The following is a 117,774-nucleotide window of genomic DNA, read 5'->3' as shown; positions in this document are numbered from 1 at the left end:
CAAACTCATGTCCATTGAGTCAGTGATGCCATCCAACCATCTCATCCTCTGTTGTCCCCTTCTCCTTCTTCCCTCAATCTTTTCCAACATCAGGGTCTTTTCAAATGAGTCAGCTCTTTGCATCAGGCAGCCAAAGTATTGGAGTTTCAGCTTCAGCATCAGTCCTTCCAATGAACATCAAGGACTGATTTCCTTTAGGATGCACTGGTTGCATCTCCTTGTAGTCCAAGGGACTCTCAAGAGTCTTCTCCAACACCACAGTTCAAAAGCATCAATTCTTTGGCGCTCAGCTTTCTTTACAGTGTATCCCCAGACCTCTCACCATGTTGTACACGCAATAGACACTCAATAAATATTCAGGAAACAAGTGAGGATTTTCTTTTTAACAAGCATTTTGCCCTAGTCACCTCCTTCTGTCTGTCAAACATACCAGTCTTCATGCTGATGGGAATATGATTTCCCTTGTGGTTCAGCTGGTAAAGAATCAGCCTGCAATGTGGGAGACCTGGGTTCAATGCCTGGGTTTGGAAGATCCCCTGGAGAAGGGAAAGGCTATCCACTCCAGTATTCTGGCCTGGAGAATTCCATGGACTGTATAGTCCTTGGGGTTGCAAAGAGTCGGACACACTGGGCGACTAACTTCTGGAGGACAATGTGGTAGAATACACCAGAGCCTTAAGAATGTACATGTTCTGAGCCTCTAAACTGGTGCTCTGGGAGCAGTACGCCTTCTAGGAGACCAAGAAAAGCCAGGTGGGATGTCCACTGTGCAGCAGACAATGTGAACCAAAAAAGGCCAGTTCTGCTGTGTCGCCCAAAAACTGCAACGCCAGGCACAGTGCCTAGCATGGAGTGCCACCCAAGACCACCTTTGCCCCCTAGGTAGTGGTGGGACTGGAATCTCATACAGCAAAGAAGGACAAGGTGGCACCTCTCTGATCCCTCCCTGCGGCAGGCCTCTGAAGCAACCCAGGAAGTCCCAGAGAGTCAGAGGCTGAGAAGGATGAAGGAAGCAGAGTCAGGGTGGAGCAGCAACCAGAAGGTCGGGATCTGCTGTGTCTGCCTTTGAAGATGAAGAGGCCACCAGCCAAGGAATACAGGAGGCCTCTAGGAACCGGGAAAGGTGAGGAAGTGAATTCTTCCCCAGCATGCTAAGGGGGAACACAGCCTTTATGACACCTTGATTTTAGAGACCCACATCAGACTTCCGACCTGCAGAGCTGTAACATAATCATTTGCATCATTTAAAGCCACTAGGTATGCAGCAGTCAGTGATGGCAGCAACAGGAAGCTCCTGCCCTGCCAGCTCTCTGTGCTGGAAACCCCAGCGGATTCAGAGGTACAGGCTCCATATGCCAGGCTTCAAGACCACCAGTGCTCCGTGCGCTGACTCAAGCCCTGCAGGGCTGTGGGTAATGGGGAAGAGGTTCCAGCCAGCCACTGGGGAGGCCAGAGTTCTGTCCCTGGCCCCAGTGGGGAACAGACCTGCCAGCTGCTGCACGGGGAAAAGAGCACTTGTGCTTTGGAGTCTGCAGGGCCTGAATCCAAATCCTGAATTGGCCCTTTTCTAAGTGCGTGACTGTGGACAAGACACTTACCCGTTGCTGCCTTAGTTTCCTTCTATGTAAAATGGGGACAGTGGGCCATACCTTAGAAGATTGTTAGATTAAATAAGTTCACGCAGGTAAAGTGCTTAGAACAGTGCCTGATACCTAATCAATGCTCCCAAAAAAGTGGGGAAGAAAAGAATGTACTTCTAGGACCTAAAGAGAAAATAGAATAAGTGTAAAAGAACGGCAGATTTACAATAGGAAACCTAGAAATGAGTGTTCCTTATAGGAAATTCACTGTATTATGGTATATTCCTCGAATCAAATATTGTTCAGTCTCTAAGTCATGTCCAGCTTTTTGTGACCCCATGGACTGCAGCATGCCAAGCTTCCCTGACCTTCACTACCTCCCAGAGTTTGCTCAAAACTCCTGTCCATTGATAATGGAATATTAGACACTAATTAAAAGTGATAGATTTGGTTAACGTAAAAGGTGAACAGTATTATCATCTAAAATACTGAATGAAGTACTTTCTATATTTCATTCAAAAAGATACGTATATTTTCTTAATTTTGTTACCAGTAAAAGAAAGAAAACTGTGTAAATACAGAGGCATTGAAAGGTATAGGAGGAATGAAACTGGAATTGCTGACAGCGTTTCTCTCCAGGCCGTGGGATTGTTGAGTTTTGGGGCTAGAACTCTCGACCTGCAAGTGCCCGAAAATCAGGCTCAGGTAGACCAAAGGGATTTGGGAACTCTCAAGACTGAAAGTCCAGAGCGAGATGATGGGTCCAGTTACTCAGCATCCTCAAAACATGTGTTCTTGCTGATTCTAGGCTCTCCCTTCTCCAGAGTCCACTTTGTCTTCAGTTCACACAAGGGGGCCCCCTTTTGCCCCAAGGATGCCTTCATGGAGCCCCTTGTTGTAGCATTCTTATTATTTAAATAGAGGGTGCCATTCAGAGAAGAGAACAAGAGCTGTTGCTCAAATCCTGGCTTTTGTTCCCAGAACCCAGATTAGAGCTTGTGCCCAACTCTGAGCTGTCACTGCAGCCCGGAAAACAGGATGGTCTTCAGCCCACCTGGGTCCTTTCTGGAGCTCAGCACGCCTATGTGACTGAAAGGGTAAATGCCCCAGTGGAAAACCAGGGTCGCAATATAGCAGAAGAGGTGAATGAATGGACTCAGAGAAAGCAACCCACAGATGCAGGCGTGTGGGTAATTACCTGTGCTGAGGATTTGACCCGAGAAACTTGGGCACTTTGTGAAAGTTTAGTTTTTTAATTTTTTCTCATCCCTAGTTCCATACCCTCCACCCCCCCACCTCCCAAAATCTTACCTTTGCCAAACCCTTTTTACATACAAAGATTCAGAAAGCTGGAAGACAGAGATGGGACGGCTAGACTGTATTTGTCAAACACAGGTCTGAGAGGAGAGAAAAGGGAAAACCCTGAGTTTGGTTTGAATGTGTAGACTTTGTAGGATCGACAGGGACCATTTGAGAAGACCCCCGTCTACAGCATGGAGAGAAGAGAAGAAAAAGCCACACTAGAGAGATGTGTTGGTATGTTAACTCCCATCAGGGTGAAAGTTGGAGCCACGAAATGAACAAGCCCATTTAGAGCAAGAAAAAGGGCAGAAGAGGAAACTGGTACTACTCTGAGGAGTAGACTCCGAAATTGAACAGAGGTAAAGAGAAAAAAATTACCTAACACAAGACATTGGAACAGATAAAACTTTTAATAGCCTTGACTGCATTTATTTGCCTTCTTGACCCTGTTCTTGGCCACTGAGCACTTTCAATAAGCAGGACTTTTAGCTGTTTATCTTAATCTGTAGACTTCAGTGTCTAACAAAGAGGTCCAGGACCACAGCACAAAGGAGGTAAACAATGAGTGTCGTTGTCAGAGCATGGCGTCTGTTCTCCTCGGAACACTACTTTCAGTTCAACAAACATCATCGGCCACTTGTGCTGTGAGCCAGGTACTGTTAGGAGCTAAAGATGCAAGAGGGAAAAACACAGACTTGGTGCCTATTTTCCTGGGGGCCACACAATCTAGCACTTCCTGAACACGTTTTCAAATTCCCCTCCTGAAATTCACGCCACAATTATAATTCTTCAACCTCATCGAATAATCCATTGATCCATCAGCCCACTCCTAGCCTATCCAGGGCTTCATCGTGACAGTCCCTCCCTTCTGAACAAGACCTGGGTGAGTCCTTCCATCTGCCTCCTACTTGCACCACAAGAGCCAAGTATTCCTAGAAGAAAATCACACAACTGAGCTGGTTGAATGATGGTAAACCTTGAAAGGACCCAATGTTATCAGCAACACTCTGATAGGCTTGCTGTTCTTTGACCCGCATCAGCTATTCTATATATTCAACTATCCCACGTCCCTTTTCTGTTCTTTCCATGGTTCACTGAGAAAATTGAAGCCATTCTCCGTTAACTCCCTCTCCCCTACACCAACCAGTCAACCATGCCTTCATCTATACTCATTCCTCCTCCTGCAAGCTGAGTCTCTCTACCTGAGCCCTTCAGTCTGTCTCCTTTATCTTAGAGATTTTGAACCTTTGCTGATTCTTCTAAATTGTCAGTCTCATCATCTATTCTGTAGGAGAAGCAGATGACATCAGATGAGATGGTTGAATGGCATCACCGACTCAATGGACATGAGTTTGAGCATACTCCGGGAGATGGTGAAGGACAGGGAAGCCTGGCATGCTGCAGTCCCTGGGATGGCAGAGTTGCACATGACTTGGTGACTGAATAACACCTATTCTGGATCCTTCAAGCCACCTTTGATTCTACATATACAGAATCAAATAGCACTTTCTGCTACACTCCTCCCACTGCCCTCAACTTCTAATTGTTTGTGTTCCTGGAGGCTTTGGGGGGCTCTTCACATTCTCCCAGTGCCTTGAAATAACATCTATAGGCTGATGGCTCCAAAATGTGTAGTTAGAAGTCAGATTCTCCCACAAACCCCAAGCTACAAAATTTATCTGCCTACCTGCCATCTCCACTTAAGCATCTTGCACCTCACTTTGACATGTTACAAACAACTTTTTAGTTGTCTACACACACCTCAGCGTCTCACCCGCCCCCAGACTTTCTGATTGCTGCTGGCGTTGGCACTGTTTACTCCACTGCTCCAGTCAGGAACCTAGGAGTCATCCGTCCTTGCTGTGTGCACCTTCCCCCAGTACCTCCACAGTCAGTCCATTAGAAGCCCCATCAATCCTGCCTCCAAACACTCACCTGCACCTGAGGTGTGCCTCCACCAGCTACCATAATCTTAGGCATCACCCTCTTTGTGTGAAATATACTGACCTCCCTGCATTCACTATTGGTCCTTTTTCAAGCTAGACTCCCCACAGCTGCAAAATTGGTCATGTCATCCCTCTGTTTAGAACCTTTGAAATGATTTCTCACTGCACTTTTGGATAATGTTCAAACTCTATGTCGTTGTCTACAAGGGTTCTGCACAATCTTATCTTTCCAGGCCCCTGTTCCCCTCACGCCACAAAAAAATAAATAAAAATTTAAGGAAACCCATCAGTACAATTCACCATGTTAATGAAGAATAAAAACTACATGTGGGGCCAGAAAATAAGAAAATTGCACTTGATAAATTCCAGATCCAACCAATAAGAATAGAAGGCAACTACCTCAAACTGGTAAAGGTTATCTACAAAAACCTGCAGCCAACATTATTTCTAAAGGCAACACACTGAAATGTTTCACTTTGAGATAAAGAGAAGGATTCCTACACTCAACTCCTCAGCCTTAGCCAATCAGTGCTGTCAGGAAAGGAAAGGAAGTGAAAGCTACATGGATTGGAAATGATGGTCTAAAACGGCCATTATCCATAGATGATTTGAGTGTGAACTCAGGAAATCCAAAAGACTCTATAAAGGATGTATTGGAATTAATGTGTTAAGCAAAGTTACTAGAGACAAGTTCAATACATAAAAATCAATTCCATCTCTATACCAGTGATAAACAAAATTGTAAATTTTATGTAAACATTAAATTCCTATGCTGCCATAAAAAAATCATCCCAAGGTTTGTGGCCTAAAACCACACAAATTATTATCTTACTGTCCTGTGGGTCAGAAGTCTTGTACAGGTGTAATGAGGACTGAGATCAGGATGTCAGCAGGACTGATTTCTTGTCTGGAGGCTCTTGGAGGGGGTCTGGCTCCTGCTCCTCTGGCTCACTGAAAGAATACAGTTCTTGGTGGTGGTGGAGCTGTTTCCCTGCTGGCTGTAAGCTAAAGGCTTAGACCATAACCACAGTCTCCAGGTAGGCAGTGTGGTGTGCTGGTTAAGCACAGGGCCCAGACAGCTACAGTTACTAGCTATGTAGATGCAAGATATGAATGAATCATGCCTCCCTTCCCTCGCTTGTAGAAGGGGACATATCTTACAGAAGCTTAGGACTCAATGAGAGCTAGTGTTGTCAATGCTTTCATTATTAACAATCTAGGCCCATATCCAGCATATGGCCACATTTTGCAGTCATCTCCTCTCCCAAATTCCACACTCCCAGAAAGTGAAGAAAGTGAAAGTCGCTCAGTCGTATCTGATTCTTTGTGACCCCATGGACTATATAGTCCATGGAATTCTCCAGGCCAGAATACTGGAGTGGGTAGCCTTTCCCTTTTCCAGGAGATCTTCCCAACCCAGGGATCGAACCCAGGCCTCCCTCATTGCAGGCGGATTCTTTACCAACTGAGCCACAAGCGAAGCCCAAGAATACTGGAATCTCTTCTCGAGCAGATCCTCCCGACTCAGGAATCTAGCTGGGGTCTCCTGCCTCACAGGCAGATTCTTTACCAACTGAGCAACAGGGAAGCTTCCACACTCCCAGTCCCCACCCTTTTTCCCTAGCAGCTCTTGCACACAGCATCCTTCCTGTCTCCCTGATTCTCCAGGTGCTGTTTCCTTTACCGGAATATCCTCCCCACCTCATTTGCTTACCAAACTCTGAAGCATCCTCCAAAGCTCAGGACTTCCCTGCTGGTCCAGTGATGAAGATTGCCAATGTAGGGGACACAAGTTCAATCCCTGGTCCAGGAAGATGCCACACGCCTCAGAACATCTAAGCCTAAGTGCCACGACTCTTGAACCCCAGTGCTGCAACTAATGAAGCCTGAGTACCTACTGCCCACGCTCCACAAGAAAAGCCACTGCAATGAGAAGCCTGTGCCACACAATGAAAAGCAACCCCTGCTTGCTGCAACTAGAGCAACAGTGGAGATCCAGCACAACCAAAATAAAATAATCATTCATTTTTTAAAAATAATACAAGCACATCCTCTATGAAATTTTTTTTAAAAGCTATAAAATAGGGAAATCTAAATTATTGGACGGAAAGTTAGAGACTGTTGAATCTTGCTGAGGTACAATTCTGAAACTCTTCATGCATATAAACTCTACCTGGCTTGGGACCAACCTCAGATAACGAAGAACCATAATAACCTCAGATATGCAGATGACACCACCCTTATGGCAGAAAGGGAAGAAAAACTAAAGAGCCTCTTGATGAAAGTGAAAGAGGAGAGTGAAAAAGTTGGCTTAAAGCTCAACATTCAGAAAACTAAGATCATGGCATCCGGTTCCATCACTTCATGGCAAATAGATGGGGAAACAGTGGAAACAGTGGCTGACTTTATTTTTCTGGGATCCAAAATCACTGCAGATGGTGATTGAAACCATGAAATTAAAAGACACTTACTCTTTGTAAGGAAAGTTATGACCAACCTAGACAGCATATTAAAAAGCAGAGACATTACTTTGCCAACAAAGGTCCATCTAGCCAAGGCTATGGTTTTTCCAGTGGTCACGTATGGGTGTGAGAGTTGGACCATAAAGAAAGCTGAGTGCCGAAGAATTGATGCTTTTGAACTGTGGTGTTGGAGAAGACTCCTGAGAGTCCCTTGGACTGCAAGGAGATCCAATCAGTCCATCCTAAAGGAGATCAGTCCTGGGTGTTCACTGGAAGGACTGATGCTGAATTGAAACTCCAATCCTTTGGCCACCTGATGCGAACAGCTGACTCATTGGAAAAGACCCTGATGCTGAGAAAGATTGAGGGCAGGAGGAGAAGGGGACGACAGAGGATGAGATGGTTGGATGGCATCACCGACTCGATGGACATGGGTTTGGGTGGACTCCGGGAGTTGGTGATAGAAAAGGAGGCTTGGTGTACTGTAGTTCATGGGGGTCGCAAAGAGTCAGACACGACTGAGCGACTGAACTGAAACTGATAATTTACATACACGTACCTACTCAGGTGCATTAAACCTCAACAGCTTCCATGAAAGAATTTACTTTTTTAAAAATTAACTTATTTTCATCTTTGGTTGTGCTGGGTCTTCTTGCGGTATGTGGGCCTTCCATTTCAGTGGCTTCTCTTGTTGAGGAGCCCAGGCTCTAGGCACACAGGCTCAGTAGTTATGGCGCACAGTCTTAGTTGCTCCAGAGAATGAGGAATCTTCCTTGACCAGTAATTGAACGTGCGTCCCCTGAGTCAGCAGGCAGACTCTCATCCTCTGTACCAGCAGGGAAGTCTGACAATTTATTTCCTTTTGAACTTTTTGTATTGGAGTATGGCCAATTAACAATATTGTGATAGTTTCAGGTGAGCAGCGAAGGGGAAGAATTTACTTTTAAGAGGAGAAATTATGTACTTTTAAAGTCATATGTAGGAGAAGGCAATGGCACCCCACTCCAGTACTCTTGCCTGGAAAATCCCATGGATGGAGGAGCCTGGTAGGCTGTAGTCCATAGGGTCGCTAAGAGTCAGACACGACTGAGCAACTTCACTTTCACTTTTCACTTTCATGTATTGGAGAAGGAAATGGCAACCCACTTCACTGTTCTTGCCTGTTTGAGAATCCCAGGGATGGCGGAGCCTGGTGGGCTGCCATCTATGGGGTCGCACAGAGTCGGACACGACTGACGCAACTTAGCAACAGCAGCAAAGTCATATGTATTTGTATTCATACCAACTGTCCTGCAGTATTATAAACCCACCATGAAAGCAACAATGTTCTGATTTGATACTTAAAATTGTATTTTTAGAATGAAAACTATCAAGAGAGTAACATGTGACTTCAACAAAAGTATGATTTTTATTGTATTACAGGCCACTAGCTTGGTTTGGCAAAATTTTGTAACTTTATTTGTACTTCCAAAAGTCCTTATTTAGTACATTGTCCCTATGAGCTGGATGGGCTTCCCTGGTGTCTCAGGAGTAAAGAATCTGCCTGCCAATACAGGAGATTCAGGTTCGATCCCTGGGTCGGGAAGATCCACTGGAGAAGGAAACGGCAACCCACTTCAGTATTTTCGCCTGGGAAGTCCGTGAACAGGGGAGCCTGGTGGGCTGCAGTTCCTGGGGTCACAAGAGTCAGACACAGCTTAGTGACTAACCCACCACACTGTGGGCTGGAGAAGTTAGCTGAAAAGGCAAAGTCATTACCTGAGTTTTGTAGCGCTGCAAACTTCCACCGAAGGACGGCTGTTCTCATCTTTCAGCATCTCACATTTCCTTAGCTTAAAAAATTGTAAGTGTCAAAACCATGCTTTTGTGATTTCTAACACATGGTATATCAGGCTGTTGGAATATAATTATTTTTAGACTTGTGACCATAAAAGACCTTTTTTACATGAAGAACTGTACATTATTTGAAATTACCCAAATGATGTCTTGATTTGAGGCACAAATCCTAGGTACTTGTAGCTTTTAGTAATATGGTGCCACTGTGAGAAGAGGGGTGGGGAGAAAAATGATTAATATAAAGTAATTATTAAGTGAATTTCACCACAGTTTATATTTATGGGAAATCTTTATATTGGATGCCAAAGGGCAGGTGCAATCTGGAAAACAATCTAGCAAATATATTTTGTTACATGTTTTGTATCAGATAATTATCAACCACTACAAACTCTGGTGGCTCAGATAGTAAAGAATCAGTCTGCCAATGCAGGAGATTCGGGTTTGATCCCTGCGCTGGGAAGATCCCCTGGAGTAGGTAATGGCAACCCACTCCAGTATTCTTGCCTGGAGAATTCCATGGATAGAGGAGCCTGGTGGGCTACAGTTCATGAGGTTGAAAAGAGTTGGACAAGACTGAAGTGACTCAGCATGCACACACAACTGAAAAATCAACCCTTCTAAGATCTATAAGAGAGGAGGAAATAGGGCAATATGCCACCTGAAAGACTAGAGAGACAGAGGCAAATACAAAGAACAACAATTTACCTGAGCAGAAACCCACAAATGAAAACTGCCCTGGGAACCAGTGCTACTTAAGAAAATCTGAACTACAACTGAGGCTTCCCTGGTGGCTCAGGGACTTTTCTGGTAACCCAGTTGGTAAAGAATCTGCCCGCAATGCAGGAGACCCTTGCTCAATCCCTAGGTCAGAAAGATCCGGTAGAGAAGGGATAGGCTACCCACTCCAGTATTCTGGTGGCTCAGCTGGTGAAGAATCCGCCTGCAGTGCGGGAGACCTGGGTTAGATCCCTGGGTTGGGAAGATCCCCTGGAGAAAAATGTCTACCCACTTCAGTGTTCTGGCCTGGAGAATTCCATGGACTATGCATGGGGCCGCAGAGTAGGACACGACTGAGCGATTTCCACTTCCACTGGTGGCTCGGGGGGTAAAAAGATCTGCCTGCAGTGCAGGAGATCCAGGTTAGTGCGGACAACTCGGGGGGTTAAAAACTCTAGGAGCACTGGCTTGCAAAGAACCCCCTGCCCCCCGCCAATTCTATGAGTTTTACCTCCAGGAGTTTGATGAGGTTCCCACAGTACCAAAGAAAATTTCGCTTGTTCTTCCAGCAGGAAGAGAAGAAGAAATACACTTAGAGCATTCTGCTCTCAACAAAACCAACCTAGCAGGCAGAGGATTTGTCAGAACCTAACTGACCTGGGGGAAGGGAAAGATCCAACTCCTGCAGTTCTAGCCACCCGCTCCAATCTAAACAGGGAGGAAAAAAAAAAAAAAACTAGTGGAAAAAAAAAAAAGGAAAACACTTGTGAAGTTCACAGTTCAGTGGCAGATCAGTAAAAGATTTGGACCTAACCCCAGGACTATGCAACAATGCCTCCTGCCACACCTCACCACCATTTACTAAAAACCTATTTACAACAGTTCTTTTAACATAGTACATTCTGTCCCACTATCAAGAACAATTTACAGGGAGGTCCCTGGTCCAGTGGTGAGAACTCTGCTCTTCCACTGCAATGGGCACGAATTCAATTCTGGTCAGGCAGCTAAGATCGCCCATGTCCCCCTCTGCAGCCAAAAAAATAACAAAACCAACAAACAACAACAGCAAAACCCCAAGGCATACCATGAGGTGAAACCACAATTTGAAGAGAGAGCAGGCATTAGATCTAGCTATGGGGAGGGTTTTCAGACCAGGAAGGTAAGCACTATAATTACTATGCTGAGAGCTCTAATGGATAAAGCAGAAGGCATGCAAAAAAAGATACACAGTAAGCAGAGACTTGGAAATCCTAAGAGAAAACCAGAAAAAAAAAAAAAAGAAGAAGAAGAAGAAGAAGCTAGAGATAAAATACATTGTAACAGACGTAAATGCCTCTAATGGGCTTACTGGATTTCCTTGATGGCTCAGCAGGTGAAGAATTTGCCTGCAATGCAAAAGACACAGGGTTGGCCCCTAACCCTGGGTTGGGAGGATCCCCTGGAAAAGGAAATGGCACCTGCTCCTGTATTCTTGCCTGAAAAATCCCATGGACAGAGGAGCCTGATGGGCTACAGTCCATGGGGTTACAAAGAATCAGACATGACTGAGCGACTAAGCACGCAAGCAATGGGTTTACTAGTAGGCTAGACATGACTGAGAAAAGAATCTGAGCTTGAGGATATCTCAAGACAAACTACCAAAGCTAAAAGCAAAAGGAACAAAGACTGAAAAACAAAACAGTGAGCCCAAGGACTGAGGGACAACCACAAAGCTGTAACATAGGCATACTAGGAGTACAAGAAAGAAAGAAAAGGATGGAAGAAATATTTGAAACAGAAATAACAGAGAATTTTCCCAAATTATGTCAGACACCAAATTGCAGGCCCGGGCAGCTCAGAGACCACCAAGCAGGATAAATGTCCCCAAGCTACAACTAGGCATGTGCACGTGTGTGTGCGTGTGTGTGCGTGTGCTCAGTCTGTCTGACTCTTTGGGACCCCACAGACTGTAGCCCGCCAGGCTCCTCTTCCATGGGATTTTTCGGGCAAGAATTCTGGAGTGGTTGCCATTTCCTCCTCCAAGGGATTCTTCCCAACCCAGGGATTGAACCTGAGTCTCCTGCATCTCCTGCATTGGCAGGCGAATTCCTTACCACTACAACTAGGTAAGGGAGGCCCCAAAACCACAGCTACAACTACAACTGGGAAGCCCTACAACTAGGCAGAGCATGTTCAAATTGCAGAAAAACAAAGATAAACTCCTGAAAGGAGACAAATGAAACACTTAATTCGCTGTGTCCTACTTAAAGTGAGAAACTCAAAGCTCTCCCATTCAGATAAGATACAAGGCAAGGATGTCCACTGTCACCACTTCTTTTCAGCATCATTCTGGAAGTCCTTGCTAATGCATTAAGGACAGAAAGGAAAATAAAATGTGAATAGATTGTGAAGGGAGAAATAAAACTGACTTGTTTAGTTCAGTTCAGTAGCTCAGTTCTGTCCGCCTCTTTGCGACCCTACAAACTGCAGCACGCCAGGCCTCCCTGTCCATCACCAACTCCCAGAGTTCATCCAAACCCATGTCCATTAAGTCGGTGATGCCAACCAACCATCTCATCCTCTGTCATCCCTTTCTACTCCTGCCCTCAATCTTTCCTAGCATCAGGGTTTTTTCACATGAGTCAGCTCTTCACATCAGGTGGCCAAAGTATTGGAGTTTCAGCTTCAACATTAGCCCTTCCAATGAATGTTCAGGTCTGATTTCCTTTAGAATGGACTGGTTAACTTTTTTAGACAGGTGAAATTATAATCCATGTAGAAAATCCAAAGTAATTGAAAAAAAAACAGAATAAGTGATTTTAGCAAGGTAACAGCACGTAAGTTAATTAATTATTGACATTATTGACTGAGGTATTTTTGCAGAAACCAATGCCTATGGCCTGTGATTTCTTATGTAAGTGAATATTGAAACATCTCTGATAAATAATGTTCAAGGTAAAAAAAAATGTATTAATATATCTCTGGTCAGTAATGTGTTAATATACAAAAGTCAACTGCTTTCCTATACACCACCAATGAAAACATGGAATTTGAATTATAAATACAACAGCATTTACATTGTTCATGTTTAGTCACTAAGTCATGTCCAACTCTTTTGTGACCCTGTGGACTGTAGCCTACCAGATTCCTCTGTCCATGGGATTATCCAGGCAAGAATACTGGAGTGGGTTGCTATTTCTTTCTCCAGGGGGTCACCCCAACCCAGGGATCAAACCTGTGTCACCTGCATTTCAGGCAGATTCTTTACCACTGAGTCACCAGCGAAGCTCAGCATTTACATAAGCACCCCACAAATGAAATGCTTACATATAAATCTAACAAAACATGTACAAGATTAATACAAAGACAACTACAAAACTTTGACAAGAGATACCAAAGAAGAACAAAATAAATGGAGAGACATTCCATTTTCACGGACAGGAAGACTCATAGTATCAAAGTGTCTGTTCTTCTCACCTTAAGCTATGGAATCAAGCCACAAAATAATTTTCTGGCTATTGACAAACTGACTGTAAAGTTTATACGGAGAACGAAAAGACCCAGAGTAGCCAACTCAATATTGAAGAAGAAGAACAAAGTCAGAAGACTGATGTTACCCAACTTCAAGACTTATAAAGCTCTTCAAGACAGTGTGGTATTGGTGAAAGAACAGACAAGTAGATCTATGGAACAGAATATAGAGCCCAGTTGCAGATCCCCATAGATGATATGACCCCAGTCTACTGATCACTGATAAAGTCAAAATAATCTCTTCCGCAAATGATGCTGGAACAACTGAACAACCACATCCATTAAAGAAACAATGAAGATAGACACACCTTATACCCTTAACAAAAATGAACTAAAAATGGATCAGAGATATAAATGTAAAATGCCAGAACTATGAGACTCCTGGTGATAACATAGGAGAAAACCTAGATGACCTTGGGTGTGCCTATACTTTGTAGATACAACACCAAAATCAGGATCCATGAAGAAAATAATTGATAAGCTAGATTTTATTAAAATTAGAAACTTGTGTTTTGTGAAAGATAATTTCAAGATAATCAGAAGAGAAGCTACAGCTTGGAACAAATATTTGCAAAATAGATACCTTACAAAGGACTGTTATCCAAAACATACAAAGAACTCATGACTCTCAACATTAAGAAAGCAAACAACCCAAAAACCCAAAACATACAAAAAAACACTTAAAACTTAACATTAAGAAAATGAACTACACTTCACCGAAATAGATATATAGCCTGTAAATTAGTATATGAAGAAATGCTCCATATCATGTCATCAAAAAAATACAAATTAAAACAATAATGAGATACTCTTATACACCTATAAGAGTGGCCAAAATCTGGAACACTGACAGCACCAAATGGTACTGCTACTTTGGAAAACCATTTGGTGGTTTCTCATAAAATTAAATATACTTTTACAGTCGGATCCAGCAACGGTGCCCTAGATATTTATCCAAATGAACTGAAAACTTATATTTACATAAAAACCTGCACATGGATGTCTACAGCAGCTTTATTCATAATTGCCTAAACTTGGAAGCAACCAAAATGCCCTTCAGTGGGTGAATGGATAACTAAACTGTGGAACATGCAGACAACAGAATATTAATCAGTGCTAAAAAGAAATGAAAGTTGCTGAGTTGTGTCTGACTCTTTGGAACCCTATGGACTATACAGTCCATCGTGGAGTGGGTAGCCTTTCCTTTCTCCAGGGGATCTTCCCAACCCAGGAATCGAACCAAGGTCTCCACATCACAGGCGGATTCTTTACCAGCTGAGACACAAGAGAAGCCCTCAAAAAAGAAATGAGCTATGAAGCCATGAAACGGTGCGAAGGAACCTGAAATGCATGTTATTAAGTGAAAGAAGGCAATTAGAAAGGGCTACATACTGTGTGACTCCAATGCTGAAGGCACAACTATGGAGACAGTAGAAGGATGAGTGGTTGCTGGGGTGAGGCTAGGAGGGATGAACAGGCAGTGCACAGAGGATTCTTAGGGCAGTGAAAGTGCTCTTGACACGGTAAGGACTGATACATGTCACATACATTTGTCTAAATCCATAGAATGTACATATCAGGAGTAAACCCTAATGTAAACAATGGACTCTGGGTGTCATGACATGTCAATGTAGGCTCATCACTTGTAACAAATGTACTATATACACTGAGGGGGGATGGTGATAATGGGGGATGCTATACTTATGAGGGAGGGTATGAGTGGGTCCTTAGTCACTAACTCATGTCTGACACTTTGCGACCTCGTGGACTGTAGCCCACCAGGCTCCTCTGTCCGTGGGATTTTCCAGGCAAGAATACTGGAGTAGTGGATTGCCGTTTCCACCTCCAGGGAATCTTCCTGACCCAGGGATTGAACCTGTGTCTTTTGCATCTTCTGTACTGGCAGGTGGATTCTTTACCATTAGCCACCTGAGAAGCCCATGGAGGGTAGGGCAACAAGTGAAATTTTCAGAAATTTCTGTACCTTCCTCTGAATTTTGCTGTGAACCTAAAACTGCTGAAAAAGTAAAAGTCCCTTTTAACCTTATGGTCAAAGGGCTCATGCAGTCAATTCAAAAGAAGATACACTAATTCTCAATCTTTAGGTGAAAAGACATTCTGCATCATTAGTTTTTAGGGAAATACAAATGAGGCACACCCTTTAACCCACTGGTATGACTGAATTGTTAAAGATTCACAATAGGAATAGTATTGACAAGATTTTGGAGCAAATGGAAATCTTATACTTTGCTTATAGTAATTTAAGGTGGTAAAAATCACCTTGGAAAATGGATTGTAATTTCTCATTGTTAAAGATACACCTACTCTGTACTTCAGCAATTTCTCCCCTGCATATTTATCCAAGTTAAATGAAAACATGGGCTTCCCAGATGGTTCAGGGGTAAAGTATCCACCTGCCAAGGCATGAGACATAGGTTTGACCCCTGGGTCAGGGAGATCCCCTGGAAAAGGAAATGGCAACCCACTCCAGTATTCTTGCCTGGGAAACTGCATGGACAGAGGAAGCTGGTGGGTTACAGTCCATGGGGTCACAAAGCAGCTGGATACAACTTAGTAATTAAAAAACAACCACAGAAATGAAAACATATGTCAATTTAAAGACTTCTACAGTAATGTTCATAACAACTTTATTAATAATAGTGGAAAACATGAAACTATCCAATATCCATCATTAGATGACTAAAAACAACCAAATTGTGGTGTATTCATTGAATGACATCCTTCTTTGCAATAAAAATGAATTCCTGATACATGCAACAACATTTGGGAACAGCACACACTTCATTTTGAACAAAAGCAGATGATTAAAAGAGTACATTATTCCATCAACAGAGTTCTAGAATAATCTAAAATGAATCTATGGTGACAGATATGTTAATAGAAATTAGATCAATCATTGGGTGAATGGGAAGATTTACTGCCAAGTATCCCAAGGGCAATTTTCTGGCAGGAAGAAACTGTTTTATATTTTGATTAGAGATGGTTACAGGATATTACAGAGTTGCTAAAATTCCTCAATCATACACCTAAAATGTGTATTTATTGTGTATAATTGTATATAAAGTTGACAAATAATCATGGAATATGAGGCAAAATTGAAGGTAAATAATGATGAAATCAATAGAAATTATCATGACAGTTTAGTAATTCATTAAGAACAGATCAATTTCAAACAGAAATAATGAGTAACATGTTGTTACTGGATTGCTGTTAATCCAAACGATGAGTTATGAGTCAAATGATCAAACTGGAAAAAATACTGAAATTTTGACATAAAATACTGACATACAAAATTCACAATACATAACTAAAAATGAGAAAATCTGTAACAACCTAGTAGTAGTAATGTGTTATCTGTTCCAAGTATTTAGTATCAATCATTACAGCAGAAACTTTTATGTGCTTTGAATTTTTATAGATTGTATATCAAAAAAGGCTTGATAGAAAATTTTTTAAACTTGATAATCCTAAAACTTTGCACATTATCAAATGAAATATTAACTTGAAACATTCATAAACTCAGTAACATTTTATCAACCTTACTAGAAAAAAGACCAAATTATTTTGTGTTCTCTGTGTAATAAATAATCCTCATTAACCTCATGAACCTCATTCCTGAGGTTAAAGGGTATGAAGTCCAAATACAAAACTTTTAGTAAATTGTTTGCAGCTTACATGTTTGTCTCTCAAAAGTTAATATCTGTGGGTTTTGTCCATTTAAAAATTTGTAGTTTGTGGCATTCATTTCACATAAATATTAAAGACACACTCTTCAAGTTGTGTAGACTTTGGGCTCTACAACTCCTGAACATACCTTGGATCAATGGGTCTCTGAGTGTAAAAAGCAAATTTGAGGGAGACTGCTTTCAGTCTAATTTTATAAAGTTTAAAAACATTCAAAACTTAATATACAGATTAAAGACAACTAATAAAACGATAAGGAAATGCCCACAGTGGGCTCAGAAGCAGGATGACTTTATGACTTTAGAGGGGGCGGTAGGCACTTTTTGCCTTCATGGGCACTTTTCTCCTTAAAAATACCAAAACTCGCATTTTAGGACTGTGTTGGTATAAAGACAGATGGTAACTATTAATAGGTTTTCCTCAACCTAAAATTTCACTTGTTTTCTGATTCTACAAGAAGTGAAAACACTTTCTCCTGTGTCCCTAGCCCAAGCTTACAATGTGTAATGGAGAAGCCTCTCCCCTCAGTGTTCATTGTAATACTCCGTTTCTTACACCATGGTGAGCAGTTTTAGCATTTTATACAACCATCCTTTCATGTCTAGTTTAATAGAAATGTATGTAATGCATCGTGCAAGGATAAAAATGAAAATGGTTATCTCAGGTACATAGAAATTCAGGTGATTTTTTACTATCTTGTCTCTCTCTCTTTCAAAAATCAGTTGTTTTTTTTTCAATAGCCAGCAGGATCCCTATTTTTCAGAAGTACTAATATTATTTTTTAAAGGATATACACACACAACTTATAGCACAATATATAATTCGTGACTTTCCTATTTAACTACTAGATTTTACTTTGGCCAACACCGTCCAAGAGACAGAAGAAAACCGAGAAAGGAAGAATTAACGGTCAATACCTTGCGCAGGGACGGTTAAAATTTACATAACGGGCACCGGGCTTTCGATAAGCCACACCCCTTCTGGAATGTTCACCAGGACCCTATCTCCGCTTCACCCACTGCCCCTTCTCATTCTGCGGGTTGAGTTCTCCAGGGTAAGGTCATCGCTGGCCCGCTTCTCCGGACTGGGCCCGCCTCGGCCTCTGCTTTGCTTCACCGGACTGGGCCTGTCTTGGCCTCTGCTTTCCTTTAGAGCCTTGATCAGAACTAGTAATTATTTTTTTGTGTCACCTTCTTAGCTAGTGGTGGCGCCTCGTCATCGTCAAAGTCAGTCAGTAGTAGCGACAAGAAAGAAAAGGGTAGGCTTTCCAGGTGGTGGTACTGTTTTCCTCTGTATTATTTCTTCTCTTTGCAGTATCTTTTTTTTTTTTTTTACAAAGTATATCCCACGAATTACGTGTTGTTTACACACTATCCTATTTTAGGTCTTAAATCTAAAGAGAAAAAAAACATTGCTTCGCAACTCATAATAGGCTCTATTGAAACTCGTGAGGCGGCGGAGAGAGAAGAAACAGAACCGAACGGAAAAGGCAGGAGGGTAGGCGTACAGGGGGCCCAGGGTGGGCCCGTCAGGCGCGGCTGCTACCGGCAGAAATCCTTGGCCAGGCCGCGGTCAACGCTAGGCCGCAAACTTGCCTCAAGGGCCCCAGGGGCCTCTGCCCCTCCCTCCCCCTCCTCCCCCTCCCTCCCCCTCCTGCCCCTCCCTCCCCCTCCTCCCCCTCCTGCCCCTCCCTCCCCCTCCTGCCCCTCCCTCCCCCTCCTGCCCATGCCTCCGCCTCCCTCACTCGCCTGCCCCTCCCTTCAGCCCCCCCCCCGCCCCTTTCTCCGCAAGACACTCCTGATTGGCCAAACCCTAGCCCGGAAGTGGCGCCACGCCGGGCTTCCAGGCCTCCTGGCTGAGCCCGGGCGCTCCTCTTCCCCACGCCCCGCCCCTCGGGGGGCACGAAAACAAGAGAGAGGCGGCTGGGGCGGGGCCTGCGGACGGCCGACGCCGCGCAGGGGGCGGGGCCTGTGCTCGCGGCGCCCGCTGGTTGGCTGATGGGGTGCGGGCTGAGGCGCTTAGGGGTTGCGCGGCCGCGCTTCCGCCCTCGGCCGACTGTTGAGCTGAGGCATGGAGGCGGGTTAGCCAGCTGCCTGAGGCCGAGCGAGGGTTGAGGAGAACGGCGGGCTCGAGGCTGCAGGCCCGGCGGGCCCGAGTGCGCGCGCGGCTGGTGAGTGCCCGGCCGCGTGGAGTAACCGTCGCGGCGCGTGAGGCACGGGCGGGTGGGGGAGGGGCGGCGCGAGCTTGGCCGCGTCCTTCAGCAGAGTTGAGGCGCGCGAAGCGCGAGCATCCCCGCCGCGTCCGCTGGACCACCCTCCTGTGCTTCTCGCGCCCCGGGGCACCGGGCGTTGGGACCCCCGTCCTCTCCTTTCACGTCGTCTACACTGCGGTCCCGTGTGAGCGGTTTTGGGTCTGGGCACCGCGTAGTTTCGGTGGGATTGATTGGGGGGTCTCACTGTAGAAAGTTTCTGTCCTTTCGACGCCCCCTCCTTTCTCCTGATGGGGTCCGTGACTTTGGAGAGAGTGCCACTCCCTTGTGGCCACCTGAGTCCTCCTGCCCCACCTGAAGGCGATGTATCGCTGACAGCCAGCCACAAGGGGCTTTGCCGCCTTCCCCACCTCCCAGGAGCGACAATGTACCAAGACCCTGAAGGAACCGTCACGAGTCTCCAAGGATCGGTTTGCCATTTAAAGCTACAGAGATGAGTTACTTACTGACGGTCCTAGGGCTGAACTCACATTTGCTAATTGGGGTTTTTCAACAGTGGCTCACTGTCCCTGTGTGGGGACGAGGTCTCCCTTGAAACTACTCCCCCCTGTGTCAGAATGGCAGTAGACCCACAGGCAAGTTGTTTAATCTCTGAGCCCGAGCTTTTTCATCAAATGGTTACATTCCGCTCTGTAAGTATTGATGTGAAACTCAGATGAGAGTATATAAACCACTTCCTCAGTTTTGTTTTGCCTTTTCAGAAATGTTCTTTGCGGAGCCAGAGTCTGGGTATATATGAATGCAGATCCTCACCCATTCCCAAATAAATCCAGGCATCTCAACTGAGAGGATCACTTCTCCGTAGGCCATCACCTCAGGTAATTTGTTTTTTAAAGATTTATGTATTTTTGACTGTGCTGGGTCTTAGTTGCTGTGGGCATTCTCTAGTTGCGGTGTATGGGCTTCTCACTGAGGTGGCTTCTCTTGTGGAGCATGGTTTCTAGGGCAGAGTTCAGTAGTTGCCCCAGGGCATGTGGGATTTTCCTGGACCAGGGATGGAACCTATGGCTCCTGCATTGGCAGGTGATTTCTTAACCACTGGACCACGAGGAACTACCCCAGGTAATCGTTAAATTACCATTTAAGACATTTTTTTTTCAGTCACTTAATATGTGCCCAGCACTGAAGTAAAGTATATACAAAACAGATCCTTGCCCCCTAAAAGACTCAAAATTTTTGAGAATGGAGCACGTATGTGGGAAACATCTGATAGTAAACACCTTAGCCTGACAAGGTGAATGTAGTGATAGAAACTATAGAGTCCTGAGAGGACCAAGAAGAAAGTCAAACTGGAAAGGGGGGGTGCTGAGTTAGACTCCTATCCCCCAGGCATGATGATGCTCAGAGATGAATTGCACACAGGTAGATCTCAAATCGGACTTTTTATCACTGCTGGAATTGTTTTAGATTGAACCTGAACTTTATCAGTGGTATCTCACCATCTGCTTTTTTCTACCAAGTTCATTTGGTGAGTCATGCATATTCAGGTTTAAGATCCAGGCAAAGGTCTGAAGGGTAGGTGTTAAAGGCAGAAGAGCTCCCATAAATGCAGGTAATGCCAGATACCAGGAGGCATTTTAGGAAGAGCAAGTGAGGGGGAAATGGCAAGAGATGATGCTAAAGCCAGCTCTTGGAGGGACTGGTGTGGTGAGCTCAGAAGTTATTGCCCAGATATAGAGAAGTCATCTGTGCTTTCAAAGTCCAGTTTTTGGTTTGGCCTTTGGCAGCATTTTTGGGAAGAATTGATGGTGGATCAAACAAGAGGCAGATCATTTATGTTTTCTTATGGAATCTAGGCAAATAGTGAAAATGTATTAAGGCAGTGGCAGTCTCACTGACAGTTAAGTGCAGATGTAATCAAGGTGGTAGACACTGGAACTTGTAGAGATGGGTCTAAGGGAAGAGAGAATACAATTAACAGGTTACTGGTTTGAAAACTGAAGGCATGGTATACCATGGATATAGAGAATACAGGACAGATCACAGATTTAAGGGAAGGACTTCTGTTCTGGTCCTGTTTACTCTGACACACCAGTCAGGTGAGTAGAGATTTTTATATAGTTGGATATTGAGTAGAGTCAGCCTTCAATATCTTCAGGTTTCACATATGTGAATACAGAGAGCCAGCTGTCTTCTTTGTGCTACACTGTTTTATGTGGGGAGTTGAGCATCTGCAAATTTTGGTATCCATGGTGGGGTTTTATCTTCTGGAACCAATTGCAAGTACTGAGGGACAGCTGTGTATCTTTCTGGAATTCTAGGCTAGGCTATCATTATTGAGTAGCTGAAACATAGGTAGGCATTGCACTGAGTTTACATACATTCTTAGTCTTTGGAAAGCTTCAGTATTAGTAGTAGTTATGGGTTGGATTAAGTCACCTAGAAAGAGGATACTGAATGAAGAGGAGGATAGAGTCCTGAGGACAGACCTTTGGACATTTTGATACTAGGAGGGGGAAAAGGAACCAGATGGTTCTGGAGATTGGGTAGAGGAGGTGAAAGGAGAATTGTATATTAGCTATGGATTAAATGTTAGCACTTTCACGTTTTGGAGTCCAGTAAAGAACCAGCTGGATTTGACATTACAGAGATTATTAGGGACTTTTGTGAAAACATTCAGTGAAACGTAAGGTACAACCCAGAGTGCAAAGGAACTAAATTACTTTTTCAAGGGTTAGTTTCTCAGTGGACTCAATGCTTTCACTGCTGCAGCTTGGGTTCAGTCCCTTAGTTCAGTTTTGGGGAACTAAGATCCCACAAGCCACTTGGCCTGGCTGAGGGGGGAAAGATAACTGAAAGCAATTGCAAAGAAGTTTTTGATAATTAAAATTTCCAAGAAGTGAGACTTCTCTGGTGGTCCAGTGGTTAGGACTCTGCCTTCTAATGCAGGGGGCACTGATTTGATACCTGGTGGGGGAGCTAGGTTCCCACATGCTGTGTGGTGAAGCCAATAAATAAATTTAAAAATTCCAAGAAATTTTAGCTAGGAAGGGTAGAAGAAAGTGATTGTTATATGAAGTTTCTGGCCAACTATTATTGAGAAATGGTAGCCCTGGCTAAGTCAGTGGAAAGTAACAGTTACACCTCTGGTGAAGCATCCTCTGTGATCATCAAATCAGCTCTCTCTTTAATGCACAGGAGCAGCTCTGATTTCTGCAGCTTGAGGATTCCCTGGACACTCGCATTTGTGGTTCAGTAATGGTTCCCAGCAGTAAAAACGCTGATGAAATTAACAAAACTGCCTTCCAGAAGAAGTGAGTTGTGCAAAAACTTGCAAGGTTCATAGCTATCTACCAGCAGTTTTCCCTTTAAAGAAAAATCACAATATACTTACTATACCCTGTTCACAGTTTTTGGGCTTAACTATCAGGCCAATGATGATTTTGTTTTAAGGACATAACAACACCCATTTATGACCTTTTGAGAGGAGCTGTGGAAACGGATGTTTCTGTTGTTGATGGGCTCTATAGCACTCTTCTGTGTTCTGAATTCCATTCTTACCTGTGGTATGGCAGTAACTTCCATCTACTTTGAGGAAATTTATAGTTTTGCTTTCTGGAATGTGGGAGTAGGCTAACTCTTTGAATGAGTTGAATAAAAATCAAACTGCATAATTTTTTTTTTCCTTTGGCAGCACATGTGGGATCTTACATGTACCCCCCTGCCTTGGAAGTGTGGAGTCTTAATCACTGGACTTCAAGGGAGGTCCCTCCATAATTTTCTTAATAAAAAGTTTCTTTTGCTAATAGTGAGGGACAGCGAAGACTGGCATGCTGCATTCTGGGGGTTGCAAGGTGTCCGACATGATGGAACGACTGAACAGCTGTTAATAGTTATTAAAGTATACAGCATTTTATTTGTATTTCAGTTTAGTCGCTCCATCGGGTCTGACTCTGTGTGTGTGTGTGTGTGTGTGTGTGTGTGTGTGTGTGTCTGTGTCTGAATCTTTGCGACCCCATGAAGAGAAGCACACCAGGCCTGCCTGACTCCCGGAGTCCACCCAAACCCATGTCCGTCGAGTCGGTGATGCCATCCAACCATCTCATCCTCTGTCATCCCCTTCTCCTGCCCTCAGTCTTTCCCAGCATCAGGGTCTTTTCCAATGAGTCAGCTCTTTGCATCAGGTGGCCAAAGGATTGGAGTTTCAGCTTCAGCATCAGTCCTTCTAATGAACACCCAGGACTGATCTCCTTTAGGATGGACTGGTTGGATCTCCTCGAAGTCCAAGGGATTCTCAAGAGTCTTCTCCAACACCACAGTTCAAAAGCATCAATTCTTCTGAGCTCAGCTTTCTTTATAGTCCAACTCTCACATCCATACATGACCACTGGAAAAACCATAGCCTTGACAAGACGGACCTTTGTTGGCAAAGTAATGTCCCTGCTTTTTAATATGTTGTCTAGGTTGGTCATAACTTTCCTTCCAGGAAGTAAGCGTCTTTTAATTTCATGGCTTCAATCACCATCTGCAGTGATTTTGGAGCCCAGAAAAATAGTCGGCCACTGTTTCCACCGTTTCCCCATCTATTTGCCATGAAGTGATTGGACAGGATACCATGATCTTAGTTTTCTGAATGTTGAGCTTTAAGCCAACTTTTTCATTCTCCTCTTTCACTTTCATCAAGAGGCTGCTGCTTCTTCCCCTTCTGCCATAAGGGTGGTGTCATCTGCATGTCTGAAGTTATTGATATTTCTTCTGGCAATCTTGGTTTCAGCTTGTGCTCCCTCCAGCCCAGCGTTTCTCATGATGTACTCTGCATATAAGTTAAATAAGCAGGGTGACAGTATAAAGCCTTGACATACTCCTTTTCCTATTTGGAACCAGTCTGTTTTTCCATGTCCAGTTCTAACTGTTGCTTCCTGACCTGCATACAGGTTTCTCAAGAGGCAGATCAGGTGGTCTGGTATGCCCATCTCTTTCAGAATTTTCCACAGTTTATTGTGATCCACACATCAAAGGCTTTGGCATAGTCAAGAAAGCAGAAATAGATGTTTTTCTGGAATTTCCTTGCTTTTTCAATGATCCAGCAGATGTTGGCAACTTGATCTCTGGTTCCTCTGCCTTTTCTAAAACCAGCTTGAAAAGCTGGAAATTCACGGTTCACATAATGCTGAGGCCTGGCTTGGCGAATTTTGAGCATTACTTTACTAGCGTGTGAGATGAGTGCAATTGTGCGGTAGTTTGAGCATTCTTTGGCATTGCCTTTCTTTGGGATTGGGATGAAAACTGAGCTTTTCCAGTCCTGTGGCCATTGCTGAGTTTTCCATATTTGCTGGCATATTGAGTGCAGCACTTTCACAGCGTCACCTTTCAGGATTTGAAATAGCTAGAATTCCATCACCTTCACTAGCTTTGTTCCTGGTGAAGCTTCCTAAGGCCTAGTTGACTTCACATTCCAGGATGTCTGGCTCTAGGTGAGTGATCACACGGTTATCTGTGTCGTGAAGATCTTTGTTGTATGGTTCTTCTGTGTATTCTTGCCATCTCTTCTTAATATCTCTGCTTCTGTTAGGTCCCTACCATTTCTGTCCTTTGTTGAGCCCATCTTTGTATGAAATGTTCCTTTGGTATCTAATTTTCTTGAAGAGATCTCTAGTCTTTCCCGTTCTATTGTTTTCCTCTATTTGTTTGCATTGATCGCTGAGGAAGGCTTCCTTATCTCTCCTTGCTATTCTTTGGATCTCTGCATTCAATTGGGTATATCTTTCCTCTTTCCTCTGTTTTTCACTTCCCGTCTTTTCACAGCTAAATGTAATGTCTCCTCAGACAGCCATTTTGCTTTTTTGCATTTCTTTTTCTTGGGTATGGTCTTGATTCCTGTCTCCTGTACAGTGTCACGAACCTTCATCCATAGTTCATCAGGCACTCTGTCTATCAGATCTAGTCTCTTAAATCTATTTCTCACTTCCACTGTATAGTCCTAAGGGATTTGATTTAGGTCATACCTGAATGGTCTAGTGGTTTTCTCCACTTTTCAATTTCAGTCTGAATTTGGCAATAAGGAGTTCATGATCCGAGCCACAGTCAGCTCCCAGTCTTGTTTTTGCTGACTGTATAGAGCTGCTCCATCTTTGGCTGCAAAGAATATGATCAATCCGATTTCGGTGTAGACCATCTGGTGATGTCCATGTGTAGAGTCTTCTGTTGTTGGAAGAGGGTGTTTGCTATGACCAGTGTGTTCTCTTGGCAGAACTCTATTAGCCTTTGCCCTGCTTCATTCTGTACTCCAAGGCCAGATTTGCCTGTTACTCCAGGTGTTAATTGACTTCCTACTTTTGCATTCCAGTCCCCTATAATGAAAAATGACATCTTTTTTGTATTTCTGTACGTTCATTTTTTTCAAAGCTTCAGTTGAGTGCAGTCCATTACCTGCTCAAATCAAGCTTGAAGCAATTGATGTTTGAGAAATCTCCCCTAAGTTTTGTTTTCTGTTTCCACACTCTGTAGAAAATGAAACTTAATAAATTAGATTACATCAACAGAAAAAACCCAGCTTGTGCAGACTTCCTGGTGTTATAGTACTGTTTTTTCAGGTATAAGAAGTTTTTTGAAATTTATATTCTGCAGAGACATAGTGACATAGTGTCCATCGTATTACTCAGTATTCCCTTGTTTGCAGCACCCTTAAAAAATGTTATTGAGTTAGAAGTAGTGTCAAGAAAGGGCAAGACTCTTAAGTCTATGTTTTTGGTTTTTCAGATGAGGACTGTGTAACTCATGTTATCTTTTTGCTCTGCTTTTCAGGAAGCTCCTAAATTAGGACTGAGTACAGTTTTTTCTAAATAAGCTTTGATTTCTCTCTCTAATTCTCCTTTTAAAATGTCCTTTTCTATATGTACTTTAATGTTGAAAGCTGCCTTAAATTCTTTTCAGAAGCATGAAAAAATATGCAGTTAATTTAAAAATTAAGTTCACAAGGCATGCATGTTTTTGATGATACAGAAGTTATAAGATTTGTTAAGATGTGATCGACCTCCCATTAGCAGAGTTTATTCATTCTGAATTTTAGGGTGATATGCATTTAAAAATTTCACACATTCAAGTTCAAATTTCTGTCCCCAAATATGCAGTGCCTTGGATCATATTAACCTTTTGTTGTCCATTCTCCCTCTCTGAAAGGAAACTTTTTAGGCATTTCTTTCCTATGAATTTCCCATAGATTTTAATATCACCACTGTGTTACATATTACATACATACATATTATACTCTTTATGTATATCTGTGCTGTATACATAAAAAGTGGGACTTTTTTTGTGTCCCACTAGTTTTCATCTCCTTGAGGATGTTGTCCCTCCTGATGAGAATGAATGGGTTAAGTTCATCCAGTGAGGAAATGAATTTCATTGGGTTTACAGATGGTTTTGTAACTTTTTCCCCATTAGGCTGATACTTTACATTCATTAGATAGTCAAGATCAAGGTTTCAAGATCAAGTTTGTTGGATAATTTCCTGTCCCAGTTCCCGATAAAACATAAAACATTTTCATAGTATAAAACACTTGGTTTGATTTCCCTTGGGTGTGGTTTTCTTTTTTGTCTTCAAAGACAGCTCATAGCTGTTGGGATAATGCCTTGTTTGATGTTTTTTTTGGGAATAGACTGGGGCTGTGGTTTTGGGGCAGCATAATGCAGAGTTGAAGTTCCTGCCTCATCACACTATGTCAGGGGTTACCAACATAGCTTAGCACCGGTGATATTAACCTTGATGACTTGGTTAAGGTTTTGTTTGCCAGGTGTCTCCACTGTATGTGTGATTTTCACTTTTCATTGAAAGTGTTTCAAGTCCAGCCTTGACTCAAGATAAGATTAAGCTCCACTTCCTGGAATAGGGAGTATCTATATATATTATTTGCAGTTCTTTTATAAGGAAAATTTGTCTCTTTCTCCACATTTGTTTATTCATTCATTTGTATCAGTATGGATTCATGTATATTTGTACTGGCTTATAATCCAATAGTATGTTATTTTGTTACTCAAAATTCTTTCAGCTTTGGCCACGGGACCTCTTTCAAGTTGGTGGCTTGAAATATGTTCTTTTGACATGCCCCCATCCATCTGTGTTTTGAGCACTTTATTTCTGTTGCTACAAGATGCCCCAGACTCACTTATATTTTCCTGCCCCCGCCTTTTGTTTCAGTGCAAAAAATGTGCTTTCTGTTTAGCCGTAGTATACTGCTTACTGACGGTGAACTTTCTCTTTGCTTTTATATGCATTTATTGGCATCTTAGCTTGCTTTTATTACATCTCATCAGAATTGGAGATCTCTTTGGATTTGGCTTCCACCCTGTTTGCTAATCCTCTGCTTCATGCCATCTGTAGTTCTGATGAACTTGACTCTGTTTTCCTTCAAGCCTTTGACATATTTGGTTCTTGGGATTTCCTGTCGTTTCCAGGTACCATCTTGCTACTTTGTTCTCTTTGAGACTGCTAGGATTTGGGAAATTAATTTTGTCTTCACTCTTTGTACTTGAGTTTGGATGGTGGAGGCTCTGATGATATTATACAATCCAAAACTGGAAACGATCAAAAACTGAAAGTATGAAACTCAGTAGTAATAGGTTTGTAGCTGTTGTATTTGTAGCCATTATAGTTTATACTAAGTTGGTGAGCAGTGAGTTATGGGCAGCAATTTATACATGCATGTGCAAATTCATATATGTACTTTATAACCAAAAGAAAAAATTCTTCTCTGTATGAAGTTTTGTTATTGGTGTGGACTAATATTTATGGATTTTTTAGGTTTCCAGGAATTTCTGGAAGATGGCCTCAGGGAATGTGAAAGGTTTCCTGAACTTTTCACTTGACTCCAGTATATGATTTAGAACACTCCAAAGTCTGTACTTTATTTATTTTTGGCTGTGCCTGGGTCTCTGTTGCTGTTTGGGCTTTTCTCTGGTTGTGGTGAGTAGGGGCTATTCTTCATTGCAGTGCTCAAGCTTCTCATCATGATGTCTTCTCTTGTTGCAGTGTACGGGCTGTAGGGCACTTGGGCACAGTAGTTGTGGCTCCCAGGTTCTAGAGCACAGGCTCAATAGTTGTGGTACACAGGCTTAGTTGCTCCAAGGCATGTGGAATCTTCCTGGACCAGGGATCAAACCTGTGTCTTCTGCATTGGCAGGTGCATTCTTCACCATTGAACCACTAGGGAACCACTAGGGAAGCCCTCCAAAGTCTGTATTTTGAGAACATTGATAATTCTGTTTCTGTATATTTTCCATTCGTACTGAGTAGTTTTGAGCCTTCTTTATAGCACAGCTGTATGTCACCTTATGATGTTTGTTACTAACTGCTTTCATTGCATTATTTTTCGTGTGTCACAGATACAGTTTTTACAAGTAGTCTCAGACTGAGTTTAACCAGGGATTGGTAAGCTGGCCAGCAGAATGTTCTGGATGTAATGGAGGCACATTTTAAGTTGAAGACAGGATCATTAGTAGGAAGTGTACCCATTCTCCACCAGAATAGTCCTGAAGTGTTATGTGATATTTTCCTTTAATCTTTCAATGTTGTCTTTTCTGGGTACAGGTGCAGAATGAGTACATGTTGTTGGTGTACCCCAGGTGGTACTTCCACCACTGACTTCCTGCAACGCTATGCATCCAAGACCCGCTCCAGTGAATTTCAGACAGCTGATGAAGACCTCTGCTACTGCTTGGAGTGTGTGGCTGAGTACCACAAAGCAAGGGACGAATTGCCATTCTTACATGAGGTAACATGTATGAAATGGGTGGTTTTTACTTGAGTTTGATAACTAGGAAGGGGATACATTTGAACTGTATTGGAAGCATTCAAGGAGCTTAACAGTATGATTTAAACTGTGAAGGTTAAAATACTGCTAGTACCTAACTCCGGAGAAGGCAATGGCACCCCACTCCCACTCTTGCCTGGAAAATCCCATGGAAGAGGAGCCTGGTAGGCTGCAGTCCATGGGGTCGCGAAGAGTCGGACATGACTGAATGACTTCACTTTCACTTTTTCACTTTTATGCCTTGGAAAAGGAAAGGGCAACCCACTCCAGTGTTCTTGCCTGGAGAATCCCAAGGATGGGGTCGCACAGAGTTGGACATGACTGAAGTGACTTAGCAGTAGCAGCAGCAGTACCTAATTCATTACCTGTAGAGAGTGGGTGCTGAGTAATTGCTTATTGACTAATGGAATTGAATTGACACCTAAAGCAGAATTTTATAATCCTCTTCTTATAGTCATTTTATGTAAAGCAGTTTTATGAAATGAGGTATGGGGTTTTTTTCAGTTCCATGTTTTTATGTCATTGTGTTTGACGGTGTTACAGGCAGGGGTTTGAATGGCCAATAGTTTTTTTTTTTTCCTCTTTTCATTTTTAAAAAAAATGTTTAAATTTCTTTTAATTGAAGGCTAATTACTTTACACTATTGTGGCTTTTGCCATACATCGACATGAATCAGCCATGGGTGTACATGTGTCCCCCCCATCCTGAACCGCCCTGCCATCTTCCTTGCCACGCCATCCTTCTGGGTTGTCCCAGAGCACTGGCTTTGAGTGCCCGTTACACTGGTCATCTGTTTTACATATGGTAATATACATGTTTCAATGCTATTTTCTCAAATTATCCCACCCTTGCCTTCTTCCAAAAGTCTGTTCTTTACATCTGTGTCTCTTTTGCTCTCTTGCATATAGGGTCATTGTTACTGTCTTTCTAATTTCCATATATATGCGTTAATATACTGCATAGGTGTTTCTCTTTTTGACTTAACTTCACTCTGTATAATAGGCTCCGGTTACATCCACCTCATTAGAACTGACTCAAGCACGTTCTTTTTTATAGCTGAGTAATATCCCATTGTGTATATGTACCAAAACTTCCTTATCCATTTGTCTGCGGTAGACATCTGGGTTCCATGTCCAAGCTGTTGTCACTGCAATGCTGCAGTGAATGTTGGGATACATGTTCTCTTTCAATTCTGGTTTCCTCAGTGTGTCTCCCCCGCAGTGGGATTGCTGGGTCATATGGCAATTTTAATTCCATTTTTTTTTAAGGAATTGCCACACTGTTCTCCATAGTGACTGTGCTAATTTGCATTCCCACCAACAGTGTAAGAGGGTTCCCTTTTCTCCACACACTCTCCAACATTTATTGTTCATAGACTTTTTGATGGCAGCCATTCTGACTGGCTCGAGATGGTACCTCATTGTGGTTTTGATTTGAATTTCTTTGATAATGAGTCATTTTGAGCATAAATTTCATGTGTCTGTTAGCCATCTCTATATCTTCTTTGGAGAAATGTCTGTTTAGTTTTTTGGCCCACTTTTTGATTGGGTCATTTAGTTTTCTAGTATTGAGCTGCATGAGCTGCTTATATATTTTGGAGATTAATTCGTTGTCAGTTGTTTTGTTAGCTGTTATTTTCTCCTATTCTGAACACTGCCTTTTCACCTTGCTTATAGTTTGCTTCATTATGCAAAGCTTTTAGGTTTAATTAGGTCCCATTTTTTAATTTTTGTTTTTATTTCCATTACTCTGGGAGGTGGGGTCATAGAGGATCTTGCTGTGATTTATGTCAGACAGTGTTCTACCTGTGTTTTCCTCTGAGAGTTTTATAGGTTTTGGTCTTGTATTTATATCTTTAATCCATTTTGAGTTTATTTTTGTGTATGGTGTTAGAAAACATACTAGTTTCAATCTTTTACAAATAGTTGACCAGTTTTCCCAGTACTACTTGTTAAAGAGATTCTTTTCTCCATTGTATATTTTTGCCTCCTTTGTTGAAGATAAGGTGTCCATAGGTGTGTGGGTTTATCTCTGGGATTTCTATTTTGTTCCATTGATCTCTATTTCTGTTTGTGTCCGTACCATACTGTCTTGATGACTAGCTTTGTAGTATAGTCTGAAGTCAGGTGGGTTGATTCCTCCAGTTCGTTTTTCTTTCTCAAGATTGCTTTGGCTTTTCAAGGTTTTTTGTGTTTCCATACAAATTTTGAAATTATTTGTTCTAGTTCTTTGAAAAATACCGTTGGTAGCTTGATAGGGATTACATTGACTCTATAGATTGTTTTGGATAGTATACTCACTTTCATTATATTGATTCTTCCAGTTCATGAACATGGTACATTTCTCCATCTATTTGTGTCATCTTTGATTTCTTTTTCATCAATGTTTTATAGTTTGCTGTATGTAAGTCTTCTGTTTCTTTAGGTAAATTTATTCCTAAGTATTTTATTCTTTTTGTTGCAATGGTGAATGGGATTGTTTCCTTAATTTCTCTTTTTGTTTTCTGATTGTTAGTGTATAGGAATGCAAGGAATTCTTGTGTATTAATTTTATATCCTGCACCTTTACTATATTCATTGATTAGCTCTAGTAATTTTCTGGTTGTGTCTTCAGGGTTTTCTATGTAGAGGATCATGTCACCTGCAAACAGTGAGAGTTTTACTTCTTCTCCAGTCTGGATTCCCTTTATTTCTTTTTCTTCTCTGATTGGTGTGGCTAGGACTTCTGAAACTATGTTGAATAGTAGTGGTGAGAGTGGGCGTTCTTGTCTTGTTCCTGATTTTAGAGGAAATGCTTTCAGTTTTCCACCATTGAGGAAAATGTTTGCTGTGGATTTGTCATATATGGCTTTTATGTTGCGATATGTTCCTTCTATGCCTGCTTTCTGGAGAGCTTTTATCATTAATGGGTGTTTAATTTTGTCAAAGGCTTTCTCTGCATCTATTGAGATGATCATATGGTTTTTATCTTTCAGTTTGTTAATATATGGTGTATCACATTGATTGATTTGCAAATATTGAAGAATCCTTGCATCCCTGGGATAAAGCCCACTTGGTCATGATGTATGATCTTTTTAATATGCTGTTGGATTCTGTTCGCTAGAATTTTGTTGAGGACATTTGCATCTATGTTCATCAGTGATACTGGGCTGTAGTATTCTTTTTTTGTGGCATCTTTGTCTGATTTTGATATTTGGGTGATGGGATAGAATGAATTTGGGAGTTTACCTTCCTCTGCAATTTTCTGGAAGAGTTTGAGTGGGATGGGTGTTAGTACTTCTCTAAATTTTTGCTAAAATTTACCTGTGAAGCCAGGTTCTGCGCTTTGGTTTCGAAGATTTTTTATTACAGTTTTGATTTCTGTGCCTGTGATGGGTCTGTTAAACTTTTCTGTTTCTTCCTGGTTCAGTTTTGGAAGGTTACACTTCTCTAATAATTTGTCCATTTTTTCCAAGTTGTCCATTTTACTGGTATATAATTGCTCATAGTAGTCTCTTATGATCTTTTGTATTTCTGTGTTGTCTGTTGTGATTTCTCTGTTTTCATTTCTAACTTTATTGATTTGATTCTTTTTTTTCTTGATGAGTCTGGCTAAAGGTTTGTCTATTTTATTTATCTTCTCAAAAAACAAGCTTTTACTTTGGTTGATTTTTGCTATAGTCTTCTTTGTTTCTTTTTCACTTATTTCTGCTCTAATTTTCATGATTTCTTTCCTTCTACTAACTTCAGGATTCTGTTCACTTTTTCTAGTTGCTTTAGGTGTAAAGTTAGGTTGTTTATTTGATGTTTCTCTTGTTTATTTGATGTTTCTCTTGTTTCTTGAGGTAGACTTGTATTGCTATGAGCCTCCCTCTTAGCACTGCTATTACTGAACCCCATAGATTTTGGAAAATTATTGCAAATTTTAGATTTAAATTGAAGAAAGTAGGGAAAACTACTGGACCATTCATGTATGACCTAAATCAAATCCCTTATGAGTACAGTGGAAGTGACAAATAGATTCAAGGGATTAGATCTGATAGAGTGCCTGAAGAAATATGGATGGAGGTTCTTAACATTGTACAGGAGTCAGTGATCAAGACCATCTCCAAGAAAAAGAAATGCAAAAAGGCAAAACGGTTGTCTGAGAAAGCCTTACAAATAGTTGGGAAAAGAAGAGAAACTAAAGGCAAAGGAGAAAGGAAATGATATACCCATTTGAATGCAGAGTTCAAAGAAGAACAAGAGAGCCTTCCTCAGTGATCAGTGTAAAGAAATAGAGGAAAACAATAGAATGGGAAAGACTAGAGATCTCTTCAAGAAAATTAGAGGTACCAAGGGAATATTTCATGCAAAGATGGGCACAATAAAGGACAGAAATGGTATGGACCTAACAGAAGCAGAACATATTAAGAAGAGGTGGCAACAATACACAGAAGAACTGTACAAAAAAGATTTTCATGACCCAGATAACGATGGTGGTGTGATCACTCGCCTAGACCCAGACATCCACGGTGGTGTGAACACTCGCCTAGACCCAGACATCCTGGAATGTGAAGTCAAGTGGGCCGTAGGAAGCCTCACTACAAACAAAGCTAGTGGAGGTGATGGAATTCCAGTTGAACTCTTTCAATTCCTGAAAGATGATGCTGTGAAAGTGCTGCACTCAATATGCCAGCAAATTTGGAAAACTCAGCAGTGGCCACAGAACTGGCAAAAGTCAGTTTTCATTCCAACCCCAAAGAAAGGCAATGCCAAAAAATGTTCAAACTACTGCACACTTGCACTCATTTCACATGCTAGCAAAGCAGTGCTCAAAATTCTCCAAGCCAGGCTTCAACAGTACTACATGAACTGTGAATTTCCAGCTGTTCAAGCTGGTTTTAGAAAAGGCAGAGGAACCAGAGATCAAATTGCCAACATCTGTTGGATCATCAAAAAAGCAAGAGAGTTCCAGAAAAAACATCTTTATTGGCTATGCCAAAGCCTTTGACTGTGGATCACAACAAACTGGAAAATCCAAGAGATGGAAATACCAGACCACCTGACCTGCCTCCTGAGAACTATGTGTGCAAGTCAGAAAGCAACAGAACTGGACGTGGAACCACAGGCTGGTTCCAAATCGGGAAAGGAGTACGTCAGGGCTGTATATTATCACCCTTCTTACTTAACTCTCTGAGTACATTATGTGAAATGCCAGGCTGGATGAAGCACAAGCTGGAATCAAGATTGTTGGGAGAAATATCAATAACCTCAGATACGCAGGTGACACCACCCTTATTGCAGAAAGCAGAGAATTAAAGAGCCTCTTGATGAAATTGAAACAGGAGAGTGAAAAAGCTGGCTTAAAAATCAACATTCAGAAAACTAAGATCATGGCATCCAATTCCATCACTTCATGGCAAATAGATGGGGAAACAGTGGAAACAGTGGGAGAGTTTTCATGGGTTCCAGAATCACTGCAGATGGTGACTGCAACAATGAAGTTAAAAGACGCTTGCTCCTTGGAAGAAAAGCTATGACCAACCTAGACAGCATATTAGAAAGCAGAGACATTACTTTGCCAATAAAGGTCCATCTAATCAAAGCTGTGGATTTTCCAGTAGTCATGTATGAATGTGAGACCATAAAGAAAGCTGAGTGCCAAAGAATTGATGCTTTTGAGCTGTGTGTTGGAGAAGACTCTTGAGAGTCTGGACTTCAAGGAAATCCAACCAGTCCATCCTAAAGGGAATCAGTCCTGAATACTCACTGGATGAACTGATGCTGAAGCTCTAGTACTTTGGCTACCTGATGCGAAGAACAGACTCATTAGAAAAGACCCTGATGCTAGGAACGATTGACGGCAGGCGGAGAAGGTGATGACAGAGGATGAGATGTTTGGATGGCATCACTGACTTGATGGACATGAGTTTGAGCATGCTCCGGGAGTTGGTGATGGACAGGGAGGCCTGGTGTGCTGCAGTCCATTGGGTCGTAAAGAGTCGACACAGCTGAACAACTGAGCTAATAGGTTTGGATTTGTCTTGTTTTCATTTTCATTTGTTTCTATGCATATTTTGATTTCCTTTTTGATTTCTTTCTCGATCTGGTTATTCAGAAGCATGTTGTTTAGTCTCCATGTTTGTATTTTTAATCTTTTTTCCTGTGGTTGACATCTCATCTTACCATATTGTGATCAGGAAAGATGTTTGAAATGATTTCAATTTTTTAAAATTTACCAAGGATAGATTTACAGTCCATGATGTGATCTATCCTGGAGAATGTTCCATGTGCACTTGAGAAAAAGGTGAAATCCATTATTTTTGGATGAAATGCCATATAGATATCAATTAGGTTTGACTGTCCATTGTATCATTTGAAGTTTGTGTTTCCTTGCTAATTTTCTGTTTTGTTGATCTGTCCATAGGTGTGAGTGTGAGGTATTAAAGTCCCCCACTGCTACTTTGTTACTGTTAATTTCCCCTTTCATACTTAGTTAGCATTTGCCTTACATATTGAGGTGCTCCTGTGTTAGGTGAATATATATTTATAATTGGTATATCTTCTTCTTGGATCTATCCTTTGATCATTATATAGTATGTCCTTCTTTGTCTATTATCATGCTCATTTTATCTGATACGAGTATTCCTATTCCTGCTTTCTTTTAGTCTCCATTTGCATGAAATATCTTTTCCAGCCCTTCACTTTCAGTATATATGTATTCCTAGGTTTGAGGTGGGTCCCTTGTAGATAGCATATATAGGGGTCTTGTTTTTGAGTCCATTCAGCCAGTCTTTGTGTTTTGGTTGGAGCATTTAACCTATTTACATTTAGGGTAGTTATTAATAAGTATGATTCTGTTACCATTTACTTTGTTCTTTTAGTTTTTTTTTTTTAATAAACCTTTTCTGTGTTTCCTGTCAAGAGAAGATCCTTTTGCATTTGTTGAAGAGCTGGTTTGGTGATGCAGAATTCTCTCAGCTTTTGCTTGTCTGTAAAGCTTTTGATTTTTCCTTCATAGCTGAATGAGATCTTTGCTGAGTAGAGTAATCTTGGTTGTAGGTTTTTCTTTTTCTTTTTTTTTTTTAATTTTTATTAGTTGGAGGCTAATTACTTTACATCATTACAGTAGTTTTTGTTACACATTGATATGAATTAGCCATGGATTTACATGTACTTCCCATCCCAGTCCCCCCTCCCACCTCCCTCTCCACCCGATCCCTCTGGGTCTTCCCAGTGCACCAGGCCTGAGCACTTGTCTCATGTACCCAACCTGAGCTGGTTATCCGTTTCACCCTAGATAATATACATGTTTCAATGCTGTTCTCCTGAAACATCCCACCCTCGCCTTCTCCCAGAGTCCACAAGTCTGTTCCATACATCTGAGTCTCTTTTTCTGTTTTGCATATAGGGTTATCGTTACCATCTTTCTAAAGTCCATATATATGTGTTAGTATACTGTAATGGTCTTTATCTTTCTGGCTTACTTCGCTCTGTATAATGGGCTCCAGTTTCATCCATCTCATTAGAACTGATTCAAATGAATTCTTTTTAATGGCTGAGTAATATTCCATGGTGTATATGTACCACAGCTTCCTCATCCATTCGTCTGCTGATGGGCATCTGGGTTGCTTCCATGTCCTGGCTATTATAAACAGTGCTGCGATGAACATTGGGGTGCATGTGTCTCTTTCAGATCTGGTTTCCTTGGTGTGTATGCCCAGAAGTGGGATTGCTGGGTCATACGGCAGTTCTATTTCCAGCTTTTTAAGAAATCTCCACACTGTTTTCCATAGTGGCTGTACTAATTTGCATTCCCACCAACAGTGTAAGAGGGTTCCCTTTTCTCCACACCCTCTCCAGCATTTATTGCTTGTAGACTTTTGGATAGCAGCCATCCTGACTGGCGTATAATGGTACCTCATTGTGGTTTTGATTTGCATTTCTCTGATAATGAGTGATGTTGAGCATCTTTTCATGTGTTTGTTAGCCATCTGTATGTCTTCCTTGGAGAAATGTCTGTTGAGTTCTTTGGCCCATTTTTTGATTGGGTCATTTATTTTTCTGGAGTTGAGCTGGAGGAGTTGCTTGTATATTTTTGAGATTAATCCTTTGTCTGTTGCTTCGTTTGCTATTATTTTCTCCCAATCTGAGGGCTGTCTTTTCACCTTGCTTATAGTTTCCTTTGTTGTGCAAAAGCTTTTAAGTTTCATTAGGTCCCATTTGTTTATTTTTGCTTTTATTTCTGAAATTCTGGGATGTGGGTCATAGAGGATCCTGCTGTGATTTATGTCGGAGAGTGTTTTGCCTATGTTCTCCTCTAGGAGTTTGATAGTTTCTGGTCTTACATTTAGATCTTTAATCCATTTTGAGTTTATTTTTGTGTATGGTGTTAGAAAGTGTTCTAGTTTCATTCTTTTACAGGTGGTTGACCAGTTTTCCCAGCACCACTTGTTAAAGAGGTTATCTTTTTTCCATTGTATATCCTTGCCTCCTTTGTCGAAGATAAGGTGACCATAGGTTCGTGGATTTATCTCTGGGCTTTCTATTCTGTTCCATTGATCTATATATCTGTCTTTGTGCCAGTACCATACTGTCTTGATGACTGTGGCTTTGTAGTAGAGTCTGAAGTCAGGCAGATTGATTCCTCTAGTTCCATTCTTCTTTCTCAGGATTACCTTGGCTATTCGAGGTTTTTTGTATTTCCATACAAATTGTGAAATTATTTGTTCTAGTTCTGTGAAAAATACTGTTGGTAGTTTGATAGGGATTGCATTGAATCTATAGACTACTTTGGGTAGTATAGCCATTTTGACAATATTGATTCTTCCAATCCATGAACACGGTATATTTCTCCATCTGCTTGTGTCCTCTTTGATTTCTTTCATCAGTGTTTTATAGTTTTCTATGTATAGGTCTTTTGTTTCTTTAGGTAGATATACTCCTAAGTATTTTATTCTTTTTGTTGCAATGGTGAATGGTATTGTTTCCTTAATTTCTCTTTCTGTTTTCTCATTGTTAGTGTATAGGAATGCAAGAGATTTCTGTGTGTTAATTTTATATCCTGCAACTTGACTGTATTCGTTGATTAGCTCTAGTAATTTTCTGGTGGAGTCTTTAGGGTTTTCTATGTAGAGGATCATGTCATCTGCAAACAGCGAGAGTTTCACTTCTTCTTTTCCTATCTGGATTCCTTTTACTTCTTTTTCTGCCCTGATTGCTGTGGCCAACACTTCCAAAACTATGTTGAATAGTAGTGGTGAGAGTGGGCACCCTTGTCTTGTTCCTGATTTCAGGGGAAATGCTTTCAATTTTTCACCATTGAGGGTGATGCTTGCTGTGGGTTTGTCATATATAGCTTTTATTATGTTGAGGTATGTTCCTGCTATTCCTGCTTTCTGGAGAGTTTTAATCATAAATGGATGTTGAATTTTGTCAAAGGCTTTTTCTGCATCTATTGAGATAATCATATGGTTTTTATCTTTCAATTTGTTAATGTGGTGTATTACATTGATTGATTTGCGGATATTAAAGAATCCTTGCATTCCTGGGATAAAGCCCACTTGGTCATGATGAATGATTTTTTTAATATGTTGTTGGATTCTGTTTGCTAGAATTTTGTTAAGGATTTTTGCATCTATGTTCATCAGTGATATTGGCCTGTAGTTTTCTTTTTTTGTGGCGTCTTTGTCTGGTTTTGGAATTAGGGTGATGGTGGCCTCATAGAATGAGTTTGGAAGTCTACCTTCTTCTGCAATTTTCTGGAAGAGTTTGAGTAAGATAGGTGTTAGCTCTTCTCTAAATTTTTGGTAGAATTCACCTGTGAAGCCATCTGGTCCTGGGCTTTTGTTTGCTGGAAGATTTCTGATTACAGTTTCGATTTCCTTGCTTGTGATCGTTTTGTTAAGATCTTCTATTTCTTCCTGGTTCAGTTTTGGAAAGTTATACTTCTCTAAGAACTTGTCCATTTCTTCCAAGTTGTCCATTTTATTGGCATAGAGCTGCTGGTAGTAGTCTCTTATGATCCTTTGTATTTCAGTGTTGTCTGTTGTGATCTCTCCATTTTCATTTCTAATTTTGTTAATTTGGTTCTTCTCCCTTTGTTTCTTAATGAGTCTTGCTAATGGTTTGTCAATTTTGTTAATTTTTTCAAAAAACCAGCTTTTAGCTTTGTTAATTTTTGCTATGGTCTCTTTAGTTTCTTTTTCATTTATTTCTGCCCTAATTTTTAAGATTTCTTTCCTTCTACTAACCCTGGGGTTCTTCATTTCTTCTTCCTCTAGTTGCTTTAGGCGTAGAGTTAGGTTATTTATTTGACTTTTTTCTTGTTTCTTGAGGTAGGCCTGTAATGCTATGAATCTTCCCCTTAGCACTGCTTTTACAGTGTCCCATAGGTTTTGGGTTGTTGTGTTATCATTTTCATTCATTTCTATGCATATTTTGATTTCTTTTTTGATTTCTTCTATGATTTGTTGGTTAGTCAGAAGCGTGTTGTTTAGCCTCCATATGTTTGAATTTTTAATAATTTTTTTCCTGTAATTGAGATCTAATCTTACTGCACTGTGGTCAGAAAAGATGACTGGAATGATTTCAGTCTTTTTGAATTTACCAAGACTAGATTTATGGCCCAGGATGTGATCTATTCTGGAGAAGGTTCCGTGTGCACTTGAGAAAAAGGTGAAGTTGATTGTTTTGGGGTGAAACGTCCTATAGATGTCAATTAGGTCTAGCTAGTCCATTGTGTCCGTTAAAAGTTTGTGTTTCCTTGTTCATTTTCTGTTTAGTTGATCTATCCATAGTTGTGAGTGGGGTATTAAAGTCTCCTACTATTATTGTGTTACTATTAATTTCCTCTTTCATATTCGTTAGCGTTTGCCTTACATATTGCGGTGCTCCTATGTTGGGTGCATATATATTTATAATTGTTATATCTTCTTCTTGGATTGATCCTTTGATCATTATGTAGTGTCCATCTTTGTCTCTTTTCACAGACTTAATTTGAAAGTCTATTTTATCTGATATGAGTATTGCGACTCCTGCTTTCTTTTGGTCTCCGTTTGCGTGGAATATTTTTTTCCAGCCCTTCACTTTTAGTCTGTATGTGTCCCTTGCTTTGAGGTGGGTCTCTTGTAAACAGCATATATAGGGGTCTTGCTTTTGTATCCATTCAGCCAGCCTTTGTCTTTTGGTTGGGGCATTCAACCCATTTACATTTAAGGTAATTATTGATAGGTATGGTCCCGTTGCCATTTATTTTGTTGTTTGGGGTTCACTTTTATACCACTTTTCTGCGTTTCCTGTCTAGAGAAGATCCTTTAGTATTTGTTGAAGAGCTGGTTTGGTGGTGGTGAATTCTCTCAGCTTTTGCTTGTCTGTAAAGCTTTTGAGTTCTCCTTCATATCTGAATGAGATCCTTGCTGGGTAGAGTAATCTAGGTTGTAGGTTATTCTCTTTCATTACTTTAAGTATGTCCTGCCATTCCCTTCTGGCCTGAAGGGTTTCTATTGATAGATCAGCTGTTATCCTTATGGGAATCCCTTTGTGTGTTATTTGTTGTTTCTCCCTTGCTGCTTTTAATATTTGTTCTTTGTGTTTGATCTTTGTTAATTTGATTAATATGTGTCTTGGGGTGTTTCGTCTTGGGTTTATCCTGTTTGGGACTCTCTGGGTTTCTTGAACTTGGTTGGCTATTTCCTTCCCCATTTTAGGGAAGTTTTCAGCAATTATCTCCTCGAGTATCTTCTCATGGCCTTTCTTTTTGTCCTCTTCTTCTGGGACTCCTATGATTCGAATGTTGGGGCATTTCACATAGTCCCAGAGGTCCCTGAGGTTGTCCTCATTTTTTTTGATTCTTTTTTCTTTTTTCCTCTCTGCTTCATTTATTTCCACCATTTTATCTTCTAACTCACTTATCCTATCTTCTGTCTCTGTTATTCTACTCATGGTTCCCTCCAGAGTGTTTTTGATCTCATTTATTTCATTATTAATTTTTAATTGATTTTTTTTTATTTCTTCTAGGTCCTTGTTAAACATTTCTTGCATCTTCTCAATCTTTGTCTCCAGGCTATTTATTTGTAACTCCATTTTGTTTTCAAGATTTTGGATCATTTTTATTATCATTATTCTAAATTCTTTTTCAGGTAGATTCCCTATTTCCTCCTCTTTTGTTTGACTTGGTGGGCTTTTTTCATGTTCCTTTAGCTGTTGGGTATTTCTCTGCCTTTTCATCATGTTTAGATTGCTGTGTCTGGAGTGGGCTTTCTGTATTCTTGTGGTTTGAGGTTCCTTTTTATTGTAGAGGTTTCACCCAGTGGGTGGGGTTGGACGATTGGTTTGTCAAGGTTTCCTGGTTAGGGAAGCTTGTGTCAGCGTTCTGGTGCGTGGAATTGGATTTCTTCTCTCTGGAGTGCAATGGAGTGTCCAGTAATGAGCTTTGCGATGGGTCTCTGTGTTAGGTGTGACTTTGGAGAGCCTGTATGTTGACACTCAGGTCTATGTTCCTGCGTTGCTAAAGAATTTGCGTGGTATGTCTTGTACTGGAGCTTATTGGCTCTTGGGTGGTGGTTGGTTTTGGTGTAGGTATGGAAGCTTTTGGATGGTCTCTTATTCCTTAATGTTCCGTGTGGTCAGGAGTTTTCTGGTTTTCTCAGGATTTGGGCTCAAGTCTCCCGCCTCTGGATTTCAGTTTTATTCTTCTAATAGTCTCAAGGCTTCTCCAACTATACAGTACTGATAATAAAACTTCTAGGTTAATGGTGAAAAGATTCTCCACCATGAGAGACAACCAGAGAGGTTCACAGAGTTACATGAAGAATAGGAGAGGGAGGAAGGAGATAGAGGTGAGCAGGAGGAGAAAAAGGGGACTCAAGAGGAGAGAGACAGATCTATGCAGTTATCTGTTCCCAAAGTGTTCTCTGTAGCCCAGACACCCACAAAGATTCACAGAGTTGGATTGGGAAGAGAAGGGGAATGGAGGAAGTAGAGGTGTTCTGAGGGAGAATAACAAAGATTGAAAATCTAGTGTAGAGGTTAAACTCTTTGAAATACAGTATTTAAAAACAAAAACACACAAAAAAATTTAGAACTGTATATGAAGTTCAGTTTAAAAATAGGGTTTCTCTCTCTCTCTTTTTTTTTTTTTGTGGCTATAGTGAAATGAAAGTGAAAGTTAAGGAATAATAGAGGAGTATTAGAGGACTCCAAAAGGAAATAGGAGAGAAAAACAAGAAAAAAAAAAAAAAAGAAAAGAAAAAAAAAAAAATTTTTTTTTCCCAAATAAAAAAATCGTAAAAATATATGAAAATGAAAGTTGAGGAGTAATGGGGGAGTAATAGGGAATTATAAAAGAAAATGAAAGAGAAAAAATAAAAAATTTTAAAAAAAAAAGGGAAAGAAAAAAAAATTTTTTTTTTTTTTTAAATTAAAAAAAAAAAAAAGTACATATATATCTAGGAATTTCTCTGAGGTTGTTGCGGTCAACGTAGGTTCAGTTCAATTTCAGATAGCTCCTCTTTCCAGCTTACACTTCTCGATATCTGTAGGCCCCTTCCCGGGTATTCGGTGTTACCTTCAGGGATTTTAATCTGTTGCACCGGTCCTTTCTGAAGCGGTTCCCTTTGTTTATTTGGCTTCTGTTTGCCGTCTCTTTGGTGTCTAATTTCCGCCCTGACACAGGCGGGCGGAGGTGATCTCTTATTTAGGTTCTCTAGTTCAGTTCAGTCCTGCTACGGGGAGGGCGGGGCGCTGCAGACAGACACCGCTCTGTGTGGATAGCGCTCACCGTGTTCCGGCCACACTGGATTTGCCCCGCTCACGGGTGTCTGTGCTTTCGCCGTCTACACTGCTCAGGCTCCCGGCTGCTCTATATGGAGCGGGCCCTGCGTTGAGTGCGGTTCCAGTTTTCGGGTACTCCACAAAAGCGCAGATTCGGTTGCTCCTGCGTTTTGTGCCTTCCCCGGCCTGGGCGGTTCAGGCAGCCAGAGGCTTGGGCGCACTCTTCGGGTGCAGCACGCCTTATCCCTCCGCGGCGAGCGGCCCAGGCAGCCAGAGGCTTGGGCGTATTCTCCCTAGGTGCGGCGTGCCTTTTCCCTCCTCGGCGAGCGGCCCAGGCAGCTAGAGGCTTGGGCGCCCTCTCTCCCCGGGTACGGCGCGCTTTTTCCCTCCTCGGCCCCAGCACGCACCGCCAGTCGGGTCTCAGGAAGTCTTTAGCTAGAACCCGGAGGCCTGTTTGCAGTGTGGGAGGGGGTGGCTTCTCAGGGGCTGAATTTGCCCTTTTCCCCTCCCCCCTGCCTCCTACCTCCAGCGGGGATGGGCCGGCTCTTCTCTGGAGATTCTCAGTCCCTTTGTTTTCCGAACCGCCGGCAGTGTGTTCGGGCCGGTTAATTTTGTCCCTTGCTATCCCACAGTTTAAAAAAGCTCCCTCCGATTGCTCTCAGGGTCTTCGGGCCGGACCTCACCCTAAGCAATGCCGCCGGCTCCTCTCCGTTCCGCCCCGCTTGTTGCTGGCGGGTACGGGCGTCTGGGGTACTTTTCTGCTGGGAGTTGCTTTTAGGCACGTAATCTGTGGGCCTTGTTTAATTTTTCCTCCCAGTTACAGTGCCGAAAACTTCCCCCAGTCCCACCAGTGAGAGGGTTTCCTGGTGATTGGAAACTTCCTCTATTAAGACTGCCTTCCCGGGACGGGTCTCCGTCCGTAGCTCTTTTGACTCCCTTATTATCGTTTATATTTTGTCCTACCTCCCTTCGAAGACAATGGGCTGCTTTTCTGGGCGCCTGATGTCCTCTGCTAGCGATCAGAAGTTCTTTTGTGAAATTTGCTCAGCATTCAAATGTTCTTTCGATGAATTTGTAGGAGAGAAAGTGGTCTCTCCGTCCTATTCCTCCACCATCTTGGCTCCCTCCCCCTCGTAGGTTTTTCACTTTCATCACTTTAAGAATGTCCTGCCATTCCCTTCTGGCCCGAAGAGTTTCTCTTGAAAGATAACTGTTATCCTTATGGGAATCCCCTTGTGTGTTATTTGTTGCTTTTCCCTTGGCTGCTTTTAATATTTGCTCTTTGTGTTTGGTCTTTGTTAGTTTGATTAATATGTGTCTTGGGTTGTTTTGCCTTGGGTTTATCCTGTTTGGGACTCTGGTTTTCTTGGACTGGGTGGCGATTTCCTTCCCTATTTTAGGGAGGTTTTTGACTATTAAGTTTTTTTCTCATGGCCTTTCTATTTGTCTTCTTTTGGGACACCTATGATTCGAATATTGGGGCATTTAGCTTTGTCCCAGAGGTCTCTGCGATTGTCCTCATTTCTTTTAATTCTGTTTTCTTCTCTGCTTCATTTATTTCCACCATTCTATCTTCTACCTCACTTATCCTCTCTTCTGTCGCTGTTATTCTCCTGTTGGTTCCCTCTAGAGTGCTTTTAATCTCAGTTATTGCATTGTTCATTGTTGACTGTTCTTTATTTCGTCTAAGTCCTTGTTAAACATTTCTTGCGTCTTCTACTCTGTGCCTCTAGTCTTATTTATCTGTAACTCCCCATTTTGCTTTCAGATCATCTTTGCTATCATTATTCTGAATTCTTTTTCAGGTAGACTGTCTGCTCTTTTGTTTGATTTAATGGGTTTTTATCATGTTCCTTTATCTGCTAAATATTTCTCTACCTTTCCATTTTGTTTAGATTGCTGTGTTCAGGGTGCCCTTTCTGCCGGCTGGAAGTTCGTGGTTCCTCTTAATTGTGGAGTTTGCTTCCTGTGGGTGGGTTTGGACTAGTGGCTTGTCAAGGTTTCCTGGTTGCGGGAGCTTGTGTCTGTCTTCTGGTGGGTGCAGCTGGAGGTCTTCTCTCTGGAGTGCAATGAAGTGTCCAGTAGGTGAGTTTTGGGTTGCCTATGGGTTCAGCATGGCTTTGGGAAGCCCATGTTTTAATGTTCAGGGTTGTGTTCCTGTTTTGCTGGAGAATTAGTGTGGTTTGTCTTGCACTGAAACTTTTTTGGCTTTTGGGTGGAGCTTGGTTTTAGTGTAGGTATGGAGAATTTTACGTGAGCTCTTGTCTATTAAAGTTCCCTGGAGTTAGGGGTTCTCTGATGTTTTAAAGTTTTGGAGTTAAGCCTACTGACTCTGGCTTTGGTCCTTTTCTTACAGTAACCTCAAGACTTCTCCAACCATACAGCACAGAAGATTAAACCCTTAGGTTAATGCTGAAACAATTCTCCATGGCCAGGAACACCGAGAGAGATACACAGAGTTATATAGAGAAGAGAATAGGGAGGAGGGAGTTAGGGGTGACCAGGAGGAGAAAAGGGGGAGTCAAAAGGAGAGAGGGCATTCTAGCCGGTAATCAAATCCCTTAGTGAAAATGGATACTGTAGATGAGATTCTTAAAGGTACAAAATTGATAACAAATACAAAGAAGCAAAGATTAAAAACCTAGTATAGAGTTAGAGTCTCAAAAAATGCAATATAAAAAATATAAAATCACAAAAATAAAAAAAAAACATATGGAATTTGATTTCTAAAAAAGAAATGCCCCAATATTCTAAATTTATAAAAAAAATTTTGGGGGGGTGGTAATAGTAGACTATAAAAATGAAAGTTAAAGGAGTAATAAAGAACTAAAAGTTTTAAAAAATTTAAAAAGTGGTAATAGTAAAAATATATCTAGGAATTTCTCTGGTGCTGTTGTGGGCACTGTGGGGTCAGTTCAGTGTCAGCTAGTCCTTTGTTCTGGCTTGTACTTGTTCCCAAGGTCTACAGGTACCCCTCAAATGCACTGTCTCAGTATTAACTGCAGGGTTTTAGTTTGTTGCACCTTTTTAGTTTGTTGTCACTTCCAGAGTGGTTCCCCCTTCTTTGTTTATTTTGGCTCCCTCTGTTCTCAGGTCTCTTCAGTGTCTAATTTCTGCCCTGACACAAGGGGGTGAAGGTGGCCACCTGTTCAGGCTCATTTGTGCAGATGTGTTGTGGGAGGGAGGGATACTGCAGCAAATACTGCTGGCATGTGCAGGGAGTGCTCGCATGGATGGACCGCACTGGGTTTGCCACAGCCCAAGACAGCGTGTCCTTCCTGTGTCCACACTGCTCAGGCTCCAGGATGCTCTGCAAGGGCGCTGTCCCGAGTGGGCCCTGCATTTTGTGCACGTCCCATGTCTGAGCTGCTTAGGTTCTTGGGGGCTCCACAAGGGCACAGACCCAGACGGGCTGTGTGTTTTGTTCGGGTGACCGGTGCTCAGCGAGTTCATGGTCTCAGGCGGGCCGTGCATCTCACCTCCCGGGTCCTGGCAGCTCAGTTTCCTGGGTGTGCTGCAAGAGCAGAGTCCAGGTGTGCTGTGTGTCTCCCCTGGGAGCTGATCAGGCTGTGACACTTCTGGCAGATGTCAGCCATACAGGATCCCAGGAAGATGTGGTTAGCAACTGGGAGCCTGCTCACAGTTTGGTGGAAGATGTGGACTCTGGGGCCGAGATTGAAACAGTCCCTTGCCTTCTGGCTCTGGCTGTTGCATGCCTCCCTCTCTGCCTCCAGAGGTGGAGGGCCCTGTATGGCAGCTGACTTGCTCTCCTTTGGTATTCGGCTTGCTCTCTTCTGGTATTTGCGCAATCCTTTGTTGGGTGAGCACACCAGGGGTCATCATGTAGTGTTAGAGCCTTTCGCGGGAAAGGTGTTTTTCTATTTTTTTGTCTCTCTGGCCATCCCATGGTTTGGATAGCTATCTCATATGAGCTCCTCATATTGTCTTCAGGACATTCAGGCCCAGTCCTTACCCTAAGGACCAGTGATGCAGCCTGTGCGTCCCTGCACAGTCCCCACTCAACTGGTGGCAGACGCGAGCGTCTGTGCCACTTCTCCATCTCCGCATATAGTTGCCGTTAGGCATGTATTCTGTGGGTTTGTTTTTTTTTTTTTCGCCCTTCCAGTTAGGTTGCCCTCTGAGATTCCAAAACTCCCCACAGACATGCATGTGAGAGGGTTTCCTACTGTGTGGAAACTTCTCCTCCTTCACGACTCCCTCCCCAGGATGGTCTCCATCCCTAAATCTTTTGTCTCTGATTTGTCTTTTACATTTTGTCCTACTTCCTCTCATAGAGATTGGGCTGCCTTTCTGGATGCCTGGTGTCCTCCGCCAGCGTTCAGAAGTTGTTTTGTGGAAGTTGCTTAACATTCAGATGATCTTTTGATAAATTTGTGGGGGAGAAAGTGGTCTCCCTGTCCTATTCCTCTGCCTTCTTGAGACCACTCCTCTCTATTTTTTTTTCTCAATTAAAACTAATTCCTTTATTAAATAAGCTTCATTTGGGAGCTGACCGCCACAGACCTTGGGAGAAAATGCATCTTGCTTTTGCAGAGATCAGCGTAGTTCAGCAATGCCCAAGCTCCTCTTTCAGAGAGGTGAACCTCAGCTTAGAAGAAGGGCTGAGGAGGCTTCCACACTGAAGGTGACATGGAAAAGACATAGTAATCACATGGGAGCCATTCCAGGAGCAAACCGAGTGCATGGCCACCTGCTGCTTCCCTGTGCCCTGCCAGGAGAGCGCTGTGAAGCAGAGGCATCTGGGTTCCAAAGTGGGCACCAGCAACACCTCCAAGGCAGACCTGAGGAACCTGAGGATGAGGTTCCAAAAGTAGTCCCTGCAGTGGCTAAGAGTCTGATCAGGAATAAAAGTAGACGGGGATGGGCGCATGGTGTGTGTGTGTGTTCAGTTGTGTCTGACTCTGCAACCCCATGGACTGTAGCCCACCAGGCTCCTCTGTCCATGGAATTTTCCAGGCAAAAATACTGGAGTGGGTTGCCATTTCCTTCTCCTCTCTTCATTTTTTTAATGGGTAGGTGGTATAAGTCAGTGAAGTGAAAGTGTTGGTTGCTCAGTCATCTCCTGACTCTTAACAATTCCGTGAACACATAACAGCTCCTCTGTCTATGGAATTCTCCAGGCAGGAATACTAGAGTGGGTAGCCCTTCCTTTCTCCAGGGAATCTTCCTGACCCAGGGACTGAACCGCAGTCTCCTGCATTGCAGGTGGATTCTTTACACTGAGCTACCAGGGAAGCCCCCAAAATCAGTAAGGACAAGCATGTTTTTTAGTCATAGTAACCAAAGTGAAACATACAATTTTAAATGTGTGGCTTTGAATATTTAGTTTATTACATGTATCTGATGGAAAATGGAGCATAGACCATGAAGATATGTGTAATACCACAAAGAGGAGAGGGAATGACTATGAACTTTGTCATGTACAGAATTCTCTAGCTACAAACCTAACTAGTGTCTTTATGCTAAAACTGATGTTTCGAGGTAGTTACCTATGGCTGGAACATAAAAGGGGAGTCACAGAAGGCCCATCTTATGCCTCAGCAAAGAAGCTCCACCTTCTCCTTTTCAACAGAGTGTAGTTGACAGAGATATAGCAGAACTCCACAAAAGCAATGTTTTAAACGTCTCATACTCAATGTGCTCATGTTCCTGTATCATAAAAGTCACTAAGCCACGTTTAGTGACTGTTTTCTTCAAATAAATCTAATATGTGGTGTTAGTACTTCTTTAAACTTAGGAATTTTTTTACTTACGAAAAGACTTTCTAGAAGGATCGTTGCATGCAGTATATTTTGTTGATCATAAGATACAGAGCACATGGTTCATTTTTCTTTTCCTGTAGGTTTTATGGGAATTAGAAACCTTACGTCTCATAAATCACTTTGAAAGATCCATGAAGGCAGAAATTGGAGATGATGATGAGTTATATATAGTAGACAACAACGGAGAGGCACAGCTGTTTGACTTCACTGGCCAAGACTTTGAAAATAAGCTTCGAGTTCCTCTTCTTGAAATACTGAAATATCCATATCTGCTTTTACATGAGCATGTCAGTGAGTATCATGGGTTTTCACAGTTGTATCAGTTTTAAGAATTGTAAGAATTTTGGTTATCTATATTGAAAACTCTGTTCCTTGAATGTATAATTAGGGTACTTAGTATTTTTTCCAAACATAGTAAAGTGAATTACACAGTGAATACCATATATATACCACATAGATGATTCTGCAGTTGCTAACATCTACCTCTCCTTGCTTTATCTGTCCATTTATTCATCTGTTCATTCAGTTAATTTTCATTCTTGGAATCTGTCTATAGCAGGGTTTCTCAGACCTGGCACTGTTGACATTTTGAACTGGATAATTCTTGGTGGGTGGGCCTGTAGGATGTTATAGGAACATCCCTGACCTCTCTCCACTAGATGTCAGTAGTGGCTTTCTCTTCCTTCTGTCCTGGTTGTGACCACCAAAAATAGTGGTGCCAAATGTCCCTTGGGAGTTGTGGGGTGGGGCCAGAGAGAGGCACAATTGCCAGGTTCAGAACCACTGGTCTGTAGTAGTTTTTAGTAATTACTATGACATAGCATATTATAACTGCCTAGATTTTGGTCCTTTGTATTTGCATTTCTTAATACAAATCTCTTGAAGACATTTTTATGATCTGTCAAATCTAACAAAACAAGAGTACCTTTAGGTACCTACTACTGTATCTAGGCCATGTTCAGATTTTTCCAGTAGTTGCAGAATTTTTTTTGGCAGGTTTATTTAAATTAGAGTGCAGTCAAGGACTTTGCATTGGTTCCATTTAGTTCGTGTTTCTTATGTCTCTTTTAATCCAGAATCATTTACTCTTACATCCATGCACACACATTGTTTTTCTTTTGCTGTAACTTTTGACTTGCTGAGGTCAAGTGGTTGCCCTGTAGAATAATGCACTTCCTAGATTTTTTTGATCGCTATCTTGTCATGTTATTTAACTTATTTCTCTATTCTATTTCAGTATACTGAAAAGTAGATCTAAAGATTTACTAGAGAAATCAGTTCTTCCTAAATAAATTCAAAATAGATTTTTAAAGTCATTTTTCAAGCGTTTATTAAACAGTACCATATCCAGAAAAGTATATAAGCTTAATTTTTCATTAAATTAAACACAATTGTGTAGCTGGGGTGTTGATGTTTTGTTTCTTGACCTGGATGACAGCTAACCACTCTCACTGTGATATTCTTTTGAGGCTTGATAAAATAGAGTTGGGTCATCTGATAAGATGCATGTGTAAGTCTGTTCAGTACACTTCTGAAAGTAACAAATTTCCATAAAGCAATGGGATTAGGATAGTGCTGGCACAGATAGACTGATGGAACAGTGTAGAGAGTCGAGAAGGAAACCAAGTGTATTTGTGGAATTTAGTTTTTGATGATGATAGTATTTCAACCAGTTGAGGAAATGGGGTACTCGGTAACTGAGAGCAGGACAAGATAGCCATTTGTGGACAGAGTTGTTACCACTCTGATACAAAATGAAGTTCACCTGGGGTCAACATGTAAAATGCTAGTGGAATTGGACTCTAACCCTACTTCTAAGAAAATGCCCTCTGGAGATAATTATGCCCCGTGTGAAAGAAGACGTTTGTACTAGTAAAGTCAGAGTCATTCATAGGAATATATTATAAATTACGTGATGACTACCATATATATGTATACCACAGTCTTTCGTGACTGCCACATATATACCAGTCAGTCTTTCAGAAGATTGAATACATTGTTCCTACATTTACACTGTTTTTTGCCTCAGTTTAAAAAAAAAATGAGAAACTTTTCATTTACTTACAGAGTAACTGAAGGAGCCAGATTTAGGAAATCTCATTAGGTTGGGAAGTTTTATCTTACATTTACTGCTTTATTTTTTCTATTTAGATGAATTATGTGTTGAAGCACTTTGCCGGATGGAACAAGCTAATTGCTCCTTTCAAGTTTTTGACAAACATCCAGGGATCTATTTATTTTTGGTTCATCCCAATGAAATGGTGAGTGTCAGTGACAGGCAGTAGAAGAGGATACCTTCTTTTGTACCAATAGATGACTGACTATAATAGAAGTTTTGGAGTGTACTTTGTGTAAAATATTTGCCAAAATTAATCTCTTGTTGTAAAATTACTGCAATTAAGGAGAGAGTGCTTTAGTGGGGGTGGGAGGGTCAAAGAAGAAGAGATTTAAGAGAGGAGGGAATCCTTCTGACAGGTGATGCTTCAGTTTAAAAGCCAGACTTCTTTTAATGTGTTGACCTGAGCTAATGAAGGACTGTTCTCTGTTGCTTTTCTTGCCAGCCTTCCCCACTCCAAGCACATGGAAATACTGCTTAAAACCTTTGAAATTATTTTGTTAGTGAATGAGGTTTTTAAAAGGTGATGGGGTAGGGGGAGGACACCTAGTTGCTAGGTGCTGGACAGGAGGAACGTAAGAATCAGAGCAGTAGGTAGAACAGAAGCAGAGAGCAACTCCAGAGTTTTGGAACCTGACGTTCAGCTGATGGCTGGGGTTTGCAGATTTATCTCATGTGGTGAGGCAGCCTGTGCTGTGGGTCTGTGCACTTTGGCCTCATGAGTTACAGTGTTAAGACAAAAGCTTTGCAGGGCAGCTCTGCTGATGGAGGACCAGTAAAGAGCCTTTAAGTGGCAAAGAAAGAACATGGTAATGGTGTTTCAAGAAAAATGGTGATGAATTTCAGTCTCTTCTGTGCTAAACCCTAACAATGATAGAAAAAATTCAAAACAGAGGAATTTGAAAAGCTATAATCACACAATTCAAGAAGTAAATGTTCCTTTGAACAGTAAGGGGGCACAAGCACAAAGTGATAAGCGGTGGAAAGTTGTAGGCCTGGCTGGCGTAGGTAGCAGGGGATTGAGTTTGTGCAGGATAATAGGAATTACAAGTATACTCGACGCTAGGGTAGACCCAGAGTCAAGGCCTCTGCTTAAATGAGTTGGGGCCTTCCTTCCTGTGAAGGAAGATTGACAGAAAGCACCACCAGCGGCTGTCTAGGACTGGCTTTCTTAAAGCTACAAACCAGTAGAGGAAGCTGGTCCAGCTGAGCAACCAGGACCTGGTCCTGCCATTGCAGGCTTCGGGACTGAGTCCTCAGGGCCAGGAGTGACTGGATTCTTCATTATAGGCTTATTTTACAGGTGAGGAAACTGAGTCAGGAGACTTATCCACAGTTACATAGTCTAGTTTGTGGTGACTGGGATTTGTGTACAGGCAACCTGACTCCATAAAGTAGCCTGTGGGAGAGGCCTCAGGTTGGGCGGTCATAGACCCAGGTGTGCATTCTGGGTGGATCATTTGCCAACTGTGGGACTTAGGGCAAGTCCCTCCCCTACTGGGATTCCCTGGTGGCTCAGCTGGTAAAGAATCTGCCTGCAATGCAGGAGACTTGAGTTTGATCCCTGGTTGGGGAAGAGTCCCCCTGGAGAAGGGAGTGGCAACCCACTCCAGTATTCTTGCCTGGAGGATTCCAGGGACAGAGGAGTCTGGTGGGCTACTGTCCATGGGGACACAAAAAGTTGGACACAACTGAGCGACTAACACTCAACCTGACTGTAGGGTCCTTATGCTTTTTTACAAATTTTATTTGGAAATAATTTAAAGCAAAATTCTCAGGAGTAAAAAAAGTAGCAAATATTCTGTATACTCTTTATCCATATTCACCAGGTGTTAACATTTCACTCTCTTTGCTCTATCTCTTGCTTTTAGTTAACTACAAAGCTTTTTTGTTCTCTGAACTATTTGAGAGTAGATTGCATATATCATGACCATTTACCTTTTAAGGTGTATATTTCATAAGAATAAGTATATTATCATAATATTATGAACTTCAGTGAACAGTGAATTTAATGTTGATACAGTAAGGCCTGTTTTCCAGTTGTGTCATATGATCCACTGTACTTAGTAGCATTTTCCCCCATACTCTTGAGATTATTTTGGTTAGCTTTCTGTGATTGTGGCTTTTCATTCTGGAATCTGAGGGATTGTAATTCTTGCTTCTTCTGTCTGCCCTCTGATGAATGAGGATAAGAGGCTTGTGCAAGCTTCCTGATGGAAGGGATTGGCTGAACTGGCTATGAGGAAAACTGCTCTGAGGGGCGGGACCATGCCCAGTAAATCTTTAATCCAATTGTCTGCTGATGGGTGGGGCTGTGCTCCCTCCCTGTGTTAATTGCTTGCCCTGAGGCAACCCAATCATGGAGTCTGTAGGCTCTGTAATGGGGCTGTGGGCTCTGAAGTAAAGTCAGTGAAGTCAGTCAGTTCTCAGTCATGTCCTAATCTTTGTGACCCCATGGACTGTAGCCTACTGGGCTCCTCTGTCCAGGCAAGAGGACTGGAGTGGGTTGCCATTTCCTTCTCCAGAGGATCTTTCCAACCCAGGGATCGAACCTGGGTCTCTCCCGCATCATAGGCAGATGCTTTACCATCTGGCTATTGGCAGCCTGCCCCCAAGAGGATTTATGCCAAGATGTGCCTCCCAGGTCTGCTGCTCCCAGTGCCCCTGCCTCTGTCGACCGACCCATGCCTTCACTGGAGACCCTCAAACATGCAAGGCATGTCTGGCTCAATCTCTTGTGGGGGTCATTGCTTCTTTCCCCTGGGCCCTGGTAAACACAGTGGTTTTTTTGTGCTCTTCAAGAGATCTTTTCCTCCAGGTCCTTGCCGAATGCCCAGGTTGGGAAGTCTGATGTGGGGCCTAGAACCTTTGCAACAGTGAGAGAACTTCGTTGATGTTAATTGTTCTCCAGTTTGTGGGTTGCCACCTGGTGAGATTGGGGTTTGATTTTAATGTGTTTGCAGCCCTCCTGCCATATCCTTGCAGCTTCTCCTTTGTCCTAGAAGTTTCTACAAGACCTTCTAGAACTAACACCCAAAAAAGATGTCCTTTTCATCATAGGGGACTGGAATGCAAAAGTAGGAAGTCAAGAAAAACCTGGACTAACAGGCAAGTTTGGTCTCGGAGTATAAAATGAAGCAGGGCAAAGGCTAAGAGTTTGGCCAAGAGAACACACTGGTCATAGCAAACACCCTCTTCTAACACCACAAGAAACTGCTCTACACATAGACACCATCAGATGGTCAATACCAAAATCATATTGATTATAAATAATGTCAGCAAATTTGGAAAACGCAGCAGTGGCCACAGGACTGGAAAAGCTGTTTTCATCCCAATCCCAAAGAAAAGTAATGCCAAACAATGCTCAAACTACCACACAATTGCACTCATCTCACACGCTAGTAAAGTAATGCTCAAAATTCGCCAAGCCAGGCTTTAGCAATATGTGAACTGTGAACTTCCAGCTGTTCAAGCTGGTTTTAGAAAAGGCAGAGGAACCAGAGATCAAATTGCCAACATCTGCTGGATCATTGAAAAAGCAAGAAAGTTCCAGAAAAACATCTATTTCTGCTTTCTTGACTATGCCAAAGCCTTTGACTGTGTGGATCACAATGAACTGTGGAAAATTCTGAAAGAGATGGGTATACCAGATCACCTGACCTGCCTCTTGAGAAACCTGTATGCAGGTCAGGAAGCAACAGTTAGAACTGGACATGGAACAACAGACTGGTTCCAAATAGGAAAAGGAGTACGTTAAGGCTGTATATTGTCACCCTGCTTATTTAACTTACATGCAGAGTACATCATGAGAAACACCGGGCTGGAGGAAGTGGAAGCAGGAATCAAGATTGCCGGGAGAAATATCAATTACCTCAGATATGCAGATGACACCACCCTTGTGGCAGAAAGGGCAGAAGAACTAAAGAGCCTCTTGATGAAAGTGAAAGAAGAGAGTGAAAAAGTTGGCTTAAAGCTCAACATTCAGAAAGCTAATATCATGGCATCCTGTCCAATCACTTCATGAGCAATAGATGGGGAAACAGTAGAAACAGTGGCTGACTTTATTTTTTGGGCTCCAAAATCACTACAGATGGTGTTTGCAGCCATGAAATTAAAAGACACTTGCTCCTTGGAAGGAAAGTTACGACCAACCTAGACAGCATATTAAAAAGCAGAGACATTGCTTTGCCAACAGAGGTTCATCTTGTCAAGGCTACGGTTTTTCCAGTGGTCATGTATGGATATGAGAGTTGGACTGTGAAGAAAGCTGAGCACCGAAAAATTGATGCTTTTGAACTGTGGTGTTGGAGAAGACTCTTGAGAGTTCCTTGGACTGCACGGAGATCCAACCAGTCCATCCTAAAGGAGATCAGTCCTGAGAGTCCATTGGAAGGACTGATATTGAAGCTGAAGCTCCAATACTTTGGCCACCTGATGTGGAGAGCTGACTCATTTGAAGAGACCCTGATGCTGGGAAAGATTGAGGGTAGGAGGAGAAGGGGACGACAGAGGACAAGATGGTTGGATGACATCACTGACACAGTGGACATGGGTTTGGGTGGACTCTGGGAGTTTATGATGGACAGGGAGGCCTGGTGTGCTGCGGTTCATGGGGTCACAAAGAGTCGGACATGACTGAGCGACTGAACTGATAGATATTCCTTGCTGCCAAAGTTGGAGAAGCTCTATACGATCAGCAAAAACAAGACCTGGAGTTTACTGTGGTTCAGACCATGACTCCTTATTCCAAAACTCAGGCTTAAATTGAAGAAAGTAGGGGAAACCTCTTGGCCATTCAAATATTGTGGTTATGATGATACAGTAGAGGTGATGAATAGATTCAAGGGATTAGATCTGGTAGACTGAAAAACTATGGAAGGAGGTTTGTAGCATTGAGTAGGAAGTAGTGACTAAAACCATCCCAAAGAAAAATGCAAGAAGGCAAAGTGTTTGTTGGGGGTGGCCTTTACAAATAACAGAAAAGAAGTGAAAGGCAAAGGAGAAAAGGAAAGATAAACCCAGCAGATTGCAGAGTTCCAGAGAACATTCAGGAGACAAGACAGTTTTAAGTGAAAAGTGCAAGGAAATAGAGAAAAACAATAGAATGGGAAAGACTAGAGATCTTCAAGAAAATTGGAGATACCAAGGGAAAATTTCATGCAAGGATGGGCACAATAAAGGACAAAAATAGCAAGGACTTAACAGAAGCAGAAGAGATTAAGAAGAGGTGGCAAGAATACACAGAAGAACTAGACAGAAAAGGTCTTAATGACCCAAATAACCACGATGGTGTGATCACTCACTTAGAGCTAGACATCCTGGAGTATGAAATCATTGGGCATTAGGAGGCATCACTATAGTGAAGGTGATGGAATTCCAGCTAAACTATTTAAAATCATAAAAGATGATGCTGTAAAAGTGCTGTACTGAATATATGTCAGCAAATTTGGAAAACTGAGCAGTAGCCACAGAACTGGGAAAGGTCACCTTTTCATTGCAGAGCCAAAGAAGGGCAATGCCAAAGAATATTTGAACTACCATTTCATATGTTAGCAAGGTAAAGCTCAAAATGCTTCAAGTTAGGCTTCAGCAGTACATGAACCTGAGAACTTCCAGATAGTTGAACAAGCTGGTTTAAAAAAGGCAGAAACCAGAGGTCAAATTGGCAACATTCATTAGATCAAAACATCTACTTCTGCTTCATTGACTACGCTAAAGCCTTTGTGTGGATCACAGCAAACTGGAAAATTATTAAAATAGATGGGAATACCAGACCACCTTACTTGTCTTGTGAGAAACCTGTATGCAAGTCAAGAAGCAACAGTTAGAACCAGACATGAAACAACAGACTGGTTCAAAACTGGGAAAGGAGTACGTCAAGGCTGGTATTATCACTCTGCTTATCTAACTTATATTCAGAGTACATCATGCAAAATGCTGAACTGGATGAATCAGAAACTGGAATTGAGGTTTCCTGAAGAAATATCAACAGCCTCAGATATGCAGATGATACCGATCTAATGGCAGAAAGCAAAGAGAAACTAAGAGCCTCGTGATGAAAGAGGAGAGTGTTAAAGTTGGCTCAAAACTCAGCATTCAGAAAACTAAGATCATGGCACCTGGTCTCATCACTTCATGGCAATTAGATGGAGGAAAATGTGGAAACAGTGACAGATTTCATTTTCTTGGACTTTAAAGTCACTGTGGGTGGTGACTGCAGCCGTCAAAAGACACTTGCCTCTTGCAAGAAAAGCTATAACAATCCTAGATACAGTTTAAGAAGCAGAGACATCACTTCAGAGCTATAGTTTTTCCAGTGTCAGATACGGATGTGAGAGTTGGACCATAAAGAAGGCTGAACGCGGAAGAGTTGCTGCTTTCGAATTGTGCTGGAGAAGACTCTTGAGAGTCCCTTGGACAGCAAAGAGATCAAACCAGTCAGTCCTACAGGAAATCAGCCCTAAATATTCATTGGAAGGAGTGATGCTGAAACCGAAGCTTCAATACTTTGGCCACCTGATGCGAAGAGCCGACTGCCTCATTGGAAAAGACACTGATGCTGGGAAAGATTGAGGGCAGGAAAAGAGGGCAACAGAGAATGAGATGGTTGGATAGCATCACTGAGTCAGTAGACATGAGTTTGTGCAAACTCTGTGAGATAGTGAAGGACAGGGACGCCTGACTTGCTGCAGTCCATGGGGTTGCAGAGTCAGACATTACTTAGTGACTGAACAACAGCATGGTGCATCAGTCTCCTTTGATTTGAAACATTTCCTCCGCCTTGTGTTCTTTTGCTTTTGTTGTTTCGGCTGCTCTGGGTCTTCATGTTGCGTGCTGGCTTTCTCTAGTTTTGGTTGGGAATTCCTCTCTAGTTGCAATGTGTGGGCTCTAGGGTGCATGGGCTCAGTAGTTGTGGCTCACAGGCTTAGTAGTTCTGTGGCATGTGAGATCTTTGCTGACCATGGATCAAATCTGTGTCCCCTGGATTGGCAAGTATATTCTTAACCACTGGACCAGCGGGAAAGTCCTCTTTGTCTTTTACGACAGTTAAATTCCTGAAGAATAGTTAACTTCTGCTTCCCTTCCATTTTCAAAAAATAGAATGCTTTTCATTTTGGGTTTGCCTGATGTTGCTCCTTGTTAGACTCAGGTTGTGTGTTCCAGTTGGAATGTACTATATAAGTGATGTTATGTCCTCAGGGTGTCAGAAGTACAGGCATGCCATATGATTTGGCCTCTCATGGTGATGCTAATTTAATCATCCAGTTGAGGTGTTCCACAGTTTCTTCACTGTGCAATTACATTTCTTACTTTAGATCACATAGCTACCTTACTCCATAATTTTCTCCTAAATTTAGCATTACCTAATGGTTCTTCCTTCAGCCAATTTTTCTAAGATTGCAAAATAATTTCAACCCCAGCAGTTTACACAATTACCAGTCAGTACTTGACATGGATTATACTGTAATCAAGAGCCAATTTCCCTTCTCTCATTCATTCATCTATTTTATTATTAGTATAGACTCAGTGATGCCTTTGTATTTGTTTTTGTAGCTTAAAAGTATGTTGACATAGAGCTCATTCTTTTGTCCATTAGTTCTGTTTTTCAAACTTTTGTGCCCATACTTGATAAGTATTGATAAAAATGTTTTTCACTGAGTTAACACATGTATATGCATATGTAACATTTCATATATGCATATACATATATCAACATTTCACAAAATAATTTTACTATGAAGGATGCACAGTGTTTTATTTAGTTTTTAAGGTTGGTTATGGTCAATAAATTTGTATCTCAGAAGAAATTTAAAATCACTTTCCTATGCTATATTGCCATGTAGCGGTGACCTTTGGTTTCTTTTTTCATTGTTTCTTTCCTTTTTTAAACTTTCTAATATGGAACATTACAAACATACAGAAGCAGATAATCAGAGCATTTAATCCATAAAATGTTAGTATGTGTCTCTAAAAGGTAAGGGTTTTAAAAAATATATCAACATACCGATAATAAATATCATGTTTCTAGTTAGTTTCTAGTTAAGTAAATGGAAATGGTTATTCTAAATGCTTTACTGGAGTTAGTTTGTTCAAATCAGGATCAAATACAGTTCACACACCGCATTACAATTTGACGCTTGAACAACATGGGTTTGAACTCCGAGTTCATTTATATGCAGATTGTTTTTAATGCATGGACTTCCCAGGTGGCTCATTGGTAAAGACCTGCCAAGCAGGAGACGTGTGTTTGATTCTTGGGACTGGAAGATCCCTGGAGGAGAAAACGGCAACCCACTTCAGTATTCTTGCTAGGAAATCCCATGGACAGAGCAGCCTGGCAGGCTACATTCCATAGGGTCACAAGAGTCGAACATGACTGAGTGACTCAGAAACAGCAGTTTAGTAATATACAGTTCAAGGTTAGTTGAATCCATGATGCAGAATCTTGGATATGGAAAGGCTGGTGACTAAGTTATATTGGTATATTCAACTATGCAGAAAGTCAGTGTTCCTAACCCCTGTGTGTTGTTCAGAATTTGATTATAGTTAATGTCTTTCTTATGTTTTGGTTTTTTTCAGTCATCACCTCCTTTTGGTTTTAAAATGTCTTTGAAAATAATATATTTTTACTGAAGTACTTTATTCTGTATGATGGTTTTTTCTTTCTCCAGTTTTATTGAGATATAATGGACATACAGCACTGTACAATTTTAAGGTGTACAGCATGGTGATTTTTTAAGATTTTGACATATAATTGGTATATCTTGTGTCTTTTAAAACCTGTAGAGAATCCTATTTTAGATAGATTCTTGCTGTATATAGACAGTTGTTCACTGAATGAAGTAATGAATGTGTTATGCTTTTAGGTTCGGCGTTGGGCTATCCTGACTGCAAGAAACTTAGGGAAGGTGGATAGAGATGATTACTATGACTTACAGGAGGTTTTGACTTGCCTTTTTAAAGTTATTGAGTTGGGACTTTTAGAAAACCCAGACATTTATACTTCTTCTGTCCTTGAGAAGGGTAAACTGGTTCTTCTGCCTTCACACATGTATGATACTGCCAACTACAAAAACTATTGGTTAGGTGAGTATTGTTGCTGTGCGAATAACAATTAGTATTTTCCAGTAGTGTTTTTTTTTAAAGCCTACAATAATCTGGCACTTTTATTTATTTTTTTAATTGGCAGATAATTGATATATATTGTGTTAGTTTATGCCATACATTGACATGATCCAGTATGATTATCCAGCAGAAGTCATCTTATTTGGTAATCTGATCAGGATTGCTAAATAAAAGATTTCATAGTTTCCAGTTCTTGTTCTGTCATTAAATTGATTATTATAACATCTGTTTTTAAACACTTTTTATCCTAGAAATCATCTGTGTAACAAGTATCTTTTGAAGTATGGCAAGCAGATCTTTTATTTAAGGCAGTATTAGATGTAACAAAATATTAGCATAGCAGTTGACTTTAATAGAATTTGATCTATTGAATAAAGGAGATTTAATACCTCTTTTCTTATCTGTAAAATATTTCCTGGCAGAAAAAGATATTAACTTTGGTTTTCAACAAATTCTATATTGAACTTAAAATAGTTCTGTTCATTGATTCAGAGTCTTAGTCATGCGTATAATTGGCAGTGATTGAAATATGATGATCTCAAAACTTAAGGGATCTTCGATTTTATGAGATTAAATTGTGTGTAGTCATTTGGGAAATTGCTTTTAAATAAAGTTCATAGCATTTTCCCTTTTATTCAGTCTAAAGTTCTCTTCTTGGGAGCAGTTGTATGTGAATGTCTCAGACTTCAGTGTCTGGGGCACTGGATTATGTTTTGCTTCATCTTACTGCCATGTTATTATTCTGCCAACTAAACCAGAGAAGACTTTAGAACAGTGTTAATGTAATCAGTTCAAGCAAACTGTATGTGGTCTTACAGGTATTTGCATGCTGCTGACCATTCTTGAGGAACAAGCCATGGATTCACTGTTGCTGGGCTCAGATAAACAGAATGATTTTATGCAGTCAATACTTCACACCATGGAGAGGCAATCAAATGGTAATAAACTTGCTGAATTTTGTGATGGTGGTGCACTTTAAAATTGCTAGAGTCACTGTAAGAATTTGGATGTATGATAGAGAGGAAAGAATGAACACTTTATGGTTTTTGTCACAGATTCAGAATGTTAAATTGGAAAGGACCTTTAGAGTTTAACTCAGCACCTTATTTTCATAAGAAACTGAAGCCCAGAGATGTTAACTTACTTTCTCAAGTTGTAATACCCAATTGGTAGTAGAATGAAGACTAGACTAGAACCTAAAGGAGGTGAATTTCTAATAATGTGATAGTAAATTTATGCAGAAAGCTTCTGCTGTCCCACCATCTCACTTTTGCTTGGTTTTTCATTTCACTTCGGTTTTCTGTGGTTACACTGTCCAACACAGTGACTGCCAGCCAAATGTGATTATTTAAATTTATACTAATGAAACTTAAAAACTCAGGTTTTCAGTCCCTTTAGCTATAACTTCAAGAGCTCAGTGGCCACATGTGCCTGGCTGCTACTATATTAAACTGTGCAGACAGTGAGCCATTTCCATCATCACAGAAAGTTCCCTTGGACAATGCTACTCAGATAGCCTAATAAATAGGGTCTAAAATTGTATTTGTTAGTGGAGGCCAGCTTGGTTTTATCAGGCTTATCAGTGAGAGTCTGTACTAGTGTTTCTAATCTTAACCTTCTTTATGAAGGAATAAATCAGCAAAGACTAAGCATGCTAAATCCTGTGAAAATACAATTTTTTACCCACTTTCACTTCTCTTTAGGCAACTTCGATATAGATACAAATTCTTTTGTGGAGAATTTTAAAAGAAATATGTAACTGTTACTATTTCTTTGATCACATGTATTTTCTTGTGAGATTATTTCTGATCAAAGTTATTACTAATTCACTTACCAGAATTTACTACGTAATTTGTTCATTTCTTTCCCAGTGCTTTGCACGTGTGTTTCTGTTCTCTCTGTTAATCCAGCTCCCCTAACATGCTTCAGAATGAGTCACCTCTTTAGGAAACTTTCTGTAATTGTCTTTACCTTACTGATGACTTCATATTTGAGAGCTTGCTAGACAAAAGATAGCTGCAGTGTAGGATAAAAAAAGTATATGAGAAGTTCTGCACAAATGACTATGATTTTTTTAAAGTAGAGTCTAAGAACCCTGAAGAAAATAAAGCAGAAAGTTCTTGGGTTGTCAGAGATTGTGTGAGTGAGACCACTTACTCCATAGAGTACTGTGGAAGGTCAAATGACTAGGAGTGTTTGCTGCAGGGGGAGATACTTGAGCTGAACTGTAAGGAAGGATAGGAAGGTTTTTTTTTTTTTCTTTTCTTTTGATTGGTGGTACTAATAGTGAAGCTGTTCTAGTTCTTACTTGGGAAAAGCCAGCGATCCTTTTTTTTCCTATAGATGGTGTATCTCTAGTATGGAAAAATAAATCTGAGAAGAACAGAGTAAGATCTCATGAGTGCCTGACTGAGAAATTTAAATTTCCTTAGGAAACAGTGAGGAACAGTTCAAGGTCTGTGAGCGGGTCATTGTTTTGCCACTGCACAGAGAGAAGGGGGAAGCGACTGGGTGCCAGAGTACGGGAGTAGTGGGTATTCCTGCCAGTTGGATGGAATGGAAATAATAAGGCCACATTGGGACAAGCGTGGATGAAAAGAGTGTATCTCTGCTTGTCTGGTGCCTCAGGGATTCAATCTCGTACACAAGCCAGATGAGACAATTCAGGATTTCTTGTATCATGGACTTTGTTTAGATCTGGAGATACCAAGTTTTTCTTACTTCTCTCTTCCTCACTTCTGCTATTTATTGAAGGATGAGAATATAAAGGTCTGGAAGAAGCAGAGTAGGAAAGATTCTTAAAGGTGTGGCAAACAGGGTGAGAAAGTTGAGTTTATCTATCTAGACGATCTCAGTTTGTATCACATGAAAAAATTTCTTAACCAAGGTGTATTGCTTTTAAAAAAATGCAAACACTACTTAAATGTTTGCCAGCTTTCTAAAACCTGTAGTTGGCAGTGCTTAAATTACTTCCTGCTTTGCTTTCAGTTTTGTTGCTACCCAGGTAAAGGGTGCTTAATTCTCAATATATTTTAGTACTTTTTTTAAATTGTTTTTTAATTTGGCAATTATTCCATTGTGTTTCAGATGATAGTGTGGATCCTTTCTGGCCAGCGTTACACTGTTTCATGGTGATTCTGGATCGCCTTGGATCTAAGGTCTGGGGTCAACTTATTGATCCTATTGAAGCATTTCAAACCATTATAAACAACGTGAGCTACAATAGAGAGATCCAGCATATACGGAATAGCTCTATGAGGTTTGTTCAGTTCCTGTGTCAGGATATCAAACAGTCTGCATAAGGAAGTCTATTAATTGACAGGATTTTTTCCACCTTTAGTTCAGTAATTTCTATTTATTCTTAATATTTTTAAGGACCAAGTTAGAGCCGGAGTCATATTTGGATGATATGGTGACTTGCAGCCAGATTGTATACAATTACAATCCTGAAAAGACCAAAAAGGTATAAAGCATTTTTAGAGTTCAGATGATACTGTAGTGCCTTTATATAGTGTAGACAGTAAAGTGATCAGTTGCAGTGCTGATTTTATGGTATATAGCTATTCTGAATCAACTGTTGCATAAAATTTTTCTGATCAGTGGTGCCTGGGGAAAAATGGACACAGTTTGAAATTTTTAGGTATGGTTAGGGAGGGTGGAATGTTTATGCTATGGGGGAGATAAATCACATGACTGAAAATCGTAACGAGCTGATGGAAAGAATTTCAGAGTGCATGGAGGTTTTGTAAATTTAACCTTTTCATGAAACTTTAGCCTCAAAATTGAACTGTTTTCAATTTCTTGGGGGTCCGTATATGTGTACCATAACAGGACAATTGAGCAGTATGTTTTCTTGTTTACAACTTGTGTGTCAAGCAACCATGAATGGTGCTTGTTTATCTGAATGTCTGTATCTCTTTCATTTTAGGATTCAGGGTGGAGATCAGCCATTTGCCCCGATTATTGTCCTAACATGTATGAAGAAATGGAAACATTAGCTAACGTGCTCCAGTCAGATATTGGTCAGGACATGCGTGTTCATAACAGCACATTTCTGTGGTTCATCCCTTTCGTGCAGTCCCTCATGGACCTGAAGGATCTGGGTGTGGCTTACATAGTGGAGGTTATTCACCATCTATACTCTGAAGTCAAAGATGTTCTCAACCAGACAAATGCTGTGTGTGACAAAGTCACTGAGTTTTTTCTTCTGATTTTGGTGTCCGTGATTGAACTGCATAGAAATAAAAAATGTCTACATTTGCTGTGGGTTAGTTCCCAGCAGTGGGTGGAGGCTGTGGTGAAGTGTGCCAAGCTCCCGACCACAGCGTTTGCACGGAGTTCTGAGAAGTCATCTGGAAACTGTTCCAAAGGCACAGCAATGATATCGTCCCTGTCCCTGCATTCGATGCCCTCCAACTCTGTGCAGCTGGCTTGTGTGCAGCTGATTAGAAGTCTCCTGAAAGAAGGCTATCAGCTTGGGCAACAGACACTCTGTAAGCGGTTCTGGGATAAGCTCAACTTATTCCTGCGAGGAAATTTATCTTTAGGTTGGCAGTTGACTAGTCAGGAAACCCATGAGCTACAAACTTGTTTAAAGCAAATTATTAGGAACATAAAATTCAAAGTACCTCAGTGTAGCACTTTTGTGGATCTGAATCCTGCATGTAAGACGCCTCCTTCATCTTATAAAGAAGAAAGTGAACAAATGGGGAAGAAGTCTGAAAAAGATGGGCACTGTCTGGAAAATTCCAGCCCAACATTTTCTAAAGAACCGATGAAAGCTGATACTTATCAAGTGCAAGAGAGTATTTTGAGCAAAGCAAATAATGCCATAGAAGAGAATAAAGAGCCATATTATATAAAAGATTTGAAACTAGAAGACCACCTCTCAGCTGAGTCATGTTTGAAGCTGAGTAGTAAAAACCTTGCCTGTGAAAGAGTTCAAAATCAAGTTAAAATAAGTACAGGGAAATATAAATCTGTAAAAGAGAATTCCTCATATACCCCACAGAATGGTACTTTAAGAAATGGTCCAGAAAAAGTATTTGACAGAGGAATAATAATATCAAGGCACTTGTTGACTGTTTCTAGCACAGACTCCCTGGAAAAAGTGTCTGCCTCTAATGAGGACTTCTCTTTAAAGGATGTTGGTCTTGGCAAAAGCTCAAGAGCAAAATCTAAGACACATAAAGATGGAGTGTGTGCTAAGTTGTCACATGTAATAAAAAAGCAACACAGGAGAAGTATCAGTTTAGAGGAAAACCTGACTGTGTCTAGCATTGAGAGTTTCTATTCAAAGAAAGATACAGGAGGTCAGAAAGGAGGTGGAAACATATGCAATCCTCCTTTAGTCCCAAATGGTATTCTGGATGATAAAAATGGAGAACAAAAATCTCAAAGCTGTTTACTGCTGGGAAAGAAAGAAGTAAAGAAAGAAAAGTTAGATATTTTCTCTACCCCTGAAAATAGTAGTCAAATACAGGAATCTCATGTTGATACCAAAGATTTGGTGTCACTCACAGAAATGACCAACATTTGCATGACGAAAGCATCTCCCTTTAAAGAGCCTGTGGCTGGTCGTGAATTGAGAGATAGGAAAATTAGTAGGAGCACTGATCCGTTTTCTTCTAATTTAAGAGAACAGGACCTTAGCAGCAGTCCACAGCCTGACACCTTAACAGATTCTCAGGTAGACAGAGACCTCCACAGATTATCTTTAATAGCTCAAGCCACTGTTACTAAGTTCCCATCAGATTCAACTCAAAAAAGTTCATCCCAGATACAAAGGAAAGTAAAAGATGAGAAAAGATGTTTTACAGCAAACCAAAATATCAGGGAAACCTGCCATGCACAGGTTATTATTATTTCAGATTCCGATGACGATGATGAGGAAAGAATTCTGGGTTTGAAGAAACACATGAAAGAGATCAAAGCATGCATTGAGAAAGAATGTCCAGAGCAACATACTTCAATAGCTAACACAAATGTGGAACAGAAGGTAATAAAGGAAGAAAATCCAGTGTCCCTTTTGCAGTTTGAGGAATCTGATTCTCAGTTTTTTGAGTTTGAAACTCCATGTGAAGTGTTTTCAGTTTGGCAAGATGAGAAACCAGACAAGAATTCAGCTCAAGAGAATGAAAAAAATCTATGCTTGACTCATGTGGGTGATACTGCAAATGATTGGGGTTATGAGACAGATTATGTATCTGAAGAGGTCATTAAAAAGGTAGCAGAGAACTTTGAAGAGTGCACAAAAGCACATAGCAGTAGTACTTCTGTTGAGAACTTTTGTGAAATTGAAGTAAAAAAACCCAAGAGAAGACGATATGAAAAACCTATAGCCGAAGATCCTCTAAGGCCTTCTTCATCTTCTGTCAAAAATGAGGACCAGTCTGATACTAACAAGGGAAATCTGAGTGAAAATGATTTTAAAGGTGTAGACACAAGGTCTACAGTTCCCAGTTCAAGTGTTCAGAGAAACACTGCGGTTTCCCCAAAGAAGTCTCCTCCAAAGCCTCGCACGTATTCCAGACCTGTCAGGAAAGTTCCAGTGGTTAAAACTTCTAAGAAACCCCATTCAGATACCAAGAAAGGGCAGAGTAAAAGTTCCCATTACATAAGCTGTAGAACAACTCCTGCTATTGTGCCGCCAAAGAAATTTCGCCAGTGTCCTGAACCAACTTCAACAGTTGAGAAACTTGGCCTGAAAAAGGCCCCTCGTAGGGCGTTTGAATTGTCCCAGCGATCTTTAGAGTGTATAGTTCAGCTGCGTGACCATGGCAAAACTGTTGGAGTAGTGGATACCCGGAAAAAGACGAAGTTAATTTCTCCTCAGACTCTCTCTGTCAGAAATAATAAGAAACTGCTGACAAGTCAAGACCTTCAGATGCAAAGGCAGATGAGATCCAAATCACGGCGAAACAGACAAGAACGTTTAGATTGTCAAAGTACAGATATGACACGAGCAGGGCCACATGCCGCACAGAGTTCTGTGCCAGAATCAAGTAAGTCAGATTATAGTCATAATGGAGGAGCCGAAGTGACTGCTAACAATAAGGGGAAACAGTTAATAACTTGTCAGTCTTCTGAAACAGAACCCGTGAAAGCAGACCAGTGTAATCCTGTCATGGTAAATGGAAGAATAGCAACAAATGAAGTCATTGTTCCTACCTCAGAGGACCCACTAGGCAGAGGTGACCTGACAGTTCATCGTTTAGAGGTGGCAACTTTGAAAGAGGGAGAGCCTGAATTCAGCAGTGACATAGAGGAAGATAATATATTTTTAACACAGCGTGACCCTGAAGACATGGATTTATGTTCACAAATGGAGAGAGAGAATGATAAACTCATTGAAGTCATTCCTGGAAAAGATACAGTCCAGGGAGAGGAAGATTGTGTGAGTCAGCCTCAGTTGGAATCTTTGAGTAGCACAAAATGTAAGTACAAAGATTGTGTTGAAGCTCTGAAAAACCCGGGTGAATACTGCTCAAAACACTCAAAAACTAAAGCCACAGATGAAGATGTATTTCGTAAACCGGGCTTGCCTCTGTCTGTATCAAAACGTTCGAGACCTTCCACGACCAAGGTTTTTAGTTCAAGCAGTACTTCACGGATTGCTGGTCTCTCCAAGTCTTTGGAAAGTACCGCAGCCCTCCCATCATCTCTGAAAAACAAGTCAAGTGGGGCACAGTCTGTTCTGAAAGGACCACAGCCTCCCCTTCTGGTGTCTCTGAAGCCAGTGGCTGAAGTGAAAGGTCTGTGCAATGTTTTCCCTTCTCAGACTCCAGATAACTCCAACAGGCAAGTTTCAAGCGTTCCATTTGGGGAAAACAGATCTTTTTTGACTTCCTCTCCAGTAAACATTCTCATGTCGCCACAGTCCATCTGTGATACTTTCGTAAAAGAGGTCTTGAAATGGAGATACGAGATGTTTGTGAACTTTGATCAGTGTGGGCCCCCGTTGAGTCTGTGTCAGTCTGTCACAAGACGGGTGCCTATCAGGTTTCAAGACTGTGGAGATTATTTTAGTGTGTTTTTCCCTTTGGTTTTACTGAACACTTTTGAAACGGTAAGTATACGTTTTAATCATATACATCCAGATTTTGAAATTGCCTTTCTTTACCATGTTAAGAGAACAGCTAAAATAACTTACTGCATTTTGATTTAGGTGTAACTTGTAAATGTCATGTTGAACAGACATTGTGCCAGGCACTGTTCTAGATGTTGGTCATACAGAGGAAATAGCAGTACTTTCCTAATCTCTGCCCTTCTGGAACTTACAGACCCAGTCCAGGAGTGGCAAAGGAGGAAATGTTTTTCAGTGCAAAGGAAAGGGAGGACTTCTCAGAGGAGATAGTCTCCCATCTGCATTTAATTATGTTTAAAAAAATTGTTTTAATTGGAGGATAATTTACAATATTGTGTTAGTTTCTGCCACACATCAGCATGAATCTGCCGTAAGTATATGTGCGTCCCCTCCCTCTTGAACCACCCGCCCCATCCTCCCCCTCTAGGTGTCACAGAGCACTGGGCCTAGCTCCCCGAGCCATGCGGCAAATTCCCCCTGGCTATTGTACACATGGTAATGTATATATTTCAGTTCAATTTGTCCATCCCTCTCTTTCCCCCGTTGTGTCCACAACTCTTTATGTTTGTGTCTCCATTATTACCCTGCAAATAGGTTCATCAGTACCATTTTTCTAGATTCCATATGTATGCATTAATATTCAGTATTTGTTTTTCTGACTGACTTCACTCTGCATTCCAGGCTCATCCACTTGATTAGAACTGACTCAGATGCATTCCTTTTTATGGCTGAGTAATATTTCATTGTATATGTACTATAACTTCTTTATTCATTCATCTGTCAGTGGACATCTAGGTTGCCTACATGTCCTAGCTATTGTAAATAGTGCTGCAATGAATCGTGGGGTACATAGGTCTTTTTCAGTTACGGTTTCCTCGGGGTATATGCCCAGTAGTGGGATTGTTGGATCATGTGGTAGTTTTATTCCTAGTTCTTTAAGGAATCTCCATACTGTTTTCCGTAGTGGCTATATCAATTTACATTCCTACCAACAGTGAAAGAGGGTTCCCTTTTCTCTACACCCTATCCAGCATTTTATTATTTGTAGATTTTTTGATAATGGCCATTCTGACCAGTGTGAGGTGATACCTCATTGTAGTTTTGGTTTTCATTTTTCTAATAATAAGCAATGTTGAGCATATTTTCATGTGTTTATTAGCCACCTGTATGTCTTCTTTGGAGAAATGTCTGTTTAGGTCTTTTCTCCCACTGTTTGATTGGGTTGTTTTTGTGCTGTTGAGCTGCATGAGCTGCTTGTGTATTTTGGAGATTTATCCTTTGTCACTTGTTTCATTTGCAGTTATTTTCTCCTAGTCTGAGGGTTTGCTTTTTCATTTTTTTAGTTTCCTTTGCTATGCAAAACTTTTAAGTTTAACCTAGGTCCCACTTATTTTTGTTTTTATTTTCATTACTCTTGGAGGTGGGTCAAAGAGTATCTTGCTCTGATGTATGTCAAAGAGTGTTCCTCTGAGAGTTTTATAATTTCCTCCAAGAGTTTTATATACATAGGTATACCTGTGGCTGATTCATGTTGACCTTTACCCCCTCTTCTTAATCTCTTCTGCTTCTGTTAGGTCCTTGCTGTTTCTGTCCTTTACTTGGGCCCATGTTTGCATGAAGTGTTCCCTAGGCATCTCCAATTTTCTTGACAAGATCCCTAGTCTTTCCCATTCTGTTGTTTTGTTTTGCACTGTTTATTTAAGAAGGCCTTCTTATCTCTCCTTGCAATTCTCTGGAACTCTGAATTCAGTTGAGTACATTTTTTGCTTTCTCACTTGCCTTTTGCTTCTCTTCTTTTCTCAGCTACTTCTAAAGCTTTCTCAGACAACCACCTTGCGTTTTTGCATTTTCTTTTTCTTTGGGATGGTTTTGGTCATTGCCTCCTGTACAGTGTTATGAATCTTTGTCCATAGTTTTTCAGGCATTCAGTCTACCAGATCTAATCCCGTGAGTCTATTCATTGTCACCACTGTGTAATCATAAGGGATTTGATTTAGGTCATACCTAAATGGCCTAGTGGTTTCCTGCTTTCTTCAATTTAAGCTTGAATTTTGCAATAAGAAGCTCATGATCTGAGCCATAGTCAGCTTCAGGTCTTATTTTTACTGACTGTATGGAGATTCTCTATCTTTGGCTACAAAGAACATAATCAGTCTGATTTCATCATGTCCATCTCGTGAAATGTCTATATCCGTGTGTAGAGTTGTCTCTTGTGTTGTTGGAAAAGGGTGTTTGCTGTGTCCAGTGTGTTCTCTTGACAAAACTCTGTGTTATCCTTGTCCTGCTTCATTTTATACTCCAAGACCAAACTTGCCTGTTATTGTGGCTATCTCTGGACTTCCTACTTTTGCATTCCAATCCCCTGTAATGAAAAGGACATCTTTCTTGTTACTTCTAGAAGGTGTTGAAGGTCTTCATAGAACTGGTCAGCTTCTTTGATGTCACTGATTGGGTCATAGACTTGAATTACTGTGATGTTGAATGGTTTGCCTTGGAGATGAACTGAGATCATTTTGTCATTTTTGAGACTGCACTCAAGTATTGCATTTCAGACTCTTGTTGACTGTGAGGGCTATTCCATTTCTTCTTAGGGATTCTTGCCCACTGTAATAGATAAAATGGTCATCTGAATTAAATTCTCCCATTCCCATGCATTTTATTTTAGTTCATTGATTCCTAAGATATTGATGTTCACTCTTGCCATCTCATGCTTGACCATGTCCAATTTACCTTGATTCGTGGACCTAACATTCCAGGTTCCTATGCATTATTGCTCTTTACAGCATCAGACTTAACTTTCACCACTAGACACATCCACAGCTGAGCATTGTTTCCACTACCCTCTTCTTTCTTTCTGGAGCTATTAGTAATTGCCCTTTGCTTTTCCCCAGTAGTGCATTGGACACCTTCCAACCTGGGGAGCTCATCTTCATTTATCATTTTTTTTGTCTTTTCATACGGAAATCAGTCTTGGGTGTTCATTGGAAGGACTGATGCTGAAGCTGAAACTCCAATATTTTGGCCACCTGATGTGAAGAGCTGACTCATTTGAAAAGACCCTGATGTTGGGAAAGATTGAAGGCAGGAGGAGAAGGGCACGGCAGAGGATGAGATGGTTAGATGGCATCACCAACTCAATGGACATGAGTTTGGGTAAATTTCGGGAGTTGGTGATGGACCAGGGAGGCCTGGTGTGCTGCGGTTACAAAGAGTCGGACACGACTGAGCGACTGAACTGAACTGTCCATGGGGTTCTCCAGGCAAGAATGCTGGAGTGTGTTGCATTTCCTTCTCCAGTGGACCACCGTTTGTCAGAACTCTTGACTCAGATCTGTCTCTCTTGGGTGACCCTGCACAGCATGTTAATGGCTTCATTTAGTTACATAAGCTCCTTCATCACAACAAGGCTGTGATCCACGAAGAGGCCAATAATGTTGTCTGCCAGAGGTTCACATAAAAAGAGCTATTAATAGAAACGTTTACGATGAAAGGATTTGTTATTGTTCAGTCGCTTAGTCATGTCCAACTCTTTGCAACCCCATGCCAGGCTTCCCTGTCCTTCACTCTCTCCCAGAGTTTGCTCAGATTCGTGTCCATTGAATCAGTGATGCCATCCAACCATCTCATCCTCTGTCACCCCCACCCCCTTCTCCTCTTGCCCTCAGTGTTTCCTAGCATCAGTGTCTTTTCCAGTGAGTCAGCTCTTCACATCAGGTGGCCAGAGTATTGGAGCTTTAGCTTCAGCATGTTAACTGTACGTGCTACTATTTTCTATTTGTTACCCTTGTTGTCTATTCCTGTTTTTATTGTCCCTGCTCTTGTGGTTTTAATTGAGCATTTTATAAAATTTTATTTTCTCTCTATCCTTAGAATATCAACAAAAATTTTTTTTTAGTGATTGCCTTAGAGCTTGTAGTATATATTTACAACTAAGTCTGTGTTCAGATAACACTTCATGGATAGTGTGTCTACCTTACAATAACAAAATAGTCCTGATTTTTCCTTGTCATCCAATGTATCATTGCTGTCATTTGTTTCGCATACACGTAGACCTACGTTACACACACACACACACACGTAGTTGTATATATGTTGAATCCATAGTTGAATATGTTGTTGCTATTATTTTGAATAAGCTATCATTATCTGTTACATGAATTAAAAATAAACAAAGGTTTTAATTTTGCCTTCATGTATTCATTCTCTGATGGTCTTCCTTTGTTTATGTAGCTTTGAGTTCTGACCTATATAATTTTCCTTCTCTTTGCATATCTTTTAACTTTTCTTGCACGATAGGTGCAGTGGTGACAAATGCCTTCAAATTTTGTGTGAGAAGATCTTTATTTCTCCTTCACTTTTAAAGGATAATTTGCAGGATTCAGGATTCTAGGCTGGTAGGTTTTTTTCTCTCAGTCATCTTAAATGTTTCACTCGCATTTTTCTGAAGAGATGTCGAATGTCGTTCTTAATATTGTCTGCTATAGATAGGGTGTTACTTTCCTCACTGGCTTCTTTAAAGATTTTTTTCTATCTTTAATATTTCACATTCCTAAAGTGTGAATATGGTACGATATGATTCCTAAAGATATAGTTTCTGGCATTTATTCTGCTTGGTGTCTGAGCTTCCTGGATCTGTGATTTGGGGTCTGATACTAATTTTGGAAACCTGAGTCATCATAGTCTCAGGTGCTGCTTCTTCCCGCCCCCCCCCCCCCCCCCCATATCCCCATTATGTGTATGCTGCACCTTTTGGCATCGTAGCACAGTTCTTGGATATTCTGGGGTGTGGCTTTTTTCCTCATTTTCTTTCTGTTTTTCAGCTTTGGTAGTTTTGTTGCTGCATCCTAAATCTCAGAGATTCTTTCCTTAGCAGTGTCCATTGTTCTAATAAGCCCAGCAGAGGCATTCTTCATTTCTGTTAGTGTTTTTAATCTCTAGCCTTTCCTTTGGGATCTTTTTCAGAATTGACATCTGATTCATTACTTTATCCACCTATTAGTTTATGGGCTACTTTTTCCTTTAAAGTTAATATATAAATTAATAGTTTTTTATTTTTGAAAAATTGTTGGTCTGACAATTCCAATACTCCTGCTGTATCTGACTAGTTTTGATGCTTGTTCAGTCTCTTCAAACTGTGTGTTTTTGCATTTGAGAATGCAGTTATTTTTTGTTGTAAGGTGGATTTGATCTATTAAATAAAAAGAACAGCAGTAAATAGACCTTTAGTAAATAGTACTGACGTATGGGGGAAGGGAGAGCCTGCCATAGTCCTATGATAAGCTGTCAGTCTTTTTTATTTTTTGGCTGTGCTGAGTCTTCGTTGTTGCTCGGGCTTTTCTCTAGTTGTGGCAAGTGGGGGCTGCTCTCTAGTTGTGGTGCAAGGGCTTCTCATTGCAGTGGCTTCTCTTACTGCAGAGCACAAGTTCTAGGGTGTGTTGGAATTCCTGAGCTCTAGAGCACAGGTTCAGTAGTTGTGGCTCAAGCACTTGGTTGCTCCCTGTCATATGGGATCTTCCTGGATCAGGGATCTAACCCATGTCTCCTGCATTGGCAGCTGGATTTTTTTACCTGTAAGCCACCAGGGAAGCCCAGGTGTCAGTCTTTTAGTGAACTTTTGCCTCTGGCTTTCACACTCATTCATCTTGGTTTCTCCCTGCCTCCTCAGGTGAGACAGGATGACTAGAATGGGCTGGAGTAGGTTTTCTTCCCCCAAGTAGGTTAGGCTCTGTTAAAAGCCTAGCAAGTTTAAGTTCACTTGAGTTGCTTAGTTGTCTCCGACTCTATGACCCCCATGGACTGTAGCACACCAGCCTCCCCTGGCCATCATCAACTCCTGGAGCTTGCTCAGACTGATGTCCATTGGGTTGGTGATGCCATCCAGCCATCTCACCCGTTGTCATCCAGCAAGTTTGGCTCTCGTTAAAATAGTTTTTGTATAGATCAAAGCCGTGTTTAAAAAAAAAAAAAAAAAAGCTGTGTTAAGAAGGTCAGAATGGAGGTGGGAGGGAGGCTGAAGAAGGAGGGGATATATATTTAATAGATGATTGAGGTGGTTATACAGCAGAAATCACCACAACATTGTAAAGCAATTATCCTCCAGTGAAAGTTTTTTTACACGGTCAGAATACTCTGATGTATTTTTAAATGGTTCTTCAATTCCCAACCCTCAAAACTGCTATAGCCACTCCCCCTCCCCCACCGAAGGACACAGGGAATTTTCTCCTACATTTGCTGTGGGGGCCTGTGAGAGCTTCTAGATGTGAAACTCAGCAGAGTGTGGTATATCCCTTATGACTGGATCGCCCTAGAGTTTTTAAGCATTCAGAGTTGTTTATACTGAGCCTGCAACAGTTGTCAAATCCAGTTCAGGTTTCTTCCTGGCATGGAGGTTTCTGCTTAAGAGTTTCTGCTCTGGTAAGTCTTGATTGTCTGTACCCACCTTTTTGTCTTTTTATACTTGTTAGGATGGACTGGTAATTTTTAAGTTCCATACATACCAAGCTGGAAACCAGAAGTCCGAAGTTAATTTTCACTATTTCTGTCACCTGGGGTTTCTAGGTTCTGGATTTTGTTGTTGCTTACTTTGGAAAATTTTTCAGATGTTTTTGCCTTCTTAATTTGCTTGTTTTGCTTTGCTAAGGTGGCACAGGAATGGATCAACTCTCCAAACAAAGAGAAATTCCATCAGTTGCATTTACGAAAATTTCCTGGTGATTATAAAAAATACTGGGAGTTTGTGGGTAAGTTCTTTCTCAAGTAACTTGGGCTGTGTCATGTAATAATCGGAGAGATTTCTTTTGAGGGAACAGGATAATTGTTTGAATTTTCTGGGATATAGGTTTCCTAAGTTGAATCTTACGTAGAATATGTTTAAAGTCTTACTTAATGAGGATAATTAGTAATGCATATATTACTGCTAGACTTGCTTCTCATCTGTGTGAGGTGTGGGGAGGAGGTGAGGGGGTAGGGTTATTTTGCCTATTTTGTGCCGTTTTTCATTTACTTACCTCAGCAAGTGTTTATTGCCTGTGTACTGCCTGATAGTGTGTGATTCTAGATGCCAGATATGTAGCTTGGATGAAAACATAAAATTCTGCCTTCATGAAGCTTACATTTGACTTATTTTCACTTAATCTGTTGTAAATGTCTTTTCAGTATTTGTAATTTTTCCGTTGTTAGCATGTTCCATAGTTCTGTTTAACCAATTTCTAGTTAGATATGTATATTGTTTATGGTTTTTCACTATTAAACTGAATAAATCCTTTTGCCTGGATCACAGTGTATGCATTTTAAGACTTTTGATTCATATTGCCTCTGTCTACCAAAAAGAATTCTATTGTTACGTCTAACATAAGAACATAAGAATGTATCTCTCCTCATTTGCTAGTTTAAACTTTTCCCCAGTTTTACATGGGAACTGTATCTCATTTGAGGTTATACATTTTGTCCCCAAATCTTTAGTGGTCTTCTATATTCTTGGGGGTAGAAAAGGGGCACATAATTGTCTCTGCATACCATTTGTCATTTTTCTGTTAGGGAGTTTGTTTTCTTCTTATTCGTCTGCATTTGTTATAACTTTCATTATTTCATTATTTGCGTTTAGTTTCACATTTGGTTTTTGAGGCAGTTTTTATCCTCTTATGTTCATAAACTTTACTGTTCGAATTTTGGTTTTAGAAATTAAATAGTTTCATATTTTCTTGTAGTAGTTTTATATTTCTTTTTAATGTTTAAGTAACTGCTTTATCTGCCATTTATCTTGATTATATGATAGAATCACATAGTGTTTTCTCTTGTTTCTGACTTCTTTCATTTAACATGTGTGTAATTCATCAATTTTGTGTGTATCTTCAGTATTTGTTTTCATTGCTGTGGTATTTCAGTGTATAACCACATCACAGTTTTACCATTGATGGAGATTGTTATTTTATTTTTTGGTCAAGCCATGTGGCTTGTCCTAACCACTGGACCACCAGGGAACTTCTATTAATGGGCATTTTTTCCATCAGTTTTGGTCTGTGTATCAGGAGTCCACAAGTCCAACCCCAGGTTCAGAGATCACTAGAATGACTCACAGGAATTATAATCATGCTCATGGCTGTGACTTCTTATTGTGAAAGGATACAAAACAAAATCAGCAAGGGGACTAAGCACGTGGGTGAAGTCTAAAGCAGACCAGGAGCAACCTTTAAGAGTCCTTTCCCACTGGAGTCACACAAATAGGCACTTAATTGTCCCACTAGTGAGGTGTGATGATACATGGGACATTACCTACCAGGGAAACTGAGGGACTCAGTGCCTGCAACACCCTCTGCCTATTCCAGATCCATAACTTTACAGAAGCAAAGTGGATATTTGATATAAACCACAGAGAAAGAATTTGGCAAACAGGTTAGATGCAGTGCACCATTGTCATCAGTGAATGAGAACTGTCTAGAAATCCAAGTTCTCAGATGCCAATGAGGGGGCAACTTGTAAGCTTTCTAAGGACAGAAGCCTCAGGCCTACTATGTTAATAACTCTTTTACACATAGCATTTTATGAATAATGCCACTGTGGTCATTCGTGTGTCTGTAGTGTCATGTGAAGGCATTTTTGTAGTCTTGTCCCCTGAAATGAATTGTATAAGTTCAACTGAAGTAGATAATCCCAAGCCAGTTTATACAGAAATTATGCACCCCCACCAGTGTGTGGGAGTCACATTGTTCCATGTTTATACCAGCACATTTGTATCAATTGTGCTGTTAATTTAACCTGTTACCCTGTGCGTACTGATGGCCATTTGTGGTTTTATTTTGCTATCAATGAGCTTGAGCACCCTTTTCATATATTTAGTAGATGCTTAAGTAACCTCTTTGGGGAAGCCAAAAGACTTGTTCATTTTCTGTTGTCTTTTTCTTACTGATTTGTATCAAGTTCTTTGTATAATTTGGATATAAACCATTCTCCCACTTTGGCTTGCATTATGACACTCGTAAAAATAAACTCTTGTTTAGAGTTTATTTTTAACATAACAAGTGCATTTGTGTATTTTTTTATCTTAACATCTAGATCTGGTGCCAGCAAACAACAACTTGCACATCTACCCATATCCTGTTTTTATATTGCCCTAGACTAGTAAGGTTTTTATATATTTTTTAAAGGTTTTGAAAAAAAGATGGTGATGATGAATATGCAGCAGACTCCATATGTGGCCTGCAAAGAAAAATCTGGCTCTTTACAGAAAGTTTACCAATCCCTTTTCTAGAGGCTTCACTGTTTTGTCAATCTGGAATTGATTTTGTGCATAAGTAAGATGTAGGGGCCATGTTTCATTTTTTTTCTCTAATGGAGATGTAATTATCCCACTACTGTTAATTGAAAAGACCATCCTTTCTTCATGGTCTGTAGTGCCATACTTGCCATAAATCTAGTGGCTGTTGAATGCAGTGATGTTTTCTGGACGCCTTTCTCTATTGGATCATTTGCCTATCTCAGTGCCCATGTCACGTTGCTTGATTAGTTAAGCTTTAAGAATACGTTTTAGTAAACAAGTCCTCTTAGCTTATTTTGCCTTATGAGTACATTGGCTATTCTTGTCTCTTTGCATTCCTGTGTAAGTTTTAGAGGAAAAAAATGTTGGAAGTTTGTTGAGAATTGGCAGAGTTGGTACTAAACTTTTTAATTAGAGCTTGCTGTTTTCCCAGCCCCATTTATTTTACTGCTGTCCTTTCCCCTTGTTTGAAATGCCACTAGTAGGCTCAAAATGCTTCTGTGTACTCGGATTTGTTTCCAGGTTTTCTCTGGGGATTTTGAAAGTAGGGCACAAAAATGAGAATTTTTTGATTAAAAACTAAGGTAAGTTTCAAGGAAAGGAAATTTATTAGCTCTTTTTGAATATTATGACTTCATCTATTTTGGTGTTGTAGCAGTTTTTAAGAAAAACTTTATAATACTTTGTGATCAATATTTGAAAATGCCCACTGGCTTAGACCATCCTTTTTGAAGTGTATACAAAGTCTACCAGCGTTCTCTACTTGCTTGAACTCATAGTACAAGGGTTTAATATCCCTTTATTTAGTTAATCTTATGTAAATTTATTCTGTTAGAATAAATGCTGACTTCTTACTGTTTTACAGTTTATCTTGAGGAATGTCAACTAGCTAAACAGCTTCATCCAAAGGAAAATGATTTGGTGTTTTTGGTTCCTGAAAACAATGAGGAGAAGAAAGATTTAGAGTGGAGTCATCTGGAGGATGCCTGTGAATATTACTGTGGCTATATTCATAAATTCCGCCGTACTTCAGTCAGTGAGTACCTAGTGAGACTGCAGAGAAGTCTGTCAGAAACTTGTCTTCTGATTTCCTTCTAGATTAGGCTTTACCAGCCGTGTATTTGCTGTACATTTAGCTGGTGTACATTTATCAGACTTGTGTTTATGAGGTTGATGATTTACCTTTCTGAGACCTCTTTTAGATTTTCTAGACTCAGGTGGAAAAGGCCCAGTATTTCTTTGTTTAGACTTCAGATTTAAAAGCTTTCTTTTGTAATGTCTTCCTCTCCTTCTAGTAAATTCTTCATCTGTCAGTGTTTGTTATAAAACAGACAATTTGCAAGCCATCTGTTTGTTAAATCACATTCCAGCTTTGGTTTTCTGGCTAATTATTAATGAGCAGACCAAAGATGTAACTTAACTCTAAGGCACCTTGACAGCTTTACTGTTTCTATCACTCTCCTCCATTGTGTTGTAGGGGCTTCTCTCCCTAAGGGAGCATAACAGAAATAATGTTAACTTGAATTTAAGGAGTACCAACTATGCCACACGGTGTGCCCTGTCCTCCTGTGCACATTGACTGTCTGTTCCCAGAGCCCTGCAAAGCAGAATTAGTTGTTCCCTGCTTATTGGGAAATTAGAGGTCGGGATGTGGAATAACTTATCCAAGGTCACCCTTAGTATTAAATGGTAGGTTCAGAATTGAAACCTAATTTTATTTGACTGCGAAGTCCACATTCTTTATATATGCCAAGCTGCCCTTTAGACATTGCTGCTTTTTTTAGTCTCTGTTATGTGAAGAGAATATGATTTCATTATTCGTTCACCTTTTTGTGTTACATCTTATAGACAGCAGCAAAGTTGTTGGAGTTCAGCAGTGTGTTGCGTTGTAACTGGTGTGCTGTGTTTCCTCCTGTGAGCACAGCTCAGCTCTTTGTGTAGGATGGTGTAGAAGAGGAGCTGTGGGGATACATAACTTTGTGCGTTTGACTCCCACAGGTGGCTGCATTTGCCAGAGTTCTGTTTCAAAGGTGGCCTCCTTCCCTGAGCTCTTCATGTATCTAATACTCTGCCATCTCCATTTGGAGATGATTAGATATTTAAAATCTACTCCAAAACACTTGAGTTACTGTTGCTTCAGTTTTTCCCATCACAGGATGCAGTACTTGCGTTCTCCCAGTTGCTCAGCCCCAGACCTCAGAGTCGTGCTGGAGTCTCTTTCTCCCTCACAGGCTCCTTCTAATTCATCAGGAAGTCCTGTTACTGGCCTGTCCTTTGCAGTGTATCCTCCATCCTGGCCCACAGGGCCTTTCACTCTGACCTGGATTCACCTGGATCAAGTGGTCTTTTTGCTTTTCCCATTATAGTTTATTCTTGATTCACCATAAGTGATTCTTTTAATGTGGGCGTTAGAGCAGGTCCCTTCCCTACACAGAGCTGTCCTGTAGCCCTTGACCTGACTCGGAGCCAGGTTCAGAGTCATTACTACAGAGCCCTGTGAGGAGTAGCCGCCAGTACTTTCTCAGGCCCCGAGCTCCCTTCCCTCCGGCACACCAGCCTTCTCTCTGTTCCTCAATAATCCAGGCACCTTGCTGCCTTTGCGGTTGCTGATTCTCTGCCTGTAACGTAGTTTTCCAGTTATCAGCATGGCTTCATTGTATTAAGTCTCTGCCCGAATGTCATCTTATCAGGAAGGGCTTCCCTGACTCTCTTGTCTGCATAACACTCCCTTACATCCCTCATCAATTCCTCATCTCCCTCCTCTGCATTCTTCATACTACTTACCATCACCTGGCATGTTTGATTACCTGCCTCCTCTTCATAAAAAATAAGCCTCCTGAGGACTGGAATGTTGCCTGGTTTGTAGGAGCCATTCAGTAGATAAATAGTAATTTACCTTCACTGAGTAAATTATTTGAATGATGTGTAGAAAACATGTTACAAAACTCTTTGTTCTGAATAACCTTTTTAACTGGACACTTTGCGTTCACTGGTAACCAAAATTGCTTTTTCTCTGTCTTGGTAACAGTGCGCAATGGGAAGACTGAGTGTTCGGTTTCCATCCAGACTCAAGATAATTTACCAGTCAATTTAAATGAACTCGTGAAATGCTTTGTGATCAGCTCTCTGGTGACTACACAAAGGAAGTTGAAAGCCATGTCTTTGCTGAGTGGTCGGAACCAACTGGCCAGAGCCATTCTGAATCCAAACCCCATGGACTTCTGTACAAAAGATTTACTAACTACAGCATCTGAGAGAATTGTGAGTGATGACCATTTGATACAGGGAAAGTCAGAACATTTCATGTCACAACATTAAAGCATCATGTTCCTTTTGTCCACAGCAAAGACTTACTAGTCACAATGTATGCCTAGTGACATTTTTAGTGCCTAGTTTTCTTTAATGCTATCAAGTATGTCTTTGTGTTAGTCAGCTTACCTCAGGAAGAAGGTAGAGTGCAATAAATTGAAAATATGCTTGAAGAACAACATTAAAATGTTAGGGTGAACATCCTACTTAATTAACTTTTTAGGTGGTTAAAATGCAGGAGTAGTAGGAATAGGTTTAATGGAATGAATTTTGCATTTGAATGACCAGTGGAGCTTTGGTATTGTTGCCAGTATGAAGATGAAGTTGTTGTATTGTGTGAACGCATATTTCTCATTATAAAATTGTGTATAAGTTCCAGGAAGTTAACACAGAGGCAGGTGAAGAGAAAGAAATGTTATTTGAACCCCTTCCTCGTGTTCGGGCTTCCATGTGTGTTTTCTCAGTCATTTCTCACCTTCTGAGGGATCCTAGATTCATATAAAAATGGGTGGACGCTGAAGTCCAGAGAGGTGAGTTTGGAGACACAGCTTGAGAGTGGAACTGAGGGGTAGATTCGGAGCTGACCCAGGATCCATGCTCTTTCCCCTCTGTCACTTGTGTTACACAGATTTTCCCACCGTCTTGCTTTCCTGGGCCTCCTCAGGAAGAAAAAGTCATTCTCACTAAAATGTCTTTCATGTAGGTTGCCTACTTAAAAGATTTCAATGAAGACCAGAAGAAAGCGATAGAAACTGCATATGCCATGGTGAAACACTCCTCATCAGTTGCCAAGATCTGTCTGATTCATGGACCACCTGGAACAGGAAAATCAAAAACCATTGTTGGCATCCTGTACCGCCTGCTGACAGAGGTAAAGTGTTTGTGAGGGCAGCAGCGTTCTTAATTGAATATATCACTAGATTTAACTAATGTGTGAATAAGTACTAAAGTGCCTTTTTTCCCTTCACTTTTATGTATCTTTTGATACTGTGTGGAACCATATCAGATAAAGGGGTAGCAGAGATGGAGACGGTTCTAAGAAATAAAAAGGCAAAAAATACTATCTTGTGTGCAGTTACTCCTAAGGGCTAGCATGGTGGTCTTCTGGCTTTGTTAGTGGTCACAGCCGATACCAGGAGACCATCCTGGACATTTCTATCCCTGGATTTCTATCCTGCTGCATTTTGGTTGGATTGAGTACTGAATAAAATAAGTGGATAATAAGGTAAGGCTCAGAAAAGTTAATAAAGTTTTATGCCAGAGTAATTTTTTTTTAAACTTTTTATTTTGTATTGGGGTGGAGCTGTTCCACAGTAATTTTTTAGTTATCAGTGTAAGATGCAGTTACTTTTTATTTTTATTATAGGAACTTTTGAATATATGTGAAAGTAGGAAAGAACTATAACATTGTGTAATAGAACTCATCAGGATTTTTTGTTTGATTCATATTGCAGAACCAAAAGAGGGGGCATTCAGATGAAAACTCCAATGCCAAAATCAAGCAAAACCGTGTCCTCGTATGTGCACCTTCCAATGCAGCTGTTGATGAACTTATGAAAAAAATTATCCTTGAATTCAAAGAAAAGTGTAAAGACAGGAAGAATCCTATGGGTATGATACTTATGTGGGCTTTTAATTTGTTTTGTTTTCAGTGTTTAGTGTGGGAAGCTTTGAATGACAAAAAGTAAGCCAGTTCTGGCTGATTTGCATCTCCTGAATTTGATTCCTGCGGCCTTCCAGGACAGTGCTTCTCTCACAGTGTGGCTTGTGGCCAGTCAGTGGATTGTGAGGTCAATTTAGGGAGGTCAGAGCCAGCATACTTAAATAAGATAGAACAGAAGGAAACAGAAGAGATGAGAGCATAGGTAGCGAGGGGGTCTAAGTGTTTTGTGAAACCTATTTTATTGGTGGAATGTGAGTGTACTGCTTTCAGTACAGTGTGAAGTGTACCTCATAAAAGCACTGGTCTAGCATGTATACACCTAGAAGTGAAAATGCTGGGTTGAAGGATTTGTGCATCTTCTAGATAGTGCCAGATTCTTCTAGAAAGTGGTTGTGTCAGATCCTACACTGAGAACAGTTCCCAAACAGTGGGCAGGGGTGCTGTTTTCACTTTGCTTTTCCTGAGAAAGGGTAATAAGCACTTTTTCAGGTGTCTGTTGACAACATAGCAAGGTTGGATGAAGGTGGGACAAATGCCGGGTCTAGGTTGGATTTTTAACTTTCTTTGCTAGAAAATGACATTTCTGTCAGCAAAGAGAGCTTTTTTCCTTTTTCAGTACTTTTTTTTTTTTTTTCCATTGCATGTGATACATATGTTGGATTTGGTATATACCCTTTATTGGGTTAAAGAAATTCCTTTTTCATTAGCTTTTTTATGAATGGGTGCTGAATTTTATACAGACATTTATTTGCAATGTTTTGTGCAAGAGATTATCTGTTCCTTGAAAGTTAATCTGTTTTTAGTATTATTTTGGTGTTTGTTCTCTTTTTTTCTTTTTGGTCTATTTTTTGACAGATGGATAAGTTTCTGTCTGCTGAATGTCTTTAATTGTTGATTTATTCAAGTTTTCTGCATTTGAGTGAGTTTTGTTAATTTTTAAATCCTTGCATTTTGTTGTATGTGAAAGAACCCAACACCTCCGCACCTGGACAGTGACCGGCTCTCACCCTTCTCCCTCCAGGGAAGCCACAGCATCTCAGGGGCTTTCATATCTGGTTTTCACCTTTCTCTGTTTTTCGCCCCTAGGAATTTCTTTTACATCCTTCTGAACTCACCCTGCAATTTAAGGGATGTCTGTTTTAATTTCTGGAGCATTTTGAGGTGCTTAGAGTGGGTATAAATCTCATCACCTTTCTGGCAGATATACAGCTTAGCAGTTTTGAAACTTTCAAGTAAATGTTGGCCAGAGAAGATGGCTTCATATTTAGAAGGAGCTGAACTAGGAATACAGATAGATGTAGACAACTGTATAATTGTTAATTTATTCATTCAGCACGTATATTGTACGTACTGTGTGCCAGCTGCTGTTCTAGGCAGTGACCAAAACAAAACCTGATTCTATGAGACTTGGGATTCAGTGGAAGGAGACAGCAAACAAGTACATGACATGTTAGGTTGGGATAGGTGCTAATAAACACTGCTTGGTTGATGTTATTTAGTTCAGTGAAGCAGTGGGAGATTTTTAGACTAAATAATACCTGAGTGTGCTAACCTAGATTTAAAAACGTGGTTAGTAAACCAGTTTAAAGGATGCTGACAGGTTTTGAAATTACCAGGATTTCCAGCATTTTCTGTCCCTTAGATCCTGAGGTGGCCTTGTGACGTGGAGCAGAGTTTCAAAACCTTGGTTCTGAGTATTCTACAGAAAAGGATTTGATTGGTGGTCCCATAAAATTTCATTTGGGGAATTCAGACATGTATTAAAAGATAAACATCTTCATCTTTGAGATATCCTGTGGTTAAGAAATCTGTTTTATTTTTAACTCACCATTTTCCAAATGAATTTTACCATGGATTGTTGAATAGAACATAGTTTGAGGAACATTAGTATAACAGAATCTCATCTCTGCTATGTACTATTTGTGCAACCCCAGTAGCTTTTATTAGGTGGAAATAAGTCCTTACCTTTTAGGGGTTTTTATGAAGCTTATCTAAAAGGATGTATGTGGAACTTCTAGCACAGTTTCAGGTGTCTGGTTGATTAATAGTTCATGTTAGCTCCCTTCTCTGATTGTTAATATTTTGCTAAAAAACAGTTATTATGTACAGAGATTGACAGTATTCTTACTAATCTCTGTGTGACATTTATCAACAGGAAACTGTGGAGATATAAACTTAGTACGTCTAGGTCCAGAAAAGTCGATTAATAATGAGGTCCTGAGATTCAGTTTGGACAGTCAAGTTAACCACAGAATGAGTAAGTATGGAATAAAGGTATATACTAATTTATTTCTTTTTCTTGTTGTATAGTTGGCTGGGGCATTAAAGGTAATTTGGAGACCCTAGAAATAGTCTGGTTTTGAAAGCTAGTTTTCCTTCTTGTTGTGTGTGCGCATGTGTATATTTGTTAGAATGAGCAATTCTTTGTCTTTTTATTTTTTTTAAAGAAAAAGACTTACCGTCTCATGTTCAGGAGATGCACAAAAGAAAGGAATTTCTAGATCGTCAACTTGATGAACTTTCCCGCCAGCGTGCTTTATGCCGAGGTGGAAGGGAATCGCAGGTATCTAGACATGTCTTGATCAGTGTTTATAACAGCTCATAGATAAACTAGTTGAGTATTTGATGCTAGTCTTTTGTTGTGAAGTAGTATGTAATTTGTGTAAAAGATGTATACAAAAATGGTATCTTTACATTAGGAGTTAAACTTTTTTTTAAAGGACCAGATAGTAAATATTTTAGACTTTACAGGCCTATGTGGAGTCTCTTTTAGCCACTCAGCTCCACTGTTGTAGCCTGAAGACAGCAGCAGTTGATAACATGTAAATGATGTGCCAAGGGTTGGCCTGATAGGCAGACAGGAAGAGCCAACCTACAATACCTTGGACAGATTTGCATCTTAAATACAGTATGAAGAATTTATCAGACTTCCCTGGCGATCCAGTGGTTAAGAATCTGAGCTTTCCTCTCCAAGGGGTGCAGGTTCAATCCCTGGCTGAGGAACTGAGATCCCACATGCTTCACTGTGTGGTCAAAAAAAAAAAAAGAAAGAATTTCTCTAATGAACACGTACTAAATGGACCATGGAGTGCTAGTTGTTGGGTTGTGGATAATGAGCTGATGTTTAAAAACAGACCACAGGAGAAGTTGAAATAGAGAAATTGATTACTCAGAGGTCCTGGAGGAGGTGCATAGCTTACCTTGAGGGGTCACACAGCAGGTCCATGCAGAGTAGAGACAGAAGCAGGCCCTGGGCCACCTGTCATTGTCAGGGTCCATGGTTGGTGTGTTTTGACATTTCCAGACTAGGGCTGGATTGGGCAGTTTGAATGGAAAGAGCAGGGTTTTAGTAGTTTCATAGAGAGTCTTATCTCACGGGAACATATAAGGCATACGGGTGCTGGAAGGCCATGGAAACCATTGATCACTAGAGCAAACATCTGCTGGTGACTCTGGGTGCTATATAAGACATTTGCAAGAGTGAGGGGCTAGTGTCAGTTTGAAGTCACAGCAGGCACCTGGCCAAACACAATGAATGTCAGGGCAGCAGTGCCCTGGAGTAGCTTAGCTGAGCTCTGAAAAACAGTAGTATAGAGAGACTGGTAGGGGAAACACACTGGGTGAATCAGTTTTTCATTGGTAAAGTACTGGCTCTCCTTTTTGAAATGTGAGGCAGTTCATTGGAAAGCATTTAAAAATGCTTAGTTGGATGATAGCAGTCTTACTTTTTTCCAGAGGCAAGAATTAGATGGAAAAATTGCCAGAGTTTCAAAAGAAAGGCAGGAGCTTGCTTCTAAAATTAAAGAGGTAAGTAGTTCATCTGTAACATTTTCCTGGCACTTCTTTTTTAAAATTAGGAAATGGTTCAGACAGCCTATGGTCTTTTCTTAGTTACATTTGAGAATTCTTGTCGGTCCAGTGGTTAGGACTCTGCACTTCCATTGCAGAGGATATGAATCCGTTCCCTTTTTCAGGGAACTCAATCCCTCAAGCTGCATGTGTGGTCAAAAATGTAGATAAATAAAATTAAAATTTTTTAATGAAAATTTTCAAGCATATATAAAAATAGAGAAAATGGTGTAATTGCTTGTACATTTATAGTTTTTTCTAAAACTCTCAAGTGTTCTACTCTTCCACTCAGAAATTAATGGTAATTGTCATATGAATAATTAATGAAACTAAATTTGTAGGGTTTTCCTTTATTAAAAGTAAAGAAAATTACATGTCTGAATTCAGGTAGACTAACAGTGGCTGGGATGTGGCACAAGAAAAGTGCCTTTTTTCCCTCAATTTTTAGCTGAAAGCATAAGCTCTTTTTACTTGTTTTTGATTACAAAAACCCTTTTATAGCATGTATAACTTTCCCCCCAGTATTCTTTGGGTGTAAAAATATCAACTCACATTTAGATGAGTCGAAGCTAGAATGAGCCAGCCTAATGAAATGAACTGGGGGTAAGGGAGAGAGGGTACTAGCAACCGGTAATGGCATTTGTATTTTTGAGCTGAGATTTTTCTCTTGAATATATTATTGACTTCTGTGTGGCTAAATGAATATAGTTGAATTTAATGCATATTTCCACTAGCAGTTTATTTCAATTAAAAATTATGTGGAAAGCTATTAAAGTTTAAACTAAGCCCAAAATTAATCTTCCCATATTTCAGGATGAAGTCTTTGTTTACTGGTGTTATGGTTTTTGCCACTGATCACATTGTTCTGTGGGTGGTTAAATTAATTGCACTTGTGGTTTTACCATGATGCTGGCTGTAAGGAGAGGGATATGCCAGTTACCAAATGAGCACTGGAAGGAAGGCCACAGCTGTCATTGCCTTCTCTCAGACCTGCGTCAGCGAGTCCAGGCATGAGTCTGTCATATGCTCAGCTCCAGCTTTTCAGGAGCAGAAATGGGCTAACTGAATCTTTGATGAGACTCAGTCTCCATCTCAGTTTATTCCATTGTGTAGACATGGACCAAGGTGGTCGTTACTGCTGTGGAAGTAGAATGCTCATCAGTTTCACAGGTGTTTTTGTTGGTACTGGCCCTTAGAAAGAATAAGGTTACATGCTTAAAACTAACAGAAAAGAGTATGTTCAGGCTTAGTTTTGTTCCTGGTTTTACTCAGATAATTGCTTCACAGTTCAGTAGAATTATTTAATCTTTGCTTATTCTGATACCTTCCCACATGTCAGACTGTAAGAACTGCAAATCTACTTTGACCAAATTAAACCCTGAATAAATTTTTCTTAATGTGCTGAAATCATGTTCCAAGATGAGATTCCCCTGCAGAGTGTTCTCTTTGGTGGCTTCTGAGTACCTTGAGTGTTGCTGCTGTTTTCTAGATTGCAGGTTCCCACCTGACATTTACTGAACATTATTCTGTCACATAAGTGGCAGATGTATTACAAAGTACAAAGAGGCCTATCGTAGTCAAGAATTGTTTAGATACGAGTGAGCACTGATGAAGTTCTATTGTCTCAGGTTCAAGGACGCCCACAGAAGACCCAGAGCATCATCATCCTGGAGTCGCACGTCATCTGCTGCACGCTGAGCACCAGCGGCGGCTTGCTGCTCGAGGCGGCCTTCCGCGGGCAGGGGGGCGTCCCCTTCAGCTGCGTTATCGTTGATGAGGTCAGTGAGCAGCTGGCCACACAGCTCTTGCCTAGTGCTGGGAGGAGGAAGTCCTCGGTGAAGTGTGGCTGCCAACATGTTGACATTGTGGTCTTTTTGCATCTGATTTTGACCTGCTCTTACGTGTGTATTCCTGTATGTTGAAATATGCTGCTCATGACCCACCATGATGAAAACTGCTTTTCTAGTATTGGAATTATAGTCTTAGGGATCCTGATCTTAACAAAATCTTCCCAAGGATTGTCTAGCTCCTGCTTAGAATATCTCTGGTTACCTTTTGAAGCATTTTTAATACAATCCGATAGCTCTGAGCGCCATATTTTTAGCTTATCATCCTAATTCCTAGTTCATTCATTGAGCAAGTATTTATTGGTTTACCTACTATTTGCCAGAATATAGAGCCAGAAGACAAAAAGAGATGGAAAATGAAGGATAGAGAATCTGTCCAGGAGATCCAAGATGCAGTATTCACCAAAATGAAGGAATAGAAAAGATGATGAAATAATTGAAGGAAATGTTGCCAAATTGAAGTGAAGCTTGAGGGTTGCAAATGTGAAGTGGCCTACTGAGGAGGAGAGCAGGTGGGTGGGTGGGAGTGTGACACCCAGAAACACAACCCTGTCAGGCACATGTCCAGCGGGAACAGACAGACAGACAGACAGACCTGGGACAGGACTTGGCCCTTGTAGTTTATGGCTGTTTCCCAAGTGGTAGTGGCACCTGAAAGATTGCGGACTTCCAAGATGTATGTGTGTTGGGGCGGGGGAGTTGTTTTGGGTTTTTTTTCCCCCTCCAAGTGTTTAGAATGTTTTTATTGTTTTTTAACCAAAGAAAATCTTTATTTTTTATATTCGGTGCAGAAGGAGAAGGTGTACGTTTCTGAATGGCTAACACTTTCATTATGAATTAGACTGTATGTGGATAAAAAGTAACAGAGATAACTATGACTGTGTCTCCATTCTATACTTTCTTGCCAAGGCTGGACAGTCCTGTGAAGTTGAAACCCTTACTCCTCTGATCCATCGTTGCAACAAGCTTGTCCTGGTAGGAGACCCTAAGCAGCTCCCTCCCACAGTCATTTCCGTGGTATGTTTTTCACATTCATGTTGCTTTAAAGTGGAAGGGGTCTTTTGGTTTTTTGTTTTGGGGGGTGGGCATCCTTCTTGGATCATCATCTCTTACTTGCAGGGAGAAATAGGGAGTGGCTGAAGAAAGAGAAGAGCCACTGTTTAGAGCCTTCATAGTAAAGTCTCCAAAAATATTCTTTGTTCATAATGAGCTTGTGTGCGTGTGACAGGAGCATGTGGGTGTCAAAAGACCAGAAGTTGAGGCGCAGGGTGACCCTTGCGCAATGGCCGTCCCTCTGAGAAAGGCAGTGTGCGGCTCCTCTGAGGGCTGATTTGTTTTCATGACACAGCCACCAAGCCCGTGATAAAAGAAAAGCTCTAAAAGCAAGGGGAAGAGTCCTGATCTCCTAATTTATGTTTATGTATATACAAATTTTGAGGAAAACAGTAAGAAAACAAATTATTCTTACAGTAATGTGTACAGCATTAGGATTCTGTATTCTACGACGTTCCTCGCAGGCTCTGAAGGGCAAGGTGGAAGGAAGGAGACTGGGCTCTGCTTGTGGGACGATGAGCGGCACAGCTGTGTCCCCTTCCCTGTTGTGTGAACACTCACTAGAGCTGCTCACAGGCAGGATCCAGACTGTGCCATGCACTTCCAGGAGCAGGATGTTTGGGCTAGTCTTGCACAGGCCTCTACCTAGGTTTTGAAACTTGATAGCATTTGAGCATTTTACTGGTACAGAGAGTGTGTGTGCAGAGTAGTGGCGGCATGAACAGACCGTTCTCACAGCATTTCTGTTCAGTTATGGAATGAAAGCGTGTTGCTGTTTTTTGTTGTTACTGTTTTTTGACTCTGGAATCATCAGCATGATCGGGCAGTTCTTTGATGTCTGAGCACTGCTGCGTGACCATGTGAGGGGGTAGGCTAGGAGCACCCCTGACCTGGAGTGAAAACCTTGTCCACGGGGAAGAGCTGCTGCACCGGGGTTCCTGGGGAGCTAGGAGGAGCCAGCTCTGCACCGTGTTACGTGAATAATACAGCATTTCAGAAATTGACTGACCACTCGAAGGGCCTTAGCATGTAGTTAGCGAAAGGGGGTTGTTGATAGGCCTCAGCTTTACTGCCTGCTTTGGTAATTGATTAAGAACAGCAGAAATGAGAAGAATCTATTCGGGCTTTTCTTACTGTTGTAAAAATAATACAGGCTTATTGAGAAATTTTCAGAAAATGATTACAAAGTTAATTTTCTTATCATGCCTTTCTGACCACCTATTCCTACGAATAATTACTATGAATAGTGTAGTGGGTAATTTGAACAGTTTGTGGTCATGGGTGTGCAGAGTTGCCTTTTTTCCAGTCTGTGTTTATTGAGTGCTAGCCTAATTCAGGCACTGTTTTAAGTTCTAGGGTTATGACAGTGTTGAAAACTAACAAAAATCTCTGCCCTTACAAAGCTGACATTCTAGTGGGTAACAGACAGTAAGTTACTAAATTCAGAAGGTTGGGTAGTTACAGGGAATGTACTCATTTGTGTGTGCCGACTTTGACCTTGTTTAATGGTGGCAGAATCGGTCTGTGTCACACTGCCTTTTTTCCAGTCAATAAATAGATCAGGAATGTACATTCATGTCAAAACATGAAAATCTCTGTCATTTGGTAGAATGGACTCAGTTTTTTTGTGTGTGTAAGTAAATGTGTTACCTCCTATAAATCCCATTTTCTTTTTTCCCAGAGTGAAGTAAGTGAGTTTTTTTTTGCTAACTTGAATAGATAAACTTTTGAGGTATAGATGATAATGCCAAATGTCCACTAAGGATATTTTATTCTATTTAATTACACAAACCTATTTAAAATTGCATAGGTATACAATCACTTGCATAAATAATACAAATAGGAAGTAATGTCTGCTTTCTCCACTCTGATAGTTTGTGAAACAGGTTTATTAAAACTTTGCATATACATCTTCAGTGCTCATATCTGCAACATACTCAGAAAGATTACACTATTCTTTCTAAATTTTGACATGGTACTAACATTGAAAAGTATATCCCAAGAATATCACAACTGTGATTACATGAAGACACTTTCCTTCATTTGTCAATTAACTCTGTTTCAGGTTGCAGGTTTGTTGTAACCCTTTGTAGGATTTATGAAATCAACTTAATTGTCTGTCTCCTCCATTAGAATGTTAAGTTCTGTGATGCTTGATCTTACTCACCTTAGACCCCCAGCACCCCAAGCTTTAGACGTTTAGTGCATGTTGCCTGGATGGATGGATGGATGAAGAAATTGGTCTTTAAGAGGCTGGTTTACAGTGACACTCATTTTTTCAAGCTGTGGGAGCGCAGCCCAGAAATAATGGTTAAAATCTGTGTTAAAATTCTTTGCTGCTTTTCTCATCAGTTCTTTCAGGTGACCTCTGTTAGCACCAAAATAGCGATGGTTGTGATCATTCACAAGATCACATCATTCATCAACAGTATGTGGGATTTCTGAATAAGGAGAATATGCCTCAGCTTTTGTAGTCATGCTCTGTGGCTTTTCAAAGGTGGAAGTCAGAAACACCACCTTTCTCTGAATCTTTGGTTGTTGGTAATGCTGTGTGCGTTTTAGATGTGCGTTTGCTATGTACATTGTAGAGCTCAGTAATTATTTTTATAATAATGGAAAAAGGACAGATGAATCATTAGAGATTATTGCTTTGTCTTCCCCCTTTCAGAAGGCACAGGACTATGGCTATGACCAGTCGATGATGGCCCGCTTCCACAAGCTCCTAGAGGAGAGTGTGGAACACAACATGATTGGCAGGCTGCCCGTCTTACAGCTCACCATCCAGTACAGGATGCACCCAGACATATGTCTCTTCCCTTCTAGTTACATTTATGACGGAACCTTGAAAACAAATAGGTGGGTTCTTTTCATTGCATGTTAGCTTGTTTTATTTGTAGGTTTGGCTACTTAGGAAGAATAGCTGTTTCACGGTGCTCTTAAGTCTTGTTATTAAAAACATAAAGGCTTAATAACTTAAATTATAAAAGTCATGTTGATTGTAGCAAATGCAGATAAATGAAAAGGGGGGAAAAAACACCAACCTCCCTATTTATACTACCCAGAAATAATCACTGGTAACCTTTTAGTATATCTACTTCTAGTCCTTGTACTATGCACATTTTTTTTTTCTTTTTTCTCTTTTTGGGAAACAAGAATCATACCATGCTTTACCTAGTATTTTATACCTTGCTTTTTTCATGTACTGTATTATAAGTAATTTTCCAATCATAATTGTTCTGTTTTAAATACAATAGATTATTCTCCCTAGCACTAGAATAGAAATAAAATTCACTTTCTACCTTTCACTAAAATACATTATTTCAATGTACTGAAATTTTAATTTTTTAAAGAAGAGTCCTTCTTGTCCCCTTACTTTCCCTAGCTCTCTCCTGCCACATACACAGAGAAAAATGGTAGTAACAATTTTAAAAAATGTTTCTAACTTGACTTGTGTTCTAAATGGTGCTGCTCTTTTATAGAGGGACAGAGACTAGTCGGTGCTCGTCTGACTGGCCATTTCAACCCTACCTCGTGTTTGATGTTGGAGATGGCTCGGAAAGACGGGATAATGAGTATGTTCTTTATTTCAGTCCTCACTGATGGTGTCAGAATTTTAATATTGTTTTTGTTTATATTTAGGTTCAAAATACTTTTCATACAAATCTCTCTGCCTAGTGCCAGGGCACAATCATTTTCTTTTAGTTGGATTGATAAATTCATCTTTTTAATCATAAAAAAATACTGATATCTTTATGTATTTCAGTCTTTCAGTTTTTCTTTCTTAATTGTATTAGTGGGGATTATATTACCTAACATGTGATTAACACTTAAGTAGATCCATGCTGAACTTCTGAGTAAGATAGACGTGGCCTCAGTGCAAGGCTATTGTGGTCTAACGCGAGGCAGACATTAACCAGGCCATTACTGTGGTGATTGATTATTCCAGTTGGGTTAAATATTGTGAAGGAGAAATACAGACACAGTTGAATTAAGGTGTGAGGCAGAGGGTGGACAATACTTTGATCATATTGGATTGTGTGAATCGGGTGGTCTGTGAATGCTAGTGCATGGTCCATGTGGCCTGTGGTGGGGAATGAGAAAAGTGATATATCTGAAGCACTTTTCTCATTGTTGGGAAAATAATAAATCTGTAATAGGAGCTCTTCATTAATCATGTCTTCATTATTATGAATACCTTTGTTCTCACTGTGGCTGTCCCTGTTTTAACAAATGAAGAAGCTGGTGTCTAAACTTCTTAGACTCCAAGCTCTTTTCTGTCATACAGCTTCATGTTCCACTGGGCAGTTGTTATTCTGTTTATTCATATGTACAGTGTTAATGGTCATTAAAACAGCCTCTTTGAATCACTGCTGACTGAATAAAGATAAAGCCTACTCATCTACCCTTTACTGTAATAGAAAACAAAGTGGAACTTAACAGTTGGACTGCTACTAGTTTTGATGTGTTGTATTTTTTTTCATCTTATTTAGCTCATATGTAAATGTTCAAGAGATAAAACTGGTAATGGAACTAATTAAACTTATTAAAGACAAAAGAAGGGACATTAATTTCCGAAACATTGGCATAATAACCCATTACAAGGCTCAGAAGACGATGATTCAGAAGGATTTGGACAAAGAGTTTGATAGAAAAGGGTGAGGCATCTCTATTTTTATGGCTATTTCCAGTTTTTCTGTTTCATTAAAAAGAGGGATGGAAGGAAAGAAGAAAATGAAACGTTAGCCCCTGGTGTATGGTCATAGACCCTGGTGACTGACGCTGGCTCCGTAGACTTGTGCTGGGAAGGGGGTGTGGCTACGCTCGTAACACTTGTAGACGCGGTGCCTGCTGCCGTTTTGAGGGTCTTCATCGTTACGCTTGGCCGTGAGATTGACTGAGAAACTCTCCAGGTCTTTCCATCTCGTTGGATGCCTTGTTAATCTAAATTCTAATTGTACCGAGATACACATAGTCACATTTTCACTTAGAAAGAATTATTTAAACCTTTTAGTGCCTTCACTAAAGATCATGAAGATATCCTGTCTTTGTCTCCTTTTACCTCAACAGTAAAATTAAAAATTAAACATTGGAAATCCAATAACTCCACAGTTTCTGCACCTTGAAATACACAAACTACCAAAATTGACTCTAGGAAAAAACCAGAAACGTTGGACAGATCTATTAAATGTAAACAGATTGAGTTAGTAATCAAACACTTACCAACAGAGAACAAACCCAGGACCAGGCTTCACTGGTGAATTCTATTAAACGTTAAGAATTAACACCAGTCTTTTTGCAAATACTTCCAAAAAATAGAAGGGAAGACTACTCATTTTATGGGGCCACTATTACCTTGATACCAGAGCCATGGAGACATCACCAGAAAAACTACAGACCAATATATTCTTTATGAATGTGGGTGCAAAAATTCTCAACAAAGTAATGGCAGCTGAACTCAGTAGCATATTAAGAGGATTATAGACCAAGATCAAGTGGAATTTATCTCAGAAATGCAAGGTTGGTTCAACATAGTCAGTGTTCTGTACCATATTAAAGGGAAATCTCACATGGTTGTGATCTTCTGAATAAATGTGGAGAAAGCATTTGAGTGCAACAACAACCTTTCATGATAAAAATATTCGAGAAATTTAGAGAATAGAAGGGAACTTCCTCAGGCTAATAAAAGGCATCTATGAAAAACCCATAGTTCCAAAACCATACTTGATGGTAAGATGAAAACTTTCCCTATATGATCAGGAAGGATAGGGTGTCTGCTCTCACCGCTATTGTGCAGCATTATATTAGAAATTCTGTGCAGAGCAGTTAAGTAAGAAAAGGAAATGCAATATTTGTGCAAACTGCTAGTCTTTATAAACAAGTTCAGCAGAGTTGTAGGATACAAGATCAGTATGCAGAAATCAGTTGTATTCTCCAGCCACAAGAAATCTGAAAGTTTTTTAAAAAAATTCCATTTACAGTAGCATCATAAAGAACAAAATACTTAGGAATAAATATAACCAAAGAAATAAAAGCTCCTACACTGAGAAATACAAAATGTTGTTGAAAGAAGTTGAAGAACTCCAAAATAAGTGGAGAACAGTCCATGTTCATGGATTGGAAGACTTATTAAGATGGCACCTTTCCCCATGCTAATCTACAGATTCGTTATCTCCGTCAAAATTAAGACTACGGTTTTGGAAAAGCTTATTGTAAAGTTCATGTGGAAGTGTAAGATACTCTCCAAACAACTTGACAGAACAGTGTTGGGGAGCTCACACTTTTTCAGAATTTACTACAAAACTATCAACATTGTGGTAATGTCATCAGGGTAGACATATAGACTAATAGAAGTGAGATTCCAGAGATAAATCCATATGTTTGTGGCTAGTTGATTTTCAAGAAGGGTACCAAGACCATTCAGTGGGGAAAGAGTAGTTTTTTCAACAAATGGTGCTGGAATAAGTATTGGTATCCTCCTACAAAAGAGTGAATTTTGACCCCTGTCACACTGAATACAGTAATTAACTCAGATTAGAGCCCTGAGTCTTCAGAGACAAAATTATAAAATGTATAAGGAAACAAAAGTGTAAATTCATGTGATCTCTGATTAGGCAACAGTCTTAGGTGTGATATCCAAGCACAAGTAACCAGAGGAAAATTAAATTGGTCTTCATAAAAATGAAAAGCTTTTGTTTCAGATGACACTATCAAAGAGTGAAAAGACAACCCAGAGAATGGGAGAAAGTACTTGCAAATTATTTATCTGATGAGTTATATCCAGAATATATAAAGAACTCATACAACTTGGTAATAAAATGACAGTCTTATTTATTAAATGGGCAAAGGATGTGGATAGCATTTTTCAAAAGAGAAAAATCCAGCGGGCACACTAAAAGGTATTCCACATTATTTATCATTAGGGAAATGCAAATCAGAACTACAATTAGATAACCATTTCATACCCACCACGATAACTATCATTAAAAAACAGGCATTAACAAATTTTGGCAAGGATGTGGAGAAATTGAAACAATACATTGCTGGTGAGAAGATAGAATGGTAAATCATTGTGGAAAACAGTTTGGCAGTTCCTCATAAAACGTAGAAGTACCACATGACCAGCAATTTCATTCCTAGATCCATACCTGCGTTGGGAAAATATTCACAGGAAAGCTTGTACAGGGGAATGTTCATAGCAACATTATTCATGCAAGTCAGAAAGCAGAAACAACTCCAAACTTCCAAAAATTGTATATGGGTAAATTGTGTATTTGTACAAGCAAATGCTCATAGAAGGAATGAAGTAGTGGTATATTTTGTGACACACGTGAACCTTGGAAAATACCGTGCTAAGTGGAAGAAACCTGACACAGAAGGTCACATAGTCTATAACTTCATTTACATGCTAGCTGTGTCCCGTGTAGAAAAGTCCATAAAGACGGAACATAGATTAGTGGTTGCCAGGGCCTGGTGGGAAGGGAATTAGAGACTGATGGCTAATGGGCACAGGGCTTCTCTACTGGGAATAGATATACTTTAATAACTATGTTTTTCAGTAAACATGTTTTCTCTCTCATTAATAGGGCAGCAGAAGTAGATACCGTGGATGCCTTCCAGGGTCGTCAGAAAGACTGTGTTATTGTTACATGCGTCAGAGCAAGTGCCACACAAGGCTCAATTGGGTGGGTAACTGTCATCCTTGATTTGCTTTGTTTATAATCCAGCAGTAGATCTATTTTTAATCACTGTTAGAGAGTACCATCATTTGCTCAATTATATAAAAATTACATAATGTCATGAAGGTTTTTTTAAGTTGTGTAGTTGATCCACTGTTAGGTCTGCTTTTTTTAGTTCCTTGTGTATTAACCCATGTCACCTAGTGGATCTGTTTTTTCACTTGATAAGAGTGAAGTAGATGATTGAATCCAGTATGTTTTGCAGGGGCGTGTTCCTCTCCACAGTATGTGTCATAATTGATCTACTGTCATATTTTTGGATGTTTTAAGACTTCAAAATCACAGCCATTAAAATTTCTAATATCTAAGTCACGATAGGAAATAAGTACATCACTTTGAAGGAAAGCTCCAGACATCGTTTGTATATTGTTTTTGATGAGAATTGCCCTATGCCAGGTCCCCTGTGTTGGGAGAAGGGGTGCAAAAGCATTGTGATTTTAAAGCAGAAGGAACCAAGAAAAGCTGTCTGAAATATCGCCTGTGTCTCACATACACTGATACACTGCCGAGTCATTCTGTACAAAGAAGTAATTTTTTTTTTTCTTCTGTTGCTTAGATTTCTGGCAAGTTTGCAGAGATTGAATGTCACCATCACACGAGCCAAGTACAGCCTCTTCATCCTGGGACACTTGAGAACCCTAGTGGTAGGTACATTCTAGAGGACCAGGGATCTCAAAAGGGTTGCCCCTTATTACTCATACTGGGTTGAGGTTTTGTTTTTGTTTCATCAAAATGGAAATGATTTCGAGGTCACAAACAATAGTGTTCCTCTTACTCCTTCACCCCCACCTTGTTAGTTCCCTAGCAGCTTCTTCATGGGAGCTTTTAGACACCCAGACCGTTCTTCTTATCCTAGCCCAGGACCCAGTAGTCACAGTGTGCTTTCAAGATGACCTTTAAGAAATTGTTTCTACATCGTGGGTTTGGTCAGCCCTTAGTAAACTCTGAGTTAATGTGGTCTTGGCTCAGCCTAATGCCAGAGAGAGTGGGAGTTCGCAGGTGTGTGTATGGATCTTCATTTCTGTCCTGACACTCGGAGCAGCACCACTTCCTGCTTCCCTTGAGAGATGAGCGTTATCAGGGTCCTCTCAGAGCAGATGCTCCTCCAGAAGGCCAGGTTCCCCTTGTGGTCCACAAAGAGTGTAGCTTAGTTGGGTGAGCTACAGCTGGATAAATGTGTATTTGCTGCTTTGTCTCATTTAGGGGTAATAACTCAGTTTCTCTAATTTTAACAGTCTGGTTTATCTTAGGAGAAGTGCTAACTTCAGTTCAGTCGCTCAGTCGTGTCCAACTTTTTGCCACCCCATGGACTGCATCACGCCTGGCCTCCCTGTCCATCACCAGCTCCTGGAGCTTACTCAAACTCATGTCCATTGAGTCGGTGATGCCATCCAACCGACTCATCCTCTGTCGTCCCCTTCTCCTCCTCCCCTCAATCTTTCCCAGCATCAGGGTCTTTTCAAATAAGTCAGCTCTCTGCATCAGGTAGCCAAAGTATTGGAGTTTCAGCTTCAACATCAGTCCTTCCAGTGAACACCCAAGACTCATCTCCTTTAGGATGGGCTGTTTGGATCTCCTTACAGTCCAAGGGACTCTCAAGAGTCTTCTCCAACACCACAGTTCAAAAGCATCAATTCTTCGGCACTCAGCTTTCTTTCTAGTCCAACTCTCACATCCATACATGACCACTGGAAAAACCATAGCCTTGACGAGACGGACCTCTATTGGCAAAGTAATGTCTCTGCTTTTTAATATGCTGTCTAGGTTGGTCATAACTTTCCTGCCAACTTAGTGAAGTGAAAGTCACTTAGTCATATCTGACTCTTTGCGACTCTGTGGACTGTACAGTCCATGGAATTCTCTAGGTAAGATGACTGGAGTGGATAGCCGTTCCCTTCTCCAGGGGCTTTTCCCAACCCAGGGCTTGAACCCAGGTCTCCCGCATTGCAGGTGGATTCTTCACCAGCTGAGCCACAAGGGAAGCCAACTTAGTATTTCCCCCTATTTTGGCTAGTTCCACCAGAGGGCGTTCAAATACAATCTTCCTCCTTCAGCTCTCCCCTAGGTCTGTGGTCTGCAGCTTTCGTTGTTTGGTACCTCCTTGAAATAATTTTTAAAAGCTGCATATCCTCCATTTTAAGTTGATGCTGAGAATCTTTTATCAGAAGTATTGATAAAGATTTTGTTTATAATATTTTGTAAGTACTGACATTTTAAAGTAAGGCTAATAAAAATAAATCTATTATGTCACTCTTTTAAGTGTATCCTGTGGGGTACAGAACAGTGTTGTTCTTTCTGCTCTTTAAAATTGTCATCTGTACTGTTTAGGGTACAATTCAGTGGGGATAGTGAATATATTTTCATAATTAAAAGTCTCTCTGTAAATGTGACTGTTAGGCTTTTCTGCCACAAAAAAATTTACAATATAAATTGAACGTTTAAAGAGTTGTTTTTCATAACTATTTGGGAAAACTGTGAAGATTGTACTTTTTTGGTAACTTCCTGTAAATCTATTGTTCAGTCACTAAGTCATGTCTAACTCTTTGTAACCCAATGAACTGCAGCACCCAAGGCTTCCCTGTCCTTCATTGTCTCTGGGACTTTGCTCAAACTCATGTCCATTGAGTCAATGATGCTATCTAACCCATTTCATCCTCTGCCGCCCCCTTTTCCTCTTGCCCTCAATCTTTCCCAACATCAGGGTCTTTTCTAATGAGTCGAATCTTTTCCAAGGAGTTGGCTCTTCACATCAGGTGGCCAAAGTATTGGAGCTTCAGCCTCAGCATCAGTCCTTCCAATGAATATTCAGTGTTGATTTCCTTTAGGATCGACTGGTTAGATCTCCTTGCAGTCCAAGGGACTGTCAAGTGTCTTCTCCACACCACAGTTCAAAAGCATCTCAATTCTTCGGTGCATCAGTTCTTCTTTATGGTTCAACTCTCACATCCGTAGATGACTACTGGAAAAACCAGAGCTTTTGACTGTACAGACCTTTGTCGGCAAAGTGTCTCTGCTTTTTATATGCTGTCCAGGTTTGTCATAGCTTTCCTTCCAAGGTGCAAGCATCTTTTAAAATTTCATGGCTCTAGTCACTGTCTGCAGTGATTTTGGAACCCAAGAAAATAACATCTGTCACTGTTTCTACTTTTTCCCCATCTGTTTGCCATGAAGTGGTAGGACTGGATGCCATGATCTTACTTTTTGAATGTTAAGTTTTAAGCCAGCCTTTTCACTGTCTGGGCTTCTCTCATCGCTCAGTTGGTAAAGAATCCACCTGAAATTCGGGAGACCTGGGTTCGATCCTTGGGTGGGGAAGATCCCCTGGAGAAGAGAAAGGCCACCCACTCCAGTATTCTGGCCTGGAGAATTCCATGGACTATACAATAGTCCATGGGGTCGCAGAGTTGGACACGACTGAGTGACTTTCACTTTTCACTCTCTGCTTTCACCCTCCTCATGAGGCTCTTTCTAGAGTGATATCATCTGCATATCTGAGGCTGTTGATATTTCTCCTGCCAATCTTGATTCCAGCTTGTGAGTCATCCAGTCCGACATTTCACTTGATATAATCTCCATATAAGTTATATAAGCAGGGTAACAATATACAGCCTTAACGCACTCCTTTGTGAATTTTGAGCCAGTCTCTTTTTCTATATCTGGTTCTAACAGTTGCTTCTTGCCCTGCTATAGATTTCTCAGGAGACAGGTAAGGTGATCTGGTAGTCCCATCTCTATTTCCCACAGTTTGTTGTGATCCACACAGTTAAAGGCTTTAGCAAATCTATAGTGAATCTATGGTTACCTCAAAATAAAGGTGGTTTTTTAACTTTTTTTTTGGTCCTGGAGTATAGCCAATTAACAAGCAATGTTGTGATAGTGTCAGGTGAACAACAAAGGGACCCAGCCATACATACACATGTAAATTAAAGATCTTTTTTTTAATTCTTTTTCGTGTGACCATAAGGATCAAAATGTTTAACAATTCATATCTTATCAGTTGAAGAACATATTAACAGTGATTATTTTTATACAGTTGAATTCTGATAATATTCCAACCTGAAAAGTAAATGTTTATAGAGCTGTGTGTCTTAGGTGCCCTGATTACTGAAGCCTTCGTGGGCCCCCAGATGTGACACGAAGATGGTTGTATCTGCCCCTGCAGCTGGCTCTGTTGTCAGCCGGGGTACAGGTGAAGATTGTGATGGTGACTGGGAACGGTGGAGTGGAAGGGCAGGAAAACCCCAGGAGGGGACGTAGGAAACTGAAGTTTGAAAGCTGAGGTTTAGAAATAGATTGGCAGAGAACTGACCCACATCCCTCCCCCACCAAGGGCATCTCTGTGAGCCTCCAGAGTCACCCACATGCACATTGACAGAGCGCTGCTGTCCCACTCTGGGAAGCTAGAGATGGAGAGAACCAAGGATAAAAAGCTCCCCAGTCTGTCATTTGGACTTTCCAGTCCAGTTTGCGGGTTTCTTCTTGGGCTTCTCACCCGACACCTTTTTTGGTTTTTCAGCCCAGTTTCCCTTATGGGAGTGGAATGAGGACTAATAGTCGCTTCTCAGAACTGTTTCTGTGATCTAGGACTTGGATTAAACACCATGTTTAGGTGCATCAGACTCGGCAGAAATCACAGCAAGGCCACCACCTGCTTTCCAAGTGGTAGTGCTGCCACTGTGTCATATAAGATGTCTGTGGATTTTCAGGCAAGAGCCAGGACTTGTTCTTTTTAAAAATGGTTTGACTAAAAGGCAAGAGCTTGTGAATTTCTCCAGGATTGCATATATGGAGAGTGCTGCCTGGCCCAAAGACACCCAACAGTCAGAAGTGTTAAAATGTGAAAATAGAGTGCATTTCAGAGTCGTTTAAATAAAATAACCATTCATGTTTTCCAGTTGAGGGAGCAGACTTGGAGAGGTCAAGTAACTTGAGCATGATCACACAGCAAATAAATACTATGACTTCCTGGTGGCTCAGCTGGTAAAGATTCTTAGTGGAATGTGGGAGACCTGGGTTCGATCCCTGGGTTGGGAAGATCCCCTGGAGAAGGAAAACGGCTACCCACTCCAGGATTCTGGTCTGGAGAATTCCATATACTGTATATGTGTAGTCCATGGGATTGCAGAGAGTCAGACACGGCTGAACGACTTTCACTGACTCAATACCCCCAGCCACCTATAGTGCAGGAACCCACAGGAGGGTTGTTGCTCAGTCACTTAAGTTGCGTATGGCTGTTTGGTAGCCATCCTTTTTCTTCTCTTTCCTTTGTCAAAAAGTCTTAATCGTGTTTCCCTCCACTATGCTCTCTCTCCTAAGGAAGCCCAAGTTTTGATGATTGTAAATAAGCAGTTTATTGCCTCTTCCTCTAAAAGGAAGAGAGGAGAGATGCTTGAGTTGGATTTTCTTTCCACTTCCTTGAGATGTGCTTTTCATAACTTAAAGCTCTTCTAGAAGAGACAGAAAGTTTCATGATATCTTTAGTATCTCAGTGGATTAAGATGGTTTAGTCTGTTGGAGTTTGGGAAGCCTTTGGGAATTTGGTGACAGTTATAGACCTGTTTGTAGAACAATCAACATGCACTCAAAAGTTAGAACTTTGTGAAACTGAGCCTTCCTGCTGTCTTCCTGGAGGCAGGCAGTGTCAGAGGAAACTCAGTGGGATGACGGAGCCCTCCTATGTCTGCGTCATCCAGGACACTAACCCCAGTCACGTGTGGTAGTAGAGAGCTTGAAGTGTGGCTGGTGTGACTGAGGAAGTGAACTTCTAATTAACTGAAATTCAAATAGCTGCAGAACGCTACTGACAGCAGGCAGAATTGCATGACGGCTAATTCACCCACATGGCTTGAGTAACAGTGGCAAAATGGTAGAAGTTCTTTCTTAGAGGTGGTGCTGAGTGTTGTTTTGTAGCAGCGTGTTTTATCGTTCTGTATTTCATCTTATTTTTTCTTTCTGCTTTGTCTAATAAGTAATGGATTCTTGGGAATCTCTTCACGAGGGTATACTTACTATTTGTTCCCAGGCACATGAATGTTTTTTGGGGGGATGTAATTTTCTTGCTTCTCTTTGAAGGAAAATCGGCATTGGTATCACCTGATTCAAGATGCACAGAAGCGTGGAGCCATTATTAAGACTTGCGACAAGAACTACAGACACGATGTGATGAAGATCCTGAAGCTCAAACCATTGCTTCAAAGGAGCCTTACTCACCCTCCTACTGTTGCTCCAGAGGCATACAGACCCCAGGGTGGCCTACCCAGCAGCAAGCAAGATAGTGAACTCAGCAAGACATCTTTTGCTTCTTCCCTGTACCACTCACCTTCTGATTCCAAAGAAGCCACAGTCACTGATGCTGCAAAGGATCCTGAAAGGCCACCCAATCAGGACCGGCTTCGGGACCCGAGACTGCTGCGGAGGCTGGGCTTGGCCTTTGATGCCCAAGGAATAAACCTCAGGGAGCCGCAGCCCTTGAGCCCCCAGCATTCCGGAGCAGCGCCTCCTTTGGGAGCACCAGGCTGCCCTGGGAGTCCCCAGGAGCCGTGCACCATCGGGCAGCAGGGAGTTACCCTGAACAACCACACACCTCACATGCAGTGCGACTCTCCAGCTGCTAGTACTGACACTTCCACAAGCAAAGAGAAGTGTGACCAGGAAGAGGGGGTGCTCGGCCACAGGAGAGAGACCAGGGCCTTGAGTGAAGGGGATCAGGAGTGGTGGGCGAGCTCCCACACAAAGAGGAACTCAGACTGGGACGAGGGGGGCCTGGAGGAGGACAGCAGCTCGAAGAAGAGACGGGTTTTATAATAGAGCCGAACAACAGAGGCTGTCAGCCACAACCGTTGCTGCAGACCTCTGATGACCAGCTAGCAGGCTTGTCCACATAAGACTGTTTTTTTCCTCAAAGGAGTTTGTTGCTGTTGGAAAACAAAATGTATCATAACACGTGGGCCTCTTGGTCCTTTTTGTCAGTTGCAAAAGCTTTCAGAGGACATTTGTGTATCAGTAATTATGTCTTTGAAGTAGGAGGCTTGCAGTGTTGATCTCTTGTTCTTGTAGAAAAGGAGGTCAGCTTGGAGAGGAGGTTGTAGAAGTTGGAATGTATATTTGTATAGCAAATAACAAAATCCTTTTAAAATTTAATCTGGTAGGTAGCTTTTCTTTCCCCTGCTTAAAATGTTAATCATTTTCAACAGAACATACCTTATATTTTAAAAAAAAGTGTGAGGAGGGCAGGTTCTTTAAACCATTGTTATGGCAAAATAGATGTTTAACAGCCCAGGTAGTCTGGCAAGGAGCTGAAGTTCAGTGCTGGTGGGTCAGAGGTCTCTATTTCTGTTTTTTAAAAGCAGCTAGAGTCTTTTAGGGGAAACTTGGGAAGCAGAAAGTTATGTTAGTTAAGTTTCACTGATGACCTTTGTAGACCAGGCACCCTGACATAGGATAGTGCATTTCTGTGATGACTTCATCTTCTAGTCGTGAGCACATAGTTCTCTAACTAAAATTCTCGTTCTTCTTGAATTAGGAGAATATGAAAGTATAGTTCTTGACATGTCATTCAGATGCCCCCGGCATATTACGAGTTTTCTGCAACTCGTGGGTTAGAAATCCAGCGGTTGCCAAGTGCAAGGTCAGTGCTGAGGTGGCTTGTGTGAAAGCATGCATTTCTTGGGTTGAGCCCAGAAAACTGGGTGTTTAGCATCTTCCCAAGGGGTTCCTGGGGACTTGAGACAATATTTTAGACAGGAAAGAGACATCCTTTAAAAACAGCAGGCTGGAAGAGCAGTGCAGATACTTGGGAGTGCAGAACCAAGGAGGGAGTTGACAGATTTCCTGTCGTCTCTGGAGACCATTGTAACCGATGCAGATGCAGCAGCATCTGCAGGAGATGCAGGAGCATCTGGTTAGAGGGCTTGTGCTTCTGCGAAAGGAAGTGGCTGTGGTGGGTGGAGGTCTGGAGACTTGGATGTGGGCAGGGCTGCCTGATTTCAAAACCTGGCTTTCCCTGCACACACACGGTGGTGCTGAAGTCTCACAGACGCGAGCGTGTGTTAACAGCCAACCAGCATTTGAAGCCCTGGTTGGTCGTGTAGCAGGGTAGCAACCCCGCTAATCGGGGGTAGAGAGCGCACCCCTGATTGTGAACACGCACCCTCTGAAGTGTCTTTGCTATTCTGCTTTTTAAGCAGAAAGGGCTTTGTGTTCGTCAGAAATTGTACTGAAGCGGATTATTAAGAGCTTTAAAAGAGTGTTTGGTTGCCATAGGTTTAAACACTCTACTTCTCTGTTCCCCTTGTCCCTCCCACTGGTGTCTAGACCATGCTGATGGGCGTGGATACTCCCTGTCACCTGGGGAGCATGCGCTCTGTCCCCAGAGTCAGCCCCTGCTCCCCCGTCACGGAGGCGAGCCGAGCCCTTCTTGGGGCCAGGGCTTTGTAAGCTTCCTGCCTGGCCTTTGGCAAGAAAGCTCATTGTTACTGTGTTTATTTTCCTCCTGTCTTGGTAGAATGCTTGATTTAGCAGACAGTTGTAGTGGTCACGGTTTAGAGAGTCTAGAAGGTGGTGTTAGCTTATGGAAGAGGTGTGACGGACACAGCTGAGCTTTCCCAACCCTGCTCACACAACATGAATTTAAGGAAGGGTTTGTTGCCTATTCCTGCACGTCATGTCCACCTTTTGGTTGACCATCCACCTGGTCTGGGAATGCAAGAAGTGGCACATCAGAAAATCTAATGAGCACGTGTGTCCCGACAGCCTCTCCCAGCAGAAATGGTCATACCAGACGTTGCATTGGAAACACAGTGTGGTTCCAGTTGGTGTACTTACATATTTGCACGAAGCACTTCGTATGTCCCGTGTGGCCTTTGTTGATGTAGCTGTCACAGCAGTGTTGTTGGTGGGCAGTTAATCTGCAGGTGAAAAATAACAGCTGTTAGTTTTGTCCTTGCCATGGCTTTATAAGAAAGTGCCCTGTCTTCTTTCAGTCTTAATTCTTTCAACATGAAAATATTCTACTTAAAATCTTGTTTTGTTTCTTTGTATATGATTTGCCTTCAAATTACTGTGCACGGTTTATTTAGTTCTGTTTTCATGTATTATCAGGAGCAAATTTGATAAGTACATGTGAATAACCTCCTGTAAATGAGTTTTATAACAAAATTGTACTAAACTGTTTTCTAAAGTCAGTTGTACAGATTTATAGTTTTCTTTGCTGTAATTTTCTTTCTATGCTCTGAATTCCTAGCCAGGATTTGGCAAACAATAGCCCTGTTGTCTCTGTTAAGACCTGAGTATTAAGAGAAAATGGCAGAATTAAAAGCAGAAACAAGAAAACTGACGCGGGTTAGGAGTTATTGAATGAGGATTCAAGGAATTTCCCAGATAATCCGTTTAGCCTGCCATTGGATTGATGTTTTCATCTAGTCTGCACCCACAGTGCTCCTAGCTTCTCATCTCTTCTTGGAATCTTATCCATAAGGTAGTGAGTGAGGTGCGTGTGGCGAACTGTGGTGTCAGTTACATGTTGAGATTTGGTCCAGAAACACGCGCTCACCTCCAGGCTGAGCTTGGGAGAGTGGAGCAGATGAGCAGGGACCCACAGAAGGAGCTGCAGGAGCCCCAGTGGCGGGGCTGGAGGCAGATGGCCAGGCCGGGGGTAGGCTCTGGTTGTTACAAAGGAGAGCATGTGCTCCAAAAGCGGTGGCTTCAGGGAGCACAGTTGGACGCGCTGAGTTCCACCGGGATGTGGGCCCCGCCAGCCTTGCTGGGCCTCCCACTCATCCGGGATGGAGGCGCCCACCACCCGTGAGGGTGAAGGGACGACCTTGGGGGGAGTCGTGGGGTGAGGTGAACTTGCCAGGAGACCTGATGAGAGGCATGTGCTCCGTGATGGCCATTCTATCCATGCGGTTGGTTCCTGCAGCAGCTGCCACAGGGATTTTTTAAAAAATCTCCTAACCAATACACATGCCATCACCACCACCTCCTGGGTCTCACCATTTATTGTTTGAGGAGTAAATAAAAAAGGAAACTAAAATTTAGCTTCAGCTTAAGTAGAATTTACAGTTTTGTGTAGTACCATAAAGGCAGTTTCTGTACACAAAGGATCCCTTGGCAACTCTTAAAGGCCGTGAGTTATTGTCACCCTGTCCACTGGACAGGAGCTGTTTGCTGAGTCAAGCTGCGTAAACGGTGTCCACAGGTGGACGGTGCCCTGACCCATGGGAACTGTCTCTGTGTTCCCTCCCTCCAGCTGGGGCCAGCTCTGCTTGTGGGTGCCCTAGCCTTTGTTCTTAAGCAGTGTTGCAAATCGAATTGTTGGTACTTTTCAGCCTGGGAGGTGCACCTGGGAGTCACCCAGAGAACTTAAAAAATTCCCTTTCCTGGGCTGTCCCCTAGAATTGCTAATTTCTTGGGTCTGGGAGAAAGTACTTGCTGCCTTTTTTTAAAAAAAAAAAAAAACCTTAAAAGTTGAACTCACTCCAAGGTGATTGCAGTGAGCGGCAGGCCTGGAGGCCTGGCTCCTCCGGTCAGGAGGAAAGGGGAACAGCCCTGGGGCCCATCGGGATCCAGTCTGCCTTCAGTACCTCATCCCCTCCAGGGGCTCTGGAGGGGGTGCGGCCCACCCCCAGAAGCCATCTGGGCAGGCATCCTTCTGTTGAGATTCCCAAGGGCAGTGCAGTGGGACTGGGGAAGGAGAGCCGGGAACAGCTCAGTCAGGGGTTGGGAGTCCTGACGCCGTAGAGAGGAGGAGTTAGAAGGCTGCCTGTGGAGCCTCGGAAGAGCCCAGCGAGCCTGCGTCAGGTTTGAGCGGAGCGCCCAGCAAGCTGGCCGCGGAGAGGACTGAGTGGGCAGTAGGTGGTCACGGGAAACGAGGCAGGGGTCTGCCTTAGCTCTGCCGTTGGCTGTGGGCAGCTCCCGAGGACCTGCTGTGGGCTTTAATTTCTCTGCCAAGTCCCAAACCCTGACGTGTCCCAGAGAAGAAGAGGCTAAAGAGCACAGTGTGGACTTCCCTGGTGGCCCAGCAGCCGAGGGGTCTCCTGATTCTGAGCTCCTGCAGCTCCACATTCAAGAGACCCCCACTGCCCCCGTTCGGACACTGACCCAGAATCACCCCAACACAGCTGGGCAGGGAGCCCGCTGATGGCATCCGCCTTTGCCCACATCTTGGTGGAGAATGTCCTCAAAGATTCTACTTAGGTTTATAGTTCCTTGGGTTTCATGACAACGTTGTTCAGTCACTCAGTTGTGTCCTACTCTCTGTGACCCCATGGATTGCAGCACGCCAGGCTTCCCTGTCCTGCACCATCTCCCAGAGCTTGCCCAAACGCATGTCCATTGAGTCGGTGATGCCGTCAACCATCTCGTCCTCTGTCATCCCCTTCTCAATAGATGATTAAAGCAACAAATGAACCTAAAACTAACTTTGTTAGGTCCCCATACAGATTGCATGGTCACCCCTGCACTGTAACAGAGTTCTGCTCTGGGGGAAGCTCACCCTCTAGGGGAAGCAGCAAGAGAAAAGAGATTTCAAAAATAACAGCAGGGGCTCTCCACACACGCCACTCCTCAGGCCCCCAGGACATCTTATCCGGGCTCCTCTGGGTGGAGGGATGGGTCTTCTCTGAGGTTGGGGCCTCTCTCCTGGTCCTCCAGAAGATGACGAAGTATTGCCAGCGCTTGCTTCACCACGTATGCCCCTGGTATCTGAGTAACTGAAAGAGTTGACTCTGATCTTTTTTATAGGCTACTGCCATAAAAAGGCATTTTTATAAGCTGCTCTTACAAATAAAATCTGTTTAGTTTTTTTTAATTAAATTTTTTTAAAAAAAGAATTGAGAAATTTTATTCAAGGCAAATTTGAGGATAATCACCCAGGAAGGGCATCTCAGAAAACTCTGAGAACTGTTGCCTGGTTTTCTTTTTAAACCTTCAAATGCCACCTTTTCTAACAGTATTTAAACCGATCTAGTAAATCTAATCAAACGGTGAGTCTAAAGTTCTTTTAAAAAGCGCATTTAATAAAACGGTTTTCAACTTTTCCATTTAATCCTAAACTGAGCGATTCAGTAGGTTTCAACTTAAAATAACTAATCTGATGAAAATGCCAAATTGTCTTAAATGTTAAAAACCCTTGAGCCATCAAATGCACTCTAAGTAACAAACATAATTTGAAACAAAGCATTAGTGATATGGTTTCAGTTTACTACATTATCTCGTTTAATTTTCAGCCTTCCCAAAGTTAGAACGCAGCCGAGATGGGATGGTTTTTATCTTCCCGAATGACTTCCGTTTGGCAGCCCAAGCAAGCTGGGCTGCAAAGCAGCTAAGTTGTGACCCGGGGATGGTGTGTGTCCACAGTGATTGTCAGACCACTGATTGGCACAGACCTGGCTCTCAAAACTCTTGTGAAATAAATTGTACACATCAGAGCGTATATGAGGCTAATGCAAAATGAAAGACAAAATCAACATCTCTGTACCGCCCCATCACAGGAAGCGGGACACGGCTGACACCTGGGAAAGTCACTCCATGCTTCTTCCAGACATCCTCCCGCCTCCCCTTCCACCTAGTTTTAAACATCATCCCGAATTCTGTAGTTTGCATAAAGTTTGTCATTATCAGTTCAGTCGCTCAGCCGTGTCCGACTCTGCGACCCCATGGACTGCAGCACACCAGGCCTCTCTGTCCATCACCAACTCCCAAAGCTTACTCAAACTCGTCCATTGAGTCGGTGATGCCATCCACCCATCTCATCCTCTGTCATCCTCATCTCCTGCTTTCAATCTTTCAAATGAGTCAGTTCTTCCCATCAGGTGGCCAAAGTATTGGAGTTCAGCTTCAGCATCAGTCCTTCCAGTGAATATTCAGGATTGATTTCCTTTAGGATGGGCTGGTTGGATCTCCTTGCAGTCCAAGGGGCTCTCAAGAGTCTTCTCCAACACCACAGTTGAAAAGCATCAATTCTTCTGTGCTCAGCTTTCTTTCTAGTCCAACTCTCACATCCATACATGACTACTGGAGAAACAATAGCCTTGACAGACCTTTGTTGGCAAAGTAATGTCTCTGCTTTTTAATATGCTGTCTAGGTCGGTCATAACTTTCCTTCCAAGGAGTAAGCATCTTTTAATTTCATGGCTGCAGTCACCATCTGCAGTGATATTGGAGCCCAAAAAAATAGTCTGTCACTGTTTCCCCATCTGTTTGCCATGAAGTGATGGGACAGGATGCCATGATCTTAGTTTTCTGAATGTTGAGCTTTAAGCCAACTTTTTCACACTCCTCTTTCACTTTCATTAAGAGGCTCTCGAGTTCTTCACTTTCTGCCATAAGGGTGGTGTCATCTGCATTTCAGAGGTTATTGATATTTCTCCTGGCAATCTTGATTCCAGCTTGTGCTTCATCCAGGCCAGCATTTTTCATGATGTACTCTGCATATAAGTTAAACAAGCAGGGTGACAATATACAGCCTTGACGTACTCCTTTCCCTATTTGGAACTAGTCTGTTGTTCCATGTCCAGTTCTGTTGCTTCCTGACCTGCAGACAGATGTCTCAAGAGGCAGGTCAGGCAGTCTGGTATTCCCATCACTTGAAGAATTTTCCACAGTTTATTGTGGTCCACACAGTCAAAGGCTTTGGCATAGTCAATAAAGCAGAAATAGATGTTTTTCTGGAACTTTCTTTTTTGATATTCCAAAGGATGTTGGCAATTTGATCTCTGGTTCCTCTGCCTTTTATAACACCAGCTTGAGCATCTGGAAGTTCACGCAGTTCACGTACTCTTGAAGCCTGGCTTGGAGAATTTTGAGCATTACTTTGCTAGCACGTATGAGATGAGTGCAGTTGTGTGATAGTTTGAACATTCTTTGGCATTGCCTTTCTTTGGGATTGGAATGAAAACAGCTTTTCCAGTCCTGTGGCCACTGCTGAGTTTTCCAAATTTGCTGACATATTGAATGCAGCACTTTCATAGCATCCTCTTTTAGGATTTGAAATAGCTCAACTGGAATTCCATCACCTCCACTAACTTTGTAGTGATGCGTCATAAGGCCCACTTGGCTTCACATTCCAGGATGTCTGGCTCTAGGTGAGTGATCACACCATTATCGTGATTATCTGGGTCTTGAAGATCTTTTTTGTATAGTTCTGTGTATTCTTGCCACATTTTCTTAATATGTTCTGCTTCTGTTAGGTCCATATCATTTCTGTCCTTTGTTGAGCCCATCTTTGTATGAAATGTTCCTTTGGTATCTAATTTTCTTGAAGAGATCTCTAGTCTTTCCCATTCTATTGTTTTCCTTTATTTCTTTGCATTGATCACTGAGGAAAACTTTCTTATCTCTCCTTGCTGTTCTTTGGGACTCTGCATTCAAATGGGAATATCTTTCCTTCTCTCCTTTGCTTTTCGCTCCTCTTCTTTTCACAGCTCTTTGTAAGGCCTCTTCAGCCATTTTGTTGTTTTGCATTTCTTTTCCTTGGGGATGATCCCTGTCTCCTGTACAATGTCACGAACCTCCATCCATAGTTCATCAGGCACTCTGTCTATCAGATCTAATCTCACTTTCACTGTATTCACTGTATAATCATAAATAGATCACAGATCTATTTCTCACTTTCACTGTATAATCATAAGGGATTTGGTTTAGGTCATGGTCTAGTGGTTTTCCCTATTACTTCAATTCAAGTCTGGATTTGGCAATAAAGAGTTCATGATCTGAGCCACAGTCAACTCCTGGTTTTGTTTTTGCTGACTGTATGGAGCTTCTCCATCTTTGGCTGCAAAGAATATATCATCTGATTTTGATATTGACAATCTGGTGATGTCCATGTGTAGAGTCCTGTGTTGTTGGAAGAGGATGTTTGCTATGACCAGTGTGTTCTCTTGGCAAAACTATTAGCCTTTGCCCTGCTTCATTTTGTACTCCAAGGCCAAATTTGCCTGTTACTCCAGGTATCTCTTGACTTCCTACTTTTGCATTGCAGTCCCCTATAATGAAAAGGACATCTTTTTTGGGTGTTAGTTCTAGAAGGTCTTGTAGGTCTTCATAGAACCATTCACCTTCGGCTTCTTCAGCATTACTGGTTGGGGCATAGACTTGGATTACTGTGATATTGAATGGTTTGCCTTGGAAGCGAGCAGAGATAATTTTGTCATTTTTGAGATTGCACCAAGTACTGCATTTCGGACTCTTTGGTTGACTATGAGGGCTACTCCATGTCTTCTAAGGGATTCTTGCCCACAGTAGTAGATATAATGGTTATCTGAGTTAAATTCACCCATTCCTGTCTATTTTAGTTAGCTGATTCCTAAAATGTCAATGTTCACTCTTAGCATCTCCTGTTTGACCATTTCCAATTTATCTTGATTCATGGACCTAACATTCCAGGTTCCTATGCAATATTGTTCTTTACAGCATCAGACCTTGCTTCCATCACCAGTCACATCCACAACTGGGTGTTGTTTTTGCTTTGGCTCCGTCTCTTCATTCTTTCTGGAGTTATTTCTCCACTGATCTCCAGTAGCATATTGGGCACCTACCGACCTGAGGAGTTCATCTTTCAGTATCCTATATTTTTGCCTTTTCATACTGTTCATGGGGTTTTCAAGGCAAGAATACTGAAGTGTTTTGCCATTCCCTCCTCTAGTGGACCACGTTTTCTCAGAACTCTCCATCCGTCTTGGGTGGCCCTACAAGGCATGACTCATTGTTTCATTGAGTTAGACAAGGTCCATGTAATCAGTTTGATTAGTTTTCTGTGATTGTGGTTTTCAGTCTGTCTGCCCTCTGATGAAGGATAAGAGGCTTATGGAAGCATCTTGATGGGAGAGACTGACTGAGGGGGAGACTGGGCCTTGTTCTGATGGGCGGGGCCATGCTCAGTAAATCTTTAATCCAATTTTCTGTTGATGGGTGAAGCTGTGTTCCCTCCCTGTTACTTATCTGGGGCCTAACTATGGTGGAAGTAATGAAGATAATGGTGACCTCCTTCAAAAGGTCCCATGCACACACTGCCACACTCCCTGCCCCCGACCCTGCAGCAGGCCACCGCTGACCCACGCCTCCGCCAGAGACTCCTGGACACTCCCGGGCAAGTCTGGGGCAGTCTCTTTTGGGGTCACTGCTCCTTTCTCCTGGGTCCTGGTGCACACAAGTTTCTGTGCCCTCCCGTGTAAGTTCTGGCAGCTCTGTGGTGGGGTTAATGGCGACCTCCTCCAAGAGGGCTTATGGCACACCCAGATCTGCTGCACCCAGAGCCCCTGCCCCTGCGGCAGGCCACTGCTGACCCGGACCTCCTCAGGAGACACTCAAACACAGTTCTGTCTCAGTCTCTGTGGGGTCTCTGGGTCCTCGTGGGCACAGGGTTTGTTTGGGCCCTCTAAGTCTCTCTGGCGGTATGGTGTTTGATTCTAAATGTGACTTTGCCCTTCCTACCGTCTTGGCTGGGGCTTCTACTTTGCTCTTGGATGTGGGGTATCTCCTCATAGTTGCTCCAGCGCCACGCAGCTGCTGCTCCAGCTCATGTACCCCCAAATTATATTTACTTAATTTTGTACTTGATGTGATATATACAATGGACTGAGTTTTCTCCCCCTCGTCCTTTTCTGAGATAGCTATGGCGGTTGTCTCCTCTTTTGGGGTGGAGGATAGTATTCTGTTTTAGGAACATGCCAAAGTCTGTCCATCCCACTCTGATGCACACACAGAGGAGCTTTCCCGGGCAGGACCCAGACTTGTGTCACACGGGGACACAGGACTGGAAGGCCCTCCAGGACGCCTGGCCCTGGGTGCTTCTGGCTTGAGGCTGTGACATTAGGGCTCCAAACAACAGCATGGTCAGGTGCCCCCTTTCCCAGAAACCGAGTGGCAAGGACAGCCTGCCAGTGGGGCCTGGCTGGAGTCCTGCCCTTGGCCTGCACCCAAATCCCCTTATCCCACCAGTGACCCCCTGATCACAGGAGCCAGCCTGTGTGGGTTCCATTCTTTGCAACTGAAATGCCTCGACTAGAATACCCCTTACCTAGCAGTCTACCCTCAGGTAGTTACGGGGTCTAGAGACCAACCTGTCCTAGCATCGTTGTAACTCCTCGACTTGGCCTTACAGCTAACATGAGCGGTTGGTTAATGACAGCACTTCTTTAGGGCAGAAGGACAGACTCTGATAGAAATAGATCCTGGCAGAAGGAGGATGTCTGCGATCTCCCGAGAAGGGGAGGGTTACAGTTTGGCTCTATGTGTGTGTATATATGTGACGCTGCACCCCCGTGGCAGGTTTTGGGGGCAGGGGGAAAGAGGGAAGAAATGGATAACAGTAGCGGATACTGGTCACTTATTTGGGCCGGCCCTGCGCTTCTGTGACCCTCGTGAGAGCCCTATGATATAGGTGCTAGGTTTTGTTGTCGTTCGTTCAGTTTGGTTTTCGCCCTGTGGTGCAGCTGGTGGGATCTTAGTTCCCCAACCAGGGGTTGAACCCACACCCTCATCAGAGAAAGCCCAAAGTTCAAGCCCCTGGACCACCAGGTGCTGTTTTTCACATCCCCATTTCACAGATAAGGAGACTGAGGCAGAGAGGGATTGAGTAACTTGTCCAAGTTTATCCAGGTAGTAGAGGACAGCTTTGAACCCACGTCGTGGGACTTGAGAGCCCATCAGTGCCATCCCTTCCGCCTTTGGAAACACGCCTCTCCCTGCCCCCTGCCCTCCACTCAAGGAAGGAAACGTGGGCCCTACGCCAGCCATGAAATGTACAGTGCAGGACAGTCCCCGTCTCCTTGGGTATCGGCTGCAGGCCCAGCTCTGGGATCTGCTGGGACTTCGGGCCCCATTTTCAGCGGCTCCTGGCCAGGTCCCCAGGGCCACCTGCAACATCAGCAAAGGAGGCGTCCTCCCACTGGAAGCTGTCAGCAGCGCAGCTATGCAGATGCACCCACCTGGCCTCCAGCCTTGGCCCAACCTGGCAAGACCGCAAGGTTCCTCTGTGTCTCGGGGAGCACAGCCTGGGATGCCCTGCCGTGTGTGTGTAGAGGGGGGACCCGTGGGTGGGGAAGAGGGTCATTGGCAGGGGCAAAAAGTAACAGGGTGGGATTTTGCATCTCCTTTTTTAAAAAATAATTTATTTGACTGAGCCAGGTCTTGGTTGCGGCATTCAGGATCTTTAGTTGAAGCATGTGGGATATAGTTCCCTGAGTAGGGATTGAACCCTGGGCCCCCTGCATTGGGAGCTCAGAGTCTTAACCACTGGACTGCCAGGGAAGTCCCATGTGGGTCCTGTGATCTTTCAAATCATCTTTTCAACTTATATTGCCCAGTCGACTTTTGATGCTGTGCCCAAGATCTCCGACCAAGACACTTGTGGAGCCTCAGTGTTCTCAGCTGTAAAATGGCTCTAATTACTAGAGTCCACTTCTCAGTTTCATCTCCGGGGTCCGCCTCAGCACAGGGCTTAGCACGGTCTTAACAAATGCTGGGCAAACTGCGTGGGGGCAGGGGAGTGTTTTATGGAAAGGAACTGGACATGCACACCAGAAAATATTAATAGTTATTAGTTTTGGATGGAAGATTGTGGGTGATTTTAATTTAAAAATTCTTATTATCTAGCATTTCTGTTTTTTCCAACTTCCCTGAAGTTGTGATTTGTGTTTTATAAAAAAAACAAACACAAAGTCAAGCTTCTCCTCCCTGGGTTTTTACCCTTTGCTCATCTGGCCTGAGATGTGCAGGGCTCCCTTAGGGACTGGGGGAGACTGGCCTAGCTGGAGGTGCCATGCTGGGGCAGGGGTGCAGACATGGGGGGAGCCCCCTCTCAGCTCTGCCTGCCCAGGCCTGTGGGGAGATGCCCACAACTGCTCCCCAGGTGCCCATAAACGCCTCATAACTGTAAAAGTGCCGACACAGCAGGCCTGCTTATTTAGAGGGGGCACGTGGGGGCAGCGGGCAAGGCATTTCCCCTGACAGCAAGGCCGTTTGGATGACACCTGGCTCCCCAGGGCACCTTGCTCTGCCCTGGAGCTGCTGCAGGGGCGGAGGAGGGGGTTGGGCCAGAGCTGCTGGCCCTGCAGGGTGGACACTCCCCGCCCTGGGCTTCACACTCTCGTCATCCTGAATCACTTCCTGCCCCTGCTTCTTAGCAAGCGTGACTTCAGGCAAGTTACCTCCTAAATCAGAGCCTCCACTTCCCTCTCTGTTAACTGGGTAGACCAGTCCTTCTGCCTAGAACATTCTCCACCCGTGACAGTTTCACCCCCGATTTGCAACGCCGGGAGGCACTTTTGGTTGTCACCATGTGGGAGGGAAAGCGACTGTCACCTGGAGACTCGAGGCCAAGGATGCTGTTAAACATCCTACCCGCACAGCACAGCTGCGCCCCGCCCCAGCCGGCACTGCTGCCAATGTCGGTAGCGCTGCGGCTGAGAGTCCTGTCCTAGGGTGAAGTTCGTGACAGTGCATCCTAAGGACGCACGGGCTGGGGCCGCGGACCGTGCTCTCACCATCCACGTTGTGAAAGCGGAGACTTCTCCTCTCGACCACTCAGAACCAGATGTTCACACCAGAGGTCTGGGGCCAGGAAGCACCGCTGAAGAGGCGGGCTGTGACTCCGGGCTCTGCTCACCTTGCTTTCTCCTTCTCCCCGCAGCCTGGAAGATGTCAAGAGTTTTCCAAATGGCTGCTGGCAACTTTCCGTCCAGCCTCCGGCCGGGGTCAGGGCCTGGGCCGCGTCCTAGGGGACCAGGGCTGCCACTCTGATTTACCACGTGCTCCACCTCCCTGGCCCTGGCTTGTGTAGATACTGGTCCCAGGGGAGCTGCCACAGTGCCACTGGCCCTGCTGAGAGGGGTCAGGGCAGGCAGGGCTCTGCCCACCTCCTCCCCGACCCCTCAGGACCATTCCTGGGGACACGCCCAGGGTGACACCAATGTGTGTGTGTGTTTACAGTAGAAGCTGCTGATGCCTGGCCCGGAGTCCGTCTATGGGAACCACCCCTGCAATGCTGTGATGCCTGATACAACTCAGAGCTGCCCACCTTCTGTACTGGGGCCCCCAAATCTAGCATGAAGCCCATGACATGAGCCTGCCCCTTGCTTCAAGATGGGGTATCTGCTCAGACTCTCAGTGCGTACCCTCAGGCATGCTCACTGGGCCTCCGCGCCCCCATCCGAATCCTCTCATCCCTTTTCTGAACAGCACCCCCTCCATGAATCCACGCTCCAAACCCGTGTCTCAAACTCTGCTTCTGTCAAGGGACCCAAGACTCTGTGTGTGTATTTAGGGGTGATGACTGTGGCTCCTTCCTATGTTAACATCACGAGGAGGAGGAGGAAGACAAGCCGCTGCTTACAGATCGCAGCCAGCAGCTGGTATTTACCTAGAGGCGGATTTGCTCCGCCTGCTCCCCCTTCCCCTTCATCCTCCCCAAGCCCCCACCCCCACCCCCTGCTCATCTGAAGGTGGAGGACAGTCCCGTCCTGGAAAGAGGGTCTTGAGACAGTGAGGCCCTGAACTCCCGGGCCTAAAGGCGCTGTGACCTGTTGTCTTCCTCGTGGGCAGTGTTGGGGGCTGTGGCTGGGAGCGTTTTAGTGTCACTGCCTCTGGCCTCAGGAACCCAGAGTGGGAAAGGCCAGTAACTTAGGAACCGGTAAGTCCGCTTGTGGCAGAAAACCCGAAGACCAGTGTTTTTGATCACATCAAGGTTTATTTTTTGTCACACATTTAAGTGGAGGCGAGCAACCAGGGCTGGTGTCACCCAGCTCTGCTAGGTCCTCAGAAAACCAACCTCCACCTTCTGGGCTCCACCATCCTGAGCGGGCGGCTCCCCAAACCATGCTGACTGAGCATCAGGGAGAGGGGGCCAGAGAGACAAGCACGGGCCCCATACTTGGCCAACTGAGGCTTGGTGCGGAGGAAGGCGAACAAAGGCTTCCAAGACTCTTGCCGGAGGCCCCGCCCATCACCCTTGCTTGTAGCCCATTGGCCAGAACTGGGTCACGTGAGCACGCTCAGCCGCAGGGTGCCCCAGGGATGTTTTCTTTTAGCCGCTGAGCTAGTGAGCTTGTCACTGAGAGAAAGTGAGGATGGTAAGGGCGAGGGGGCGCGGGGGACCTGACAGAAGGCACTTTGGGGTTGGGAGCTGAGACAGATCGGGAGGCCAGA

The 117,774-nt window shown here is 41.9% G+C and overlaps 1 protein-coding gene and 1 long non-coding RNA gene across 7 annotated transcripts; one reads left to right on the top strand and one right to left on the bottom strand.

The window, feature by feature from the left end:
• Nucleotides 1–8,717: 8,717 nt before the first annotated feature.
• Nucleotides 8,718–17,996, bottom strand: LOC110148797 (uncharacterized). The gene is made up of 3 exons (XR_002317271.2): nucleotides 9,265–17,996; nucleotides 9,049–9,122; nucleotides 8,718–8,961 (listed from the first exon to the last, which is right to left on the bottom strand). It is a non-coding gene; the product is annotated as an uncharacterized lncRNA (long non-coding RNA).
• Nucleotides 17,997–18,042: 46 nt separating this feature from the next.
• Nucleotides 18,043–105,812, top strand: SETX (senataxin). Of its 6 annotated transcripts, none has more exons than XM_070454885.1 (28): nucleotides 18,043–18,112; nucleotides 18,443–18,555; nucleotides 20,029–20,145; nucleotides 22,466–22,581; nucleotides 28,854–29,037; nucleotides 48,673–48,883; nucleotides 50,744–50,853; nucleotides 59,576–59,795; nucleotides 60,653–60,772; nucleotides 62,922–63,093; nucleotides 63,210–63,297; nucleotides 63,763–67,902; nucleotides 74,561–74,660; nucleotides 78,039–78,209; nucleotides 80,202–80,434; nucleotides 81,186–81,353; nucleotides 81,937–82,093; nucleotides 84,301–84,402; nucleotides 84,593–84,708; nucleotides 85,881–85,952; nucleotides 87,623–87,772; nucleotides 88,751–88,858; nucleotides 91,563–91,750; nucleotides 92,374–92,466; nucleotides 93,385–93,549; nucleotides 96,478–96,576; nucleotides 97,187–97,274; nucleotides 102,703–105,812. In XM_070454885.1, exons 4-28 carry the CDS (start codon nucleotides 22,526–22,528, stop codon nucleotides 103,432–103,434), a joined length of 8,043 nt encoding a protein of 2,680 aa, XP_070310986.1. In that variant the 5' UTR covers nucleotides 18,043–18,112; nucleotides 18,443–18,555; nucleotides 20,029–20,145; nucleotides 22,466–22,525; the 3' UTR covers nucleotides 103,435–105,812. The 6 variants fall into 6 exon arrangements, 5 of the variants coding, with proteins under 5 accessions (XP_070310986.1, XP_070310983.1, XP_020766658.2 ...); XM_070454882.1 differs by having other exon boundaries at nucleotides 18,111–18,316; XM_020910999.2 differs by lacking the exon at nucleotides 22,466–22,581 and having other exon boundaries at nucleotides 18,111–18,316.
• The last annotated feature ends 11,962 nt before the right edge of the window (nucleotides 105,813–117,774 follow it).

This window comes from Odocoileus virginianus, chromosome 2, assembly GCF_023699985.2.
Source record: "Odocoileus virginianus isolate 20LAN1187 ecotype Illinois chromosome 2, Ovbor_1.2, whole genome shotgun sequence".
NCBI classification, from domain to species: Eukaryota; Metazoa; Chordata; class Mammalia; order Artiodactyla; family Cervidae; genus Odocoileus; species Odocoileus virginianus.
The sequence above is the reverse complement of the archived record's forward strand: the minus strand, read 5'-3'. Positions and strand labels throughout refer to the sequence as shown.

What these genes read in the sequence shown, in the direction of transcription:
- SETX (XM_070454885.1), top strand. Translation starts at nt 22,526, where the DNA reads ATGGTTCCCAGCAGTAAAAACGCTGATGAAATTAACAAAACTGCCTTC. An exon ending in ATCCTGAAAAGACCAAAAAG is followed by an intron (nt 63,298 to 63,762) that starts GTATAAAGCATT and finishes CTTTCATTTTAG; the next exon opens with GATTCAGGGTGGAGATCAGC. An exon ending in TACTGAACACTTTTGAAACG is followed by an intron (nt 67,903 to 74,560) that starts GTAAGTATACGT and finishes TGCTTTGCTAAG; the next exon opens with GTGGCACAGGAATGGATCAA.